Source organism: Lutra lutra, chromosome 7, assembly GCF_902655055.1.
Source record: "Lutra lutra chromosome 7, mLutLut1.2, whole genome shotgun sequence".
Lineage (NCBI taxonomy): Eukaryota > Metazoa > Chordata > Mammalia > Carnivora > Mustelidae > Lutra > Lutra lutra.
The window spans coordinates 14,483,363-14,626,940 of record NC_062284.1 but is presented as its reverse complement, the minus strand read 5'-3'; the positions used below and the strand labels follow the sequence as shown (position 1 = coordinate 14,626,940).

At 44.6% G+C, this 143,578-nt stretch overlaps 2 protein-coding genes and 1 long non-coding RNA gene across 7 annotated transcripts; 2 read left to right on the top strand and 1 right to left on the bottom strand.

The window, feature by feature from the left end:
- Positions 1-47,115: 47,115 nt before the first annotated feature.
- On the bottom strand, positions 47,116-60,233 carry NR2F2 (nuclear receptor subfamily 2 group F member 2). 4 transcript variants are annotated; one of them, XM_047736050.1, is made up of 3 exons: positions 59,715-60,233; positions 51,386-51,913; positions 47,116-48,582 (listed from the first exon to the last, which is right to left on the bottom strand). In XM_047736050.1, exons 1-3 carry the CDS (start codon positions 59,755-59,757, stop codon positions 48,308-48,310), a joined length of 846 nt encoding a protein of 281 aa, XP_047592006.1. In that variant the 5' UTR covers positions 59,758-60,233; the 3' UTR covers positions 47,116-48,307. The 4 variants fall into 4 exon arrangements, with proteins under 4 accessions (XP_047592006.1, XP_047592005.1, XP_047592008.1 ...); XM_047736049.1 differs by lacking the exon at positions 59,715-60,233 and adding an exon at positions 53,504-56,625; XM_047736052.1 differs by lacking the exon at positions 59,715-60,233 and adding an exon at positions 52,075-52,446.
- On the top strand, positions 58,393-98,608 carry LOC125103955 (uncharacterized). Of its 2 annotated transcripts, XM_047736054.1 has the most exons (5): positions 58,393-59,104; positions 78,456-78,546; positions 95,727-95,890; positions 97,566-97,668; positions 97,784-98,608. In XM_047736054.1, the coding sequence occupies exons 1-5, from the start codon at positions 58,893-58,895 to the stop codon at positions 97,868-97,870; spliced, it is 657 nt and encodes a 218-aa protein (XP_047592010.1). In that variant the 5' UTR covers positions 58,393-58,892; the 3' UTR covers positions 97,871-98,608. The 2 variants fall into 2 exon arrangements, 1 of the variants encoding a protein (XP_047592010.1); XR_007128544.1 differs by lacking the exons at positions 58,393-59,104; positions 78,456-78,546; positions 97,566-97,668; positions 97,784-98,608 and adding exons at positions 91,858-92,636; positions 93,650-93,729; positions 94,999-95,625 and having other exon boundaries at positions 95,727-95,887.
- On the top strand, positions 81,055-83,327 carry LOC125103956 (uncharacterized). Its single transcript, XR_007128545.1, has 2 exons — positions 81,055-82,149; positions 82,352-83,327. It is a non-coding gene; the product is annotated as an uncharacterized LOC125103956 (long non-coding RNA).
- Positions 98,609-143,578: the final 44,970 nt, after the last annotated feature.

The window sequence follows — 143,578 nt, the reverse complement described above, 5'->3', positions numbered from 1 at the left end:
AGGACACAAACAGGGGGAGTAGGAGAGGGAAAGCAGGCTTCCTGCCAAGCAGGCAGCCCAATGTGGGAATCAATCCCAGGACCCCAGGATCATGACCTGAGCTGAAGGCAGATGCTTAATGACTGAGCCACCCAGGCGTCCCTAACCTCATAATCTTTAAAGTACAGATAGCATATACTTGGCTTTGTGGTGGGCAATTGGAATGAAAATAAAAAATAAATCAAGCAATTAGGAGGCAAGTATAGACTGATCAGAGTGCAATGGTGTTTACAATTAATTGATCACAGCCAGTTACAGATTTCTTTGTCCTTTCTTCACTCCCACTACTTTACTTGAATAGAAGAACTAGTAGGAGGAGAAGAGAAGAAGGAGGTGGAAGAGGAGGACGGGGAGGAGGTGGGGGGAAGAGGAAGAGGAAGTAGAAGAAGGGGAAGATGACAAGGAAGAAGAAGACAAATATAGGAAAGTGAGGGGGTTCATCAAGCAGTTCACCCCCCCATTCCACCCATATCTGCAAGTTGCAATTAACAGAGATAGAGGCAGAAGCATAGAACACTACAGATGAATGATTCAGGTCCTTATTCTCTCTTTGTGATTGGGAGGTTAAAACTACATTTCAAGATACGTGATGACAACTCTAACAATAACTAGCTTATTCAAGCTGGGGTCATATATGGAAACTCTGCTAAGCACTGTCCATGTATTATGCCATTTAATAATCACAGGAATTCTACGAGGTTTGGAATAATTATAATGATACAGATGAGTAAGCGACGAAGAACTTTGCTCAAGGTCACACACCCAACTGACAATCAGCAGAACCAGTCTTCAAACCATTGGTCATTTGATTCCAGAATTTTCTTATTAGCTTCTAGCCTACACTACTGCCCTCACCCCATCTCAGATACTGAGATGTAGTGGGGAAAAGCTGAGGTCTGGAATCTGAAGATTTGCATTAATTATCAGTTTGAGTGGGTCACTCCATCTCAGTTTCATCATCTGTGGTAGGAGAATAATCATATCCGCCCCACCTGCCTTCCACAGCTCCCGTGATGATTCGGTGAAATAGTTTACATACGAGAACTTAGGAAATAGGAATGTGCTATGCAACGATCAGCTGATAGGTTTTATTTACGAGGGTAGTGTGTTGATGGATTTGTAGGAATTCAGTTCGTGTTTAGGGAATATTTTATGTGTGATAGTCAGGAATGAGTTCTACCCAAACCAGATATGATAATTGGATGAAAATGATGGACTTTGCCCACGTAGATACATGGATGTGGTTTGAAAAAGGAAGTGTCTGTCCTATAGCCATGCACTCCAGGCTTGGGAAAATAGTAACTGGCCCCTACAGAAGAGTAGAACATCAAAGACAAGGTTCCTCTTCCGAACACAGTTGTGTTGGGACCAGCGCTATTTACAGAATAAGCACAGGCAAATCCATTTGAATAACAGGGGTTTCCTGGGAATTAAAAAAAAATGATCTCATCTAAAGAATAGACCAGCATTTCCATATTTATTTCCTTGGAGAAGACTGATCGCTTGTAAGATTTCAAAATTTTGTTTTATAACCTATACATCTTCCCCCCAATATCTTTTTCCATAGGAAATGAAAATGCAAAAGACGTTATCCACTTCTATTACCTTTCTGGGGAAATGTAGTGTTAAAGAGAAGAAGGTAATTTGAGACCCAAATTCATTCATCAGATTTTCCACCTATCCTCCGCATCATAACTCTTGTTGTTTCTCACATAAAATAATAGCCTTGACTACAATAATTTATTTTCTCATACTCAAGTATATCATTGAGCACCAGAATAGATACATGTAGTTCTCTGTTCAACATCCATTCCCTCTTCAGGTAATAGTGCCTCTATTTTCCTTTAAGACACCACCCTCTTTCTCTGTTCTCAGTCTTAAGATTTCACTGGGGCTGACTCCACCTATTGTTTCCTTTGGTTGACCAGTGACCTACCCTGACCAATCAAAGTAATGGTGTTTTTTGTTTGTTTGTTTGTTTGTTTTTTGAAGGGACCCAATCAAGACTCTGGGCATTAATCCTGGAATGTTTGGTGCAACTACTGAGAAAAAGGTTAAACTTATAAGATATCATCTTTGAGATGCTGGTAGTCATCATCGTTGCTGCCAATTGAAGAGAACTTACTTAAGGTCAACACAAAGAAAAGTGGAGCCAAAAGATAGATAGATAGATAGATAGATAGATAGATAGATAGATAGATAGATAGATAATAGATAGATAGATAGATAGATAGATAGATGATAGATAGATAGATAGATAGATGATAGATATTTCCTAAGGGTATTATTGGAGCACTTATCTCTCCCTTGTTCTTTTCCATTATGTGAGCTACTACATTCTCTTCTTGATTAAGCCATGTTCTAGTGAGGTTCTGTTACTTGCAGCAGAAAGCAATCTCACTAGCCCAATGAGATTTATCAGTTGTGCAACGTTTCTACGAATTACATGTTTTGTCTGCCAGGACTCTGATAACCTCTCAGAAATAGGAAGAAGAGATCAAAAGAGAATTTGTGGAGCTGAGATTTACTCCTTTTGTTTCATTTTCTCTCTCTGTTCTTGATTATTCCAGAGTGTTGAGTGACAGTAACAGCAAACAGGCTGTTATACAGCACAGGCAAAATGACAGGTACTCTTTTAATCCCATGTTTTTGGTATAATTATTACCCTCACTGTATCAATTAAGGAAACCAAAAAGAATTCCTTTCAGTGTTTCAAAAGACATCCAAGCCCTTGCAGTGGAAGTTTAGCCTCAATGTAACACCTTCCAGGTGTTAACAGGTGCTGTATCTGTACCAACATAAGAATCTATAAAAGTTAGAATTAAGAGTCTAACTTTTAAGTTAGACTTTGGTTAAGAGTCAATTATGCTCCTCATTCTGTCACTGGAAAGCTACTGAAATTTGGAGAAAGTCACCTAATCATTCTTTCATGCCAAAAAATCCAGAATGCTAGGAAATAGGAAGGGGAAAAAAAACCTAGCTTGTGCTCTAGCATTGATCTTAAAAAACAAAGCCTTGGATTGTAGTCCTATTAATTCGCTGTGTGAGCTTGAGCATATCATGCAATTTCCCTGGGCATCTATAAAACCAAGTCAGTGATTCAACCTGCTTATCTCTGGTATGTTATATGTGAAGCAAACAAGAAAAGATATTTAAAAGTGATTTGTAAAATTGAAGTACAATTCTTGGTACATGGAAGATATTATGACTACATCTAATGTCAAAAATTTGCATTTGCCTGGTAAGAATATTTCCTTCTTCGTGGTACTAGAGGATATGGCTTAGAAATTCCCCCAAACCACAATCAGAAAATAAGCCTTGGCTGGGTGGATAGGAAAAAAAGAGAGAAAGAAAAGAAAAGAAGAGAAGAGAAGAGAAGAGAAGGGAAGGGAAGGGAAGGGAAGGGAAGGGAAGGGAAGGGAAGGGAAGGGAAGGGAAGGAAAGGAAGAAGGAGAAAAGAAGTTAAGAACACAATAAAGTTATAATTCTTCAGTCATACTTCATGATTTTTCTAGCTTATGCTATAGCTCAGCAACATTTTTATGCCATCAACTTCCATACAAAAAATAGTTAATTACTATAAAAATAGTAGTTTTTTGATATCTGGGTTTTTTTGATAACTGGTATCAAAAAAAGCTGAGTTTTAGTATTGACTCTGCCATTACCTTATTTTGTGATCTAGGACACAGGTTTCCCTAAATCTCACAGACTGAGTTATATAATGTGATGGACATCACTGGTGTGCTTTCCTCTCACTTCCAGGTACATGAAAGACTATATTTATCAGACTCTGCAGTAATGCTTGGCCAGGTGACTAATTCTTTCCAACAGTATATGAGCAGAAGACTTACATGTCTCTTCCGGGCAGGAGACATGCCAACACTCTTTTCCTTTGCTAGAGCCAGAGAGGATGCCATGAATTCAATTGGAGGTGGTAGAGCCTCCATCATCGGCCCCTTGGATGGGTATCTGGAACAGAGTCCTCTTGCCAAGTTATAACTGGTATGAAGAGTGAACAAGAAATAAACCTTTGTTCTGTGAAACAGCAAATAGTGCTAATTTGTTACAGCAGAATACCTAGCTTATCCTGAACAATAAAATAATTTTGTCTTTTTTTGTCTCCACTCTCACTTGCTACAGTTGCCTTGCATATATGTTTCTTATGTTGAAATAATGGGTTAAAGCAAAAAGAAGCTATGAACCCCATATATCTGCTAGGATATTTTCCTTTATAATTACAGAAAGAGATGGGGATAAGGAGAATCCATGGAGTTTCTTTGCCCTCTGGAGAGGGCATCCTAAAGATTTCCTTGAGTGCATCTTTCAATTTCTCCTACCAGGACTTAAAAAAAAAAGGAAAGAAAGAAAGAAACACTAAACTAAAAGGAGTGGTTATCTTACTAATAGATATCAAACTTGAAAGACACATGTTAATGTAAATGTGTAGAGAATAGACACATTAGATTTACCATAATTAGATATTACCTTTAATGTATTAGTCATATTTATTTGCACATGTGGCCCAAGAAACTTGCATAGTAAGGACATTTTAATAAATCTAACAAATATCATCATATTCCTGGCTGTGCTCATTATATCTTTACTCTCAAAGCCAATAAGTTTGTTCAAACTGGCTATTGGTATGTGAATTTTATGTATTCATGTTTTGCCAAAAGGTCAGAAGATGCACTCAAGGGAAATATAAAAAGACTGAGAATAACAGTATACTTGGAGCAAGGAAGCAAGTCAAATAAGAAGGATATTTTGTCCATGTTACCGGAAGACTTATATGCTTTTTATCAACATTCATAGAAGCCCTAGACTTCTACCTAAAATATAAAATACAGCTGGATCCATCCTAAAAAACAAACTTGTTTGCTTGGCAAATTTCAGTGTGCCTTTACAACAGAAGCACACAACATGAGTAAGTAAAAGTCAGGAAAGGAAGGAAGCAAAGTGCTTCCAGACCTACTCCTGGCTTTATTCTCCCCTACTTCATCATGCATGGTATGTAGGTGGAAGGGGAAGAGGAAGGAGAAAATTAGGGACATTACAGGACTGGATGAGAGTAGAAGAAGAAACTGGCAAAGTGAGCAAGGTGAACATGATAAAGAAAAAAGAGAAGGGAATATGCATGGAGTCTCATACAATTTCAAGCATGGTCAAGTCCAGGTGGAACAACCGAAAGATGAGCAAGAGAACCACTTTTTGACTTGACTCCTTCACTCAATAGCTTTGAAATCTTCTGGTGGAGCCATTCCTGCAATGACCTATAGAGCTCAAGCCTCAGAATTGCAACTTAGGTATATGGAGGACCCACCATTGAGGTCACTTTGAGTGGTGCAAGAGAAGCCTCCAGATGCATTAAGAGAGACCAGTCAAAAGGCAGAACCAAAGCTGGAGGGAAGGCCACGTAGAGCTGAGAGGATAGTAGCTTAAAGGTTCAGCATCTTCTCCAGAGTCCAGTCCTACAGACTGTTAACATATCCCATCTCACCAGGCTACTCTTGGGGTAGCCGAGAAGTCCAACCATTCTTTAGTCACACTTCTTATCTCTAGCTTTTCAGACCATCCCACCATACTGCTAAGAGCTAAAGACAGAGAGGCGCCCATGAACAGGAAAGTGGTCTAACAATGGAGGAAATAGAAAACATATCATAAAAGGTAGCTAACAATTTCTGAGGGACGTACTGCATGCCAGGTGGTAAGCTAAACCTTTTCATACCTTGTCTTTTAAAAAATCCTAAATCATACTCTGTGTTTGCTTGATTGGTAGACGAAGAAAATTAGGTTCCAAAGGATGAAGTGAGTTCTTCAATTTTCACAGTTGTAAATAAAAGAGGTGGGATTCTGAGCCAGATTATCTGACCCAAAGGCCAACGGCAGTCGCATATCACACCATAGAGAGTATGGGCGAGCCACATCCCTCTACAAGTTGCTCTCATTGACTGTTAAATGCCTTACATTATTCATATCCCTCAGTTGATGGGTCTCATCCTCACCCATGAATACCTGAAGTATATCAGTGTACAGGGGCGTCTGGGTGGCTCAGTTGGTTGAGTGACTGCCTTCAGCTCAGGTCATGATCCTGGAGTCTCAGGATCGAGTCCCACATCGGGCTCCCAGCTCACGGGGAGTCTGCTTCTCCTTCTGACCTTCTCCTTGCTCATGCTCTCTCTCACTGTCTCTCTCTCAAATAAATAAATAAAAATATTTTTTTAAAAAAGTATATCAGTGTACAGATAGCTTCTGCCCTTCCACTCACCCTTCACTCATCCGGGTGAGTTATGTCTACTTACCTAACCCAAAAATCTGGGTTTTAACTTATATGAAAGCAAAGAGACTTGCAGAGAGAGCTTCAATAAATATTTCCTTATAAAAGCCTGGCAGATGTCCAAAATGGGCTCACAAGAATTTCATAGTTAAAGAGTGGTTCAATAGTAGCAACAATAAATATTTGCAGAATGACTGAACTTTTAATAATTAAAGAGATCCTCCCTTGGAAACACTCTTCCATGAAGCTATTTTAAAAGAGGCGGTAAGATAAGGAAAGATGTGGAAGGATATAAATTAAACTTTTCATTTATTCATTTTAATTCATACTCTCCACAAATATTTATTAGCTTCCTAGTCAGTCCCAGACACTGTGCAACTTACTTCTTAGGGATGTACTCATTATCGATTGCTGTGTAACAAATTAACCCCAAACTTGGCAAGTTAAAACAGCAAACACTTATGCTCTCACAGTTTCTGAGGGTCAGGAATCTGAGAAGAGATTGGAGGGGCGCTTTTGGTTCACAGTCTCTCAGGAGGTTGTGGTCAAATTATTGGCCAGAGCAGAGGTCATCTTAAGACTTATGGAGGCTGGGGGCACCTGGGTGGCTCAGTGGGTTAAGCCTCTGCCTTCCACTCAGGTCATGATCTGAGGGTCCTGGGATCGATCCCGCATCAGGCTCTCTGCTTCCGCCTACTTTCGTCTCTCTCTCTCTGCCTGCCTCTCTCTCTCTCTCTGCCCACCTTTCTGCCTACTTGTGGTGTGTGTGTGTGTGTGTGTGTGTGTGTGTGTGTGTGTGTGTGTGTGAAATAAATAAATAAAATCTTTTAAAAAAAGACTTACGGAAGCTGAAGAATCTGGGTCCAAATTCACTCACCTAGGTGTTCCTTGCTGTCTGTTACCAAAGACTCCAGTTCCTTGCCATGGGAGACTTTCTGTAAGGCTTTCCAGAGCCAGAGATCCAAGAGAAAGAAAAAGAAAGAGCATACATTCAAAACCAAAAGCCACAGTTGGCTTTTTATCACCTAGGCTCCACAGTCGTTCTATGTCACGTCTGAAAATCAGGCTCCACCTCTCAAAGAGAGAAACATCAGAGAATCCCCGGATATTATTTTAAAACCATGGAGGGGAGCTGATTGGAGAGGAAACTGATAAAATTCGCTTTAGGTACTCGTCCATGTTCTGACTAACTACAATTACCCTGTGCTATTTTATAACTTAATTTTCTGTTCATAAACGATATAGGACCACATGCTTGGGATGTGAAGGCAGACTAATTAGACATGGGTCCAGAGACTAAGCATCCTCCTCTTTCTCACTTTCTCTACAGGAGACCAAGAAGGCATCAGTTCCCCCGTTAAGACATTTGTTATCTTTGGCTGAGGGATGTTATTTTCCATTCAGTGTCAAGGGACAACACAGATCCAAAGTTCTAGTCGGGGCCCCCATAATAGCTAGCTGAAAGAGTGGGGGAACACTCAAAATGACACAGAAAAGACTATCAAAAAAGGTCATCAGGGAAGCTAGAAACTGCCACATAAATGTGTTTGCCAATGATTTTCAACGTTCCAATTCATTTAACTTTTAATGGTCTGTATTTTGACCTGTTGAACTGTTTAGCAGATTTGGATTTTCACTATTGTCCTTCACATCAAATAATGAATTCTGAAGCAGAATAGCCATCTGTCAGTTTGGAGAATGCGGCATCTCGTCTCCGCAATGAAATCAAGTTCCCCTCACCTTTCAACAGCCAAAGAACCACTTCATTGTCAGCAACGTGGAAAGCCACAAATCAATTAATCTTACCTGGCATTTATGAGTGCCCATGAATTGCACTTACAATGGTTTTGCAAAAAAAGAAAAAAAAAAAGGTGAGAGCTCAGGGTTCTTGACAGAAGCATCGAAGTCAGGCAATGGCACATCTGGGGTCTGTGACACCTGCCCTCTTTGTCCTGTCTGTGATTCAAGGGGACTTCCTCATTTATTCTCCTTGGGCCCACGAACGTATTCACTTTGCCATATTCCTTGTCGCTTTATTCAAATCCAAGAAGAAAACCACATGCAGGTTTCTGAAGAGCCACATGTGGCTGTGAAAGCCTCAGGTTGGAACACAGCCCCTGTAATCCCCTCACAGGGGTAGAGAGAAAGCAGCTCCCGAGAAGCTTCCAAATACAGCCAATGACCCTTCGAGCGAAGTTTTGCATTTCCTTCTCTGCTTTAAAATCTCTATTGGCTGCACATCTGAGAAGGCTTAAGAATATAATTTATTCCATATAAAGTTCCTGGTAATTTATGCTCACTAAATTGGCAACATAGGAAGAATTTTTTCATTGATTCCCATGGAAGATTATTAAAGGCCGTTTCGTACCATTTAAAGACAGCACAGGTAGTCATACTTCATAGAAAAGGAAATACATTAGCAGCCCAAGTTTTAAGTTAAAACAATCTTTGGCTTTTTCATTTCATTTCATTTATAAATTTGAGGCTTGGGATAGCTGTCCCTTCACCCAAAATCCTTCTCTAGATAGCCAACATCGTGCCTTTTTTAAGGGCTTCTGCCTCAAACCTGGTAAATCCAAGAAAACCTTCTTTCTATAACTCACTCCATTTCCATAATTTTTTTCAGTTTCACATTTATGCCAAGAAAATAGCTCATGGCTCTGAAATGCTGGCTTTCCTGACAGGTAAATATTAACTATTTGCTCTCGGCTTTGCTTTTCTTAGGAAGAGACAGAATTTAGTATCAGCTCTCCTTTTGTTTTGTCCCTCAGTGAAAAACAGATTGGATCTACGTGCACAAAGCCAATCCTCTGGTTGCAAAGTAGAAAATGTGTTCCGTGATTTATATGAAAACTTCCGAATATTTAGTCACTATTCAACGATTACTGAATTTTTCATTTTCTTTTTTTTTTAAGATTTTATTTATTTATTTGATAGAGAGAGAGAGATCACAAGCAGGCAAAGAGGCAGGCAGAGAGAAAGGGGGAAACAGGCTCCTTGCTGAGCAGAGAGCCCGATGTGGGACTTGATTCCAGGACCCTGAGATCATGACCTGAGCTGAAGGCAGAGGCTTAACCCACTGAGCCACCCAGGCGCCCCTGAGTTTCTCATTTTCTTCTCCCTTTTTTTTTTGCAGCTAACAAAGAGCATCATGAGCTGAAGAATGTTATTTGTAATTATTCCATAATGATGTAGTAGCCCTTCCTTCCTTCCTTCTTTTTCTGGGAAATGCTTGAATTAGGAATATTGGATCAATACATTTGTTGTAATAATTAATTAGATTCTTAGGTGTAGGCATGTATGCATAAACATAATTCTTCAAGGTGGAAGACGGTATTATATTGGATTGCAATCAGAGTCTCAAAAGTGAAGTCTCTACATTTGGCGGTCTCCACAGAGCCACTGGCTGGCAATCGGCCAAAAGTTGGATTTCCCATCTTTTGCATTTGTGCGTCCAATCCCATTGGAATCAATTGGCATGGGCTTTCTGGAACATATTTTAATATTGCTAATAGGAAAGTTTGATCTTTGCCCCTGGAGACCCACAGCCCTCAATGTTTTGTCTTTCTTTGAGTCATATGCTGGAGGCTGGATGATATTTTTATAGTATCTCAGTTGTCTGGGTACCAAGACACAGGTCAGTATCCCTGAAATGATTACCAAGGCTAAAATGGCCTCCTCAACTCAAAGCAAACAAAAGCTATAAGCATCTTTACTAAGAATTCCTACCTCACCCAGGAGCGATGAACAACAGTAAACATAGTGTTCAAAAATGTGATCTCTTTCACGTGTGAATTCTTTTGCAATATGAATTCTAAGAAGAGAATTCACAAGAGAAACAAGGTGGTGGGAAGGACTTTTCTTTCTTTCTAAGGGAGAACGTATTTGGAAAAGAAGAATGAGAAGATGTCTTGCCACTAAGCCAGTGGGAATTTGAAATTTCTCCAAGCCAAGGAGCCAATAGACTGGCTGAAACATAAGGTAGAATTCAAAGGGAGCTGATCATATTTTGATCTCATTTTATGCTTTTCTTCATGCTTGCTTCCAAGATCTAATTGGTGACTATGTTAGAGAATGTTAATACAGAACAGCGGTATAAAAAAGAAGGGCATCAAAACATCTTAGATGAATCTTTCTTCCTACATAGATCTTGCCCTTTCCCTGGGCAAGTGGCCATAAGGTACTGACTTTTAAGAATCCCAATTATTGCCATTCCTTAGGTCACACAAAGTATGTGAAAGTCATAGGAAGAACAAGATGTCTTCTTAACCACACGTTAGCCCAACTGAGAAAGTATCTTGGCCAGTGTACAGACTATACATAGAATGACAGATAACAACCGCAATAAATTAAGGTTTGGTCACATGACATTTTACTATTGCTCTGAGCCTTAAAAAGACCAGCATAAAGAGTATGGCCGAGCCTTCCTATCATGCTGAGAAGTAACTAAAACAGCACACTGGACACGAATTTGAAGCCTCTAGCACAGTGTTTTTCAAACTTGTGGCTCTCAAGTTTCTTGGAGGTGACCGTCCAAGGTCAAGGCAGAGGACACAGTTTAATATCTCTTGTGCTTTTAAGAAGACCGTCACTTCAACAAGCTAGTCCCACTGTAAACAAAAACCAGTGTTATAAGAACTAGTTTTAATAGTGATTACTTTGTAAAATCATAATGAAAAGCCCAAAATGATAGGAGTACCCATCTGTCTCAGTCAGAAGAGCAAGTGACTCTTGATCTCAGGGTCCTGCCTCACGTTGGGTGTGGATTACTTAAATAAAACTTTTTTAATTAAAAAATTCATATGCTCCAACCAGCATTAACACAAAGAAAAACCAATATCCTTAAACTCACATCTCTCCTTCATTCAGAAGGTATTGGGCTCTTATCCTGTGCCTGGTGCTGTGCCAGGGGCTGAGAACATAAGTGAATCACCTAACTCCCAGCCTCAAAGGAGCTTCCAGCCCCAAGGGAGAGAGAGACATAAAACTAACCAAAACAGCATGTTTCATCTGTTCTGATAGAAACACAGGCACCCAGGAGGAAGTCAATGACACCAGGACTTTTTGGCGTACTTGCAAAGTTAGGATTACATTCTGGCAGGATTTTTTGGCCTCTGCAATGCTTAGTGTTCTAATCTTCTTTGGTATTTCCACCACATTTTCTACATTTATGGGTCCTTCTCTCTGTCTTAAACCTTCAGTAAAATTCTCAGGACCCAAGTGGCTGAGTTTATTCACTCTAGAAGGAGGTCTCAACGTGGCTCATTGGTTGGATTGAAAAGAAACTCCATCCTCTGGAAAACAATTTCATCCACTCCTCCCTGCCATGAATAAGACAGGGAGGCAGAAGATACACTAACTGTGTGAGAAACCTACAGCTTCTTCACACCAACGCCAGGAAGCCAGGAAGCAATGACCTTGACTGTCCCTCAGAGAAAGCAGAACCTGTGCTTCCTTCCATGGTGTTCCTATTTCACTCTCTTGTTCCCACCCCGGATCTGCCTCACCTGCCCCATCTGCTGAGTCGCAGGTCAGGTCACCTCCATGATGAAGTCTTTCCCAGCAGTTTTCTGTGGCTGGAGAGACTACGCTCTCTTTCAAGCTTCCAAAACTCTTTGTATAAGTTGTCTGAGTGGATTACGTCACAGTTTCTTGCCTGTCCCCCACAAACTTGAAAACACCTTGAGGCCAGGGCCCATGACTTGCTAGTCTTTGTGTCTACAAGTGCCTTGCACTAGGCTGTGAACATCTTACCTACGTGGTAGGTGGGTGTTAAATAAATATATATATATGAGAAAGATTCCCGGAAGAACAGGAAAATAACCATTCCTCCCCTTTCTACTAGGTTCTGTATTCTCCATGTTACACCCATGGCCCCACTCACACTTCTACTTCCTCCCAGGACCCACTTGCCAAGCCAGAAAGAGCTCTAAATGCAGTATATAGGCCTGGGGAGAAAGCAGGTAGGCCCAACCTATCTTGCCTCTCAGCCTTCCCCAAGGACTGGCTGACCCAAGCTAGCCTAACCCCCCTCCAGACCAGGAACCCACTTAGATGGTTCCTTCCCGCAAACTCAAGATTTGAATACTATCTGTCAGCCTGCTCTTTTGAACCATCATAATGTCAAACTAGGTACATTGATTCTACAGTGCCCCCCCCCAAATATTAATGATATGCCTAGCCTTCTAGAGATGCCTTAGCCTTCTAGAGATGCCTTAGCCTTCTAGAGATGCCTTAGCCTTCTAGAGATGTAACTTACAGCTTGCACCAGGTTGCTAAATTTCCATCCGAATCACCAGTTTAGTTTTGCTCTGGACTCTCCCTTCCATTTGGCTAAATGTGTACTGTTAGTGGGCTCCCGCTGCCCCATGGATCTGACAAAGAGGATAAAATCTGGGAAAGAGCTGGGGCTGTCCTACCTCTGTGAACCAAGGCGGGCACGTCAATTTGAGTCAGTGGGCTCTGGTAGAAGGACCCCTGCACCAGTTACCCCAGGGGACAAGGCTTTGGCTCCTTAGCGTCTCAGCATCGAATAAGTCCCACCCCTCAAGGGTAGTCTTCCAGCATGGGTTGCATGTGCAGTCACAACCCGCCTGTAAGAAATAGGCAAAGACTTCTCTCACTGATGTGAAAATGATCCCAAGCAGTCAGTAAAAAAAAACAAAACCAAAAACAAAAGCAAAAACCAAAAACTCAGCCAACATTCTGAGTTTGTAGAGACCTCCACATGGGTCATTGTACCGAAGACAGGGAAAACCATGCAGCTCTCCAAAGGAAGTAATAATTTTGAAGACAATCATGAAATGAAATATTGAGACAACTGGGGGAAGGAGGAATACAGTTATCTTCACGCTTTCCACTCTTCAAACCAGCCATCCCCCCAAAAGAAGAGATCCTGAAGTCCAGACATGCTTCTGAAGACAGCCAAAATGGACAGCTTTGTGATACTGATTTCATTACCAGAAACTATGGTGCAACAGTCTTGGTTCTAACCTTGCCTGTCACTGACTAGCTGTGACCTTGGGCATGTTACATAACCTCTCTAAGCCTTGGGGCCCACATCTATCATATGGGGATAAAATAACTAATGGCATCCTATGTTTGCTGCCAGAATCAAGTTAAATGACATAGAGAGGGATGCCTGGGATGGCTCAGTAACTTGAACAGCCAAGTCTTGGTTTGGGCTCAGGTCATGATCTCAGGGTAGAGCCATGCTAGACATGGAACCTACTTAAGATTCTCCGTCTCCCTCTCCTTCTGCCCCTCCGCCACTGCCTGCACTCTAAATAAATAAATAAATGACATAAATAAGTGAAGTGGGAGCATGCCTGGATCCCACAGCTGAGGGGTTCTTCAGCTAAAAGTTAAAAACTGATGCCACAGATCTAGCATTAAAAGTATAGGACACAGACGGAATTACCCTCATAGCGCCTACTGGTTTCCACTTGCTGTGTGTAGGTCTACGTGCTTATCATCAGGACAACAACCATAGGTTTCATTTGTGATTTGCTTGCTTGCTTTTATTATATATTATTTACTTAATGATATATAACATATACGTTTATGTATTTATGTAAAGCACTACATCTTTAAGTACATTTATTTTATTTATTTATTTTTGAAGATTTTAGGGGTGCCTGGGTGGCTCAGTGGGTTAAGCCTCTGCCTTTGGCTCAGGTCATGATCCCAGGGTGTTGGGATCGAGCCCTGTGTTGGTCGGGCTCTCTGCTCAGCGGGGAGCCTGCTTCCCTCTCTCTCTCTGCCTTCTTCTCTGCCTACTTGTGATCTCTGTCTGTTAAATAAATAAAATCTTTTTTAAAAAGATTTATTTATTTATTTATTTGACAGGGACTGTCAAATATATATTTAGAAAGACTATATATTATTTAGAGAGACTATAAATATATCATTATAGAGAATAATGGGGGGTTCTAAGGAGAGTATTTTCTTAAATTCACTGAACATGGACTTGCTTAGTTAAGAAACCACCCTCACGAGAACCTTGAAGAAGGAAAAAACTTAAAAACTAAAGAAAAATGGTTGGGTCAAATACTACACACCCCAGTTTGGTAGGATCATTAATGACTTTCTGTCATTGCTACTAAATAAGTCGGTGAAGTAGATTAAAAAGAAAAAGTGGGAAGATGTCCTCCTTGCTATCTGTCCTTCCTCTAGCACCTGCAGACAGGTCCTTCTGGGGACATAAGTGGACAGCTCTCTGTTCCACTCTAAGAACATTCCTCTGGGGTTCCAAGAGAAAACGGGACTTTTGGGTAAAGGGGAAGTTCTTGTATTTACATCAGTGTCTCCCCGCTCCCCATCATAAGAGGGAGCATATTGGAGTGATTGAAATGTAACTGCTTCTTTTGGTGCCACAGATTACATTGTTTGCCATGCACTAAGCTGTGTCCATCTCACAGAATAAATATGCCCAAATGTGTTGTAGGTGCTTTCTTTTCTTTCCCCCTCTTTCTACCCTCCCCTCATTGCTTTACGTACAAAAGCAAGTGCTCTTTTAATGGGACCTCAAAAAGGAATCGTTATCTCCTACCTTATTTTCAGGGACACATGACACTGTAAACCCCTCTGGTTCATCCCCCCAAATACAGAAAGTGCAAGGTCATGACTCTCTGCCCTAGAAGCAGCAGGCTGTGCTATGGAGGGGATTCAAGGACCTGGCTGCCTACTACTCTCAGCTGAGGGGTTCAGGCACTAAAGCCTCTCCCTGGCTCCCTGCAGGCGGGAGCAGATTTCCAGGGAAGGGTACTGCTCTGTCCCAGAGAGAGGCTCCGTTTCACTCTCCAAGTGAGCTGATTTCTCTCTTGAGTTCAGGCTGGGAGAGAAGCAGGCTTCCAGTAAGGTCTGCTTGGTTCCATCGAGGCTTTGCGTATTGCTAGCTGGCTAAGCTTATTCAGGGCTCTCAACTTCCCTGATGCTCAGTTTCCCCAGCAGGAAAAAAAAAAGAGAGAGAGAGAGAGAGAGAGAGAATAGCAGTACCTGTGTCTTGGGGTGTGTGAAGATGTAAAGAGATAACCACATGTAAGGGACTTGGCCATGTACAGGGATCAGTGATGCATTTCTGTCCCCTTATTTCTACTTTTCTCCATGCCTTTTCTGAAAGAATCTTTCTAGTGGTTGACAAGCAACTTTGGTTAACGCTAAAGGTCAATGCCAGGCCAAGTTTAGAGATGGGAGAGGGGTCAAAATGGAGTATAGATTTCATCAGGACTGGGCAGTGGACAAGGGCAGTGAGTGTAGATGGAGCTGAGCAGTGGGTCTGAGTGGAGGCACATATCACAAGCCCAGCTTTGCCTTCAGTCCTGGGTGAGAAGGGTTTTTTGTCAACCATACCCACTTAGGTCTTGCTATTGATCCACGCTGAGAAGAACAAGGTTTTGCCCTTGGCTTCTTAACGTGCTCTGAAGCTGTTCCTCCCTTGGGTGTTTCCTCAAGCTCAAGACCATGCAGATGCAGAGCGAGACCAGGGAGTGGGGTCGCGCGGGGGGGGGGGGGGGGGCGTACTGTTGGTGTGGGGAGCCCTGAGGCACAAAGCCAAGAACCCACTGTTCCAAGCAGAGAAAACAGGGTCCAAATGAGGACCAGGTCCTACTTTTCTTCTGTCCTCAGGTAAGCCTTGAAGTCATCTGCCCCCAGCTCGGACCAAGGTCTCCCCATCAAAGCCGCTTTCCCGATTTTTGCATATTACCGAGCTCCCCAATGCCATCCCCACCTGCTCGCTGCTGCAGAAGACCACCAGGACCAGGGGCAGGGAATACTGCACACCTCATTTGACCACTCAGGAAAGGGAAAGAACTTGGTTTTGCAGAAAAGTAGAGGCAGGCTGTGGCGTTGTTGGGAGAAGGAGAGGGGATGCGCAACCAGCTCTCAGGCCCACAGAGCGCATGCTCATTCACCTTGCTGGATGTCTCCAAAAGCAACAGACTTTTTGGTTCCCAAGACAGGTTAGGTCTAGCAATCCCCAGAGGAAGCTGAATATCTCTCAGAAAATGAAAAGTTCAATCTGAGTCACATTGATGAGTGTGGTAGATGCCAAGCTCCCCCTCTCCACGTCCTCTAACTTGCCTCCCCCGACCCCAGACGCACGCGCGCGTACACACACAGGGGTTAGGTGAGTCCCGAACAAAGGCCATAAGCCTTTCCCGTCTGGCTGCAGAGCGCCAGCCACGGTGGTTTCTCCTCCATGGAAGGCTTTGCCCCTCCTTGCCTGTTTTGCCTCTGGTTTCAGCCTCAACCTCCCCTGGACAGTTCTTTGGAGCCTGACTCATTTCTGCCCCGCATCGCCCTGGACGGACAGGGGAGCCCAGCGTGATAGCAAATGTCTTACTTAGCCTTCTCTGGCTGACCTGCGCATCTGAGACAGAGAATGCTCAGGTCCGTCGGCACCCGGTGCGCTGGTCCCAGACATACTCTAGTCACCTCCCAGGCCCTATGAGGCACACTCCAGCCTCTAATACTTGCCTTTTCCTTTTCCTGGCCTTTAAACTAGCCTCGGGGATCTTACTGGAGCGTTGGGGTAGGGAGATTCCCCTGCTCCCACCTGCTCCACTTCTTTCTACCAGCCGCCCCTCTGGAGAGCGCGCATAGGGTGCGCTGAAGGCCTGGAGATCCTAACTAGGGGGCGGTGTGGGGGGTGTTGTCGTATGATTCTAAATTTTGCTCTTTGAGCCTAGAAAGCCGTGTGCAGGCCACAAGAGGGGCCAGTGTAGAGTGAGTGGTTCCAGAGAAAAGGGCTGGTCTTGTCACAGTGAGGACACCGCTGAGCGATAAGGGAGATGAGCCCAAGGGTGAGAGGGATGAAGGAAGGTCCCACAGGCCCAAGAAAGGTCAGAGGCTGCGGAGAGACGGAGATGATGAAATCTTGGGGCTCCAATGTCCCACCCTGACCTGCAGGGCAGAAATCCAAGGCTAGGAAGCTTGATCAGAGTCTGAGAGGGATGGGGCGGGAAGCGATCCGAGGGAGTGTTTCAGCATCAGGCCCAACCTTTAACTCCTAGCCCGGGGGCAGGAAACTTTCCTATCTCCTCGGGGTGATTTGGTACTCTGAGAAGCCCGGACAAAGCTAGGGTGGGGAGGAGGGGGAAGGGGAGGCAGCACTGCCAAACCACCTGGAGCTGCGGCAGGGAGTGCTGAGAATTCACATCCAACGGAACAGGGAGGGCAAAGGCCTTGGTAGCTTGGAGTTCATTCCTGACCACTTATTGACTTTCCCAGCTTCTACAATTCCAGGTCCTAACTTCATCCCTCATTCAGTCCCGGCTTCGAGTTCCAGCCTACTCGGGGTGCCTGGCTGGGTTAGGGACGTCCACTGCCCCAGATGGATTCGCCAGGGGCCAGGTTCCTCCAGCTCCACCCAGGGCGCCTGGAGCCCTATGCCCTCAAGTCCCGGAGTGCCTGGTGGGCTGGCAACGGCAGGAAGAGGACAGGCAGTCGAAGACCAAGCACACAACTTTTTTGAAACGCTTTGCTGTGCCCCTGAAAGGTGTTATAACAGCAATTCAATTACAGTAAATGGCGCACATCGTCCTCGCAGCTGGAAAGTCGGTAACTAACTGTGACCGACCGTGCAAAGGAATGCGGCTAAACGCACATTACTTTTTTTTTTTTTATTCCCTGCTCCTCCTACAAAGTCCCCCTCTTTCCGTCTTTTCTTTGCTCTCTATTAATTGTAGCTGGACCTCAGGTTAATTAACTCCAAAGAGCTTAGTCTATCTGGACAGAAACACACTGAGAAATTGGCACGAGATTCTAAAAACTGGACGTGGCCTCAAAAAGATCGCCCGAAGTTCCTCGATCTGCCTTCCACTGCTCTAGTTGTTGCCTCGAAGGAACAGAGTTTTAGTCCCCGGTGGCAAAGCCCGCCTGGGAATGCGGCCACCTGGGCATGCATGGGTATATGGCTGGACTTGGGTCAGGGAGCCTCCTACCAGGAGATGGTGCCCACTAAATCACGTGGCATCAACGTCTGCAGGCACCCAAGGAAAGGTCGGGTCTGATTCTAGGGCGCCACACTTGGACTTCATTGCAGACACACTGGCCATTCCATGGCACCTGAATTTCAGGCTAAAGTTTAAATAGAGTTCCATGAAATTAACAAGATCCACAAAAATGAGTCATGGTGTTGGGGGGTGGGGGGGCACGAGGCCGGAAAGAGCTACTCGCTTTCCAGGATAGTGGTAAATCATTACTATTCTCCATATGTTAAAATCTGGAGGGCCGGACGGAGTCGGGGGAGAACACTTCAGGAGTCAACTTAGACAGTCATTTAAATAAAGGTAAAATTAACATTGGCTCCCTTGAAGTTAGAAAGTAAGATGGCTTAAAAGCGCATTTTATTTATGTCCTATTAAACGGAAAGAAACGCGTTGCCTCTCTTGGTGTTTTTAGTTTCATGACGTTCTTTAAAACATCATTTTAGGAAAGGCCAAGGTGGCAACGTGGGAATTCGAGTACTTTCTAGCCGACCCTGCGCGGTGGACCTCCCGCAGCAGCCACGGGAGATTTCCAACGCTGGAAATGCTCAGTTTTCCGCGCCAGTGGTAACGCAGCGGGAAGATGCCTCCGGTGGCTCGGCGTCTCCCTATCCAGCACTCGTTAGACGCGGGGATGTTTTAGTGTTTTACTCCTGGAGAGGGCAGAGCGCGCGGTATAGATGTTGGGACAGGGTTTTGGCCGTGGCCTCCCAGCCGCCAGTGGCCCTGAGTTCTCTACCTGCGCTCCGCACCTTCCTTGACCTGGGCGGCGCCCCCAGAGTCAGCCTGGCGGGAGAGGCTCAGCTGCTGCAAAGACGGGTGCACACAGGGTCCCCTAACGCGAGGCCAGACAGGCAGAGACGCGCGGGGCCCAGCCCGAGGTTTGGCCTGAGATGATCCTGGCGCAGAGGGCTCGGCGCCGGCACTGCCCTAGAAGAACTGAGCTCTGGCCCACGGGCAGCCAGAGGCGTTTGGGTTGTTTTCTGCTTTGTTTTCGAGTTCCTCTCCAGCTCCCTGAAGCCTCTGACCTCCACTCTACAATTCTCCGCTGGGCCCTGATTTTTTTTTTTTTTCTTTTTTGTGAGGCGAGAATGGGACAGAGACAGGAAGGTTACCCGCGTGTCCTCAACTCCCGGGGCTGGCGATGCTAGGAAAGGAGGACCCATCAATATGACCAGAGGTCACCGGCAGCCTGTGATTCGGAGTTGTCACCCTTGTCCCCGCCCCTGGATTTCCTACTCAAGTGGTTACAGAAAGGACATTCAGCGCGGGTCCCTGCCGAGGTGGGAGTTTCATAGGTTTCACCTCCCCTCTTGGTCCGAGAAAACCCCTCTATTGCGGGCAAAGCGGACAGCGCTCAAGACTGCTTCGCTATTGGTGTGGGTTTTGTTTTGTTTTGTTCTTTCTTTCTTTTGCTTTCTTTCTTTTTTTTTTTTAACCGAGGCTCCTTCCAGCTCTGCATTTTGCAGGAAGGATTACCCCCCAAGACCTCCCGCATACCACTCGAGGAGCCTGGAATCCTTCTCTGGCCTGGTTGAGAGGAAATCCCGGGCACTCAGCACGCAGACGCTCAGCGGCGTCGGTGTCAGCGGAACCCTGGCCGGAGCACGCCGCCTCCCCGCTGGGCCCGGGCGCGGCTCCTGCCCGGAGGAGGCAGAGTACCACCCCCCACTTCAGCCTGGGATCCCTTCCTGGCTCTCCCCGCTTCCTTCGGTTATCCCGCTGGCCCCTTTTCACTCCAAGCGCTTCCCGGGGTGCCAGGAAAGGCCCGGTAGTATATTCACGGCACAAAACCTCGCTTTTTAAAGCCCAGCTGGGGGGCTTAGTCCGTGATGGGAGACCGAAAAAGAGCCAGATCGAGGGCCCTGTGGGCGGCCCTTCTGTAAAGAGAAAGCTCCCCTTCGTTTGCATCTCTGCTTGAGTTTCATAAAAGTTATACTTGGAACCTGCTCTTTATGCCTGTACCGTGGTTCTGAGGGAGGGGGAGGGATGGGGAAACATATTTTGAGGGCAGAGGCCGCCCTGCACACAGAGGGCCGCCCTTTCCAAAGTCCTAGGGCGGGCAGTTCTGCAGCTGGAATTGGCCACTTGAAAGGCACACACACTCCACTGTTCTCCCCCTTCCTTCCAGGAGCACCAAACCCAGGGCACCCATAGCCGAGTTCTCCCTTCAGAGTTGCAGCAGCTGGGGCCTGTCCCACTCCTCAGCGACCTGAGGTGCTCAATTCTGGGGCGTCGCAGCCCACGTCCCAAAGGACGGCCGCTGGAGGAACCAAGGATTTGAACTTGTACAACCAGTCAGTGCAACTCTTAAACTTTTCCATTTCTGCCCACCTGTTAAAGGACCCAGGTTATTAACAGCTTGAGTCCATAACCCAGGAAACAGGAGACCTTCTTTCTGTTGGCTTCTTCTCCACCGTGGGGTCACTCCCCAAGAGAGATCTCCTAATATACACTTAAGGGAAGTTCTTGAGAATCTTACTTTTGCTCTTCTTGGTCTCAGAGTTAGTGAAACCCAACTATGATTCAGATTATTGCCCCCAAATACCTCTTGTTTGTCTAAGATGGCCAGCTAAAAATTAAAGTTGGCAAGGCGATGATAAATTAGTCCTCATTTTACTCTTCCTAAAGTTCGCTAAACCAGTAGAAACTAATTTGAGGTGATTCCTATTGCTTCTGGTTGTTTGGAAAGTGGTCTCCAGCTCTTGCGGTCTAATCAGCTTTTTTGCCTTTACTAAGCCCGGTCCCATTTCAGAGTTCCTTAGTTTGATCTGTTCTCATAGAAGCTCCCCCGACCCCCGTTCCTTTTATTTTCTTTCCCCTGGTGGATCAATCACAGAGACAATTGATTTTTCTGTGTCCCGTTTGAACCAGAAAGCGCTGACATCTTGGGAGGTGGGCAAAATATGAGTGAGCATTAACTCCCACGAAATAAGAAGGCAGCCAGGCCTGTCTCCGGGTTTAGAGATTAAAGTTGTGTGTGCGTACATATATGTAAGTATATGCTCAGATCTATACACCTGATCTTGCCTACAGTGGACAGTGGTTAAGAAATTTCAGTGTAATGCTGGGACACACACTAAATGAGAAATCCTCTTAATAAGCCAGAAAAATGAAGAGGAGAGCCAAACCTAAATGTCCAGGAGTCAATCATTAATTATGAAATCCCAAACTCTTGAGTTATGGTCCTATACTAGCCAGAAAAGAATCATTCCCCCCCCCCCATTTTATTGGAAAGAAGATCTTAAATTCCTTTTGACTAAAAGGAAGTTATGAGACAAGATGCAATTTTCTCTTTCTTTTCTGACAACTCTGTCATCCAAAGGATCACAACTATGTCGGAGTATCTGTCTTGGAAAGAAAAAGAAAGAGAAAGAGAGAAGAGAGAGAGAGAACTGGTGAGAGAAGCCCTGCAGCCCGTGGCCATCTTTGCATCAAAATTTTCCAGACCTCTATTTTTGATTGTGATCCCACTGATCTGAGTTTGAAATGCGAGCGCAGTGAAGCCCCTAAGCCTTCAATCGTGTGAAATTTTCAAAAGATCTCTAGAAGCAATCTCAGGCTGCCTGACCCCTGACAGGCGCCGATCTCTTTATTCCTCTCTCTGCCAGCACTTCATTTGTTGGAATATCTTTCAGATTTGCACCTCCAGATGACAAACCTGAGTGTTTATTATGTGTACATGAATCGGAAATCTTCAAGCCCGCACAAAAGCACCATCTTAAACATAATATTTAATTTCCCAGCCTAAGTGCCTCCGTCTTTATTTGCTTTTCATTAGATTAAATATTTTTTCCAGGTCTCCCATGCGTCACTTTGATATTTAGATGATTCTCTCTTTTAATCATTATTTCCCCCTTGAAAAATCCCCTCTCGCCGGCTTCTGCGGGGCTCACGCTGCAGTGTCACTGTGTGCTGGGCGGCGAGGCTGCCAAGCCGGATGCTGAGTAGTTCCGGGTGTGGGGGGGCACCGATCCAGGCGGGATGGGGGCCCTTGAGGTGACAGAGAGAGGCTTGCTTTTAACTAGCAGCCAGAGCTGGGTCGGGATCAGTGATGACCCCCCTCATTCTACCTTTCCTCCTCAGGCCCTTTTAAATTCTTTACTATATTATTATTATTTTTTTTTTTAAACTACCACATAAAGCAAATCCTCAGGTGCCTTCCAAAGGTGCTTCAGCAGCTGGGACTCGGCCCCAGTCCTTAAGTCTCTAAACCTGGGCTCAGGATTTAGACTTCTCACCCAAATCAGCCAGGTACTCCCTCCTACCTGCCTTTCTGGGGAAATCCCTAAATCTGAGGCACTGGGGACACTCCAGGGAAAGGGGGGAGCTTCTTGGGAGAGGGCTGCTTTGTTAACATGCCCTCTGCCAAATAATTCCGCAGACAAGATTTTGGAGTGGATGACACGGCCCACCCCTCCCCTTCCCCCAATCTCAGCCCTCAACTGGGGCTTCAGATCCCAGCTGGGCACACAGGTGGAGTGAGTTGAGACAGTGTCGCCAGCCACCCCTGTACAAGCAGGAGGTGAATCACCACCCTCAAGTACAGATTCAGGTCGGGAGGTGGTGGGCTGTAGCCCGAACCCCCCTACACCCTGTGTTTGGATGGGCCGTGTTGCTATGATTAACTTATTAAACTCCTTCGTAATTATTTTAATTTGACTCCAAAAAATACTTTGGGCGGTGTTGCGATGTGTTTGTATTCATCCATCCCCCCCATAAAACCTGTGTTAAAACAAATGTTACTTTTCTCTCTCTGTACATAGACCCTCCCTTTTTGAAATAGACCGCAGGGACTGCCATTAGATCGAATGGCAAGTCTTTATGGAAAGTGTTTTGCATAATTACATACCAAAGCCAGAACAGTCACCTCCACATTTTATGGGTCACAAACCATCAACAATTGCCACATTATTGTCCACGAAACCTTAGTCCCTTCATTGACGGAGAGGACTCCACCGCCTAATCTAGAACGAGAGAGGATGGAAATTTCTTCTAATAAGAACCCGAGAAGATTAGGTCCCCACTGACAACGTGTTTACATATAGTTATAAAGTTCAGAGGACCAACGGGGAGAGGAAAGGAAATCGGACTAGGCCTGATTAGGAGAGGCGCATCGGTCTAATACAGATAGCCCATCAAAAGCAGCGGCTGAATGCCTCTCCCCTTTTCAGATCCGACCCCTTTCCTACCTTTGTGATGCAGTAATTAAGATATTCTTATTTAGACAGACAGCTTCTCTGGTAACTGAATAATATTAGCTCCTTTGATGTCAAACTTTTGACAGTTATCACACCAGCACTGGGCAATTTAGCACAAATGCCCTCCTTAAAAAAAAAAAAAAAATTAGAAAGGAGAAGGAGAAGGAAAGAAAGAAGAGGGGAAAAAAAAAACGGAAGAAAGTAAAAGAAACCCCCATCGGTTTTGAAGAAATCTAAAATGTGTGATCCTTAGCACCAAATGATGTAAATCGCCCCCGACAGGACGACCGGTTATAAATTACATTCGGTGTTAAATAATGAAGCCGAATTTGGGTTTTAGCTCATTGAGCAGTTTTGGTGGAAACCAGAGCGGAAGCCCTAACTCCTGCACGTCCTTTCCCGCCTCCCCAGCCCCACCCCAAGCCGATGCCCAGATCCGGAGGGAGGAAAGCTCCACAAAGTCGGCAGGGTCAGGGCAAGGATGGGGGTGGGGGACGGTCCGGCCGAGCTGGGGGCAGGTGCAGGCAGAGCTCCGCGCCCTTGGCCCTGCTCGGAAGAGCCGGGCAGGACCAGCCACCTACTCCCGAGATGACACCTCGCCGTTGCTTTCGTAGCTAGGTCGCCAAATTTGGGATTTGCCAGATGGCAGGATTATTTTAGCGTCTGTTATATTATGTGTGTGGAGGGTTCGGGTGGAGAGCGAAGGTAGGATGTCCAGAGACCGCGCAGGTTCCTTTAAAATACATGCACGTTCCCTCTCTGCCCACGGTCGGGCTCGGACCCTTCCCGGAGCTCTGGGATCTCCCAGCCGCCTTGAGGCAAACAGCAGGCGGAATCCGCCACCAGTGCCCTTCTGTGCCGACCTCTCCGGGCCCGCATCTCTGGACCCGGGACGCGGTGCCCAGATGCGCAGAGCTGGGGGAGGAGGAGAGCGCTTCCCTCCAAGGAGAAAAGGAGAGGAGAGGAGTTGGTAGGAGAGTTGGGAGGGAAGGGGGCAGAGAGGGCGGGTTAGGAGGGATGAGACTGTGACGGTGACACCTGGAAGGCATTGTCCTTGCGAGCGACACCTGTCAATCTCCGCTCCGGGGTCCCGGGGCCGGGGGCGGGGAGGCCGCGGGTCTCCGCGGTGATGTCATCGCACAGTCCCTTCCCCGCGGAGGGCGGAGAGGACTGGGAGGGGCGCAGAAACCCGGCGGGCTGGGAGAAGGGTGGGGGAGGAACAGAAAGAAAATAAACAGAAATCACTCTCACTCGCGGCGTCCTCTGCTCCGGATTTACATGGAAATCAATAAATCCAACTTTAGTGTTATTTCTGATCTTGATTGACCCGTCTTGTCTTTTCACTGGGGGAGGAGGAGTAGGGTTACAGCGTCCCATCCCACAACCCATCCCACAATCCGGGGGAGGGGGGGGCTGATACCCCAAAACACTGAGGTGACTGACACTCCTTCCAGACCCAGCTCCCCCTTTTCCTGGCGGTTGTTCCAAACGCAGGCTTCAGGCTTAAGAAGGAAACATTTGGGGATGAGTTTTTGAAAGTCTTCCGATATTGCAGGGGGCGAGGGGAGAGTTAATTAACGCCGGGTTTGCTCAGCAAGTGGGAGACGGGGCCTCGGCGTGGGTGGGCGGGCCAGGTCCAACACCCGGGTGCGCGCAGTGCGGAAGGCGTGTGATCGGGAGGCCCCAGACTGGAGGCCCCGGCTGGGGGAAAGCGATCTGCAGTGGCCTCGGCGGGGGGCTGCTGAGGTGCCCCAGGCAGTAGCCCGCGGGTCCTGCGGAAATTCTGATCTCCCACCTACGGCGCTCCCACCCACCTCCCACCCCACCGAGCACTACTGAACTCTCCCTCTTCCTATTCTTTTCGGCCTGAGCTAATTAGCAGCCTGCCAGCGGCCTGATTTATGGAAACGCTCGGGCGGGCGGAGACGCGCTGCTAGCCTAGTCCTGGCTGCCTCCGGGCGGAGTGGAGGAGGAGTTTCCACCGGCCTCCCCCGCCGAGTTTTCCCCCGCCCCGCCGGAAGCTGGAAGTTGCAGTCCCTCCTCCCCACCTTCCACCGAGGCAGGTCCAGGAGGCCCCCGCGCCCTTGGCGCCCCAGCCTGGGACTCGGGGCACCCTGGCGCCAGCCGGGCGGGCGGGGGCGGTGGCCGCGCAGCCCGCTGCGGAGTCTCGGGCGCGCAGTTTCCAGCCCCAGCTGACCCGGAGGGCAAGTTGGGCACAGATAGGGCGAGAGCTTCCCAGTCCACCTTCAGGACTCCAGAAAAAGGGAAATCGGACCTGAAGTGGGGAGGAGATGGTGCCCGAGGTCCGCACCAAGCTCCCAGGCCGGGAGGAGGCGTCGCAGGCCGGGATGGGGCCGAATGGAGCCAGCAGCCCAGTTAGCCCCCCAGAAGCTAGGGTCTGTCCCAGGGGAGGGCGTGGTCCACTTCACTCTCCCTCCCCGCCACCTCCACTTTCTTCTGGGTCTCACATCCTCAGAGGGTCCTCGGTGTTGCAGCCTCCAGTCAAGAGCTGGGAATTTTGAGCCAGGCGAATGCGGGGCCACAGACCGTCCCTAGAGCCAGCCAGCCAGGCACTTGCCCAAAGACTCCGGCACCGCCTTCTCGCCCGCCCGTGCTTGCTCTCCGCCTTCAAACGGGAGGAGGGCCAGGGGTGCCCCCGGCCCTCCCAGCTGACCCAGACAGAAGGACGAAGAGAGAAACGGGTGGAAGAATCAAGGGAGGAAATGCACCAGCACCTGTTGCTCGTGCTCCAGGAGTCTAGGGAGGACACTGGATGACCAACTTGTCTAAGAAGTAACGACGGTGGGTGGCAAAGGAGAGGGGAATCGTCTGTACCCTCCCCACCTCCGGAAGCGTTAGAGGAAAGAGAGAACTAGCCGACCCAGAAGGCCAGATACCCTGGGCATGTTCTCCGGTTCAAACTTGGGATGGGATAGGGACATGGGGTTGAAGTCACTGGGAAGAGGGCCATGCCTCAAGTCCTGCTATGATGAAAATTGAAATTCAGGCGAAATGAGATCCACAGGAAAGTGTGTAAAATTTATTTTAAAACACCCCACCAGTTCACCCTCCAGAAAACGTATCTGGACTCTGTGCAGAATTGAGATCCTTCTCCCATCAGAAGACCTCCAAATGCCTGTCCCAGTCCCCTCCTTCCTGGAGTTTCCTCCCATATCAGGGCCATTTGATGTCACCGAGAACCCAAAGCCCCCACCCCCACTCCCCAACCCCAGAGCCTCAGGGAAATATGATTTCCTGCTCATCTTCCTCCCCCCCTTCCCCCACCTCTGCCACCACCATTTCCAAAAAGTTGATAAGATCAGGGTGTCATTCAGGCCCTGGCTCTTCCGAGCCGCTGGGCTGGAGGACGTGGACACCCTCAGCCAGCTGGGGATCCAGGCTGAATGCCAGTATACATCCTGGCATTCAGTCTCCTGAATTTCCAACTGTGCTGAAGGCTGGGTTACCTGCCCAGACATACTCGGGTGGCCCAAATCCATGATCAAAGTCTTGGTGGAAATGGAGACCCGCCCTCAACAAAATGTGGCTTCAGACCGCAGGTCTCAGGGGGCTCCACCACCCCAGGGCCACACTCCAGGCACAGGGCCTCTGGGGGTCCCCCCAGCCTGCAGCTCCTACAGGCCGACTCCAGGACCTGCCACCCGCACAGCAAATGTTGGCTGTTAGGCGCCTAAATAATATTCTTCATTCGTCTTTTTCAAACTTGATTTATAGCAATCGACAGGTTAAAGCCTCATCTGACTTCATTACTTTTAAAAGCTGTCTATTTCACAACTGTCACTTTTCATCACTTAACTCAAATAAATACTTGAAGAAATGAATTGGAAGAGACTTTTAGATCATGCTTATAATTCTTGGTTGCTACGTTAACATTCCTAATGACCTGACCCTCTGAGTTTCTGTAGACTTCTAAATTGGGCCGAAAATTCCTGCATTTATACTAGAAAACTTCAAGGAAGGTGAGGTGGCCAGAAAGGCTGGCTAAAAGGAGTGCGGCTGGGTAGGGAGTAGACAGTAGGTGCCGGCCCAGGTCCCTGTCTGAGGCCACTGGGGAGGGCTGCGGCTCCCGGGTCAAGGCATTCCGGTGCAACGAAAAAAAGGGCCCAGCCTAACCAACGCGGGGCTCCAGTTGCTCCGGCTTCGCAGAACCAGCCTGCAAACTCAGGAGGAAATTGATGCGGAATGGAAATGCTGCTCGTTTTGACTATTACTATTATTATTTCTGTGCTTCAAAAACTGTTTTAAAGGGCCTCCACGACCACAGGTTGGGTATGGCCTGGTGAAAGGCACTTCCTGCCTGTCATCGTTGACCTAGAGCTTGTTGGATACCCGGGGAAGGCAGAAGTGTGGAAACGAAATCGCTAGGACAGAAGTGCGTTCAATAAATCGAAATAGTTTCCTTCTTCAATTTTGCTGCCATTTGCCAATGCTGGGTCCTCTAAGGCTGGTGCCAGCCCCCTTCTCTTTCTCTTTTTCCCACCCACTCACACAGAACCATCTCTTAGAAATGGAAAGACAGAAGGAAAGAAAGACTAGAAAAGAAAGGAAGGGGAAAACAGTAAAGAACGAAAAGGAAAGGAGAGGAAAATTACAGGAAAGAAAAAGGAAATACCTAGTAAACAGGAAAACTGCCTAATTTGGAGGACAAAGCAATATCGAGTGCGTAAGATTTTTCTTTCCTTTATTTTTCCTTAAAACAAGAAAAAAGAAAGAAGAAAAGTCTCCCGACCCTCGGGTGAAGGAGTTGGGCGACTCCCTAGCGTGTTAGGGTCTGTCCTCCCCGCAACTGCTCAGAGGCCGAAGCCCCGCGCGCCGTTCCCGGAGGCTCTGAGGTCCCCGCACGCTCGCCTCGGCCCCTCCAGGGTCCAAGAACTTCGCAGATTCCCCGGAGCAAGAGCGCTGGGAGTGTGCACCAGCTTCAGCCGGGTCTTGGCTCCCTGCCGCCGCCAGCCTCCCCCGGTCGCGGCCTCAGCCCTTCGCCCACCCTGCGGGCCGCTTGGCGCAGAGGGCCTGAGCGCTCTCCGCCTTTTGGTGCCGAAGCGAGAGGGAGCGGACGGGAACCTGGCTCGGCGGCCACTGCCTCGCTGCGAGAACGCGGTCGGAGCGCTCGGCGGCCCGCGGCTGGGTGCGCTGCAGTGCCCTGGAGCGCCACCTCGCTGCGGAAACTGAAATTGCATGGCCGCACTCCCAGCCTTCTGCAGCCTAATTTGACCGTCACCGGACTTTCCCCTTCATCAAAACCTTAAGAGAAGCCGAAAAGCAAAGGCCTTCTCCCAGTCGGTTAAAAGCCATTGTTTGTGATCGACATATTGCACAATGTCGGCACCGGAATGAAGGGGAAATTAATAGGAGAAAAAGAAAAATATGTAGGTACAATTTCAGCAAGTCTAAGCGGTGAAGCCGCTTTGATAGGAAAGATAAAATAAATGAGAGATGTCTTCTTGGAGGCCATGGGTTCGGGCCATTGAGTGCAGGCCACTCCGGCCGGGGCCAACGCAAATATTTCGAAGGAGGCCTATGAAGTCATCCCATCCCAATTACATTTGCACCCAAATTCATTCATTCCGGTGGGTGGGACATTAGAGGGGCTCTGCCAGGCCACTCCAGTGGCCAGCCCACCAAACCTCGGACCCCCACAGCCTTGGGCTCTGCTGACAGAATCACCACAAAATGCAGACCCCTAATCATATACACCTGTCGGCAGGTAAAAGAGCAACGGTGAGAGGTACAAATTGCACTGCTTTTGACCCTATCTCACCCAGCTGGCAACTTAAGAGGTTTGCTCTACTCTTAAGTCCTCAGGACTAAAATTATATATATATACACACACATACATACATATATATACAGAAAAATTAATTCACTTTTATGGTGAGTCTTTGCTTCAATTTGTTTTCAGAGTGCATCCTTCCAGAGATAAGTGTTACAGGTAAAAACAAATTTCACGGAACAAGAATTTTTTTTCTGTGGCGATTCCAAACATGATGTTAAAAACAAGGAGTCTATCTTGTGGTCCTGAAAGGATTTGTGTGGTTTCTTTGTTGGGGGGCGGGGGCACAGCCCTTTTTCTAATGTAGTTTTAACTACAAGTTTGTTTTTGGTTTTAAGGAGCTCAGGGGATCCCACATGGAATGATGCCTGAACTGGGGACCATGGGTGTGGGGGACAGTGTATACGTGGTAATGTTTAAGTATGAGCATTTTCCTGCCTGAGCAAACCCAATATATAGATCCTTTCTTGAATCTATGCCCTCCCTAAGTTCACAGAGTGGCTATGGGGGGAGTGCTCCTTTGCCTTGTAACTAACACTCCCCGTTTCAGATTTGCAGACTCTCAAAAAGCCTCCCACCCTTGCCCAAAAACTACAGGGCTGAGCCAGGAAAAACACACACACACACACAAAAAAAAAAAAAAAAAAAAAAAAAAAATACAAGTTGGTTTTCTGATGGTTTGTCCCTTCTCCATCAGGCTAGGAGAGATTCTTGACAGAACATACAGGAAAGAGGCCCTAATGTCTTAGCAGGACTTGAATGAGGATCCCTCACCCTCGCCAGCTGAGGAGGGGTGGCCTGGTCCCTGGGAGTCTTGGGTTTTTCTTGTCTGGAGGGATGCTACCTTGGGGAGAAGGAAGCTGTTGAGAGATCTGGGGAGCTAAGAGGCAACTGCTGGGAGGATCCTGGGACCACAGAGGGACAACAGTGAGGAACAGGGACCAAAAGAGAAGAGAGTAGAGCATTTGAAAATGAAATACTTGAATCTACCTGCCTCCAGTTTTGAGAAGGGGAGTCTCCATTAGAAAGGTTTGCCTTTCTCCCTCTCCCTAGCTCTCTCTCCCTCTTCCTCTCCCCTCCCCTTTTTTACCTCCTTTCATTTCTCTCTCTCTCCCACCCCCTCCTCTTCTCACATTCAGATTTTCTGTTTGTTTGTTTGTTTGTTTGTTTGTTTTTTTCCACAGAATAATGCCTGGAGATGAAAAACTATTTTTATTGCTATTACACTTCCTACCGCAAGATGCAGTGCAAGGCGGCAGAGTTTGTCTTACAACTATGTCGCAGTGTTTCACTGATGCAAAACATGTAGCCAGAGGGTGTTACTAATGACTCCTGGATTAGAGTGAGGTTGAGACTGGGAGAAGGAGAAAAAGAGTGAGAACAAGAGAGACGGAGGAAGGGAGAAGAGAGAGGAATTTCATTAGAGAAAGGGGGGAGGGAAAACACCATAGAATCGGGTCTAACAATCTGACCAGGATATTTTCAGATTTCAGTGTTCTCCCCAAGCTTGAGAATGAACTAGAGAGAGACCAATATCCTTTTAAGTACCACGGAGGGTTTTTTTTTTTTTCTTTTCATGTTAATAACTATTAATTATGTTTACAGCCAGTTAGCTGAAGAACTGTCCTTTTGGAAAGAATCAAACTTCGGAAAAACGTTTAATATCTGATTAAAGGCTTTTCCTGGAGCCGAGGCCGCTCAGAAGGAGGTGGGGACCCGGTATCACCCAAGGGGGTGCGGAGCGCAGCGAGGCCTGCAGAGGCTCATGGACCCCGCCCGTGGTGGTGCCACACACGTACACACGCCTGTGACAGCCCGGTGCGCCCGGGGTGCCCCGCCGGGGCCGTGGCGGAGCGCCGAGGCGCAGCCTGCGGCCGGGACTCGGCCTCTGCTTGGTCTTGGCGGAAAGGTCCCTCCGGGCTCCGAACACCCCGGCGCCCTCCCCCGGGACGAGCTCTACTTAGGGAAGCGGGAGGTTTCGCGGTTCCTACCGTTGCCCAGGCCGGTCCCACCGCCCTGCAGTCGGCTTCTGCCCCCCGGGGCACAGCGAGGAGGGCATTCCCTCGGGGCTGAGGCCCTTTGAACCAGGGGAGCCCTCGGCTCCCGCCCGGACGCGCGGAGCTCGCTCGGGGCCCGGCTGCGGAGCGGAGTGTGGGTGGCGGGTGGGGTTGAAGGGGAGTGGGGGAGGCGGGAGGGGGCGGAGGGGCGGGGGCGGGAGCCGGGCGTTAAGCCTGGAAGCTTGGCTGTTTACCCAAACGATTTTCCTTTCAGGCCCGAGACGCCAATGAGACAAGATCAAACTCCCCTCTTCGCTGTGTGTGTGTGTGTGTGTGTGTGTGTGTGTGTGTGTGCGCGCGCGTGTGTGCGTGTGTGCGTGTCGCCTTCTCCAAGCCGGGCTTTGTGAATGGGGGCTCCAGGAAGCAGGCTGGGAGGGACCAGAGGCCGACCCGGGCACCAGCGCCTCCTCCCGGGGGCTAGGAGAAGCCAGGCGGAGTACGCCCCAGACAGTGGTCGGGAGCGACAGAAGCAAGCGACAGGGACACAGGCCGCGGAGAGATAAGGGCCGCGTCCCCGAAGGCCGAGCGGGGAGACTTACGGTCGTGTGTGGGAGGGGGAGACGGGAGAATGATAATCTTCCTTACAGTCCCTTAATTTCCGATCCCTCCAAAGCTTAAATCTAGCTCCTTGGGCCACTGATTTCTCGCCAACTCCTTCGCTCGAGATACATTAGTTGCAAATTAGGCCAAGGTTTTGGCGATTACGTTACAATGCAGGCCGCGTGAGACGCGCCGCTGGGCCTGCGCCTGGGTCCCTCCTCGGCGCCGAAAAATGATGAGAAAGCAAGAGAGGATGGATAGTCTGTATTGACAAGACATTTGTCATTTTTAAAGGGGTCCACATCCAAGAATATCCATCAGCCTGGGGGTGGGGGAGGGAAGCGGAGATGAGGGGACCAAGTCCCAGCCGCCGCGCAGCAGGTGATCGCGGTCCTGGGCGTGGCTCCGGCCCTGCTCCAAGGACCCTCTAGAACTGAAATGTTTGCAAAATAACGACAACAATACTTTCAGTATGACTGAAGATAGGAAGCATCAGGAAGACGGAATTGTATTTATTAAAGGTCGTAAAACAAAACCCGGCTACACGTCGTCCGTTGTACATTTATTGAGGGGCGCTGTCTCGGACAACTCATTCCTTTCCGCCTGGACGATTAAAAGCTCGCCCAAAGAATTGTTTCTGGAAGAAAAAGGTGTCATTCCGCTGCTTCTGACTCATCCACTGTTGCTCCTCCTGCCTCAGCCTACCCCTGATCCCCACCCCTCCTTACCACCTTACACACACACACACACACACACACACACACACACACATACACACACACGCACGCACTCTGTGTCCCTCACCGAGGGTCCCTTTTTAAACGACGAACCACCATCCCCTGTCCCAGGATGTTCTTATTTAACCGAAATCCCCCCGCCCTGGCGATGACCGAGGCAGAGTGCAATAGGGACCTGCTAACATTTGCTTCAGGCTTCCGTCTCTTCTGCTCGCGGTGATCCGGTGATCCAGGCCTGAACAAACACCCTGGGGGAAATAACCGCAGAGATCTCGGTGTTTTACGGGCATTTTAGGGTGGAAGGCGGTGGCTCTAGGGCTCATAGGGGGCCAGGGTTGCTGGCCAATCCCTGGGCACGAGTGGTGGTCTTGGGGACCCCAGCTAGACAGTGATTGGTCTGTGAGAGACTGTGTGAGAGACAGAGATGCCCGCGGAGGAGACCTGATGAGCCTCGTGGTTACAACAGCTAACATTAATTGAGTGCTTACTATGTACCAGTCATTGTGCCCATACCCCTGGGGGCCTCCAAATCTGAAGGCAAACCATGGTGGCCAAGGGTAGGCCTCAGAGCAGGGAGCAAGGGATGGGGGACGGCAGCAGGCAGGTAGCTAGGTAGGTGTGATTGGATGGCTGGGATAGAGGTTTCTACCCCGAAATATATTCTCCCGGCCAGGAGAGGCGGGCCTTTACCGGCCGTCAGGAGCGGGACCAAGGCGTCTTCCTTCCCTGCCTGCGGCCATCTGTCTCCAGCCAGAGGCAAGGCCAACCAGGTTCCAGTGACATTCCCACTTCTTCTCACTGGAACCCCGGAAGAAACTAGACTGGGCGGTGTGGGCCGCGAAGCCCAGGCCCGGGCGGATGGTGAACGCTCGGCGCGCCAAGGCCAGGCTCACGGCCAGTCCCGGGGGCCCCCGCGTCCTGCGCCTCCTCCCGCCCAGGTCGCGGACACACTGCTCCGGGCGAGGTGCGCCTCCCTCGCCGTGCCAGGGGGCGCTTGACCGACTCCCGGACCTCGGCAGCCGGCAGCCGAGGAGGGGCTTCTCCGGCCTCGGAGGCCTGGTGCGCGCCCTGGGCAAGCAGCAGGGCGCGGGCCTGGCGGCCCTGGGAGCACTCAGGCCGCTCCCGGCCCCGCCGCACCCCGCAGGGTTTCTCCAACTCGCCGTCCGAGGCCGCGCCCGAGAGCGGGAGTTTTGCTGCATTTACTGCCTCTTCCTCCCATCCCCCCTAAAGAAGGGGCTGAGACTCGCCGGTGACCCCGTGCCGTGCCCGGAGAGGGTGGAAGAAAGCAGGCTCTGCGCTCTTTCTGGAGACAAAAGGCCTCCGCGCTCAGGCTCCTCTAGGCTTAGCCGCCGCGCGTTTCGCACCCGCCTCCACCTAAGCAGAGGAGGCGGGAGCAGGTGGAAGTGTCGTGGCAGGGGTGGCTTGGAGTAGAGAGCCTTGATTGAACCCAGAAATTGGACACCTCCAAGTCCAAGGGCAGAGATAGGGTCTCGGCATCTGCTCCAAAAATATAGTCTGCCCCCAGCACTCCCTGCCACCCCTCATCCAGATATCCTTGTATAAAGGGGCCCCCTCGTTGCTGGTTTTTTTTCTGTCTAGTCTCCTTGCAAATCACCTGGCAGCTAGAAAACGCTCGCCCCTAATACCGACCTAGGGAGGCTACTTCTTTCCCTAAAAACGACTCTGGCTTTCCTTCTTCTAGGTGACCTAAGGGAAACCTCACTGGCTTTAAGATTAAAAAAAAAATCTTTAGAATCTCTCTGGGTGTGAGGTGTGGTTGAAACTTGCTTCCCACACGGACTCCCTGCTGCCCCTGGAGAGCTAGTCCTGCGAAGAAGAAATAGTCTTTTCTTACAGTCTATCATTTCGGTATTACAAATAACAACCGTGGAGCGAGAAATACCCCCGGCCTTAGAATATTGATAGATGATAGTAGCGATATTCACAATCGATCCTTTAATAGGCAGACGTCATAAATCATGTTCAATTCCCTGACAGCACAGTACTTCACTTAATAATATAATTAAGATTAAAACTCCAGAGGTATTGCAGGCAGCGTGTATTGATAGCTTCAAACATCGCATTCTGGATATGATGGTAGAAGGGAAACGGACCTTTGGGAAATATAACCCCCTTCCCAAAATGTGAGGTCTTCCCTTTGCTCCTGTCCTGGGAGCCCTTTGGCCCTGCCCTCCCCCCCCCCACATATGTACCTCCCCCTACACACACACCAGTAATCCCCATTTTTGAAGGGGAGCTGAGAACATTTCCTAGAAATGTTAAGGAGTACGATAAAGAGAGATGGGGCTTGGTTTGGGTGGGTTTCCTGAATTTAGGAATCCTTTAAAAGTCCATTCCTTCAGCCTTGAATCTGGAGGGCAAAAAAAAAAAAAAAAAAAAAAAAAAAAAAAAAATGTTCAGGAGACCTAGGAAATGATATTTTTTTTTCAATAGGATTAATTTCCTGGATAGTGTTTCCGAAATTACGTATAAATCACTGAACATCTGCAGGTACATGCCAGTCCCCTCCATTCTGCAGTTTTAACTGCCTGTGAACATTTCCAGCACTGCTTTCCAGTCCAAATCAGGCCTCAGGATGGAAATGAAAACTTCACGTGAAGAGTAAAACCAGAGGGGCAGGGTCCCACGCAGGGGTGACAATCTGCTCTTTGCTTCATGGATAAAGCTGATCGCAAGTGTGGCTAAAATTATTTCAAAGAGTGGAATATTAATCGAATCAATCAGAGCTGACAAATGAGAAATATTTGAAAGTCAGTGGTAATTTACAACTTTGTTATTAGTTAAGAATTGCCTGCCTTGTAGCAGTAATTAATAACACTTAGAGAGGAACCATTTGGAAATCCCCCTCCCATCCTTTTTATTTTCCTTGTCTTTTAAGGAAGGAAAGAGAGAAAGGAAGCAAATGAGTGATCAGTAGAAACAGGAAAAACACTGAGTCGTTAGTGGGGAGAACAAAACTGGGAAATATAAAAGAAAGGGGAAAAAAAGATTAGCCCCATGGGGGGCCATCAGGAAATAAAGAAAATATAGAAGGAGGGGTAGTAAATCATAAGGGTAGTAACCATACCCCATGAGCAGGCTGGCTAAAGGTTGAATTTCAAATGGCCCAGAAACCCCATCAAAATGAACAGTACTGCTAAAAAATCTTGAAAGTAGCTCAGCTCTGAATCAAGGCAGAGCTCAGGGCATTGTCTGTTTTGTTGTTGTTAACAATGTATTTCTTTATAGCCCAGGAGCAGACGTGTGCAGGCTCTTTCCCAAATTCCATCCCTGGAGACCAGACTGGCTTTCATGTTTCTGGTGTTAACTCTCCTCTTGGTCACAGACAATCCCCTTCCCCAGTCTTACACTGATTATTGGATTGTCTCAGCCCTTTCTAAACAACACACCAAAATAATGACTTGTTGAAAAACTATAAATCATTTCAATGTCTGAGCTTGGAAAGACACTTCAGTCAACAGGCTTGCTGTGAAAAGGTAGAGAAATTTCCAACCTGCTCGCTGAGGAAAAAAGCTGCTACTTCCCTCAACTTTTATTTGTTGCATGGGGGCTTTTTCTAGATTGGTTTAAAAAGGATGGTTGGTGGTAGGAGGGGATAACTTTGGCAAACTTTATCTGGTCTTTATTATAAGCCTCAGTCTTGTCTCATTGAGCTCAGGCTACAAAAGGTAGCTAGAGATTCAGATTTATTGGTCTCTAAATGAAAAGATTCATTTGATAGAAGAGGTTAACTCAAAGTTCCTATACCGTGCCTGGCTTCGGCAAATTCACTCTGTGGAGTCAGCACAGAAGCAGAAGAAATCTTAAAAACACACACAGATATAGACACACAAACACACTCGCCCACTTAAGCCTCCAATGCAATTCTCTTTTCTTTGTTGTTTCTTCTGTCATTACAAATCTCCAGCCTCTTTCTAGGTGGCTGGGATGGTTGGCTCCCCCCAGCCACACGCAGCTGAACTTTGCCATTTTGTATCTTTTGCTTTTACCAGCAGTGAATGAAAGAATAAGGGGGGGGGGGATAAAGTAAAAGGGGAGAAGAGAACTAATTCAAATAAAGCAGAATACGTTTGTAAATGAGGTGGAGGGGAGAGAGAGGGAGAGAGCGAGAGCGAGAGCAAGAGAGATGTGGATGGAGGAAAGGAGCTCTAGGATAAAAGTAGGCAAACTGGAAATTGATGAGATGGGTTTTCAATCTTTAGAGTCTATGGATCCAATAGGAACCTGCAAAATGTATGACTGTGTAGAGGGAACCAGGAGAGAGAGCGAATATACCAGAAACTTCAAGGGGGGTGGGGGCAGGGAGAAGACAGCCCGCAAGGACCTGAGATCCTGAGCGAGGAGAGAACTATGGAGATGCTAATGAGGGAAAATTAACCTTCGGGTTGGGTCTGTGACTTGGGCCTTCCACTGAATGCCTGACCCAGGGGCTGCAAGCCGCCTCACTCTGCACCAACGAAATGAGATAATCGCTCTGAAACCCACCAGTCCTGGTGCAAAGGAGCTCTGAAACCCTGTTGTGGCGAGTAACTAGCAGCTCCAACCAAAGACAAGCAAAACAAACGAAAGAAGGCAGAACCACAACCAGGCCCAGAGAGCAAACCTAGGGACGCTGGGTGCTTGTGTCCAACTGTGGAAGCCCCGTAGGCTGGCACATTAGTGGGAGGGAGGAGCAGGGCCTGGGAAATGAGAAATATCTTCATCTCTCTTGTTCCAGTCTGTCACCAAAGGCCCCGGATAACTGGGCCTTGGCAAGGCAACACAAGGGACAAATGGATTTTATCTCTAGGAACGTGGCCACTGGGCCAGAGGATTATTGCTTAGGCAGAGAAAATATATGGGGGTGGGGTAGGGACGGCGGGGAGGAGGGCTAAAGAAAAGAGAGAGAAGTTGGAGAGGAGAGCCCCAAAAACAAACAAAAAAGAAATTCAAAGGGAGATCTGTAAAGTGGAGTGGCTGTGGTAACACGTCACAGACACGGAGACATTAAAACACACACGCATACACAGGGATTTTATTAAACAAACAAGCCAACAACCAAACGCACATCAAAAACACATTTGCTCCTGCTGTCATAAGGAAAGAGGGTTGGAAATGATCGTGGGGTTCTGGTAGGGATCCTTCCGGCCTTTAGGGCTGTGGTCTTTCCCCCGCCCCTCTCAGCCTTTTCAAGGAAACCCCAAGAGTCGGGATGGTGGGGCAGGAGCCTCCCAGAGGCTGTGTGGGGAGGACTCCCTGTTGGAGGCGAAGGGGTCGTGTTTCCAAGTAGAGACATCAACAAACCACAGTCTTAGTGACAGTGACAGCGCAAAATTATGTTTAATGTTGCAAGGGGGAAAGGGGAAATATAAAATTAGCGCACAGAAAATGTTTCCCAGACCTTCTTTACAATTAGGGCAGTGGCATATGGATGGGCAAACGGTGAGGTCGAAGGCGACCTAACAGGCCCACCGCACTGGGTGGAGGCAAAGGTCCCTCCAGTCCCCAGGGTCCTCATTCCCTGGGAGGAAGAGGAAGGCTTCTGGAGGGAGGTTAATGGCACTCTGCCCAATCACTTCACTTGGTTTAGAACCTGTTTTCGGAGAAGAGAGGATATTCTAGACATTCCATCCTGGTGGAGATTGACAGTTCAATGACTGGCCTGCTTAGTCCCAAAGCCACAGGGTTTTTAAATTAGTGATGAGGCTGGTGAAGGGGTGGGGGCTGGAAAGAGGAAAAGGAAATAGGGGGGGATAGATGTGTAGTTTTAGACCCCTCCCCCATCCTTTTAGGACTCTGGGTGGCTGTACGGAGAAGGTGAGGGGAAGTGAGAATTATTTAATAAATTAGCAAGCCCCTCTCTGGAACTTGGAATCAGCCCTGCCTCAGCTGTCCTGGTACAGGTGGGCAGGACCCTGAAGCCTTCTCCTGGGCCCTGGAATCTCCATGGGCCCACCCCATCCCTGCTCAGGACCAAGGACAAGCAGATGCTTGCCAGGCAATGGAGGGGATTTGCCCAGAGACAACTAGGGTGGTGGGAATGGTGACATTTTCAAGAAGGAAGCAGTTTCTGTTCAATGGCAGAGATTATACTCCTTAAGCTGCTTATTTAAAGAGACAGAGAGAGAGAGAGAGAGAGAATCCTCCTACCCCCATCCTGTTGTGGTTATAAAGAATATAATTTTGCTTTGTCTAGAAACCACTGTATTATTGTGGTTATTAAACGCAGTTTCCCTTCTTAGTGTGGGGAGGGTGGATGAGAGAGAGGGTGAATGGAAAATTCATTTTTCAAATCATACAAATTTAAAATGAATGTATTTTTAAAAACGAAACCTGGATGGAAAAGCAGATGAGAGAGTGCAGTAAGAGGAAGAAAAAGAAGGAAAACATAGAAAACAGCCTGATTCTTTGAAGACGAATCCATGCAGAATGATCAGGAAAAACAACTTGGGGAGGAAGAAAAAGCACTGTCATCTCCTACTCGGTGGTGCTCCGTGACCTTAGGGAAAATGAGGGAGCAGCTTATACCTGGAGGTTGTAGTTTTACACTTTGATTTTAGCAACAAGTATCAAAAGATCTAAACTAATTGATTGTCGAGTTCCTTGGCCCTTCTCCAAAGAGCAATATAGATTTAATTGTATGTTGTTTAAAACTCCATTTCTCGAACAGTGTGAAACATGTAATAAAAGTCATAAACCGTATCGGAGAATTTTTTCCCCCCACAAAGCATAAATACCCAACTGACACTTGGAAATCTTAGCTAATACCCCTAATGGGTTAAAAAAAAAAAAAAGCCATCTGAGAGAGGTAGCCACATAATAAAATCTAAACTGTTAATCCATTTTAACTCATTCAAAAAAAGAACTTGCGGTTGTGAGAGGCACTTTTTGCCGGGGTGGGGGGGGGTCGGGGTGAGGAGACCCCACATCAGCCATCTGACTTGCTCAAACGCGGTCCATCTAAACCACACTGCCCTAAAGGAAAGCAAGTTCTGGCCTTCCGAAAGACACTAGAAATCTCTCCAGCCTGGGAAACAGAGCTGAAAGTTGCAGCCAGACTGCCTGGCCCGAGCTCTCCTCTCTGTCTCCCCGAGACTGGGAAGCCACTCGGCGGCCGTCGCTCTCTACCGGCCTCGGCCCGGCTTTTCCCGAGGGAGAGGGCGAGCTGGACGCGGGCTGGAGCTCCCCAAAGCTGCGCCACGAAAACGCCCCCTGCCCCTCCCCGGCAGCTCCCCGCCCCCAACATAGTCCTCCGCTCTCCCCGACCCCCCAGCGGCTGTTCCGTCTAAACCAGCCCCCGCGCCCGCGCCCGCGCCCCCGCCCCTTCCCGAGCCCGTGGCATCTCCGTGAAGAGCAGGGTCCCAGCCACGCCTGCGCTTCGATCGGAGAGCAGCCACCGCCGCCAAGTTCGAGGCCGCCAGGAAGCTGGCGACTGCGCCGGTTGCGGGCCGTGCCCTGGCGTGGCCACGCGGGCCGGCTGCAGGCGGAGATCTGTAAAAATCCACGTGAGCCGCCCCCTCCTCTTGCTGCCGGCGGCCCCTGACACGGCAGCACTGCAGCCGGCCCGGAGGTCCCCGAGGTCTCCGAGTGTGACAGTACTCAGCATAGCGGGTAGATGGCACAATTTTCTAACATTTAGAGAGAGGAACCCACGCTGGGAGCAATAAGTCCATTTAAAAGCCCTTTATTTAAAAGGAACAAAGATAACTGACAAGCGAAGTACAGAGACATCTCAATGAAATTTCCAAAGAAGAAAGAGAAATCAGAGGCCAAAGCAAATGTGAACGGGGCTTGATAGAACAGGCTAGCACTTTCCTCCTCCTTGAGAAGAAAGATAAAAGACAAAAAGAAAGAGGTGCTGGTCACTGGGGACTGTGTGCCTTAACAATCACAGTCCAAACCAAATTCTAAAAATCCACTGCTACAAAAACTTGAAAACGGCTAGGTGGGCTAGGCTGGGGCAGGTGGGAGAGAAGCCAAATCTGCTTAGGGGAAGAGACATGGCATTCTTGTCCCCTGCCTTGGAGCTTACATGGTAACCTTGGATTACAGCCGCCTCTGCTTTGGGTTGGCGGGATTCAGGGAGTGCAGGGAAGGTGGGTACAACAGGCAACCCGCTCTGGGCACACTGGGGCCTCTCTGAGGGCCTGGGGCCCGGGGTCTCTGTGTTGGAGCTGCCGCTCCTAGAACAGTGCCCAGGGTTGGGCTGCGTGATCAGCGAGGATCCCGTGACCTAAGATTTGGTCAAAGTCAGGGTACTCAAGAGCTCACTTGCAGACTGAAACTGCTACCCCTTCAAAACCCACTGATGTCTCCCGGCAAATCCAAGACAGCCCACACTCCATCCTGTGATCTAACACGGTCACCACCAGCTTCCCACCTCCAAGCCTCCATGCCAGGTCCCCCACGCAAGCCAGGAGACCTGCAGGCCGAGAGGAGGCAGAGGAAGGGGCAAGAGGCCAGGAGAGGGGTGATGGCCCTCTGGTCCTCTCTGCTAGGCACTGGCCCAGCAGAAAGGGTGAGGCGGCTAGCGCCTGCGGGGGGTCAAATGATTGTATTTGGGTGGGTGCTCGCCGACATATTTGCTGAGTAAACCTCCCTCGCTGCGCTGAAGGCGAATCCCCGTTGATAAATCCATCATTACCGTTTGGATTCAGGGAGGCAGCCGCGCCACTAAATTCATCTTACATTTGTAGCGCTTTAATAGACATTTATTAAATGCTTTTAGAGAGAGGCATGGGGCGCGTGATTACATCCTAGTTATAGACAGAACATAAAGACCCACGTTAACACCCATTTGCAGGAAGGAAGGAAGAGGTGGGGAGGAGGGTAGTGAGGCAGAGGGATAAAGCGAGGAGAGGCGAGGAGAGATGGGGCGGGCGGGGGCACGGAGCCTGGGCATTATTAGCAAAGGCTGCCTGGCAGGGAGCAAGGCAGGAGCCGCAGGAAGTCTCGGGCTGCGGAGCAGAGAGAAGTCCCCACTCACTTGGCAGTTCCCTGGGCTTCCCCTTCCCTGGAGCCCCCCTCCTCCACCCACTTGGCAGCATGGGGGGTTCCTTTTCTCTCTACCAGGGCACAAGGGAGGTTTGCACTGCCTCCCTCGACCCCCTTCTGTCCCCACCCCCCACGTCTCCTTTACTTGATTCCAGTCCTCTCCAACTGAGACTGCTTGGAATAGCCAAACCAGGGGGAGAGGAGCCTTCTTGCTTCAGGACCCCAAGAGTTCCTTTAAAGCATCCTCTCAATCCCCAAAACAGTAAGCCAGAGAGCTGAGCCAGGCTTCCTTCAGCACAAAACAGTCCCCGCAGCCATCAGCCCGATAGCCCCAGTGCTCCAAGGGTTCCTTGGCCTGACTTAGCCATGCCCATGGATCCCTCCTCCTTCCCGCACCAGGGGGGCTCCAGGCCACCTCTGCACTTCCAGGATCTCGTGCTGGGGGACCTGTCCCGGACTTGCCCAGCATGTGTCTCTCCACCTCAACCTCAGGAGCTGGGCCTGCAGGAACGCCTGGGCTTCCCATGGGCCTAAAGCCTTCCTGAGCGCCCCCAAGGCCTCTAAAGGCCCAGTAGCCAAGCTCCGTCAGTTCTGCGAGCGCCCTCGCTCCCCTGGGACGTAGCCACCGACCTGGGCCAGGAAGGCAGCGGTCAGGACTCCGGGCCCTCCCTGGCTCTTGGTAAGAACACTTCCGCTATCTCAAAGTTGCCATAAGAAAATAAATACAAGTGACACTGTGCTGGGCCAAAGCTCATTAGTTCGTTGTCCAGGGCTAATAAAGGAACAGAAGCGCAAATTATAGAGTTCAGCTCCAACACACGCTCTGTCACCCGAGATCAGCGTACCGCGAGCCTGATTCCAATTGCTCCGAACTTGCTGCGCAGTTTGCCCCCCCCAACCCCCTCCTCGCGAGCAGGAGGTTGGTGGAAAAATATAGTTCCAAAGGGGGTAATGATCAAGCTTTTCCTCTCGGAAGCCTGCGCCACCTCATTTCCCATCAGTAATCCCAATAAAATTAACGTCGTGGCTGCAATTGAAAAGAGGAGGGCCCGCGACACTCCTGAAATAACACACTTTCCCCCAGCAAAAGGTAAAAAGCAAAACGGCCCTTTGTTCAGCTAATTAACGAAGGCCCAACTCCGAAAGCAGATGTGTTTGCTTAGCTAATCACAAGCATGTTTCTTTCAAGGAACGTCATTTCGAGGGGGCCGCTCCAGGGGATGGGAAAGGGGGACAGAGCACCCCCCCAGGCGCTCTCTGCCTCAGGGGTCTCTCACCCCAGACTAAGATCCAGAGGCTGAAACCAGGCAGCCCATCTCTCACACCTTTCTCCCCCTTGGCCCTACCCCAGAGGCCCAACAGTCACCTCAGAGCTCGACAGAATGCCAGGCCTGCAAAACGCGAGGGGGAAAAAAATAATAAAAGTTTTAATGACACAGATGCCATATTAAATGAGGCAGTTTTACAATTCACTTTGAATAGGACGCTAACTTATTACAAGTGTGTTATCAGAAGGACGATAAGATTTATAACTCCAAGAGTGAGCTTTTCGCCTTAATGACAATGGATGTTAAAGGGGAGGAAATCTGTTCTCTATTAGAGATGAGAGTCCCTTCCCTGTTTTCGGGCACTTACAGATGGGTCCAGGAGAGCAGATCCCAAGCCCCTTTGTGTCTCCTTATGAAAAATTCTCTCTTTCCCCTTTGGCTATGAAAACGGGTCTCTCTGCTCAGTGAGCACCTCGCTCAATTTTGGACCTTGAGGGAGGGCAAAAGAGAGAGAGAGAGAGAGAGCGCAGACAGGAGACTGGGATGGGGATGGAGGTGAGGGGGTGGGCGAGGTTCTCAGCCCTGTGGTTCTTGCAGCAAAACTATTTCCCTGTCTTTCTTTGCGATACAAAAGATGGCTTTCCCCTAAACCAACACAGTAAGCAAACTTTAAAAAACTGGGGTCCTATTACAAACCAACGCCCAGCACTAACTGCTTTAAAATTACTGCATAATTAGATTTAGTTGAATTTCACCATTAATTAGGCAGCCGCACTGCAGGGAGCCTTTGAAATCTGAGAAAATGGGAAAAATCATCTGAAGCACGTTTTTTAAAACCCAACTTCAATAAATCTTGACGAGGCCCAGAATTCAGAGAGTACCTCGCTCCCCTCCCAGGCGGCTGAGGGTAGCGGTCTCCAGGCCCGAGCAGGGCCTGGAATTGGATGTCAGGGGCGATTCCCCCCATCCATGAGAGCTCGGCCTGGGCCCATCCCCTGTCTCTCCAGAGGATCTCCGAAGACCCTCTCTGGGAGGCCAAATCTGTCCCGGCCGGCCTCGCCCGCTCAAACCTATTAAAGAAAGGGGATCCTCCGCTGCGGACGCGCTCCTGCCAGGGGCGCCGTCCACGCAGGCTCACACATTTCTAGGGCCCGCGACCACCCGCCCCGAACGCGCCCTCCGCCGCGGCGCGCCCCCCAGTCAGCCCCCGGCCCGGAAAGCCACCTCTGCGGTAACTTTGACAGGCAAGCAGCAAGTTCTGCCCGTGCCCGGCCGGGTTCGCGGCCCAGCCTCCACCCCCCAGCTGGACCCGGCCCGCACAAACCCCGGCGCAGCCCCTGCATTAATGAGCGCGAGCACTGACCAGGTCTGTAAATACTGGCTTCTCCCCCTCCCCCCGATACCATTCAAACATTTCAGATGCTTTGAGGATACAGACTTTTGCTTTTCCTAATTTGGCTCCTGTTGGGAAGGGAGACATGAAATAAACTCTCCTAATTACAAGGGGAGGGGGCGGCAAGAGAGAGAAGGGGATACTGCGTTACCAATATTTCCCCTACGACTTCAGCTTTAATTACAGAACAATCGAGGACCGCACTCACTCGCCAGCAAGAGTTTAAAAGAGGGTTTTCTGCCTGCAGATGGAATGGCCTTTAGCCCCCCTCCCCCCTTTTTTTTTTCTTTTTGGTAACCAATGTGTTTTCTATTACCCGGCCCTGCCGTGCCTGGCAGCCCGGCGCTCGCGGTGCAATGGGAGACGCCATGTTGGCTCAGCTCAGAGGACCAAGTCAAAAGCGAGCTTCGAGGCAGAGTTTCACACGCTCGAGCTCCCCCTGACCGCCCCCCGCCCCGGCCCCCCCGCCTGTCGCCGCATCGTGCACATCCAGGGAGTGCAGCTCCGCGCGCCCGGCACCCCGGACTTTCCGGGGGCGCTGGCGGAATTCCGCCGCACGTAAGTGGGGGCGGGGGCGGGGGGGGGCAGGCACTTTTCCGCTGCTGCTGCCAACTCCAGGCCCCCGTCCCTGCAAGCCGGCGGGATGCAAACGCAGTCTCCGCGGAACCAGCCCCGGACGTCGCCCGCTAACTTTGAGCCCCAGCCCCTCGCGGCCCGGAGAGGACTAATGCTGAAAGGCCGACCGAGGCAGGGCGACCGCGAGCCGAGCGAACGGGCTACATTCCCAACCTCCCCCCACCCTCCCCTGCCACACACACCCCCAGCTCAGTCTTCCCCCAGGTTTGTTTGAAAGTGACGAGAAGCAGCGATCGCCTCTCTCTCTCTCCTCGGACTATTGTTGCATTTCGCGTCTAACTGGGTTCTCTCACACCCCCGAGCGCCAAGAGGAGGGAGGGGGAGCGGGTTGGGAAAAGAAATAAAGCGAGCTCAGATCAGATGGAGGAAAAAAAAAAAAAAAAAAAAAAGGAGAAAAAAAAAAAACATCAAGGAAAAAGAGACACTTAAAGGGAAAGAGTCGCCATGTTTAGCAGCTTTTTTAAAGATCTCGTCAATTTCACACAGAACGCACTCGCTGGGTCCCAGCCCTCGTCTTTTGTCCAGTTCAGTTGCAGCAAAGATCTTTTGTTCTAACTCAGCGTGAAAAGAAAAACTTTCTTTAAATGCAATAAACTTAAACCAAACTCAAGACTCTAAACAGATCCTCCTCCAGCCACTCTAAACATATACAAGGGGTTTTGTTTTAACCGTTTGAAAAATTTTGGGTCCTGTTTTTCTGCCTTGCAGACCCCAAGCTCATTGCTGAAACTCAGAGAGAGTGAGAGAGAGATTTCCAATGACTAGAACACATGCTTAAACCATAATAAAACAGGGACTGTCTTTTGCTTTGAAAATCATAAATTATAATTTAATGCCAATAATAATTTACAACAAATGGCTGTTTACAATAAACTAACACAAAACAAACAAGGAAAGGGGCCTGTGTTTTACTTATTAGAGAAACTTCACACACTCACATGGATAGCACTTGCAAGAGGAGAAAATAAACAACAACCGACAAACCTCAAGCTAAAGGTCAGCGATATTCTGCCCTAAGAACATACTTGTATTTATGTATGTATATATCTACAGAAAGAAGCTGGGGGTCAGATGGAGGACTCTGCTCAAATGCACAAATCAGACAGATTTTTCTGGTCTGCATGTATTGACTGGAACTGAGTATCAAAGTTTAATACACTTTACAAAATGATCCCTTTTCTTCCATCTCCCCTACCCACCCGCTTTTAAAATTAAACCACAACATAGTGAAGTATGGTGGGGAGGGGATGCTGGAAAGCCTCAATAAGAACAAAATTGGAAGCTCCCACACACTGAGCTTCCTTCAAACCAGGAAAAGAGAAAGGGGGGGGGGCTCCAAAACAAAATAGTTACTACTTCCAAATCAGCATACTCTGTAAAGTTTCCTTCCTTCTTTCTTTCTGTTCTTTTTCTTAATTTGGCTTCTAAGGACAAAGGATCCCAAGAGCAGTACAGATTGTATCTACACAATCCGAAATGTCAAAATGTCGATGTGTTTTTATGTACATAACTCCAGTGGAAAAGACTCCCTTGACCTGTGGTCATGCTCTCACAGAATGAACGTAAAGGGGGGAGGGGAAAGGCAGGCCAACGGCAAGTTATCATATATACACTAAAAAACAGACCCTTCAGCACTCTAAGCTACATCACTGAATTTGAAATCCTCTCAACAACCAGGCTAGATGAGAACCACAGAGTATTTTTAAAAATCAAACCTACTTAAGGAAAAACTCACTGCAAACAACTGCCTCTATTTACAATGCTGTGATTAGCTTGCTAGAACTGTCTTCCGCTTAACTGTCAGAAATGTACAAAACAGTATTTTTTTCTGATCATAAAATAGATACTGATCTCAAGATTTCTAATACTTTCCACAATACCTTCCCTAAGCAGGCACTTAAGTGTGACAAATATAAGGGCCTTTTTTTTCCTGGAAAATCCATTTTTAATTAAAAGGAGGATTAAGTGAATGGGGGTGGTTTACTATATCAGTATGGCACTTCCTAAACCATAGATAAACCATTAACTTCAGCTTCTCCCCCCGCCACACCCAAATTAAACAGGCAAATACACTAGTCCACCTTTGAACAAACTGACTGAGGGCAGTAAACAAATGGACCCCTGGCCCGGCTCAGCGAGAGCTCACAGGGGCTCTTCTCGATGAGAAAGACAGTGAGTGGGGACAGCCAAACAGATTTCAGATATCAAATAATATTTTAATTTCTGAATACTTTCAATTTTCCTTGGAATATAACACACAAAGACTCGACCAAACAGTTCAGTTATTATAACTTTTACAGTATACAGAAATGTTGCACTTAAAAAAAAAACCTTCAGTTTTTTTTAAAACACAAACTGTAAACTCTAAGATACTGAATCAATCACGTTACCTATAAGTGCCAACAGTGTTATTTTGTCATGCTGATTTCAATGGTATTTTTTAAAAAGGGAAAATATCAACAATTATAATACAAAGGGTTTGCAAATATACAAACAGATATAGGATTTTCGTAACAATTCAAGAACTAAGCGGGACCCAATTCAAATTACAAAAGTTCACTTTTTATTCAAAACCTCAGCATGTGTCTTGGACACATTCCTTGGCTGCCAATAAATTCCACAGTTCATTCTCTTTCTTAAAATATTTTTAAAAAGCTAGGTTTGTCATGGTGTCTTTTGGGGGGGGGCAGGATGGGGAAGTTAAGTGTATGTGGTTCCTCTAGTTCTCAAATTAAGAGTGCTCAACTTCGCCTAAAATTTTTGGTCACCACTTCTAAGTGCGTTTCCATCATCTCTGAGTTGCCTTTTAAAGTTTTATGTCTTCCTATGATATTTTCATGGACTCAGTTTTAATTCTTGCAGAACATATATTTTAAGGATACACAGTTTTTAAGAAGCCAAGATTATATCAAAACTTATTATAGAACCACAGAATAAACTGGTTTGGAACCAGAAAAGTACAAAAAAGAACAGCTAGAGGTACATAGACACAGGACAATTAATAATTTGGAAAAAAAAAAAAGACTTACTTTCTCCATTCTGCTAATTTTCTCCCAATCTCCTTAAATGCACTTTTAGCAATATTTTTCAAAAATTTACCAAAAAAAGAAAAAGACTAATTTCCTTTTTATACAAAAATGATAAGTAGCAAGTTGCTCTGACCGACACAGGAGTTTTTTTTTTTTTTAATGCATTCTGTAAAAGTTCATTTGACAGTCTTTTTTTTTTTGGAAATTCACAGTCCATTAAATTCTTCCCCTCTCTTCTTTTAGCAAACTTGTAACATCCTTTTATATCCTTTCTTAACAGAAGGAATTTAAGCAAACAAACCAGTCTTTTGCCTTTTCTTTCTCTGTTTCTCTGCCCCTTCTTATTTTGATTTATTATTTATTGAATTGCCATATACGGCCAGTTAAAACTACTGCCGGACAGTAACATATCCCGGATGAGGGTTTCGATGGGGGTTTTACCTACCAAACGGACGAAAAACAATTGCTCTATGACTGAGGAGGAGACCGTGCGGAGGGAAGGGAGGCGAAGCAAAAGCTTTCCAAATCGCGTTGGTTGATTGGGGTACTGGCTCCTAACGTATTCTTCCAAAGCACACTGGGACTTTTCCTGCAAGCTTTCCACATGGGCTACATCAGAGAGACCACAGGCATCTGGAAGAAAGTTAAAAAAAAAAAAGAAGAAGAAGAAGAAGAAGAAGAAGAAGAAGAAGGGGAAGGAGAAGGAGAAGAAGAATTCAGTCATCAGATTAAGAGGTCTGAAAAGGGTCACATGAGGTGTGTGTACAGGGCTGTCAAACTGCCCCGACCGGAGTTGGAGCAAATGCCTCTGTGCTAAAAACCTGGGCGAAGGGGAGCGGGGTGGTGGTGGTGGAGAGAGCCGGAGTCGATCCTGGGGTATTTGCTTTAACGTCAAACACAAGCTTAGTGCACTGCAGGCTTTCACTGTCTCAGTCCTCAGGCTGGGTCCCTGGGAGGCCCCAAGCAAAGTGCATTGGGTGAAATCTGGCTCAAGTCAGTAAACAGACAGACAAACAGATGAAACCAAAACTGCCAGGGCTCCTCCCCCTCCTCGTCTGTAAATAATAGTTTGGCTTATAATTATATGGGGGGGGGGGAGGGTAACAACCTGGCCCAGCCTCTAGTAATGGCGTCCACGACCCAGCCTCGATTCTCCCCAAAGAGGGCGACTCATTTTTCTCCAGTCTTTGAAACTGATTTAAGTGGCCCTTTAAAACTGATCTTGTCAGTATAGCCCTATTGAAGGGCAGCCATGCAAACTGTGATCTCTCTGTTCATTTGAGCTGTTTCTTTTCCCCCTTTTCTTCTCTCTCCCTTTTTCTCTTACCCCCCTTTATTTATTTATTTATTTATTTATAAAACCCAGGTCTGTCCAAGAAGAAACCCCTCCCCTGTTATCTTCAGGAAAACACTTTTCTCTTTCGGATATTGTGAAAAATACAATAAGTGCCTTTGAAATGAGAGGCTTCTCAGTGAAGGCGGTGCAGGTTGTGACCTGACCTTTTTGGGCTCCCTAGACAAGACTGGGGCGAACACATGCATATTGTGAATCCTTAAAACAGACATCTGAAAACGTCTGCCACTACCTCCACCCCAAGAACCAGAACACATATGCAATTTCCTCCTGTGTGCATCTAGGACTCCGCACGTAAAGAATGCATAGGTGTCTGTGGTCAGGAATTAAAAGATCTGTTTGCATAGGACTCCCTCCCTCTGCATTGGTACACTGTGTGTCTCCCTATGAATCAGATAAGAGGGACCTTTATCTCTTTGTGAGGCGATTTGCATTCTCCACACAGGCCTCTACATTTTGCAAATAGTAATAAATTTAAACTGTTATGACAGTATTAGGCATTTCTTTCCTTGAAAGACCAAGGGTAAGGTTGAGAGCTAACAATGATATTGAGAAATTAACAACACCCCCATCATCTGGGCTCATGGGCTGGACGTAGTAGGGTTGTGGGATGGGGGTGAAGGTGGTTGTGGGGTATGGGAATATCCTGCCTGCACATTTGCATCCGGCAAATGTTCTAGTTATGACAGTTCCCCTGAGAAAAATACTCCAGATCCAAGCCTCTCTCCACACAGCTTTTCCTCGCCCAGACACTGTCCTTTCATTGGTTACCTAAGGACTTTCAAAGGCAGAATTTGGGGTGGCTGTTGCGGGGGGGGGGGGTGATGTGTGAGAAACAGCAAGGCATAACAGACAGCGGGTTAAGGGCTCAGAACCCTGCCATCGATTGAGCTAATGACTTGGGCCCCTAGATTTCCTTCAAACAATAAGGAAGAGATTGTGGATCTTTTTGTCTGCCACAGGAACTACTCAGCACTCCCAGTGTCCAGATTAAAAGCTGTAAAAACTGCAGTTTCTAGGTTCCAAGCCCTACCAACACCCCAATGTTTGTTATTCTGAATTGGGAACCCCTTTCCCCTCTCAGGCATGACAAAGAGATCAGCTGACAACTTAGACCCAGAAGGCGGAGGGGGTGATTTCCACCCACCTGGGGTAGGCTGAACTCAGCCTGGAGGCAGCCAAAAGGCTCAGGTGTGGCCCAAAGTGGAAAGCCAGACACCTTCAAAAATCATTTGGCCTCAAGAGTTAATTAATATTAGATCTATTACTCACACAGGTTAAACTACCTACAAACTAATTAGATTTCATAATGCAGTCAATGATGGTTTTATATCTCTGGCAACATTCATATCCACCCCTAGTTGGCATACACTTTGGGTTGTTTGAAAATTGCCTTAAGTGTTTGCCTGAGCAGAGGAAGCAGGAGGCCAGACTGTTCCAGCCCTCGCAGACATTCTGGACACTTACGATTGCCCCTTTCTTTCTCTTGCCCCTTCCTGACAGCTCTTCCTCCTCTCCTGGCAGTCTGCATTGTTTTAATAAGAATATGACTTTGAAAACTGTTGCCCTCAGGTTGGATTTGCCTGGAGCTCCATCTCCTACTGAGTTAGCAGACAAACTTTTCCCCTGCAGGGGCAAACTTTCCCCTGCAGAGATGATGCCAGGACCGCTCCAGTGCCCAGAGGCATCTCCTAGAGCCTCAGCCAGGGTGACAGAAAAAGAGCCATGGGGCAGGGGAGACAGCACAGGCCCAGCTGGCCCAGAAGGCCAGGGGCTAAGGGAGGGAGCAGGAGCATGCATCCCAGCCTGGCAGGCTCAAGAGGCTTTACCATGGCCCATTTTGAGAGCCTGTGTCTGGAGCAATCTTCCTGAAGTCCAGCCTTCCTCTCTTGTCCCCTGGACAGGCCTGGTGAGGCCCAGCACCTACAAAGAGTTCCCACTCCCAAGTTTGCTCTCAACAGTTGGGCCTTTCAAGGGGTGGGAGTGAGGGGAGGCTGGGCCCAGGCTGGGGACTCCCAAGTTCTCTGGTCCCTAACTCTGAGCTAGAAGTCCTTGGACTGAGAGGGCAGGGCTCCTTCCTACCTGAGGTGAACAGGACTATGGCCTTGAGACAGCTGTACTCGGCGGAGTCGACGTGCAGTGCTTTGAGCTTCTCCACTTGCTCTTGGAAGATCCGTATGTGGTCCATAAAGGCGACCACTCGGTCGGCGGACATGGGTGAGGCGTGTAGGCCAGCGGCGGCCAGGAGCGGGGCGACGTGGAGGGGCATGGAGCACTGGGCTGCATTGAGCACGAACAGCTCGCTCCAGGTGAGGCGAAGCAGGGCCACCTGGTCGGTGATCTGCAGGTCAGGGAAGAAGGGGATGTTCCGGGCCCACTCGACGGCGCTGAAGAGCATCCGCGCGGCCAGTTCGCAAATGTTCTCGATGCCCATGATGTTGTTGGGCTGCATGCACTGACTGCCGAAGCGCGACGTGGGGTAGGGCTCGGCGCGCAGCAGCAGAGAAATATATCCGGACAGGTACGAGTGGCAGTTGAGAGGGTCCCCGTTGGTGAGCGCAAACTGCCCGTGGGTTGGCTGTGTGGGCGGCATCCGGCCCCTCTGCACCGCTGCGGGGAGGAAAGGAGACACCCCGCAGTTAATGACCAGCCTCGTCCCCCAGGTCCCCCAGCGGGGTCCGCCCCGGCCCGACCCCCACCTGACCCAGACCCCCGCGCCGCGCCACAACCGGCAGGCCTGCCCCTCTCCCCGGCGCGCCAGGGCCACAGACCTGGAAGTCGCCGGGAGCCCGGCAGCGCTGCTCTCAAACCACCACCCAAGCAGGCTCCGGCGGCCAGAGCGGCACACTTGCCTCCGAGGCCCGCTCGGGGCTGGGCCGCCGAGGACCCAGAATTGACCGCTTTGCCTCGGGGTCCCCGGCACTGGGGGCGGGAGGTAGCGTTCTGGGGGCATCTTTCTTCTTTACTGCTAAACAGCTGATATTTCTTATTGATTGGAGGAGAGGGAGCGGGAGGGGCAAGTCGGGGGGGGGGGGAGAGGGTGAGACGCTTTTGCAGAAAAACACCAGGGTTCACCCCAGACGGCCTGCGGCCACCCCGGAACAACTCTCCCCCAAACCCCGCAGCCCCAGCCCGGCGGGGAACCCCCGGTGAGAGACGAGCGGAAAGCCGAGGTCTGGCGGCAGCCTAATCAGTGTGCTCGAAGAAAGAGACGGAGGGAGAGGGCGGAGAGAGAGGCCGGCGGAGGCGAGAGGAAGCCGGGGAGAGGCGGGGAGCAGGCGGCCGGCGCCGGCGCAGCCCGGGCAGGGCCCGAGAGGGCCGGAGAGAGCTGGCGAGGCTGGGGCTTGGGCTGTTATCTGACGCCGGACCGGGAGAGTCGCTCTCGCAGAAACACAAAGAAAGCCCGGCGTTCGCTTGCCCTAGCCCGGAGCCCGCGCCCGGCGCCGAGCGCGCCATTGGCCGAGCACTGCTCAGGGCGCTCGGCGAATTTTATATCACAAAGACCCAACTCGCGCAGAGCGAAAGCAGCCGCCGAGGGCCCCTCGCCCACCCTTCCCTGCTCCCTAGCGCGCTCTCCTCCTTTCAAAAGTGAAAGGAAAAAAAGAAAACAGAGGTATTTTTTTTTTTTTTTTAGCAGAATGTTAATCCACGGAGGGTCACATGAGCGCTGCCCGGGCAGCAGCGTTAATACGGCGAAGTGCATAAAATTGCCATTTGTAATTTGAACCTCCTGTACAAAAGTACAATCTCAGGTTGGTTTTTTTTTTTTTTTTTTGAGAGGGTGGGGGCTGGGGAGAGGGGTGGGGAGGAGGGACATATGTTGAACATGCAGGAAAAACAAGGGGAGAGAGAGAGAGAGAGAGGAAAGGCAGAGAAGTAAACCAGGCTTTGAAACAACAACAGACAACACCCCATCCCTCGTAGAAAGGCGAACTCGAATGAACTCGGAATCAATGCAAAGAAAATGAAACAGCCCGAAGAGAAAGTAGAGGAGGAAATCAAGTCGGCCAAAGCATGCGGATTTGGGGGTCTGGGTTCCAGTGCAGAACTTGTTTCTAGTATAAAACCCATTTCAACTGCAATACGAAGAGAAGAGCTTGGGGCTTCTGCGTCCTTACCCAGAGCAGGCTAGCCAAACGCGCCCAGGGCCCCGGGACCCCAGGCGAGGGGGGGGGGTGGGGAGAAATGAGAGGCCGATACCTTCCCGTCTCATGCCCACTTTGAGGCACTTTTTGAGGCGGCAGTACTGGCACTGGTTGCGGTGGTGCTGGTCGATGGGACAGTTCCGGTTGGCGCGGCACGTGTAGCTCAGGTTCCTCCGCACGCTGCGCTTGAAGAAGCTCTTGCAGCCCTCGCACGTGAACTGGCCGTAGTGCTTGCCGCTTGACTTGTCCCCGCACACCACGCACTCGATGTGTTGCTGCTGCTGCTGCTTGTCGCCGCCCGGGCCGCCGGGGCCGCCCTGGCCACCGGCCGCCGTCTGGGCCGGCGTGCTGGCCGGGCCCCCTTGGCCCGGCGTCTGTGGTGTGTGCGGGGCGCCGGGCGGCGGGCCGGGCACAGGCGGCGCCTGCGAGGCCTGGCTGCCCTGCGAGCCGGGCACCTCGTCCTGGGGGTCGCGCCACGTGCTGACTACCATTGCCATATCTATGGGGGCCGCGTCCGGACTTCCTGCTCCCCTGGCTGCGGGCGGCGGCGGCTCCCGGGTCTCGGGCTCCGGCGCGCAGCCTTTTGTGTGTGCGAGGGTGCGAGAGGGCGCGGGAGGGCGCCCCGGGTGGCTCGGGGGCTGGTTGGTTGAGGTTGATTAGTTTTTCCTTTTTTGTTTCTGCTTTTGCAAAGTTTTGTCGATGGCTTGTCTGGCCCGGTGTGTTTGTTTTGTTTGTTTCCCTCGGCTCAGCTTTGTTGGTTTCGGGGGGCTTTCCGCCCGGAGGGGAGGGGAAGGGGCCAGGGGAAAGAGAGTGGGAGCAGAACGTGGAGAGAGAGGGAGGGGAGGGAGAGCTGCAAGTCGATTGTCTGGCTTCAAGACAGAAGTAGGAGGCAAAAAAAAAAAAAAAAAAAAAAAAATCTCTCCAAAGATCTCGCTCGCTCTCACTCTCACTCTCTCCCTCCCTCTCTCGTTCACTCTCTCGCTCTCAGAGCTGGTGTGCCGAGGAGTTGGAGTAGGAGGAGGAAGAGGAGGAGGAAGAGGAGGAGGAGAGGCGACTGTCCGGGGGCCAAGTCCAGGGCAGCCCACAGTCAGCCATTCAGGAAAGCCATCGAAATCAGGAGGACTGGGAGAGCGGAGGCGCCGGTCGCGGGCGCGCCCAGAAAGCCGGGCAGGCCGGGGCGGAGGCCGGCGGCCCGCGGAGTGGCCGGAGCACTGCCCGGGTCCGGGGGAATCAGCATGAAAGTGGTCCGCGTCCGGCGCTGCGCGGCGTCGTCCTGGCGCTGGGCCGCCGCCGCCGCCTGCCACGGGCGCCCGGCGCGCGCCTCGCTCGCTCTGGCCGCCGCCGCCCGCTTTCGCCGGATGAAGGCCGCTCGCTGCTCCCTGCGGGCCGTTCGGGCCGCCGCCGCCGCCGGAGCCGCCGCCGCCGCCGCCGAAGCCGCCGGGTCGGGCCCGGAGCCGCCGCGTCTAGCGCCGCCGCCGCCGCTGAAGCCGCTGCTGCCGCTGCTGCCGCCGCCGGAGCCGCTGCTGCTGCTGCCGCCGCCGCCTCACACACATAGGGAAAGAGTCAACTCGCCGGCGGCGGGGGAGAAATGATAAAAGAGAGAGAGGAGGGCAGATCACCACCTAGAAGCACATCCTTCGTGCGCAGAGGGGGGAGAAAAAGACGGAGAGAAAGAATGAAAGAAGGGAAAAAAGGCAGCACGGCACCCGGAGAAAGGAGGCAACTCGGGGAGAGGAGGAGGAGGAGAAGAAAACACACACGCGCGCACGCACACACACACCGCGGAGAGAAAAGAACAGAGAATCAAAGTGATCAAATATGCTAAAAAGGGGGGCGCGGGAGGGAATGCGATTTATAGGCGCCGGGGCTGGCAGAAGTGGCTTCTCCGCGATCAGCTCACTGAGCTCTCTATATAGTGAACTTTGACACGACTGCTGCAACTTAGCGCACGTTGCCATGGTGACGGCGCGCCTTATAAGGCAGCAGCCGGGGTTGGCCTGGCCAGGCGCGCGCGCGCCGCCCCCTCGTCGTCATTGGCCGGAGCGCGGCGGCCCCGCCATGGCGGCCGCGAGCTCAGCCCGGTCCTAGCGCGAGCGGCGTAGCAGCAGCGGCGCGGGGAGCGCAGGGGGCCAAGGGGGGCGGGGAGGGGGCGGCCGCGCCGCCACCACCGCCAGGCGGGGGATGGGCCCGGGCCGGCCCCGGGCACGCGGCCCCCGAGCTCTCTGCACCCCGCACCGGAGGTTTCCGCCCCGGCGGGGAGACGAGCGCGGCGCGCACACACAACGCCTCTTAAAGGCTCCGCGAGAGGCTTTGGATGGAATCGAGGACTTCGCCTCCCGCAACTTGGCGATGCCACGAAATCCGTTGCTCGCGCACCACCCGGGACTCCCGGCGCATCTTTGTGCCCACAATGCCAGAGAAAGAGAAAAGTTCCCCGGTTTCTTTGCAGAGGGGTAGCGGGTAGGGGGGTAGGAAGGTGCCGGGAACCGAGCTTTGAGACCTTTACCAAACGAAAGATTTGGTCAAATCCGGGTGATGGTAGACCCTTTTCGTAATCGACTCTGATCACTTGCTTGGTTTCGTGGCTTCTTTTTTCCCTTTTCGAGGAAAAAAAGCCGTTTAGCTTCTATCTTTTCCTTGTAGGGTTAACATTTCCCAGGTATGTGGCCTGACATTTTAATTGCTCAAATAAAGCATCTCGGATGCTGAGAAGCACAAGTAGACTTCATCTCATTGTCATGACGCAATTAAAATCAATTTTTCTCAACTTTATCCTCTCTCATTAGTTATAGCTAACTCACAGCCCAGCGTCCTGCCACACACCCAGTCATGGAGAGAGGTGAATAGAACCTTCTGCGCGCTGATGGACAAGCGGAAGCAGCTTCCCAGGCTCCCCTGTGCCTACCCTCTGTACACACATGTAAGCGCACATGTATCAGATGCACATTTGTCAATGTACACAGACAAAGACTTCAGCGACTGTGCTTCTAGGTCATGGAACAGTTGAGTACGAACTTCATTGTTCCTCAAGTTCCTTTTAAGCATCCATATAGTCATTAAAACACAACCAGAGATTCTGCTCCAAATTGGGAATAATACCAAGCACAGCTCACAAAAACCACACACACGCCATGGTCTAGCTCAAGAGATTCACTGCTGTAAGAACAACTTCATAGCCTGAGCCATTCCGCTCAGTGTGCTAAAGTCATCAACATGGATGTGTCTCTGGATTCCAGAGCGTTTGGTTTTAAACATCAAACAGCTAGAATTGCACCCACAGAATACACTATATTTCAATGCAGTAACCTTTTGGTTTGATTGTGAGAAGTTAGTGAATTGTGATTGTTCAACATTTATGGAACAAAATTTTGACACCATCATACACATTTTTGCACCGAGAAAAACCATAATCTGGGAAGCCAACCAGGTTTATGAACAATTAAAATCTTTGACATAAAACACACTGAGCTTCAGGAAACATGAACACATATAAAGGCTAAATTAATGACCACAGGAAGGCATCCTTGATAGTTCAAAAAAATCGATGAGATGAAAGATTAAAAAAACAACATAAACCAGACATATAATTGACCTGTGCTGGTGTGCATTTTGCACTCAATACCCTTTACACACAGACAGAATATAAGATAGGTACTAAGTAAAGATGTAGGCAGACAGGGGCTAGTTTTTAGGGAAGGAGAAACACCCTCCCCCTTACACTTCATTCCTGAAGCCTTCTTAGCCCTCACCCCATCTCCGCTGAATCACGTATTTCACTAAAGCTGCAGGTGCTGGGATTATTTGAAAGTTGTAAAAAAAAAAAAACCAAAAAAACATAGTGGACACTGAACTATCATAAACCTGGTGTGTAATGAGATTGCCACAGAGAGAAGCAGGCTGAGAATTTCAGGTTGATTAGAGACACAATATAACTTTCTCTTAAAGAGGACAGAAGGATGGAAAAGAAATCATTTCAGAGAAGGTGTTTTTTTTTTTTTTTTTTCCCTTCCCTTTCAATCCCTATGATTCAAGGGATTGCCTAACGCTACAAATGCCAGTAGATTAGGGGCAAACTCAACAGAGATGTGGCGGGGCTGTGTTGAAATAGGAAATCTAATGGGCATACCCATCTCAGTTTAATAGAAGATGGGAATAATTGTAGGGAAATCTTAATCTCGCCTTTTGAGTGCAGACTCTTGCATAGCAAGATCACCTTTTACAGAAGTGAAGTGGGAAGTTTTTGAGGAGAAAAAGCTTCCACGGTACACTTAGAGATTTTTGGTATTTGAAGTGCGCTCTGATGGCCTCAGATTTAAAATGAAGAATTTCCTCATCTCTTACAGAACTGAATCCTGCTACGCACATGACCACAGGGCTGACATGAAATCAGAGGTATTTCACTCTGCATTTTAGGATTCATTCAGTTCTGGGAATGCTACTAAAATTCCAAATAAATAAATAAATGACCCTATCAATTATAGTTAATTTTACTGCATACAAGAAGAGAAAGACTGCAGACTGAGGGGAAAAAAGGGGGGGAATATTTTAAAATGTCTTCTTCAGAGATGCTCATTTCCCTTGAATAAACAGCTCTAAGACTAACAGATAAATATCAATATGTCGTGTTCAAAAAAAAAAAAAAGTCCAGCCCAGTCTTTTATTGTAGATGTAAATTTATTTTAATGAGAGGAATGGCAAGCTTTAATTTGGCCGGAGAAAGTTGGAAAAACATTTGTTTTACTCTGGTGAAAAAAGAAAAAAAAAAAAAAAGAAAAGTAAACCCACCCAGGAATATGATTTTCTTGCAGAAAGTGGCCTGATGGCTGTAATTCTCCACAAATTAAATCACAATATGAATACAGACCCCAGCAAATGCCGAGTTTAGCTCTGAACTCAGTAGAAACCAGTTCTGTCCACCAGGATTCATTGAATTCCTCCTTTCCCTCAATCTAGTCCGTGTGTGTTTTTCTCTTCCACCACACTGGAGCTCCATGAATAGGGAAAGGGGCTTCCATTGTGTCCCTCTGAACTTCCAAGTCAATGCAATTTTTAACCACTGGCTTGTGGTACTTTGAAAATCACCAGGGGCTGTCAGAGTTGGGTCCTCTGAAAAATTTACAGTGCTAAATCAGAGCATATGCTGGGAGGGAAAAAATTGCTTAAGATTGGAGCAAGTACAGTATCTGTCTGCCCCCTAGTGTAAGAGTCCTCGCTGCCTAAAATTCAACTTTAAAAGAAAAGGAGCTCTTAAAGGGAAACGACTTTGAGCTCACGTAGGCATAGCAGAATGAAAGTTCTGTACATTTTAATCTAAATAATTCTTCCGGATTTAAAATTAATTGGCTCTGGCTTGGTTGGACCGGACTCGGATCTCGCCACCTCTGCGCTTCCCGAGTCACTGGCGGAGAGGTGATGATTTTTTTTTTTCCCCCTGAACTGGGTTTATGTGCGTCCCCCCTCACCCCCTCCTCTCTTTTTCTTTCTCTGTCTCTGTCGTCTCTCTCGCTGGCTTTTTAAAAATGAGGAACCGTTCCTTGAACGTTCTGGACAGAGGACAGAATTGCTTCTTAAGTCAGCCCGACGCGGTTGCAATAGACAGCAAAAAGGTAAACGTTTGCCTGAAATCCGCACGCCAGCTCCACCACCCCGCCCGATGGTGAGTACCCTTCTCGTCGCGATTCTCCTCCTAGCTTTTACCGAGCGCTCTTCTCCCCGAGCCGCGGCCGAGGGCGCCGGGCAGAGCTTTCCTCCCTCCCTGCCTGGCTGGCTGTCAGTTGCACAAGGTTGCAAAATAAAGCGCAGAGGCAAATCGAACAGTAAATTCTGATACTTAGTGCGAGCCTCGCAGCTCCTTTGCTAGAAAAACCGAGTCGTCTGTTGCTTGCAAAAACACGCTTATAGGACTGGCTTTTAGTTTGCTCTATCGAAGGAAATGAGTTTGAGGAGACAGGACGAGGAGACGGGGAGGCACCGCAGTCTTTACGCTTCGGTTTAATCATATTTTGGCAGCTTTGCAATTGTATTTTTCCCCCCTCTTCCCCCCTCCACCACCTCTCCTATCACACACATGTAATAAAATATGGCAATGCATTGAATTGACGCCCCCCCTCCCCAAACCCCTGAAACCACAGTCCTAGGCATTTCATACACGTTAGCAAACCGATATTTTGAAAAGCCCCCAAGTCATCCCCAGCCCCACACAGCACAAGGAAAAAAAAGTGAGAAAGGAGAGAGAGAGAGAAAAAAAATACTGTAAGTAAACATACCAAAACCATATTTGCCTTGTTCAAGGTCCCAAACCGCTTGCATCTTCCTTCTAAACTGGAATAACTCTCCTTTAGTTTGGCGGGTGAAATAAACGCTTTGTTGGCCCCCTGAAAAGATGTGTCTTTGATAATTAAAGAGAATCTCCTCCTCGGTGTTTATCTAAGCGATTGTGCAAACTGATAAAAAGTAGGCACTAGCCTGCAGGGAAAAAGAGGAAAGGTGAAGGGAGAGATCTTCCACCTTAAGGAAGTGCTTCCCCATGTATTAGGCGTTCTCAGCCTTGGAAAACCCTGCACACTAACTTTAGAGAGACGAGGTTTCAGGGAGCTTTGTACATAGCTGCTGAGGAATGCAAGCCTCGCCTTTAAGAAAAAAAACCCCAAACCGTAGGTAGGAGATGTCTGGAGTGATCCTTGTCTCTCATCTCATTCCTTAGAAGGAAGAGTGCGTTGTTACACCTTGTTTGGGGCTGGAAAGACGAGACTTTAAAAACACCCGTCCAATTGAAAAAAATCTCCCAACTTAATGAGTTTAGTCGGAGGCTGGAGCAAAACGGCTCAGCCGCAGCAGAAAACCGCCAACAACTATAGGCGATATTGCAAAGCAAGACGACCCGAGGCACAGCCAAATTCCACTGTTTGGGGTCGAGAGGGATGGAGGCTAATCCTAAAGCAAGTTGGGAAAAAAACAGAGGTGGGAGAGGAGGGGAAAAAAGCAGCAGCCTAGCAGCCTGGCAGACAGGCTCCCCTCACCCTGGATCAGAGATGGAACTTGAAACAGGAGGGCAATATTTTTCCTAGGAATCCGTTGGAATCCTCATTTTTTTACTTTTAACTCAGGTCCCCCCAAGTGATTTTTCCCTCTCCCCTGCAGATCCGTGCCCCCCTTTTCCAGGCTCCATTCTAGAACTTTCCTGAGAAGGAAACCTATTTCTTTTGGGGGGAGGGGTTCCCAATTTCAAGTCTTCAAATAATGAATGCTTAATTAACCCCCTCCCTTCACCCACCCTCCCAAATGAAAAAAGGAAGCAGGAATACAGTAACTAGAGAAAATTGAGAATAAACTATCTTGCCTCTTGCAGTTTTAATACAGTTTTAACTAATGGATTTTTTTGTTTTGTTTCAAGAGAAGAATAATGGGGAAACACGGATCTTTTATTTTAGGAAACTGTTATGGTAAGATGTATGTCAGACTTGACAAATGGAACTAACGCTCTTCGGCTGCTTCTTGTCCTTGTCTTAAACAGGAATTAAGTTAAACACAGTGCTGAATGTTAATTACATGTTTACTGGCTAATGAAAATTACAAATGGTTTTGCCACCTCAAACAATGATGAAAACTCTGAAGACACTGTAATTATATACTTTGAGGGAAATAACTCAGAATATTGATCATAAGAAGTGTAAATCTTTTTTTAACTATTCATTAATACCATAAATATGGGCTACAGAAGTTTTTCCTTGTGGTTTGTCTCATCAGTTATATCGAGTGGATGGATGGTGAAGCTTCTCTGGGGAGGTGGTGAACTCATTCTCTTATAGAAGGAGGCCACTTGTGTAACTCAGGGGGTGCCCCCTCCCTTCGGCCCCCGCCCCCTTTAATCCCTGCAGGAGGTCGAGGGATAGTTCAACAGGGGGGGCTGGGCTCAGGGCAGGTGAAGGTGATCACGGCCCAGCCTCTCCCCTCCCCTGCCCTCCTCTCTTCTCTTCTCCCTCCTCCCTTCCCTGCCAGGTCTGATCGATGACCGTCTTCCCCAGCCTGGGCGCCGGTCCGATAACCTGGCATTCGGTTTCCTTATGGAGGACAACTCACCCACCGCAACCCAGCGATGCTCCCCTGACAACTTAAGTTCCTTCCTTCAGAGGTGGTTAGGGCGGTTCATGGCAAGAGAAGAAGAAGAAGGCGAAAGAAAAAAAAAAAAAAAAGTTGAGGTGGAGGGGGTTACTGGGTAAAGGTGGCTCAGGCCGCAGAACCAGAACCGGTTTCCCTGGGTGGGGAGTAGAGAAGTGTTTTTTTGTTTTAACTTTGGCCTGAGTTGTAACTCTGCACTCTGTAGCGTGGCAGTCACTCCGATCTTGGGGGTCAAAGGTGAGGGCTGCACTAACCCTAAAAGGCTTGTCAGGCCTGGCCAGAAGGCCAAACACGCACAGAAGTGGGGTGCTGTCTGTCAGCCTTACTGCCTGACGCTTCGGAGGGGGTGTCTGTGAAACCCACACGCAGGGGACAGAGGACCGAGAGCCGGTTTTAAGGGCAATATTGAGGATTTTTTAAAAAGTGCCCTAGGCTTGTGGGACTGGAGTCCTCTTTTTCCCTGAAAATTCCCAAGGCGCTGGTCTTTGTCTTAGAAGGAATGGAGTTTCTGAATGGTGTGAAAGGGACAGAGAGGGTCGCTTCAAATCGATTTTACTTGTCCTTTCTGTCTTTTCGGATCAACGCCCTTCAATGGGCACAGAGGTGCTCTTTCAACCAAAAACTTGTGCTACATTTTCTGCCTGTATTGGTGCTAAATACAATAAGCACTGGGCAGATTTTTTTTTTCTTTGCTCTCCAAAGCAAGAAAGCACCCTAATTAAATTGTTTTATATGGACAGTCAAGACGGACCAATTAAGTATGCATTAGTATAAAGATATAGTCTGCAGATAAGGCAGTTTAGAAAATCAGGAGTAGGACAAAGGAGAGGGCGCTAGCTTTGGGGAGGCGTGCGCGGACCCCGCAAGGTCGCTCACCTTCCTCCCTGGGCCCGACGGAACTGCAGAGGCCCGGGCCTCAGGTGAGAGGAGAGCAGGCCCGCTAACAGGTGGGCAACAGTGTTGGAGTCTTTCAGCCCCCCCCCCCCCCCCCCCCCCCCGCCTTAAGAGCGGTGGAAACCCAGGAGCTTAGCAGCCTTTATATCTCCCTACTCGGACAGTGTAGTCGTCCCAGGTGGCGGGTCCCGCAGGACAGGCGAGTCCGGTTCGGGCCCACTGCCTGGGGTCTAGGTCCCGGGCGCGGCCTTGCAGTGAAAGTGTGCGCCCAGGGGAGGCTGGGAAGGCCAGGGGGACGCGGACACTGCCACTGCGGCGCCGGCAGCCCTGTGGCAGCCAAGATAAGGGTAGGAGATCCCCTTCCAGCACATCCCAACGCTTTTTCGCTTCTAAGGAAACAGGAGCTCCTCTGCGAAACAAGTAAAGTTCCCACCCGACGCCCTCCGGCCCGAGGGGCGTCGAGTACCAGCCGCAGAAACAGGGGAATGACCGAGGGTCGGAGAAAAGGTAGCCAGAGGGGCTCCTTGTTCGGCGAACGGAGACGTGGGCCTCTCCACCCTCTCTCCGCCTTCTGAGGTGTGGGCGGGCAAAGTGCACCTCGCCCCGAAGGCGACGACCCCTGGAGCAGGGGCCTGGGCCTCCCCGCGTCACGGCGCAGGGCTGTGATAGGTGGTCCTCGGGCCGCGGGGGCGCGAGCGCAGCGCGCTGCCGCAGGAAGGTCGCACGGGGCGCACCGGGCGCCCTTGGTCGGGGGCGGAGGCGGGTGGGAAGGAGAAGAGGCGAGAATTAGAGCCTGGAGAGGTGGCTGAATGTCAAAAGTAAAAAGGTTGAAAAGCCAATTTTCCCGGCGAGCTTTCGCCCCCTTTTGCCGGTTGCCGAGGCCGTAAATCAGCGGCCGGCGGCGAGGGCGGGAGGAGCCCCCTAGGCGGGCTTGGCGCGGCCCCGCCCGGACCGTGCGCACCTCCCGGTGGTCCCTGAATCGATCCGAAGCCTAGCTGAGGATGTCACCGCACTAAATATTTACTGATCACACACAAGTAGCCAGGGCTCGAACGATTTTCCTCTGTGAGGAGAGCGCAGAGAGAAGGGTAAATCATTTTATTAGTGTGGATAAAGCCCAGAGCACACTCCGGGCTGGAGTGTTTTAAGATGTGTCTTCAACGGGATGAAAAGAGTTAGGGAAATCGATACGGAGTGATTAGAAGCCCCCGGGGTGACGAAGGGGGCCCAGGCTTTCAGGGATTTGGCGAGGCTGAGAAGGGGGAGCAGCCCTCGAGGGGGGCGGCCGGACCACCGCCAGGGAGCTCCCGGGCTCAGGCCTCCGTCCCTCCCTGCTCGACGGGAGACGCCAGGGCGCGGCCGTCCGCAGGGGGTCCGCCGGGGCCCGGCATGTCCCGGCGGCCGCCAGGGAAGGATTGCGCGGGCCGCCACGGGGGCCAAGGGTTCGGGAGCCACGAGCTCCACGCTGCGAGTGACAGTGGTCAGGTGGCCACCGGAGTGGAACGCAGGCCCGACGCGGGGAGGCTGGCGGGTTCCCCACAGCGCGGTCTCTGCAGGCAGTTTCCTGGAGCAAAGGTGTGACCCAAACGGGTTGCATTTTGCCGCCCCAGCCGCGACACGCAGCATCCCCTAACTTTCTTCTTGATTCATCTCTGTCCCTTTTCTCCTTTGATGTGCCCAAAGAGGACGCAGCGGCGCAGCCCCGCGGGTTGTGTGTCCCTCCCACCCACCCGGTGTCTAGGGCGGCCGCCGGGTGGCGGAACCCGCTGCGGACCACAGCGCTAGTGGATGGCAGGTTCGGGGCTCCTGGGCAGGTGGGAGGAAGTGTGAGGCTGAGAAGAAAGGCGGGGGCAGGGTGACACACACCAGCGAAGCCGCCGGCGCGTCTCCGTGCTCTCCAGGGCGGGAAATTAGCTTTGGGGGGTATCAAGCCACGCTCCAGCGATGGAAATCGGTCTGTGGCCCCAAGGCTGGGGGCAAGAGCGTCCAGTGGCCGAGGAGCAAAGACTTGCGGGGCTCCCTAAAGTTAGCAAGGCTTGGGGGGTGGAATTTGCTGGGAGGGAGAGGAGACCTTCCTCCCCCAACTCAAGCAGCAAAGTCCTGGCGTGAAAATGGCTTTTCACTTCTAGGAGCGGGAGTCTCGCGGGCTCCTGTGAACAAACCTCGAGGTTCGACACAGCTGCAAAAAATCAAGAGGACACTAATTTTGGGGGGGAAAGGAGGGGTGGAAGGTGAGGAAAGGGGAGAATCTCTTTCGTTTCTTCTTCCTTTTCCAGCACCTGACCTTTTCCTTAAAAAAAAAAAAAAAAAAAAAAAAAAAAAAAAAAAAACACCTGCTCTTTCTGAAGAAGCTGATAGATTTATTTATTTATTTACTTACTTTTACTTTTCCCTATTCCCCCCTCCCCCCTCCACCAGATTCCTCGATTTTCTTGGCAGCTTGAGGAATTCAGTTCAGGTTGCCCTGCTTGGCCCCTCAATGCAACAGGAAATATAACTTCAGATCCAACTAACCGTTTTCCAGAAGGGGTAATTATTATTATTATTATTATTTTTAATATGGATCCTAATGGAGTGGAGCGATGTGTTGAGGTGTGAGGCGACTGGTGTCCCGAATTCCTTCCTTGGTAATCCTCTCATTCCTGGGTTGGGAGCTCTAGGCTCTCGCTGACCTGAGGCTGTCAGGAATCGGGTCTCCATTAGCCCTTCTTGGTCTTGGCCAGAGCGAAGGTTAACTACACTCATATACCAAAAGGGGGTGTAGCAAAGAAGGAAGAAAGAAAGGGGAAGGCAGGGAGGGAGGGCTGGGGGGAGGGAAAATTCCCTCTAGTTGCTCCCTGCCCTTCAATGGTCTCCCCCACCCCCATCCTTCCTAGGAAAGCAGGTTTCCATTCAGGGAGACAACAGTCTCATCCATCAAGGAATCCTACTCCATGGAGGTGGACTTTAGGGAATAGAAAAACATAATGTAGTGAAATATTTTCTTCCATTTCACTGACCACCCAGCCCACTTTGAACAATATTTCTAACACGTCTACAACAGTAGATTAGCATGGGGGGGGGTTTCAAACCCCAAAGTCTACTGCATACTTTACCTTCTTTCATTTAAGTAAAAGCTCATTTAGAATCTTGCCAGTAGCCAAATTATAGCCATAAAATCTGGATGAGATTAGGAAAATATTCATTCTGCTGGCTTTAAACCTGTTGGCATTTTAATGGGTAGTTTATATAATAGTTCTGTGCATGAAGGTGTATGTGTATGGGTGTGTATATATCCTTAGGGTGTTAGAAGTTCCATGATGGATTAAAGGTTCATATACTCAAGCACTAGATAGAGGCTGTCACTCATGTGTTCTTGCCGAGGTCTGGCAGAAAGCAGCGCAAAAAAAAGAGTTTTGAATGAGCTCCTTGGAATCACTATTGTTGAAATACGAGCTGAAGCACGTTAGTAATGGTAAAGCTATTGTGCCTCGCAGAATCATAAAAAGACACTTCAAAGTAAAAACGTCAATTTTCAGTTTGACAGCTTTGGCGGGGCACTTAAAGAAGAGGTGAGCATCTTTTGCCTAATATATATTTAAAAATTCAACAACATGATCCTCTAATTTACTTTTCAGTGAACTGAAGAATTAAAAGAGAATAGGTTCTAGATACAGATAGGCTTGTTTCCCATGTAACCAAGTCTCATGTGAGCTATCCATGCTTTTAATATTACAATGCAAGGCAGTTCCTAATGAGAAAGTTCTAAAGACATCTAAAGCCATGTGGACATTAGCTCCTATTTAGAAGTGGACAGAGTGAGGGAAGATCATCTAATTCTATATTTTCTCCCTTTTTCGCAAGAGCCTGGTAGGGAAACCTTTAAAATGACAGTTCATTTTTGGTATGTCAAAAAGAGCATTAATCAAATGATATCAACTGTCAGTCACTTAAATGCGAAAGTGTTAGCAAGGCAGATATCCAGATAAATTAATATTGTTCATTAACTGCATCAGTGTACTTAAATAAAATACAAACAGAACAACAAAGGGGGTTATCTGGTTTAATTTCCTTTAGCCACAAATTCAAGGTGAATTTTGGAAGGAGGAAAATAATTTAAGGATTAGTTTTCCTTCTACTGGTTTTTAGAAAGCTTAAAGAGAAGTTTCAGCATAAAGCATATAATTAAAGAAGTAGATGAACAAAGACAGACACACTGCCATAATAGAAAATCATTATGTGTGAATTTAGAAAACACAATTAATTAATTAATTAATTAATTTGCAAACTGCATTTCTCCTCTTCAAAGGCTGATTTCTTGAAATGTTGGAGGTATGCATTAAAAGTAAAGGACTTCTGTTCAAAATTAAGAGGATGAGGTTTAATATATGATATTCAGCTCCTCGAGCATAGGAGGTTTCATCTGGAGAGTTTACAAAGTATAACATTTAAATAAAATGTACACTGGCCCTTTTATTTTGACTATAGAATAGAGAAAGGTACTTTTCCCATCTGTCCATTACAATTTATAATAAATTAATCAGCCTTATCAAAGAGATTACGAAGTGCTTGACTGAGGTAAATTGATTTAGATGATATCACTTAAAACAGTTTAAAGCAAAAGTGAAAACATAAAAGGGAGGGAATATTGGCTTCAGTGAAAGATGTCACATTGGGTATTTCTTGACAGGATCACATCATATCACATGTCAGGGGGAAGTTAAAAAATTAGGCAATCCTATTTCTTTGCAGAATGTGTGTTGATAGCTTATTTACTGACTCCAAAAGTTATGATGCAGATTTTCATTTTGCATATACTTTGTTACCATATTACTATACAATTAGAAGGAAGCTAGAGCATGGTCAGATGTAAGGGACATGGAGGGTGGGTGGAGGGGTAGGGGCTAAAAGGTAATTTTTTTCAGTCTCCAATACTTAATGCTTGTTTACTCATTGATTCTTTTCGTATGATATTGGTTGATTTAATGACTTTTAAAATCATATACTATTTGGCTAAAGCCTACATTGTTTCTAAATAGAAAACAAAATCAAAGGTATCATATTTTTTTCAGAAAGTACAATTTAACGTTCAGTTACTGAAGAGCTACTATTTAAATTTCCTAGGTTCTATTTAAAACAAACACACAAACATCTAAACCTCCTCTTCTTTGCTAATAACTCTTAACATTGTTAGTGGTATGGCTGTGGATGAATTTTTTATATAAGAGCCTTTAACTCTTTTCCTATTTACCCTGGAAATGCATTTAATTTGTCTTTTGTGCTTACGTGCTTTCAAAAGCATTAGTCAATATGCAAGCATTATTCACTCTATTTTAAAAACCAGTCAATATAAATTCTGATCATAGAAAAGAGGTGTGATGTTTACTTTGAAGTTTCAGAAACATATAAAGTTTTCTTAATAAACTAGAAGAAACTCTATCCTAGATAGATTTAAATAGGGCAGCTGTGGGGGTATGGTTTATATTCGTGTCCTTCTGCCTTCTTGCCTTTGGCACTAAGGTATCTGGGTTTTTGTCTTCACACACTGTGTTTTGTTAACAGAGTAGATTTTGAGATTTAAAAAGGAATTTCCAAATTGTCTTGCTTTTATAGCTTAATTCATTATTAAAAATAGTATTCATTTCTGTCTTCAAGTTTATACGCCTAGGCAATAATGAGAAGGCGAGGTTCTGCAACCCCCTTGCCCCCCAAAGACAAAAACAAAAATAAAAACATTACATAAATACTAAAGAGAAAAAAAAAAAGATTATGTGTGTTTAAAATACAGGCATACTGTTTTTACAATGGAGCTCTTAGTAAGGTTTTTTTTTTTTTTCATCTTAACTATCAACCAGGATGCGACACCTCAGTTTTCTATATAATTTAGGAATTTTGCACAAGTTTTAACAACATAGCATCACAGGCTTTTTGAAGTGCAAGAAGTTTAGAAAAATGAGCCTCCAAAATAAAAGGCACAAAAGAAGACAGGGCATGGTGGCTTGCCTCTGTTTTAAAAGACGTTACAAAAGTTATACTCTGAAAATTACAATAACATGCATTTTCATTGAGTGCAAAACCAAGAAGGTTATTGGAGAAAAAAAGAAAAAAAAAAAGATTCCCTCCCATTCCTCCCCACCAAAAAACAAACAAAACACAAAAACAAACCCCAATCCTAAACCCCATATAAGAAGCCCCTTACCACTGTAGGGAAAGTTTCTGTGTAAGTGTGGGTCTTGCCAGAGCTCCTAGCTGGTCTACTTTTTAAACGCGGCAGGCAGTGGTTACACTAGTCAGCAGCCTGGCAGCCTAGAGAAGGAGGCAAACTGTCGGAACCCCACTGCAGATGACCTGCCACTTAGAAGCAAACTTTGAAAGCAACTGTTGAAAGTTAACCTCCCCTTTCCAAAGGAGGTTTTCAGAGGCTGGACAGTGAGAGCTGATATAATCAATTTTATTATTTTCTAAGTCATTCCTAACTTTTATGATCCTTCCCCCCCACCCCCCTTTACTATCTGTCTTTGTGCCTCCAGGACCAGTGAAAGAGCAGGGCAGATTCTAGATTGCTTTCAGAGTTTGCCTTCTCTGATGATGGATTACCATGTCAATTTAAACGGCATAGGATTAATTTGTTTCAATGATTTCTCTTTAGGCTGAATGCCAGCCGTTTTTCTATCTCTCTCCCTGCTCTTCAGAACAATAACAACAACAACAACAACAACAAAAAAAAAGCAAAGGAAAAAAAAAGCCTTCTTTCCATATTCTAAGTTAGGAGACAATAATAGAAATAGACAAGTTAGGTGTAATGTTGCAACACAGTTATAGGTCTGAGTGTTTTTAATCTCTGCCTAAGAGGCTGAAACATACAGTCAGTCACATTAAAATGAAATTGGACTGAACATTTATTCAATAAATACTTGTCTTGTAGATAATCCAGTGCCGAGTGCTTTTGACACATAAGGACTTAATTTGTCTTGGATAACAAGTTATTAATATGGCACATTTAAACTTGCCACCTACAATAAGGTTATTGAGATCTATAAGCAACTCATATGGTCATTGGGAAGAATAATTTGAGGGAGGGAGGGAGATTTTTTGGGAATATGTATCTTTATCATACACACACACTTATGAGCGACACATGTATTTCAGATCACGCGCAGACAAAACATGTCCAATGAAGTTAAGAATAATTCCATTCATTATGCAGGTATATCTAACCTTGCTAACGTAAGAATGTCTCAGGGAGTTTTCTCATTTGAAAGGTTTCTAAAGTGCACAAGAAAAATGCTGTTCAAATCCTATTTCTTTGCAAGACCAAACCCATTATGAGGTTGAAAATGGCACAAAAAAAAGCACTTAGGTGCAATCCAAAATCAAACACTCCCTCTACATTTTTTGCCTGGACTAACGTTGTGGTCAGAGAGAGGATATTACCTGTAGAATAAAAGCAATTTAGAAGAAATAATCTATCCCTAAAGTGATTATTGAATTTCTTTCCCTAACAGGAGGGCCCCCAGCAGATGCAAAGGAGCAGGAGAGGGGGTTGATCCTATGGACTGAATCTGCTGAGTAAATGTGGCTATTTGAACATGGGGCTGCATTTCCAGCACCCTCTTTTCGTAATTGCCTCTCCTTTTCTCCGCATTCTCCTGCACTGAAATTAAACATCATAGTTCAGGATAACAAATTGCATTCCAAATATGAACACAAATGGATTTTATAGCCTCCCCCTTTGGCTAAGCGCTCTCAAATGCCCAGGCGGGCTTTCTTTGAGCAGGTTCTACTTTCTAAGGACATATGCAATCAGAGGCCAGTGACTGTCAGAACAGGGATCTATGCAATTTTAATTTGTAAAAAAGTTGTTGGTTGTTAACCTTGGAGGAGATTGTGCATCTCTAAGAAACCAAAGCTTTGAGAGCTCTCCCTGGGAAATGATGTTACACATGAGCAGAAAATCCAGGCAAGAAAGGCTAATTGAATGAAGAGAGAGAATTAGGTTAAAAAATAGAGTACAATCTAGTATCACATTTTCAGTAGTGTAACTTGAAATGAAGGTGTCTCCAAGTCGCCGGTGATGCCAGAGTGTTTAGATGTTGGCCACAGATGGGGACACCTATTGAAATGTGTCTGAAGAAGATTAATAGGGCTTGTCACTGTTGGGAAAGCACTGCTTTGCTGTAAATTTCTACCAGCACAAGATGAATTACCGATGAACGCTCACTTATCAACCCCATCACTATCGTTCGACACTAAATCAAATTGAGAAGTTATCTGCAATCAGAAAATTTCTTTTTAAAATAGACATACACCTTTAGGCCCCAAACCCTTTAATAATCCCACTCAGAAAACAATTCCCGAGCCCATGATGTTTCTTTAGCTTGGACAAAATTATATCTCAATAATGAATGTATTTTTAAGTTCACATGCAACAGACAGCTAGCTAGTCAATAGCAAAGTTTGATAGTATTTTAACGAGGGTATGAACGCTTCTTGGAAGCCTGCATTTAATATTTCATAAAACGCATTTTCTTTGCTTTGAGATATTTCTCTCCCTCACTTGGAAGGCAAAGAGGAGAGAGGGTTTGCTGTTTTCCTGTTCTAAACCCTGTCCCTGTGAGCTATTTGTTATCTAATCCTCTGGTAAGGTAAAATTATGAGAGAACCACAAGTTCAGGTAGAGAACAGTAGAATAGGATTAAGTGGATAATGGTGATAATTGAGGAAATGAATTTATTCTTTTATGATTTAATGGTGTTTTATGTCTAAGGTGGCTTATTTGAGAAACAAAACAGTGGCATTATCTCCTTTATTATCTGTTAAACAACTCCAGGCATCTGGAGGGTTTCCAGCCTAGGAAGAATAATGTTTTAATAAAACCATGAACCCATGAGATTTTATCAGGTTCTACCTATTTAAAAATTATCTCATGTACATAACCCACTTGATTTTTACTGCAATTCTTCACAGGCAGACATTTTGATATTCCCATTTTGCTGGTGAGTAAACTGAGGCTCTGAGAGTTAACTGAGGCATGGAGCCAACAGGATCTCAGCCAGAATTCATAACTACATTTCCTAGGTTCCTTTCAGGGTCTCTTTACTGCTAGTGATTATGTACCTGATGAAGATGATGATGGAATGAATGGCAGGTAATATTTGCTACAGACCACAACTATGGGAAACATATATGCCACTTCATTTAATCTCAATACAGTCATATAAAAATATTCATTTTAATCTCTGTCCAGTTCTCTGAAGTATGTTATTCTTTCCATTATCCAAGCAAAATAAACCAACCAACCAACCAACAAACAAATGAACGAACAAACAAAAAAATCAACCCAGAGTCTTATAGAGTTTAGGGACTTACGAAAATGCACATTGCTACTACTCTGGGGACAAATTATTCAAGTCCAAGAAGTCTACATTCAAAGCCACTGCCTTCTCCTGTGCTCCTGTTCCTAACTGTAAGGAGTCTTCAGTAGTATGGCGTGGTCACAAGAAATCCCACTTAGTTTGGAATCTAAAAATCCCAGACTCTGATATAGTCATAGCAGAATAGACCCTGGTTTGGAAACGATGAGACCCGGGTTTAAATTCTAGCCTTATCAGTTACTTTGCGTCCTCAACGTCTTTGATTTTTATGTTCCTCATCTCTAAAATGGGGTGATTGGAGTCAATGAAACTATGGGCATTGGTTTTGGATGTTTTCTTCTGTCATGGTGCCTAGAGGGAATGAAGTGAGGAAGATATTTGAAGAGGTGAATGGGGATGAGGGATATGTAAGGGCGTTTTGAGAAGGTATGGTTTCCATCCCTCAGACTAGAGGACAAAGTCTCTGATTTCTTCCTCTCTGCTTCTAGAGGGAAATGAACACTTAAGACAATGATCATTCTTTAGAAAACCATACAATTTAAAACTTACAAGAAAAACTGTCCCAGATAGAAGAAAAACCTGAGGTCTGGAGCAGTTAGAGGACTTATGTAAGGCCATCCTGCTGATTGATGACAGGGAGAAAGTGGGCTCCTTTTCTCTCAGCCCCCTAAACCAGAAATCCACTCCCACTGCTCCCCCTCCCCGCAAATACCATCTTCCCAATGCTATGCTCCTTATTCAATGAAAACATACTTTAAATCATCTGGTCACATCTCCTTTATAACTATTACTCTATTTTTTGATATGATAGGTTGTGTGGGTTATTATTGGTTGCACTATGATATCTTCCTGGATCTCTCCACAATAGCTTTCCATAAAATCTATTAGTTAGCCAGGCAAATAGTCAAAACTGCAATGAAGAACCACACGATAATAAGAATATGCCGTAATCTCCATTAGGTCACTATAATATTCCAACCTGTATTTATTACAATCCTTCTCTGATGCTTACATAACCAAACTTGCTAGATTTATATTCTCTAATGGTTCCCCAATGGGAAAAAGCTGTGTTTTTTATCTTCCTTTTCCTGTTCCAAATCACCCTTCCACATACATTTGCCTGCTTTGGGACCCCCTGTCTGGGTTTCATCAGAAGTTGCAAGACAAAATGTGCATTATTAAGAAATATAAATATTTTCAGAAGCAATCAAAGGGATGAAAGATTGATTCAGCATGTAGATTGGACCTAATTCGAAGCAGCTTTGTTCTAATGAGGGCTACCGGGATAGAGTCGGGAGCTGTTGTGGCCACCAGTTGGAAATTCTGAAATCATTAGGATAATCGTCAGGATTTCTCTTGTTAGGTTTGCCGGAATATTTTTTGCAAGGTGTATGCTCTAGTCTCTGGTCTGTGCACCCTCTTTGCTACCCTGTTACCTTTGAGAAATCATGACTAATTCCTCCTCTCTAGAGTTTAGATCAGTGAGTACCTCCCTTTTTCACGACTGGGAAGTTGGCTTAGCATTAACTTTCATAAGAACATTTTGGCCCGGAGGCATCTGTATTACAATTTCTTTCTTGGCTTAATAAAAGGTATCACATTATCTACCTGGTCAATCTCTATTGGCTTTCAAAATAGAGACATGGAAAAACCTAATAAGCCTCATTAGGATATCTGCTTTAAAAACAACAGGCTGCCTCATTTAGCATGTTGCTTTGAAATGTCCCAGCAGAGCTGGGTGGTCACTGCTTGAATACAGGTATTGCTAATTTGGGATCTTTGTCAGTCTGGTAGCTCTGGAGGGAAAAAAAAAAAAAAAGGGTAATGTGTAGGTGGAATTTTAATACACCGATTGTTGTATTTTGTTTTTGTTTTCCTTCTTTCTTTCCTTTAATCCCACTTTTTGTCCACGGGGCCATGTGCGAGAGATGGCTTGATTTTCTTGGTATGGTTCAGCCCTCCACAGCTGGAATTCCAAAGAAGACTGAAAATGTCTTTAAAATCAACACAACTCAGGGAGCCTCAGAGAACAAGTTTTCCTTTGTTGTAGGGTATAGTATTATTTGCTGTAGGTTTTTTGATATACATTCTAAATTAGGCCTGCAAAGGCATGCTTCATCTTTAATTCATCACTCTCAGCTGAAAGAGATTAGCAATGTCTAGCACGCACCCCTCGTATGGCGCTGACCTCATCAAGTATGGCCTGAAATTAATTAGCCTCATTCATTCCAAATGGAAAAGGATAATGGAGCAGCATTTTAGAGATGACCATCACAAATTGTTTGCAGCATATTTAAAAGGCCCCTATTTTCAAACCATGTAGATTAAAATTCTTTCCAGGGCCAGAGTTATCAGGGACTCAGAGCAAAGCCTAGTCAGGTTTCGTGTATGTATGTTTGTGTGTGCGCATGCGTGTGCGCGTGTGCGTGCCTGCCGCGTTGTTTACTGAAGGAGTGTTAGAGCCTGTGTGTAGATGTGTTCTCATTTAGCTGGTTTTGCTGCTTAGTATGACACCTGGAATACTTGGCCGACAAAAATCTGATGTTTAATAATGTCTTCAAAAGGTGCAGTAATAGGATACATTAGTGGATCTTTTTGTGTGTGTTTTACCATGGAGTGGGCATGCCGGCGCAAACTTTGCTATTTTCCAGTAAGATGCTCTTCATCCTCTAATTCAGAAACACCAAAGTCTCTTAAAGAAGTGCTCCGTGTTTCTAGTTTGAGTTATTTTTGAAACTTTCTATGACTTTTCCCAGTCTTTATTGTTTGATCATATTTCAAAACATGATTGAGGACTAACTTGGATTAGAGAATCACTTAAAGTTACCATCTTTCTAAGATTAGCTGATTTTTTTTTTTTCCCTTTTGGGGATTGACTAAAGGAGGCCAAATTTTTGAATATCAAAACTGCTTTCTTTTCCAGCCAAAAAAATCTTGACCAGGCTTCTTTGGGATTCTTAAAGATGTTGTAAAGTTTATTTTTATGAGCAGTCATTTGGGGACTACAGATTAGAAGAAGAAGAAGAAGAAGAAGAAGAAGAAAATGATATTTTCTGTTTTTAGGTTTTAATTTTTAAAATAACATAAAATGTCAATTTATGAAAAGGTATTAGTAGTATTTGGGGGAATTTTATCTAGTGCACATTTCGTAAGAAAAAAAAAAAAATCCCAGAATAATTTTGTTTGGTTATATTAAAAAGTAGGTATTCAAAGTAATGTAACTAGGAAGCTTCTACTTAACTGTTAGAGTGAAAAATGTACTTTTAGGCTAATAATCTTTTTAGGGTGCTTTGGTATATTAATCTCCATATGCAAGTTATTTAAGATTATTTCATCTTATAATAAAAGAGAAACTGGAAGCATGTTGCCCCTATCTCTGCAAATGTAGGATTTAGAAATTTCTCTAGGCTCACTTTTGCCTAATTTTCTCATCCCAGAAGGCCCCTTTATCTAATGGGCATATATCATTTATATGTACAAGATCATCAATCACAAACAATGAACCTATCATTTTGACATAAAAGATCTATCCTTAAATCTCCTCAAACCTCTAGCATATAATTTGAGGAAATTAGCTAGTTTAAAGTCTGCATTTCTGACTTCTGGGGGATGAAATGCAAAAATGGAGAAAGCTTAAATTATACAAATTTGATTTTAAAGTCACAGTTTAACTGAGCCAGGGATAAAAGACAGCACAGATCTTGAAATGTCGACAGAAATAATTTTGTTAATTATCATCTGGTCAGTTTGGAATTTCATGCTGAATAAACGCAGTATGTAAGAAAGAGGAATATTTGCAAAAGTAGCTTGACTCCTTAAAGCACATTACCCAAAATATATTTTCCTCATATATTTTTATTATTAAGACAAAGAAATGCATCCATTGTGTAATATTGCTATGGGCTCAAATACCGAATGGCATGCCTCAATTTTTTTTTAAAAAAAATTTATCAACTGAGGTGAATATGGCAGAAAACCCATAAATATAAGGATTAAGGCTGCATGAAATTTGAGTTCATTCAAATGACAAACCCAAAGTAAAACCCAGATGAACTTACCAAATTTCATTTGCTATCCACCTGAAACTATAAATCCTCTTTGGGCATTTGAGAGTAGAAAGGAGGTTCACTGAAAATTCAAAACAGGTTTTCCTAAACCTGACCCAGACTCACTAACTTTAGGTAAACTATAGTTGTGCTGTGGCTTCATTGTGAAACTTTCTTCCCACTGTAGCTAATGATGAGTAGATATGATGGGCCAGGAAAGAGAACCAGAAAATGGTTTTGGAATTGCTGCTTTTTTTTTTTTTTTTCTTTTCACATTTTCTGTAAAGTTCAGAAGTAGGGAGGAACAGTATATGAAGCAAGTTTTCAGTGATGTATGTGGAAAGATGATCACATATGAGAGGGGGAAATTGACCATGAAATATACATAGGATTTTTTAAAGAGGAGAATCCTGGCAAAATACTGCTAACCAACATTCTTAAGTGCTTGCTGTAATGAGGCACTGTTTTAAGCACTTTACATGTGGTGATTCAACTTGGTTTACCATAATAGACAAACACTGTTATCTCTATTTCGCTGGTAAGAAAAAGTAGGCACAGGGAAGTTACATTACTTGCTCTGCCCAAGGTTACATTGCTCTGAAGGGGATCTGAACCCCAGAATGTCTGGTTCTGGAACCTCAGCACTCTGGCAACATGCCTTGTTGACCCTGCAGAGGAAATGGAATTACCATGTTGTTGGGAAAAGACAGTGCTACAGACTATGAACGGGAGAGATATTTTCCTATTTTTTAAACTACTGAGAACAGTAGTAAATTTATTGGGAAAAGCTCAAGTAGAGAAAGCTCATTCTTGTCTAACCTTATCCCAGAAGTGGAAAGGGAATTGACATCGCAAATCTCCCATAAGTCTTTGCTGAGCTTCCACTTGGATACCCTATGCTAAGGAGATAAAGATAAATGGAGTAGAATTTTTTTTTTTAAGATTTATTTATTTATTTTAGAGAGAAAGAGAGTGCGTGGAGGAGAGGCAGATAGGCAGAGGGAAAGGGAGAGAGATAATTTTTTTTAAAAGATTTTTATTTATTTATTTGACAGAGAGATCACAAGTAGGCAGAGAGGCAGGCAGAGAGAGAGGGAAGCAGGCTCCCTGCTGAGCAGAGAGCCTGATGCAGGGCTTGATCCCAGGAGCCTGAGATCATGACCTGAGCTGAAAGCAGAGGCTTAACCCACTGAGCCACCCAGGCTCCCCAAGAGAGAATCTTAAGTAGACTCTGTGCTGAGCAAGGATCCTGACCTGGGGCTCCATCCCATGACCCTGAGATTATGACCTGAGCCAAAACACTTAGCCGGCTGAGCCACTCAGGCACCCCCGGAGTGGAATTTAAAGGAAAAAAGTATAAGAATGACTCAGTGAGAGATTGGGGAGGAAATTTTAAAAAACAAAACAAAACAAAACAACAAAAAAAACAACTAAGTAAAACTTGGAGAACCATTAGTTAATGTAGAATTCAACAGGATTCCAGAAATATTTAGAGGAGAAATGAAGGCCTAAAAATGTGACGAAGGAGATTGGAAATAGGTAAAAATGGAAGTCTAAGAGAAAAGCAAATTAAGGGAACTCGGATTTTTGTCAATGACTTGCCAGAGCCATAATGAAAGCTATATTCTCTCGGGGTTCTGAAGAGACTTCACAGGAATGACAAATTTTGTTCCCTGCTTTGTGTAGGTTGACTTAAAGATAGGTTGAAAAAAATATGGTTTAAAAACTGCTTTACATAATATGCAGATTTATGTGTATATTTATAATCTATAATCATAATAACATGGAATGACCCATAATCTTTATATTCATGTTCTCATTTAATCCTCATGATGAGATCCAAGGTATCTATTACTGTCTGCACTTATATATATGGAAACTGAAGCTCAGGGAGGTTATGTTGCCTCTCTGGGGTCACACAGCCTGTAGTCCCCCTGAGTGTTCCCAAGCCTGGACTAAGACCTCCCAGAACACCACACTGGCTTCTCTTGCACAGCGTCCCTAGGACTTTGACCAGAAAATGATGTCATAAAACAACTGGTTTTTGGCCAAATTCATTACGGTGCATTACCCTCAAGGAACGTACCAGTAGGAGCACATTATGCCCGGGTGAGATGTAACCCAGCTTCTGAAATCTGGCTGGCATCCTCTAAGAGGTGGCCTGGTCTGCTCAGCTCTTGCTGAAGCTGAGCCTGTTAGGTAATCGCCCGGAGGTCGGCTCGGGTATGGGAGCAAATGATCGATGAAGGAACATTCGAAAGCAGAATGGATCTCCCAGAGCAGGCCCCAAGCCTCCTGTGTTTACAGGCCTCCAAATGAAATCACCTGGCTGTTTATAGGAGTCTTAGTGCTGATGAAAAGACAGTTACACTCCAAACTTCTCCCTGCCAAAGGAGAAGAGTTCCAGGTTCTTTAAAAAGTATGTAAAGCATCTGATCTGAGAAGTGGCAACAGCATTTGGGACCAATTACCCAGATTAAGAGGCAACAATGCTCTGTTTACACTTTGTAGCCAAGAGCCCTTTGGCTCTGGCCCACAGGCTGGAGATTGTAAATTATACAAATTTCAGCCTAACTTGACTTCTCTTTTGACCTAGGTGTCTGAGTGTAGAGAAAAGCAGGAAGAAAAGCCTGGTTGCTGTTTGCCCTAAAGCTTCAGCGGATGGAGAACCGAATGTTATCTTCCAGGTAAGGCGTTTAGTCTTATAGTCCTGCAGTGAAAGCCATGGATACTTTTATGGCTCAGGGAAGTTTCTGACTGCGTTTTTGTTGTTGTTGTTGTTTTGGTGTTTTTTTTGTTTGTTTTGTTTTTTTGGTAAGATTTTATTTACTTATTTATTTGACAGAGAGAGAGAGAGAGAGCAAGAGAGGGAACACAAGCAGAGGGGGGAGAGAGAGAGAGAGAGAGAGAGAGAGAGAGAGAGAGAGAGAAGCGGCCTTCCCACTGAGCAGGGAGCCCGATGTGGGGCTTGATCCCAGGACTCTGGGATCATGACCTGAGCCGAAGGCTGACGCTTAATGACTGAGCCCCCAAGGAGCCCCGGTCTGACTGTGTATGGCATTTCAGTCTGCTACCCCTCCAAAATCATTTTTGCAGAAGAAGTTAAGAAATAGTCCCCTTGACATCTTTTGGTTAGTTAACCATAGCACCCCAGTTTAGCTCCGTTTTCCAAAATACTGTGCATAAATTGGTAACAAGTGGTAGATGGTGAAGTCAGGCCACGAGCGCCGCACTGCGGAGCATGGTCAGAAGTAGATGGTACAGCCATTGTGGGCAAAAAAGGAAGCACCATCTGGTCCCAAACTCAGAGGCCATTAGGGATTTGAATCATTTAGGCTTGAGACTGAGGTTCCTCCCTTTACAAAGGACAACCTGTCCCCACTTGGCATAGCCCTGATAATTCCAGAAGTTTCTTTGAAAATTTTTGTCTTTCTTTTTAACTTAATCCTGATGTTAAGGGCTTGACCTTGCCAGGGGAAAGGAACCACAAAGGTCAAACAGCAAGGAGGAGAAACGGGAGGCACAGGTCTGCCAAACACAGCGGTGTGGAAAAGACAAGCCATTATTTTTACTGATAGGAGCGATGCATGTGTGTTCAGAGATTTATAATCTAACCATTCTAATACCACATTTAGACCATCACACTGGAAATATCCACAGGCATGGATATATTCAAGTTCTTTTTCAAGCTCTCTAGACTGGGTAGTCGTTTAGGAGGACACATGATGGAGGTGGTGATTGTGGAGTATTATGGGAATCTTAATGTTCAAAGCATTTTTCTAACTCAAGAATCCAGTGTCTGCTTAACGAAGGCTGTCTTCTGAGACAACTCCTCTTTGATGCCATTTCCAGTCCCCTCCCATGTCAACACATTTTTTCTGATAAAAACTGATCAACCACCAACAGGGATTTTTCTGACCCTGGTTTATCTCAATAATTTATCATTTTCTGCAGTGTCAGAGCTCCTGACATTTACAATTAACTCACAAATTAACTTAGAAATGATAGTAAGCTCTCAGCTAAATGATCTAGTGGCCACTGGGGACCAGACCAATTTTCTAGAATAAGGTTAGGACTAAGTTGCTCTGGAACAATGCTGAGGTTGGTTGTGTAGAAATAGTGGTTCAAGTGTGAGCAGGAATCCAGATATGAAAGGGGAGATTTTATTTGCCCCTGATTCCATTAGTTACTCATTCCCTCTGATATTCCTTCATCTGTAAAACTGGGGTAACTGGTTTTAAAAATGTTTTGGAATTCAAGGCTCCATAATGGAATCAAGAAGTCTTGAATCCTTTCCTTAGAAGGAAGCTTAGAGTACACTTGTCCAGTTTCTCACTGAAGCCAGAGGTCTGGAGATAGGCAGATGGCCAAGCTGACATGGAGCCAGCAGTTTGTAAGAGCTGTCAACTGAAGGCAGGTAGTGTAATGGTGTGAAGGTCTGGGTGAAGCCTGCCAGACGGGGCCAGCCACCTAGAAAGATGGGAGGGGCAGAGCTCGCTCACTCCCTCCAGGGCTACCACTGCTGGGAGCTTTATTTTTAGAAATTTGTGTTCCTTCTGTGGGACCAAAAATCTGTGTCTCAAGAGCATCTTTCTGTTGGGTTGGATTCTGTCCTCAGAAGCAACACAACCCAACATCATCGCTTTACGGTACGATAGACTTTCAAGCACCAGGAGATAATTTTTGCTCTCCTCACCCCCTCAAAGCCCCACTTCTGTTTTATTGGCACAATTCTCCAGTTCCACATATGACCTGGACTCAGAGGTTTTGTTTTCTTTGGTTGGTCTTGGTGTGCCAGATTCTTTTAAGAAGCGTCCAGCAACAAATAAAACACGTAGAAGTCTCATGACCGGTGCAGTCCACCACATGAAGGGCTTTGAACAGAGCCCTGAGTTAGGGAGGAGTCAGATCTCAGCCATCTAGGGCTTGTACAGAGGATTTATTTTATTTAAGTTAGTCTCATGTTTATCCCCATTAAATTGCATTTTGATTTGGGGCGCCTGGGTGGCTCAGTGGGTTAAAGCCTCTGCTTTCGGCTCGGGTCATGATCCCGGGGTCCTGGGATCGAGCCCCACATCGGGCTCTCTGCTCGGCAGGGAGCCTGCTTCCCCCTCTCTCTATCTGCCGGCCTCTCTGCCTACTTGTGATCTCTCTCTGTCAAATAAATAAAATCTTTTAAAAAAATTGCATTTTGATTTGGCTTTTTCATAGCTTATAGAGTCTGTCTCTCTCATCTTTGGATCCTTTAAAAGCTGACTGGCAGATTTTTTACAAAGTTATGTGTTTTTGTTGTCATTTGTTTAAGGAAATCTCCGTGCCCAACGTGGGGCTTGAGCCCATGACCCCAAGATCAAGAGTCATGTGCTCTACCGACTGAGATAGCCAGGTGCCCCTCTTTTACAAAGTTTTGCCCAATCACTGATCTAAATATTACAGAAGCTTTCTGGAAGGTTTCTGAAATTTCTAGGGTCTTTGACGGTACTAGCCATTAGGTTGAGAATAATTACAAATTTATTTCTTCAATTAGTTCATAAGTAGTGATTAATAGTAGGGTCTCTGAAAGTAGATTTGCCTGGGTTTAAATCCTGGGTCTCTATGACCATGGGCATGCTGATTTATTTGTTTGTGCCTCAGTTTCCCCACCTGTAAATGGGGATAATAATGTAACTCTCACATATGGTTGTTTTGGTGATTAAATTAGCTAATATATGGAAAGCACTGAGACTCGTGACAGGCACATAGCATGTACTATTTATTGTATAAAGAAAATAAATCCAGACAAGCTCCCTAAGGATAGGGACCAGTATCTCATTTATCTCTGTATCTCTAGAGACTAGTACTGTGCCTGGAATATATTTGGGGCCAATATATTGGCTAAGAAGACAAATGAGTTTCCATGGAGTTCTGGACTGGTGCAGGCAGGCCAATAATCAATGCTGGGGTTTCTAATGCTACCATATTTGAAATATTATTTTAAAAAATATCTTGACTATGGAAAGAGGTTGCGTATATTCAACCTCAGGCCATCATCATGGTGGTTATTTTGCTGCTCATTTTTCTGTAAATAATCATCAGTGTCACCTGTGTCTTTCCTGATGCTAATCCATTGTCTCTGTTTAGCCTGGAAAGCCAGAAGGCCAGGAGAGTCAACATGTAAGTCCAGTCTCAACTCAGGGAAAAAAAAAAAAAAAAAAAAAAGGAAAAGAAAGGATTCTGCTTAATTTGCTTGCACCAAGCTGAGAGGGGACACTGTATTTTTAGCACGAAAAGAAGCTTAACCGGGCGCCTGGGTGGCTCAGTGGGTTAAGCCGCTGCCTTCAGCTCGGGTCGTGATCTCAGGGTCCTGGGATCGAGTCCCGCGTCGGGCTCTCTGCTCAGCAGGGAGCCTGCTTCCCTCTCTCTCTCTCTCTCTGCCTGCCTCTCTGTCTACTTGTGATCTCTCTCTGTCAAATAAATAAATAAAATCTTTAAAAAAAAAAAAAAAGAAAGAAGCTTAACCAAAGAACGCTAACATTCCTGAGACAGATCTTCACATTGTTTAAACTTTTGCAGATTCCCCAGCATTGGGCGGACTCATTCAAAAATATGTGCTCAAAAAAATGAAATGTCTTAAACATCATCCTCGGCACAGAAGCTCCTGCATTTCCCTACCTTTCCATTACCACCCAAACCTAAGCGCTTACATCAGGGTAGGTCTTGATTTAAGCACATAGCAACAGGATGCTCCCCTGGGTTCGGCTTCTGTGTATTCAATCTGGTTCTTGGTGGATTGAATATTTAAATCATTCAGAGATCTCTTTTCCACGTAATTCCTTTTGAACTTCCGTCCATGCTAATTTTAAACACGTTCGGTATTTCCCTCCTTCTATACGAATACAGTTGAGCTCAAAGAAGGAAATTCACCAGTGTTTTCTCCTTTGTATGTGTTCAATAGGTACCCTTGAAGCAATTACCTACTGGGAGACGTGGGAGGAACCCACTCTGTGGGAGCAGGGGCCACCGGTAATGTGATACGTGGTTGTTGTGTGTGTAAAGGGCTAATACTTTTGACAGCCACCATCCTAAAGGGGTGTAGCAAGTCATTTGAAATTTGTACACAGACTGCCCCATCCATTACGCATCGCCCATATCATACCCATAATCTCCCAAGGCAGATATGCTATTACACTCAGCGGGCCAAGGTCTGCCTCGGCTTATATACACACAACTCCCACTGACTCTGTGTCACCAAGCCACTTCAATGGGACATCTCAGTGGCATAAATTTAGCCCGAGACTGTCACAACCACAGCGGGCGCAGCTAAACAGAGAGCCCTGGCTGTGTGTTAAAAAGGCTGAGGAAAGAACAAAAAAGCTGCCAGTTTTCATAAGAAATCTTACCCCTAGAGCATTAAGAACTGTAGCCTGACACCCGCCACACTATCCTCATCCCACAACCTGCTGATCCCAGGCTGGGACTTGGAAGAAGCGAAAACAGTGTGGGCATTAAAAAAAACAAACAAAAAAAAAACAAAACCCCAAAAAACTAACAAAAAAAAAAAACACCACCCCGGTCTGCTACAGGGCATAAAATGATGCTTTGAATCCAACCTCATTATGTGAGGGAAGAATTCCCCATAGGTGCATCTCAGAACATTTATTGATCAAAATGGAAAGGAACATCTTGGAACCAAGGACCCTCTTTAAATATAGTATATTTAAAATACATAAGGCAAAGGTACAAAGATTCCCCGATTTTGAAAGTTACTGGTTTATCTATTTGAGTCACACGGGGTCATGGGTGTTCTGATAAGTAACATAATAACATGAGAATTGCCCTGTTGGTCACTTCATGGTGCTTTCCACGATGTTCGCTAATGTGATTCTCTGGGAGCGCTTTCTTGGTCTTTCAGACGTCCCCACACCAGACTTTATAAGTGATCAGGCATCACTGATCTCAAGCATGAAATAAAGTTCAGGATTTTAATTTCGACTCCGAGTCCTTGCCATTGCCAACAATGAAGTCTACTCCTCCTGCACGTGGAAAACGCTGTAGTCTGGTGAGCAGAGCCTAGGTTCAAATCCTTGCTTCCTGTTGCACTAATTGTGTGTCTTGGGTATGCTGCTTGATATCTCTAAACCCCAATGTTCTCATCTGTATCCTGAGGTGAACAGTATCTTCTTCATTGTGATGCCGTGTGGATGAGATCAAAAAAGATGTGTGAAACACTCAGCATGACAGAAAATTTATGGGCTGAATGGAGGCAGGTGTGACACTGTATATACCTAGTAGGCACTCAATAAAATCTTCCTCCTCCTTTTTCCTTTCTTCTTCCCCACCATCTCTCATAAGCTAATACTCGTGCAAACCTATGTATATTAAGAAAAATACTGCCTTTAGGGCACCTGGGTGGCTCAGTGGTTTAAAGCCTCTGCCTTCAGCTCAGGTCATGATCTCGGGGTCCTGGGATCGAGCCCCGCATCGGGCTCTCTGCTCAGCAGGGAGCCTGTTTCCCCCTCTCTCTCTGCCTGCTTCTCTGCCTACTTGTGATCTCTGTCAAATAAATAAATAAAATCTTTAAAAAAAAAAAAAAGAAAAATACTGCCTTTAAAGGAAATAATTAAATAGTATTCCATGAATGACAAATGACCACACCTTGAACAGAACACACTTAAAGCTACACTCATCCTTTGATTGTTGTTAACAGAGCTGATAAGAATGATCTATTTAAAAGGAAAATGAAAAAATAAAAAATAAGGAACCAAATTAGACATTCAGTCAAGTCTGATTAATGGCTACTTCCAGTGGAGATTTTAGCTGAGTATAAGATGCTTGCATGATTGCTGATTGTTAATGGACAGTGGTTAGGGGTGACCATTTTAAGAAGTGGAATGCATAATTCATTCAAAGTACACAGAGATTTTCTTTCTTAGTTTGGAAAGACCAAAAGTCGGGCACAATTCTGTTAATGCTATAAAACTAGTATGTTTCATGATAATGAATTTAGATACAGAAAACTATCTCTCTCCAGAATAAATGTAGCTTTCCTGTCATTTCTTCTTCTTCTTTTTCTTTTTTTTTTTTTTTTTTTCATTTCTTCAATATGAGGACCCTAGTAGGGAGTAGAATTAATCATGTGTTAAAAAACTTACCTCACCCGGGGCGCCTGGGTGGCTCAGTGGGTTAAGTCGCTACCTTCGGCTCAGGTCATGATCTCAGGGTCCTGGGATGGAGTCCCACATCGGGCTCTCTGCTCGGCGGGGAGCCTGCTTCCCTCTCTCTCTCTGCCTGCCTCTCTGTATATCTGTGATCTCTGTCTGTCAAATAAATAAAATCTTTAAAAAAAAAAAAAAAAACTTACCTCACCCTAAAAGACTTCCACTCATTCTACAAAAGGTAGTCCAGGTCATTTTTAAAAACTAATGTGTTCTTGAACAGGAAAAAGTGCCATAGGTTAATTCAAAAAGTATGAATAATTCAACACAGAATCATGCATTTCTCTTTACATATTTTCCCACATAAAACTGTTGCTTTATCAATGTTAAGTAAACTCCCATTGGTGCGTATAACTTCCTGAAAGCTCTGATAGGAGATGAAATATTGTGTTTAGTAGAATAAAGTAACAACTGAAATTTAATATGTTTGGAAAGTGCACGTGCAGACCTATATGTGTGTGTGTGTCTGTATGTGTGTGAGTGAGTGTAGGAACTCACTTTTTTCAGTTCACAAAGTAATCTTCTCTGATCTGAAGTTGCAGTTAGAAAATGTTGACAGTGGGGGTGTCTGGGTGGCTCCATGGGTTAAGCGACTTGATTTTGGGTTAGGTCTTGATCTCATGCTTTGTGGGATTGAGCCCCGGGTTGGGTTCCTTGCTCTGTGGGGAGTTGGCTTGAAGATGCTTGCCCTCTGCCCCTCCCCCCACTCTCCATCTCTCTTTCTCACAAAATAAATAAATAAAGCTTAAAAAATAAAGAAAATGTTGACACTGAAAAATAATTGAACAGGATTTTTACAAAGTTCAAGGGGGTTTGCGGAGCCTGGGTCCACGCATTTGGTAGAGAGGATGACAAGCAGCCCCTCCTACCTGTGTAATCAAATCAGCAACAATGCAAGAGTTACTCATTTAAGTGTGGGTAGTAATTTAAGCTCTAAAGAGAAAACAGAATGGATATGCACACACTCCAAATATACACGATGAACTCCTTAGATGTTTTTGTGTCTTCTCTGAGATAATAGAAAAATAATAAAATGTGTATTTAAGCTGCCTGGTGTCTTCCCACTTCACTTCCTTTTACGTGGAGCTGACCGTATGGCCTCTCAGGCCTGGCTCATTTTGTGTGGGTGAAATCTGGCTTAACAGACATTCTTTTTACAGAACGAGGTAGTTCCCTGGCTCAGCCACAGTTCGCCTCAGTTCTAGGGGTCCCTCCGCCCAGCCCGGCGCGGCAGATCCTGGCATCCCCGCCTGCACGGAATCAATTTAGGACACCAGGCGTTTCCTCAAAAATTAAATTCCCCATGAAAACTTAACAGGACCAACAAGGACATCAGAAAAGCGTTTTGGGAAGAGTGCAGAGGTTGAGCGAGAGAGGGAAGGCAGAATCCTTGGTATCAGGGAGAAGGCGAAGAGGGTCAGATGGAAAGAGAAGTGAAAGGAAAAGCAGGGCAGGAGGAGAGACACGAAGGAGAGAAGGAACCTAAATTAGAACAAGAGGCTATGTTTATTAATAACCTTGCTGACCCACAGGCCCCTGACACAAAGTACATTAAGTATTGTTGGGACACTCTGCTCTGTCACTCCTAGGAGGGGCAAATAAAATAGTGTGGGAAGCTGCGAACTTTCTGAGAACAGATGAAACACGGAGCCACCACCACAGAAAAAAAGCCAGCATAGGGGAAAGGCACAGACTCACCAGCCGGAGCCGTCCTGCAGCCCGGGGTTCCCCTTTATTTTCTGGCAGCACCTCCTCTGGGCAGTCTACTTTGGGCTTCCATGCTTCCAGCGAACTAGAAGTGAAAAGACGCAAGACAATTTTTTTCTCCATTGCAAAAATAATACATGGCCATTGTAGAACGTTTAGAAATTGTGGGAACACATGAAGAAGTAAATAAAAATAGACTATAGTCTTCCTCCTCCACTTTTTTTTTTTTTTTTAAGAGAAAGAGAGGCATACCTGTGTCCAAGAATGGGGGCGGGGCAGTGGAGAGGAAGAGAAACTCTGAAGGAGACCCCATGCTGAGCTTGGAGCTAGAGGTGGGGCTCCATCCCACAACCCTGAGATCACAACGTGAGCTGAAATTAGGAGTCCTAGGCTTCACCCACTGAGCCACCCAGGTGCCCCTTCTCTATGTTTTTACGGATGTGTATTTGTATGCTTGAAAAGTGAGATTGAGGGTCTGTTATTATCCCCTGGTTTGTGATTTGGTTTTCCCATCTGATAAGTCATAATCAGTATTTGCTCCTGTGTTGAAACTATTGTCAAGTATAATTTTCACGCTGGCATCCTGTCTCCTTATTTGTACGTATCATAATTTGGTTGACCTCTAGTTAGATATTCATGTCATTTTTTTTAACTGTTGGCCTTTATAAAATCTTTGTGTACATCTCCATTTCTTCTGGAAATTACCATAAGCAAAATTCCTGGGTCAAAAAGTTTTTTGTTTGTTTGTTTGTTTGTTTTTCTTTAAGATTTGCAGAGCTGCCCTCCAAAATGTTTATATCAATTTATTTTCCCACTTGCAGTGAATGACTGCAGAATTCACAAAACAACATTAAGTCTCCCCAAACTAAGATAAGAAACTCAGAATCTTATTATGATTTGCATTTCTTTGATTATTTGTGATGTTAACTTTCTTCATGTTTCTTGGTTATTTGGCTTGTTTTGTGAGTATGTAACTTGCCTGCTATTTATACTTTTATTTATTTAGAAATTTACAATTTAACTTCCTGTTAAATTGTAAAACTTCTTTACATGTTAAGTGTATTAACTGTTTCACTGCAAGCATTTTGTCCATTTTCTCATTTGATTTTTAATTGTTAATGGATCTTTTTAAAGATTTTATTTATTTATTTGACAGACAGAGATCACAAGCAGGCAGAGAGACAGGCAGAGAGGGGAAGGGAAGCAGGCTCCCCGCCTGAGCAGAGAGCCTGATGCGGGACTCAATCCCAGGACCCTGAGATCATGACCTGAGCTGAAGGCAGAGGCTTTAACACACTGAGCCACCGAGGTGCCCCTGTTAATAGATTTTTTAAAAAAGATTTTATTTGTTTATTAGGGAGAGAGAGAGAGAATCTCGAGAAGACATGAAGTTCAGTCTCACGACTGAGATCATGACCTGAGCTGAAATCAGGAGTCAGATGCTTAACCAACTGAGCCACTCAGCTGCCCCAATTGTTAATGAATTTTTAATGAATATGTTTATAAATCCAAGTACACAAATATTTTCCTTTATTCTTTCTTCCTCTGCTTTTATGTTCAGAAAGGCCTTGCATAGCCCAGGGTTAGATAAATAACAATGTACAGTTTCTACTGCTTTTGTGGCTCTTCTTATTTTTTTTTAAAAAGTGTTTAAATCTCTTATTTGTTTGGAATTTGTTTTCATCTGTGTAGTGAGAATCTATATACCGAAGCCTCTTTTCCTTACTGATCTCAATCTTGTATGTTATTGGGCCTGTTTCTGTGTTTTTCAATTTTATTTCATTATCTTCATGTCTCCACTGCTTCTTCTGCCAAAACCCTCCCTTTTTTATTATTATAATTTAAGACTATGCTTTCATAACCAGTAATGCAAGTTTGTCGTCCTTGGATTAGTTTTCTGGGTTATGCTCCCCTCTTTTATATTCCGCAAGAACTCATCCAGTTTAAAATGTAAGTGAGTACAATTTATACATTAATGTGTGGGCACTTGAAGTCCTTACTACTGAGTTTTCTCAGCTACAAGTAAAACATGTCTCTCATTTATCTATTCCTGTGAATTTCTGCCAAGTTGTAGTTTTCTTCAGGTAATATCTCAATATAGTCTCAAGTTTATTGATTGTTGTTGTGAATCCTGTTTCTCTATTAAATTTTATAACTGCAGAGGAAAGTTGCCTACTTACGTATTTTTATTTGGCATGTGCCACTTTCCTGCTTTTCTGTTTAGAGAGCTTGCCAATTGATTCTTCTGAACCGTAGAGGGAAATATTATCATCTGCCAATAATGATAATTTTGTCCTCTTCCTTGGAATGATATAATTTCTTTACTTTTTCCCTGTCTTATTGCAAAAGATTAGAACTTTCAAATTATTTATAAAATATTCTTTATTGGACAGGCCTCCAACATTTTGCTACTAAATATGATGACCTGAATACATTGTATTTTTTAAGAGCTCTGACTTCTGGAAAGTGTTTTTGGCTTCTAATGGCACTCTCCTCTCTGAAGCTTGTGTTCACTGGTCCCCTTGGGTGTCTCCCAGCTCTCTCTGCCCAGAACTGAACAAGTCTTACCCTTTTCTTTTAAAGATTTTATTTACTTATTTATTATTTTAGAGAGAGAGCATGAGCAGGGGAAGGGCAGAGGGAGAGAATCTTGAGCCGACTCTGTGCAGAGTGCAGAGCCCGATGTGGGGCTTGATCTCAAGACCCTGAGATTGTGATCTGAGCTAAAATCAAGAGTCAGATGCTGGGGATCCTGGGTGGCTCAGTCGGTTAAGTGTCTCCCTTCAGCTTGGGTCATCTTCCTATAGTCCTGGGATCGAGTCTCACATAGGGCTCCCTGCTTGGTGGGGAGTCTACTTCTTCCTCTCCCTCTGACCTGCCCCTCTGCTCATGTGCACACGCGCTCTCTCTGTCAAATGAAGAAATAAAAAAATCTTAAAAAAAAAAAGAGTTGGATGTTTAACCGACTGACTCACCCAGGCACCACAAGTCTTACCCTTTCATACATAAGAGTGTTCTATCTCTTTACAGATAACCCCACCTCTTACCTACTGATGCTTCTTTTCTTAATACCCACATTTCACTGTGGGAGATCAGTTCTCAGGCCAACACACTCATTACAAATTGGAACCACTACGTTTTAGTTAGTACATCATATGAAACGACCAGGCTATTTTTGGCCCTCTTAAAAGTTAGTGTCTTGTGGAAGAATTTCTTTTTTTTTTTAATGTTTGTATTTTAAGAAGATGCTGAACTATTTTCTCACATTGGAATGATTTCATTAGAATTTGCTGACTTTTTGCCCATGAAAAGCAAAAATCACCTGGGATTTTTGCAGATGCCATGCAAAGACAGTTGGTTTCATGGGTTAGATGGGTTAGAACAATGTGTAAAAACAGACTGAGAAAAAGAGCGACAGTAACAGTTAGCAATTGCGGGGGTCACCTATAGGGAGGGAGAAAGGTGTGTGCCTTGAGAGAGGGGTCAGACCTAATAACTGTGGGAAGTTGAATGGTCTATCACTCTGAGGCTTCACTTCTGCAACTCTAAGTTTGGGGTCATCACCTGTTTTGCAAAGTATAATGAAAGCACGACAGACGATAAGTGTAAAGCATCTGGTAGGACACTTGGCACCTATCTGGCCCTTCCTGAGAGAAACTGTAAGCTTCTGGCTCCATTTGAAGGCAGGTGGACAGACCATGTCAGAGGTAATAAAATGGAAAGAAAAGACTTTTCTTTGGTACACAGAGTTCATCCCAAGCATGTCCAAGAATTTCAGGATTTAGGGGCACCTGGGTGACTCAGTCTGTGAAGCGTCTGCCTTCAGCTCAGGTCACGATCCCAGGGTACTGGGATCGAGTCCTGCATTGGGCTCCCTGCTCAGTGGGGAGACTGCTTCTCTCTTTCTTTCTGCCCCTCACTGATGCTCTCTCAAATGCTCTCTCCCTCTCTCTCTCAAATAAATAAATAAAAATCTTAAAAAAAAAAAAAAAAGAATTTCAAGATTTAGCCAACAGGCAGTGCTGTATGTGGGAGTGGTTCTGAAGACCCTTAGCCTCTGCCCAAGGTGGTGGAACCCTTAGTATTCCTCTTCTCTGTCTGGTTTGGCCCTTTCTGTGAATGCCAAGCATCACAGGAGCCCACTTTCCATCCCACCCTGATGAGCACGAGCTCTGCTTATTTAGATGTTAACCACCTCTGAGCAGGACCAGAAGAGCTCCTCATTTTGATATGTAAAATAGTCATTGTGGCCATGTACAGGCGTTAAAAATTTCCTTGTTAGCCCACCTTTCCAATTTTCTAATTTGTTAGCCTGGAAAATGCCCTTATTGGTGCCACACTTAGGTCTTAACAAGGCAGGATAAAATTTTTTTTCTATCTTTCCCAAAGTGAAGGGAGTGATCTGGATTAATTTTTTTTTCTTTTTCTTTCTTCTTCTTCTTCTTTTTTTTTTTTTTTTTTTTGCTTGGTGGGAGGTTTCTGTATTATTATTGTTTAAAGTCAATTATCCTTTACTTTGTGTTTTTTTTCTGTTGTTTATTTTATCTGTCCTTCTCTCCCAGAGGGGCAGAATTAAGGCCCCCATTTGGTTTTTATTAGTGTAATCAGTTAATAGCTCTTCGATAATGCCTTACTTATTGTGTTAATTTTCTGCAGTTATGTCCAGAGGCAGCTTCCTGGAAGACCACATTTAAAAAAAAAAAAAAAAAAAAAAAAAAGATCTAACATTTCTTCTTTAATGGGTCCACTTAGCATTTATAGTTTCAGCTAAGATTATGGAAAATTGTTGATTTATAAGATTATTGAAAATATATATAAATGGCAGCTAGTATTTTAAATATATCTGTGGCAACCCTAAAAATTCCATTAGTAAGATGAAGGTACAAACCCTGCCCCTGGTGTTTCTGTTGACGTGGCTTATCACACCAGTTCTTTGGATTTATCTGGAATGTATTAGAGGTGTGGGTGGATGCTGTTCCCATGCATATCGTGCCGGTCACTGTAGTTCTATTGTGTCTGTAGCTAAACTCTGCTTTCCAGGGACCTCCATCCAATTGCTCGTGACTTTTTTTTTTTTTTTTTTTTTTTTTAGTAAGTTCTACATCCAGCACAGAGCCCAGTGTGGGGCTTGAACTCACAATCGTGAGATTAAGACCTGAGCTGACATCAAGAGTCGGACGTTAACCAACTGAGCCACCCAGCTGCCCCACTGGTCAGGATTTTAATGCGAACATACCCTGTGTGGACTTTAGTACTCAGAGTGTCCTCAAATTAAAGTGGCACATTGGAGGAGCACCTAGGGACAAACTAACTTACTGGAAGGGTCACAAAAAAGAGGTTGATGATCAACGCAATCGATCGAGCCCCCATGGTAGGTTGCATTCTGAATCAGATGAATGTACTAAAGCCAAGAGAACATGACTCAATGGTTGGCATCATGGGTTCTAGACCCGCCTGAGACACGAATTCGCTCTAGACCTTCCTGGGACATGAACTGGCTCTAGACCTATCTGGGACACGAACTAGCTCTCAAGGCTTTCAGGGCCTCAGTTCCCTCCTCAGTAAAGTGAGAAGTTGGGATGAAGGTTCTAAATGTCCTCCCAGCTTTCATGGTCTCTGCAGTGTTCAATCAGTGGTTGCTGTGTGCACACACTCAGGAAGGAAGAATCATTAGCAGGTGATGAATCAAGATTAGAATGCTTCCCAGTCATTGTCAAGTCTCAGGAGATGAAGGGCATCTACCACAGAATGGGGGCCCATCAATGCTTTTGTAATAAATTTGTTTATATGGTGGTGCCTCAGTGAAATTCTACTTTGGAGAACTGTTCTTGGTCCTGCAACATGGCTGTGAGTGGATACGGGAAGAGCACTAGAGGGTAAGTTGCAGAGCCCTACTGTGGGATCCTGGGCGAGTCACTTTCTCTCCTTGGGTCTTTCCCCCTTCGTTGATCAAATAAAGGGAGTGGAGAAGAATCACCAAGGTCACTTCTAACTAAGGAAGTCCATAACCTTGGGAGAACTGGATGCCATGTAAAGCAAATGAGAAGGTTCCGATGTTCCCCTAACACTCAGGGTCCAGAGAAGTTGGAGCATGTTAGCTTTAATTTAATGCTTGCTGGGAAGCAGGATGTGGGCTTGCTATGGAGAGGGGCTGGGAAGGAGAGGACAGAAAGGAGGTCTGTGTGCTAAGGGTTGGCTGGAAATTTCATGCAAAGAAGGAAATGGGGTTTCCTATAATTGCCTGTTTCTGAGCTACAGAATAAAACGGTGCGATGCCTAGTTCTTAGCACAGTATACCACTTGTTTTGTCTGCCTCTGTACCCTGCCTGTGCTGGTGATGTTTGAGAACTTTCCTTTCAGGCAGTGCCATCAAAGGAGGCAGTGGAAGGCCACACGGCAAAGTCAAAGTCAAGATGGAGCATATTTGAAAGGAAGAGGGAAGAAGCCCATATACATTTCAATGGAAGTATTTTTAAGGCCTTTCAAGGAGGAGTCTGAGAAATAATTACAAAGTTTAAAAAAGGAAGAATCTTGACTTTGATCTGATTTTCTTCTGTAAAGCAATTAGGTTCATCATTTTTCAAGGGCTAAGCTGAAAATTCTAATGGCTGGACCCAAACACTTTCATTTGTGTCTTAGGACTTCTAAATTCCAAAAGAAAAAAAAAGTTTAAAAATTTGTTAAGGTGATTTTTTGCAGAGGGATTCATGCATAAAGTGTTTGCTGGTCATCTCCCTTAAAGACTACAGCACCATAGTGTAGCTGAGATTAAGAGCTTGATGTAAATCATGTAAGAGTCCAATTAATAGCACCGAACGAAGAAATCTGTAAAGTTGATTTGATGAAAGAAGAAAAACTGTCAAGGTGTGATTAGAATTTTCCCTTCTAGTTGCTGTTGGGGATTTTAATGGGAATGTATCCTACATGAATGTCTTCCTCACCACCCTCGTCCATGGGATGGGCCCTCAGGTAAGGAGAGGATATTTGGTACGTGTGATATTGAAGTTAGATGTGAATGAGTCAAAGATCTAACACTGAGCTTAATGGTTTCCTTCAGCCCGAGACCGGAGACTCTCAGGTACGATGCTCGGAGAGAGTCTGTAGTATGAATATTCCTACAACTTCCATATGCCCCAGTGGGAGTAGAGCAGGATCGGAGCTCTAAATAACCCTAATAATATCGGGTAGGATCCCCTCAGGGAATTGTTTGAGTTTGTCAGAGCAGATTAAAAACAAGGTATTCACGTCATCAAAAAGGGTACATTGGTCTACCTGGCTATACGTTCCTTTCTGATACTGAATTTGTCCAGGGACTTCTTAATATTACACCCCACCTACCTGTACTCCCTCCCTTAGGGAAGAAGTGGAGAGCGAATCAGAATAATGCACACTGGTGAAAGTCCTATAATTGAAATCATTATTGCTTAAGACACCATTGCTTTAATCAGCCCTATCATAAATCAGTGCTTTTCACAAGCGAGGGTTTAAAATAAAGTGCTGTTTAAACAGATCGGGTCTCTTAAAAGGCATGATGCAATTGGGAAGCTCCGGAAAATGGATAAAAAAGTGGTTTCTGAACAGATACACTCGTTCCGGCACTTTATCTTCCACTTAATTTAAAAAAAAATTACCTAGTCCTTTCTTAGAAATTACATATTGGAGGCCTGTAATGGCCAAGCCTTTAACCCATTAAAAAAATTTACTCCCAGGAACAGTTAATATTTGACGTTTAATTGCTTTTTCTTGTTGGAGAGGAAAATCTGTTTCTTTCCTTCCTTTCTTGATTGACTTTTCAAAAATCACCTTGTGAGCTATAAAGATGGAGAGGAGTAATTGATTTTCAAAAACTCAAGTGCGTGCACACGCATTTGTGTGTGTATGTGTGCACACGGGTGTACCTTACAACTTTTGAGTACCAGGCACTGGGGCTTCCCCCACCCCCAATCACGGAGCAAGGCAAGTGTTGCTATTTCCAGTTAACAGAGAGGCAGCCAAGGCCCAGAGAGGTTGATTGCTCACATAAGGTCACACAGGGTAAGTGATGGGAGGCTGAGTCTTTAGATCTCCAGCCCTATTGCCTGCCTGTAGGGGTGCTTTATACCCAGGTGTGCAGACATCCATGGAGCCAGGACCAAAGGCCATGCTAGTGCTCCCCATTATTGGAGGAAGTAATCCTCCCAGCCTGTTTAACCAGCACTGGGTTCTGGAATTTAGCAAATAACATCATGCAATCCACAGATGCTGAAAGAGTCCAGCTCTGATTTGTGCCCGTTCTGTGACTCCTGCATTGCAACTGAGCTTGGAGAAGCAGCTGGACCAGCCTTATTCGTGACAACAACTTGGGAAAGATTTCTCCTTGGACAGTTTTATGTGGATGAGTCGGGAGTTAGAGGTTCTCTTCTTAGAAAAATGCTTACACAGACTTCAGATGAATTTCCGGGGCTCCTCAGGACTTGTTTCAAGAGTCTTAGAGAGGGGTCATCAGGATGCTGGTGTGGAAGGGGCAAGGAAAAGCCTCTTTTGGGTTACCCTGAGTCAGAAAATTTTCATTTCAACGTTGTCAATCGCTCACCTTTTATGTGAGGTAAATTCACTACCAAAGACCAAAGGGTTCCCTTTCTTTTTTCTTTCTTGCTTTCTTTCTCATTCTTTCTTTCCTTCCTTCCTTCTTCCTCCTTCCTTTCTCCTTCCTTCCTTCCATTTCTTTCTTTCTTTCTCTTTCTTTCTTTCTTTCTTTTCCTTTTTCTTTTTCTTTTTCTTTTTCCTTTTCTTTCTTTCTTCCCACAAACCCAGGTATTATTTAGGTCTCTGGCAAAACCACACAAATCAACAGTTCCTCCTCCGATGATGCCTTTCAGAGCTCAGGTGATATGCCTCATTGGGTTACACCTTCCATGTTCTGTGGTCAGATGTGGGCTGTGCCATTCTACTTCACTCCACCTTGCAAGAAAATATTTATGTATTAGCCTCACCAGGTCGCATTTCCTTTGGGATTGCTCCTGACTACGCCGTCTCCATGCCAGCGGCGGGCAGTCGCGAGGCCGACCTTCACGGGACCGCTGGGCGCGTCTGCAGCAAAGAGGAATCTGCTCCTTCCCCCTTGGACTTCACTGAGCCGGAAAACTACAAGGCATGTGGCTGGAGGAGGGGATATTTCTGAGAGGTGGAGTGCAATCCTTCCAGAAAGGGTTTGGAGGGAAATGGGCAGGTGTGGAGGGCATGAAAATTTGCACCATTCACAGCAGGTTTTTTTTTTTTTTTTTTCTTTTCGGTTGATCTGGAAAGACAGTAGCTTATTGTACAAGGTCTCTCTGTGATTTTTAAATGTTTTTCCTTTTTATTCCTGATCTGTGGCAATTCCCATTGTTCACCGGGTGGTGGTAAAAATGAGTTTCACACAACTTGTGTGGTAGGTTATACCGTCCAAACCCTCTCTGGAAACTCATTTGGCAGTGTGTGTCAAGACCTTACAAATTTTTATAACCCTGATCAAATAATTTCACTCCTGGGAATCCATTTTCAGTACCAAAAAGAATGCCCAAAGATATTCTTTAATTAATTAATTAATTAATTTTTAAAGTTTCATTTGTTTAGGCAATCTCTCTACCCAACATGGGGCCCAAACTCGTGACCCTGAGATCAAGCATCCCATGCTATGGTGAGTGCTGTGAATGGTGTAAGACTGAGCAATCACAGACCTGTACCCCTGAAACAAACAATACATTATATGTTAATAAAAAAAAAAAAAGAGTCACATGCTTCACTCACTGAGCCAGTCAGGTGCCCCTCAGAGATGTTCTTTGAACGCTTGGTACAGTACTTAGAACCTTAATATAAACCTAACAATACGGGAAAGGGAACTATAAAATATTTTCTCGATGTTGATATGCAAATGATGTCACAACATCAGAATAGGATATGTACTCCCAAGGATTACAGATTTGTGGTCAAACCACGCTCAGTCATAATAATAGATAACACTCATTGTCTACTGAAAATGTGACAGGAAATGTATCAGATCCTTTGTAGTCACTGCCCCCTCTGGTGTGCTTGCTAGATGGAGCTAGACTTTATTTTTTCTCCATTTTACTGATGAGGAAGGGGGAAGGTTCATTGGATTATCTGAGATCAGATGGCTAGTATGAGATTTGAACCCCATCCTGGTGGACTACAGAGCTCATACTCTTAACTTAGCATGCCTCATGATATGTGGATAATTTTAAGTAAAAAAAAAAAAATTAGCCACCACCCCCTGCCCCCCAAAACGGAACCCCAAAACTCCAAACCAAAAACAGCCAGCCCCAGCAAACACATATCTGACAAGCTCTGCTCTTCTGGTAATCACATGGAAGAGTAAAGAGCAAACCTTAGACCAAGAGAAATAGTCCAAGTTGAAAAAGTTTATTTGCAACCAGCCTGTGAAGTGCCAGGTCAGTATCTGAAGCAACAATTAAATGTTTAAAGTCTTTTCTCTTCGGTTGTCGAAGTCTGATCTCATCCTAAGACATACCAGCTAAGGAAGGAAACCTTATAAGGGAGCAAATCTTGCATTTAGGCGGAAAGGACTTTGCCCAGAGTGACTTGAGCATTTCCTTGATGGCTATGGCCTAGACCGGCGGTTGTTCCCATATTTTGTGTGAGAATGTATTTGGAAAATATTAATGCCATCTATGGTGTTGCTCTCATCAAAACATATCGATTTATATGTATGCCACATTTTGTTCTATGTCTATTTACTTTTGAAATCTTTTGGGCTCATAGCTGGTTTGAGGATTTAAATGAAAATTTTCCTCTGTGTCTTGCAGAATGTTCTTTGCCTCACGATGTGGGGAATGTTCTTTCGTTAGCGGTTCAGACAGTGATACGATTTCTTCAGAGCCTTGTCTACACCTGTGTAAGGGCAATAAAGTGAGTATAATAAATAACTTAGTTTCACTGTTTTCTTTAATGTGACAGCATGTTACTGTGAACATTTGCGTTTGGATGCATGGTGAACAACGGCCTTTTGGATTTTCCATGTTAGGATGAAAAACAAAAAGTGCACGCCGCACATCACCAAGAATCAATGGTTGTGTCTGGCAGTGTAACTGAGAAAGACTTTGGAATGTGAGTGGACGGCATGAGGAGCAGTTTTCCCTCCCACACCTGCAGAAATGCACTGACATTAAACACACATGTACCAAGAGCACATGTGCAAGGCTCAGTCTTAGACAGATGTGACCAGTGGTTGGACGAGACCTTTGGATAAGATTCTCCCAGGACTCCAATGTGCTGAGGTTGGGAAATGCTCAGGCATCCTCCAGGCACAGTTGGCTGTGTTGCTAATAAGATTACCGCCGGGCCCGATCTCATTCCATGAAATATTTTCATCATCAGGATGGAGAAAATTATTGTGCACCATTCCCAAAACAGAAACATTTTCAGGTACGAGTCCCAAAAGACGTTACGGGTCTTTGCTACCTGTTGTTTGGGATTGTGCAAGAGGGTCCAAAATACCTGGGTAAGAGGTCATTGGTCTGTCTTCTCCAGGAACTTCCCCAGGGCTGTGGTCTCTGCCTCTGTTAAGGCAAAAATATGAGCCAATGTGCATCTGGCCAATTATGCAAGCCTCCGTCACGAGGGGAAATTCCTTCCTCACCCCAGCTGGTGAACAGTTATGCCCTGGAGCCCAGGACGGACATGCCTTGTAACTTTTTAACCTAGTTAGTGTAACTGCCAATATTTTTCCTATTCATATAAATGTCTAATCCTTTCTCGAATCTTGCTAGACTATTTGCCCCAATAATATCCCGCAGCTGTGAATTCCACAGGTAGATTATACGCTGTTTTAAAAAGTATTTCCTTTTATTCATTTTAAATTTGTTACCTTTTAACGTCACAAGATGGCCCTTGTTCTTGCATTAAGGGGTATAGGGTACAGGCATTACGAATTCAGCTTTAATCTTTCCAAGCACTCGCCATTGGTAAAACTCTGCCTTCTTCATATTGTGTTCCAACTGGCCTATGTCATCTTGATTCAATGAGATAATTGGTGTAAATGGCCTCGCACTACTTTGGACACATAGTAGGCATTGCAAGAAAGGTCTCTTTGACATTCAAGTTCATTTAGTGGACAAATGTTTATTGAGCACCTACTGCACGTGGGAGTTTTTGTTAAGTCTTGGAGAGACAGCTTCGAGTGAGGCAGGGTCCTTGTTCTGAAGGACCTCATTTTCTAGAGAAGACAAGCTGCAATAAAGTAAATAAAGATGAATTACATGACTTTGGGGTGGTGGTAAGTACTATGGGAAAATTAGACAAGAGTGATTGGCAGAGGATGGCAGGGGCCATTTCAGATTACATGGTCAGGGAGCAGCTGTCTTGAAAGGGGGAAGTTGAGTTGGCCATCAAGGAATTATCTATAGGACATCTCCATGAAGGTGAACCCACGTTCCTAGACGCTGCCCCGAGTGAGGCAAGACTCACATCCTTCTCCAGTGAGTGAATGAATGAATCAAGGTTGAGGAGGGAAATCATAGTTTTAGAAATCATTCAGTAAGTTACTCATAGACCCAGGAGTAATGTTTCTTGGATCCCTATACCCTGTAACTCCAAAGACTGTTGGAGTAGAGAAAACACGGGAGTGAGTGAGTTAGACTCAGTGTCAAGCCCTTCCCACATCCCCATCTATTCCTCTAGGGTGAACTTAAGGAAGTCACCTGGTATCTCCTTCAAAAGGTCCTCATTCATATAAATGGGAGTAAAATTTCCCTGGGGCACCTGGGTGGCTCAGTCGGTGAAGCATCTGCCTTCTGCTCAGGTCGTGATCCCAGGAACCTGGGATCTCTGCTCTTTGGGGAGCCTGCTTCTCCCTCTCCCTCTGACACTCCCTGCCCCTGCTTGTGCTCTGTCAAACAAAGAAATCAAATCGTAAAAAAAAAAAATTTCCTTGCTTCATGAGGGGTGGAACATTGGAGATAAAATGATGTAGTAGCTAGTTCTTTATAAACTACCAAATGATGTCGAAATGTTGGTCATTTGGGAAGGAACCCGTTGTTCTCAGCCCTGCACACCTTTCTTTCCTCTTGCCTTACTCCTTCCTGATTTTTCCTGTTCCCCATTTTTATCCCTGCCTCTGCCTATAAAGCTCACCAATGGCATCCACGGCACTTCACTTCCTGTCCCCGGAGTGGCTTAAATGAAGGTGGTGGCAGAAGGGGGGGTTACCTCTCTGAAATATTGCCTACTTCTTAAGGGCTGTAAAAATGAAATCAGGTGGGGAGTGCCTGGGCGGCTCAGTCAGTTAAGCAAGAATCTGACTCCTGATCTCAGCTTGGGTCTTGATCTCAGGGTTGTGAGTTCAAGCCTTGCATCAGGCTCCCGCTAGGTGTGGCACCTACTTTAAGAAAAAAAAAAAATTATTTAAAGTAAGAATTTAAAAACATGATAATGGAGTCAGGCAGAGCTATTGCTAGTTGAAACAGGGAACCAGAGGTGTATTTCAAATAGCAATCGCTTGTTTTTATTTTGTTTACTGCTTGGTCCTCTGGGATTAGGTTAACCAAACTTCTATACACAAAAACGGCTTTTCCTGAATTTCTGAGGGGGTCCTTCCTCCAGAAAATGGAGGCTTTGGTTGAAATGATCTGATTACCTGCTTGGAGCTTCCCCCTGCCTTCCGGAATGATAGGCTTATAGCATTTCCCATGCTTCTCCTGTTATTCTTTCTAATTGCCCCTTAATTTACTTTTTTTTTTTTTTCCATTTAGGCAGTTTGAAGTAGAAGCATGTGCAGCCCTGCATAATAATGTATTAGAAAGGCATTTCAAGGAATAAATTATTAGCATTGTTTACATGCATGGTTCAAATTTACTGGCAAATTGTTCAGGCCTTGGCTTTACGAGGTAGCTGCCAGCAAGGCTCCTTCTGGGTAAAACCCTGAAACAGGAGAAGTTTCCTTTTGGTTTCCCTCACCCACACATCCTCTGCCTTCTTCATCCCCTTTCAACACCTCCCACCGTTCCTGCCCCCACAGAACTCTGTGGACCCTGCAGGCCTTTTACACCTTCATGCGAAGACATTTCGTGGGTTCTCCGCGACCCACCCCCCAGCCACCCTGCACAGGACCGGCCCCTAATGAAAGTGAGGTGTGCGAAGGAATAAATCTTCAATGGTATAATTTTAGACCCTGTGGCAACTGGGAAGGGCAGCTATTTTGGGCCCTGGGGCTTTCTCCTTGACCTGAGATGATGTTACTTTGCCGGCCGTTGGCGCAGTCTGCCAGCCCGGCACGCGGTCCCTGTAGCAATGTGCCTGCCATTCCTGGGGGGGTGCTTCTCCATTTCTCTGCGGAGCTGCTGTGTGCTCCTCCAGAGCTCTGTGCAGGTATGCAAGGCCACGAATCTGGCCACGTGCACCCACCTGGGCTTGTCACTGGTGACATTTTGAGGGGGTGGCTCAGACTACCCCCTCAGGGACAGCACAGATGGAAGGTCCTTCCTTCCACAGAGGAGGCGGGGAAGCTTCCTGGTCTGGTTCTTGCCTGTGCCCCCAGCCTCCATGCTTTATCAGCTGCTCAGTGACCGTTGTGCGGGTCACCCCCCTCTCTGAGCAGGGTGACCAGGTGGTGTCCGGGCCACAGCGTCTGGGCACCCCTCCTGGGAGGCCTCATTTGAAGCTGCTGGGGGGAGGGCCCTGACCACCCTGCTTGCTATCTTCCCACTCAAGCCCCTGATGCAGCTGCAGCCTGCAGACCGGTGTCCTGGCTGGGGAAGCGAGTCCGGCCTCCTACAGCTGACGGACAGGACGAGCACAAGAAGTCCGAGGGTGGCCAAGACAATAGTGCTTTCCAGAAGGGGCTGAGAGTCTAGCCAATATCATCCCTGGGGAGAATATCTTGTTCGTGGTTTTTACAACCTAAAAAAGTGTGCACAAGACCTAGAGATCATTCAGGAAGGAGGAATAAAGTCAGTAAAGAATGAAAAAATGGGAACAGCTTTTTTTGTTTGTTTGTTTGTTTTTGTTGTTGTTGTTGTTTTGTTTTTTTAAGGGTTTGAGCTTGTTCGTGCCAAAAAGAGAAAACAGAAGCCTTTTATAGGTATGGAGAGAACGTGGCTCTCTCTGCTACAGGTCCCTTGGCCATAAAAAAAGGGGAGAATTCCAGAGTTGGAGAGAGAGAGAAGGAAAATGGGGTGGGGAGGGGACCAGGATACAAGAAGAACCTGATTAAGGAACCGAAAAGATAGTGCCTGGAGGGTAAGACAAAGGGAGAGAAAAAGATCGAGAGATAATCCTGCCTTTCCTTATCTGCTGTTGAATTGACAAAAAACATTTTTTTTTTTTTTCCGGAAAGGCAGGGAGAAAGAGAGAGCCCACGTGCACACGCTCGTGCCTGTGCTAGCTGGGGGGGAGGGGCAAAGGGCAAGGGACAGAAAGAATCTTAAGTAGGCTCCGTGTCCAGTGTGGAGCCCAAGGTGGGGCTCCATCGCATCATGACCTGAGCTAAAACTAAGAGTCAGATGCTTAATCGACTGGGCCAACCCGAATGCTCCTTGGTGTTAAATTAAATTTAACAGATATTTTGAGAACCAACTATGTCTGTTCTGGTTCTCTATTTCTGTAGAACAGATCCCCTTAAAATTTATTTACTTAAAACTGCAACATTTTATTATTATCTGTCATGGTGCTGAATGCTGACTGGGCTCAGCAGGTGGGTCTTATTTCGTGAGGATGAGGTCTGCAGGCGGCCCAGGTCACCTCTAAGGCTTTCCCACTGACACGTGGAGACTCACACTGGCTCTTGCTGGAACCTTAGCTGGGGGCACCAGCCGGAATGCCTGGTCACTGTTCACAGCAGCTCATCCCTGTGCTCCTTTCCCAGCCTCTCAGGGCTCCACAGGTGAGTATCCAAATTGAACGAGGTAGAGGCTGAGCCCTCCTTTCTGGTCTGGCCCACGCACATAGACAATGGGTCCACCAGTCAGTCCAGTCAGCTCAGATTCAAGGAGAAGGCACATAGACCCTTCCTGTGCATTTGAGGAATGTTCCAGAACTTGTGGCTGTGCCTTCAAACTGCTAAAATGTCCAATCATGATGTCACCTGTTCTCAATCTTCAGACCTCCAGGAACTTCTCATCTAGTTGGAGCTACGCTCCAGTTAAGTAATAAGTGGAAAGGAATGAAGTATCCATTCACCAGAACGTGAGGTGATAGCAGAAAATGTGCCAAATGGGGAGCAAGATGATCTCGTGTGGGGAGAGGCCATAGGCAGAGGGCAGGTAGGAAGGCCTGTGGCCTCTTCTCCTTTGGAGAGCTTTAGAACAGGTCAGATGGCAGAGGCTAACACTCCCTGACCCTGGAGTGGGTGTTCTGGCCAACTTTATTCAAGCCCCAACATTTGTTCTTAATAACTGTATCCTGTTACCTGTTTTCTCTTCCCCTGCCTCATGTTTATTCCACAAACCATCCTTCCTTTCAACAACATTCTTCTTCTGTGGTCCTCAAAATCTTTCCATCCCTCTCTCTCCCTTGGTCACCACTATGCTTTCCGTGCATGAAAAAGGTTTACCTCCCATTCCCCTTCCTTACTTTTTGCTTCTCTATGGCCATTTCTCAGATGTGACTTCTCCCTGCCTTTTCCAGTCCCCCTCCTCATTTGACTGCTTGAAATATGTATCTTCATGTTGGGTTCCCTTTTTGTGGCCATTGTCTCTTGCCTTCTAAAACCGTGTCTTATAGTCTGTGTAGCTCATGCCTTTCTTCTCTGCTCTGACTTGTCTTAATCTAGGTGCCATTTGTCCCACAGTGTCCCAGGGCAATGGGCCCTGGTTTGTCCAACATCCAGCATCTCCATTGGCTACAGCTTTGATGGTATACTATCTTCATAGTGAGGCCTTGTCCACAGCCGCAAACTTTCAGGTGGGCTTTGCTGCTCAGCTGCTGACCTTTCTCTGGTAAGAGTTTCCTATGTCCCATCATCACAAAAGAGATGTTTTTTTTGCATCTCAGTCTCTGTTCTCCAGATATTACTAACTGTAGACATTCACTTTAAAAAAAATAGATTTATTTATTTATCTTAGAGAATAAGAGAGGGAGAGCATGAGCAGGAGGGGCAGAGGGAGAGGGGGAGAGACTCTGAGTGCACGGAGCCCAAAACGGGGTTTGATCCCAGGACCCTGAGATCGTAACCTGAGCTGAAACCAAGAGTCAGATGCTCAACCACCTGAGTCTCCCCGCCCCATGCCCCTAGACCTTCACTTTTAAATCCCCATGTAGGTTTAAGTCCTTCTCTCCTCTTAGTATAAAAATGATATTTATCCATCGTAGAGAATTTAGAACACACAAAAGAAGCAAAAACAAGAAAACCAATATTGTGGGTATAAACATTGTTAAGACCTTTGCGTGGGCTACTCTTTTCCCTCCATATTTTGTTCAGAAAAAAAAACCAAAATTGCTACTTAGATGGGTAGTGCTTTCCTCCAAGTTGTTTGCTATTTTATAGAAACAACTGTGGCAAAACCAGAGCCTCTGACCCCAGCTAACTGGACAAGTCTGGGCCATCAGGCCCTCACTAGGCTGGCACCTGCCCTTTCCTTAATGTAAATCAGATGATATTGGGATCTGGACCTATGATAGCACATCAAGGTGGAGTTAGAACTTTCACTTTGAAGCCTAAAACTTTATTGGAGATGGTGGTTTGCAAGAGACAAGTAGAGAAGACAGGAGTCTAGAGGCATTCCTTGGATCCTGGCATGAATTCCTGTGGTGAATTTTGTGCTCTAACCTTTTATTTATATCTTAAATTCTCCCTTAGTGGTGGAGCTGTGTCTGTGGGATTCTGACATTTCCCCCTAATAATATCTGAGCAAGGGGATACTTTTTTGCAACCTGCTTTTCTTCATTTAATAGTGATTCATATGTTTTTTTCTGTGTCATTGGATATTCTTCGAGATTATGATTTTGGGGCCTACACAGAGACAACAGTGGACGTTTGAATATTTATGGGGAAAGTGAAACATGCTGCTTAAACTCTGGCATTAGATAGTACTGAGTCCAAAAGCCTGACACGTAGTTTGCTATGTGACTTGGGCAAAGTATTTAAACACTCCGTCCCAGACTCCCCATCTGTTAAATGGGTATAAGGATGTGGTCCAGTGATGTAATGAAATCAAATGTTCCCAGGACACAATCTTGCCACAAAAGTAAGGGCTCGATAGATTTTGCCTATGATTATTAGTTACCGTAATCCTAAATCCTCTGTAATTGCTCATGAAACAGCACCCCATACTTTTCAGTATTACAGACAAAGCTCTGACAAATATTCCCAAACATTTACACGTTATTTTCTTGAGATAAGTGCCTACAAGTTGCATCATCGGGTCACAGATTATAAACATTTAAAGAGTTCAAAACTGTCACTGCTTTCACTGAATCTTCTAAGTTGTCCACAGCCCAGACTTTCCCATTTTTTTTTTCATGTCCACAGTTTCAGAGACAACGTGTCCCTCTCTGTGTCCAGGATTTGCTGAATGCTCACCTTCCAACAAAATTCACACAGTGTTATGTCTGACAGTTTTTAAAATGTTTTTACATCTGATATTCAAATTGGGGCTTTTTCAGGTAGATTTCACTCATTCATGTACTTACTCACATACTAGGTGGAGATCAAGTTTATATACAGAAATAGGTTTATAGGATAGGTTTATATTGTCAGAGCTGGCTTTTGCGTTGCTAACCCTGGAGAGATCTTTGGAGCTTTGAGGAAGAGTTCTAGACAGTTCTAAGGAAGTCACCTATTGACCAGGCTGAACGATATCTAGAAAATCTTTCCTCTCTAGAAACAGGACTATTTGAAACAGGAACACTTTGACCCTTTGACCTAATAGGAACGATCTCCCACCTGCAGATCTCATGTACCCTGGCTTCTAGGCTCAGGAAATATCAATATGAAATTCACTGAGATGCTTCTTCGAGCTACCCATTCTACTGTGCACCAAAAAGATGAAGAAAACCCAAACCCAGCATGCTCCTTGCCTCAGGGAGCATTGTCTATTGAACAAGGGGATATACAAACAATTATAGGTCATAGTTAAATTCGCCAGAATAGAGAAGCGTATCTGGAAGGAAATCCCTGAGTCACAGTCTGCACAGTTAGTCTGATTGTCTCCAGACGGTTTTGGTGGGTCCGAGGTTACAGCATTTAGAAACATTTTTAGTTGCCAACAAGGAATAACTAGAGATTTCAGGTAAAAATGTAGATTTCTGTCTCACCTTGAAAAAAAATGGAAGTTTTGGCAATACGGAGCCCTCATGTTATCATGGCAACAGTGAGGCATGGTTGACCCATTAGCTATGGTACCGGTTCTCTCTTTCTTTCTTTTTTTTTTTTTTTGCACAGTCCCCACCACTCCCTGCTGTACTACCCTTTGCTGCTATCTGTATGAGCCATGAGCTTCTGACCGTAGGTCTAGCTAAGGGGGCATTTATTCTTTCATGGGCTCTCAGAGAAGACACAGAGAGGTCTGCTAGAGCAGAGGACTGCAGGGTAAGCAAAAATATGTAGGTAGGTGGAGGGAGGACCATCCATGGCGGGCAGAGGTATGGGGGCTGGAACATGGAGCCCTACCTGAGTGATGACAAACAGACAAGATTGGAGAAGAGTTGGGCATCTGACAGAAGGGACTGGGAGAAAGAGTTGGAGAGCCATGTGAGCATCAGCTCTTAAGCAGCCTGGCACACCAAAATAAGGAATTGAGATTTTGTTGTTGTTGTTGTTGTTGTAAAAACCAGTTCTGATGCTTGATAGAAGAAGAGCTAAAAAAGTTTATATTATCTGTGCTCTGACCTCATGGCGGTACCTGGTGGAGCACGTTGTGCACAGAATCTCATTCAATCCTGACATCAAGCCCAGAGGACATGTGTTTTTATGACCCTAGCCTTGCAGATGGGAAAAGGCAGATAGAAGGAGGTTGGTTAAGTGACTTTCCAAAGGTCACAACCAGTAAGTGGCAGAGTCGGAAGTGGACCCCAGGCTCAACTACAGAGCTCGCCACTTGATCGCCAGATGACATTCAGGCTTCAGGATGGCTACCCTAACGGCCAAGGCAGAGTTGTTCTGGGAGGGGGTCAGGAGAGGCCGACAGACAGAGCAGGGTGGCGGGGTGTCCACTGCAGTGACCAGCGGGAGAGTGGGAGGCCCCCACGGGGCTGTGTTGGTGCAGGACAGGGGAGAAGGTGTGTGTGGGTTCCACAGAGGATAACCCTTCTTCGTGGAATGTCCCGCCACAGGAATTTCCTCTTGCTCCTTCGAATTCTCAGGGCGCTTCGTGTCCCTTGCCCAGGGCTTGTTTTTGCCATGCTCCCGTAACAGCTGTGCACATCTTATGGCCTCGTGTCTAGTTCAAGTTTGTAAGGGGCAGGAAGAATCATGCTTTATTGGCCTTAATTTCATTTTTGCATTGCTGAGCACAGTGCTTTCGCAAACAAATGAATTCCCCCAAATTATCTTTTTCAGATCGTTTCTCCTCCTGTATGCATTTGCGAAGCCCATGGCAGGTTAGACAGCTCTTCTTTTCAAATACGAGAATAATTTCTTTACACGATCTACTTTAAACCATTTGAAAATATGAGGGAGAGAAGACAAGGAAGCTGTTTAAAAGCAGAGAAACCCTTTAAGAGTCAATGTCACATTTATTGTTATAAAATATTTTTCTCTCTCTGTTAGACATCTGGTTCCCATTATGTTCAGTATTGGGTACTTGAGTTCACCAGGCATTTTGCATACCAAGCAGCGTGTATGTGAAATCCCCCCCGACATCCGGCCATTCATGTTTGCACCATGCAAGTCCTACTTTACATTTGCAGACAACCTTCCTATCACCAACTTAATTCTTCCCAACATGCTTTCGAGGTTATTTGGTTCATCCTTAGCTTGCGGACCAAATTGCCTACGTCTGAGAAAGGAAGGACTTCATCCTGGAGTCTTTGCTTTATGTCCCTGTATGGTCCAACTATCTATAAGTGCACCCCAAAGTCAATGAAACATCTAAAGCTTAAGTCTATATTTCCCAGTAACATTGACCCAGAAATGAGAAACACAATATGGAATGTTTGCTAATGAGTCATGAATTTCATTATAATTGTTTCCACATTCCGGATAGCGCCCTTAAACCATCTAATCTTGACATATCCTGCAACAATCCCATGTGTTGTAAATGATTTTGTTTTATTCCTTAGGTTACTGTTAAGGGCTTATTTTATGCTTCATTTCATTTTCTTAAAGAAAGCCACACACGTGTGTGCGCACATTCACTTTTGCGCATGCGTGCGCGCGCACCCGCCGGACACAGAGGCATTTGCTTCGATCTGTATTTTTTTTTTTTAATAAGATAATTATGAAACCAAAAGGAACCCTTATCCTTTGGTTTGGAAATAAAAATGAACACATTTAGGGAGAGAGTTGCAAAACGGTGTATTGTGGAATTCCAGGTTGGGTCTCTGAGAAGGCGAGAGTCGAGCAGTGCCTCGGCCAGCAGGCCAGCGGTGCCCTCCCTCTCTGCGTGGAAGAGGCTATGAATGGACGGACACGGCTAGCATTCAGTACAGTAGTAATGGAAAATTAAATACGACTTTTAAAAAGTGCTCACATTATAAAGTGATCTATTAGCATTATATGACTTTGGCACTTAAAGTGACTGATTCTAATTGTACGATTTGGCCTATGGCAAGCATTAAAGAGCTACAGAATCTTGTGCTTTTTTTTTTTTTTTTTAATCTCTTTTGGGATATTTTAAAGTCGATTCCACCCCCCCCCCCCACTTTGGAATAAAGCTTTGTTCCTGCCACAGAAATGGTTGTACAGAAGAAATCTCGTAGTCCTGAGAGAGCCCGAGGTAATTGTAGTTTTTTTTTTCTTTGATTTATGAATCGATAAGGCAAACATTAAGGGCATTTTTGCATTTTTTGGCCTCCTTTTTTATTAAATGAAACTGCCTTTACAGCTTGGGGATGTTATCCTGAAAAAGTAAAGACGGATGGCCTTCCCTGATGAGCTTTTCTAGCAATCAGACCGGCATTCTTTCCCTGCACCTGGTGATCGTACTCTATCCTGCCCCATCTCTTCCGCAAGAGCCTGTGGGTCGCTAAGATGATGTTGCATGCCATACCTTGAGCTGAACTCAGTTTAAGCAAGTTAGCACAAAACGAGGGCGACCTCTGAGCAGGTGTGCTTCTTAGGTACACTTACTAAAGGGTATGCAGTTTCCAGAAAAAGAGGGATAAATAGGGGGAATATCATTCATCTCTGAATTAGATTTTATGTTTATGATATGTACAGGCTTATTCATAATTCTCACGGTATGGACTGCAGGAACCTTATTAACTGCATGGTATTGGAAATAGCAGCTTTTTATGCTGACGGAGTCCTTTTTGAACTTACATGTTTAAGCCAAACTGAAGCTTTACCTTGATCTACATGCCTATGAATTATTTGTTGGTAGTTTTCAGATTCCTGATTGTTGAAAAATTGCCTACTGTGCTTCAGAGAGCTTTGATGTAATGACCCACGTTGTTATCCATATAATCAACAGTGCGCTCTTGAACACGTAATTTAAAAACTCCAGTAACACTGTTAGAGGGCAAACGCCAGCCTTATTTATTTGAAACATCTCTTCCTGAAATTGGACGTTTTTTTTTTTTTAAGATAATGCTAAAGTAGAAGTTTAAAGGCACTCTGGCTTCTTGTGCGTTTCCCACTAACACTGCCCTGTAGCTTGTAATAGCTCTTTTTCTTCCACCACCTGGAATCTGCCGAAGAGAGCAGAAATACTTGTTATTGATCTGAATTAGGATAAAAGGAAAAGGGAAGATAAGATCGTAGCCGTCGGCACTTTGTTTATGAAAACATCATTTTGAGGATGTGCTTGAATCAAGCAAAAGTAATTCACCACCCTCCTCTTCCAGCATATTTGAGATGCCAGCCTGATCAGACCTCGAGAACAATGCCCAGAATTAGGGCATTATCTTCCCTATATGCTAGTGTTGTGCATATGCTAACATATGCAGTATGTTAGCAATATCTAATCGTGATATTTTCTCTTTGTTATTTTAGAAATACATATGAGAATAAAGAAAGTAAAAAATAAAAATGTAAATGTGCATAAATTTGATTTTAAAAAAGTAATCATATTTTATTTGAAAAGTTTTAGGACTCAAAAGAAGTTGTAAAAATAATTCAGAAAGATCTCCTGTTCCCTTTCCCCAGTTTCCTCAAAGATAACAGTTCATATAAAGCACAGTACCTTGTCAACATTAGGAAAAGGATTCAATAGTGTTATCCTAGTTATAGACCTTATTTGGACTTCAGCAGGTTTTTTTTTTTTTTAAAGATTTTATTTATTTAAGACACAGAGAAAAAGAGACTGAGAGTGAACATGAGCAGGGGGAGGGGTAGAAGCAGGCTCCCCACTGAGCAGGGAGCTCGCATGGGGCTCCATCTCAGGACTCTGGGATCATGACCTGAGCTGAAAGCAGCTGCTTAACTGACTGAGCCACCCAGGCGCCTCTGGAGAGAGAGAATCTTTTAATTAATTAATTAACTAATTAATTAATTATTTCAGTGTTCCAAGATTCATTGTGTATGCACCACTCCCAGTGCTCCATGCAATACGTGTCCTGCTTAATATCCACCGTCAGCCTCACCCAACCCCCACCCCCCTCCCCTCCAAAACCCTCAGTTTGTTTCTCAGTGTTCACAGGCTCTCATGGTTTGTGGGGAAAGAGAATCTTAAGCAGATCTCACCCTGAGCTTCGAACCAGACACACGGCTGGATTTCACGACCCTGAGATCATAACCTGGGCTGAAACCAAGACGCTTAACTGACTGAGCCACCCAGGCGCCTCGGTATCCTGCCCTAATTCTGGGTATTGTTCTCTAGGTCTGATCAGGCTGGCATCTCAAATATGCTGGAAGAGGAGGGAGCCTCTCACAGGGCAGGGGCTCAAAGTGGGTAGGTCCTAGCCAGGTCAAAGGGTGCAGGAAAGGGACTCAGGGACATGTCCTGTAGCCACAGTCGGTATTTTAAGATGTTGAGAGTGACAACTTTCAGGATCTTTGGACGAGCTCCTTTCATTCAGAGCCTAGATACGGTCTTCTAGCTCTGGTGTTGCATTTGAGCAATGGCTTGCTATCACAAGGGCAGTCACTGTTTCTTAGAACATACTCAAAAGGTCTCTGACATCATACCCGTTATGTCACATCTTCCCTACTCAACACTGGCAGGCCTGGTGCTGGGCTCACATAGCACGTGGGTAGGAGAGAGGTCTGTTTTCTAACAGTAAAGGGGAAGTGGTTCCTTAAAGCATGGTTGGTAGCCAGCGCTAGAGAAATAAAACCATTGTATGCCTTAAAACTTGAGGTTCCTCATTCAGAATGTAAAAACACTATCATCCTCTAGCCTCCTACAGATGTGATTACCTGCTTGGAAGACCCTCAGCTGCTTTCCACTGGGCTTCAGGTGGTATCCAGAATTCCTACTGTGGCCTGTGGCCTACAGGGTCCCGTATGGTCTGGCCCAGCCTACCCATGTCCTCAGCCTTGTCACAATCCACTTTATTTCTAGTTCCCAGGGATCCAGTCTCGCTGGACCATTAAATAGCCCTTTAATTTGCTAAGCTGTGTTCTACCCTGGGCCTTTGCACATTCCACTTCCACAAATGCTCTCCTTCCTGCCCCCCCCACACCCTTTCTCTATACTTTCATCTATAACCTCATTCTCCGGATTTCTATTAAGACTTTATATACTTGTCTCTATGAAGTTCCCACCAAGAGTCCCATTTTATCCATAGTTTTGCATGCATTATATATATAATCTTATATTCAGTGGTAGGACTATATATCTGTGTCTCCCCTATTATACTGTGAGTTCCATGACGGCAAGGATGATATCTGTTTCTGTGATCATCTCCTCAAGTTTCAATAAGAATTTGTTGAGTGATTTATTGAACAGATGAATAGATGAATGAATGAAATAATGACACATCCCCTCATTTCTCCCATAAGTTTAAGTAATATCACATTTGGGATTTGGACTTATTTATACTTACTTATAAACTCTTCATTTTGGGGTCATTTGTTTGGGGCTCATTTCCGGGGCCTTTCTCATGTTCAGGTAGGAATAGCTCTTCATAGGAAATCATGGTTGTTGTGCATTGGTCATTGATTTTGCCTATTCTGGTGGGTTCTTTCTGCTTTGCATGTTTTATCTGATGTAGTTGCCACTTCAAGGCCACTCCAGCAAAGTAGTGGCCAATCCTCATCAACATAGTGGCCATTCATTGGCAAAGAGTAGCCCAGAGCTGCTTTGCTAAATTCAGGGCTCTGAGCATGGCATTTGGTATGCCTATGATCTTGACAGTGGGAACACGTTGGGAAACAGGTCCAGCACACCCTTGGAAGAGATTGTAGCTGGATTCTAGATCCAAATCCTGTCTTCATTGGCATCAGGATGGGAGAGGCCATTATGAGGATGAAGGAGGCTCATTTCTGAATATCAGATCAAAGAGGCATTTGAAACAGAGCTAGAGGTAGAAGTCAGGGACCATTCTCCATGGAGGAGTGATCTTTGAGCTAATTCCAGATTGATGGTCAGGGATATATTAGTTCTATGGGAGTATGTGACATGAGGTAAGGTCAAGACAGAGGGTGTGATGTGTCTAAAGGTCTTGGAAAGAAGTCTGATGAGATGATTCAACCAGATCTCTGAAAATTTAGATACAAACCCATGTCTCCTGGAAAGAGTGCCTTTCTCCCTGTCCCTCAAATTTGAATTACCTAGGTAATTGGTTCAGTTTTGTGATTGGTATCTACCTAGTCTAAGCATATGTTAGCAATCAAATATAGATTATTTATTTTATATTTAGGTAGGTAGGTAACAGTGTGGTGCAGAATTCTTTCCCTTTTCTCCCTTCCTTTTTATCAAGGGGTGTGTGTGTGTGTGTGTGTGTGTGTGTGTGTGTGTGTCTTTACATTCATTTGTCAATCTTGCCCAGATACAGTTAAAGTTCACAGACTTGTTTGTTGTACGAGTTTTGAGATCAGGAGGGCTACTGCCTATGGTGGTTGTGTAGCTAGTATGAAGACAGCATGACCTTCTAAGAGGGATTCAGATTTTGGACTTAAATGCCTAGAGACAAGGTTCAACTTCATGTGTGCCGACTTGTGACTTGGGGCAAGTCACAAGTCTGAGCCTCTGTTGCCTTTCTTCCATCTTTGGGCTGACAATAAAATTATTTGCCTCATTTGTCTCATAGAAGTATGTATGTGATGTGATTTATACGAAAGAACTTCAAAACTTATCAGGCATTTTGTAAATATCAGGCATTGTAGTTATACAGTTAATGTACTCTTAAAAAATGCGACTGGTTTCTACAAGTAAATGCTGTTGAGTGTGGATGAGACCTTCCCAGGCTCAATGTCACTTGAAAGTTTACAATAACATATTTCAAATATGGAAGCAATGTAGCAGCTAGACATTCAAACATTTCTAGAAGCAATGAAAATTTACAATTATTATACTGCAGGTTTATCATTTACAGAGCAGTTCAGTATATAAATATTGAAAAAGAGAAAGTCAGTCCCCAAATAAAGACTGGCAAAACCTTTGATGTTTAGCAAGAAAGATATCAAAGTGAATTTTCCTGGGATATTTCTGGGTAGCTCATTTTGTCGTACGCTTGGAAATTATATAACCTTAGAATCACTTTTCAGACTACAGTAATAAACTTTCTCAAAAAGTTTTATTTAGCCAGGAAGTGGCTAGAGTAACTGGGAGGAAAAGCAAACACGTTTTATATGTAACAAAAAACTATCTCACACATCAGTATTAAAATATAACAAATCTAAAAATGCACGTCTAGTTCAATACTAAAAAAATGAATGAGATCTTTTTGCTATAAATATGATTTTCTAGAAACTCAAGTGCAGTTCGTATTAAAAAGGACAGAGGTGAATTTATTCAGCAACATAAGCCCAGAAAATGTTTGGTAGGTAGTAACAACTGTGTTATTATTATTATTTTTTTAATTTATTTATTTAACAGACAGAAAGCACAAGTAGGCAGAGAAGCAGTCAGAGAGAGAGAGAGAGAGAGAGAGAGAGAGAGAGAGGAGGAAGCAGGCTCCCTGCTGAGTAGAGAGCCTGATGTGAGGCTCAATCCCAGGACCCTGGGATCATGACCTGAGCTGAAGGTAGAGGCTTAACCCACTGAGCCACCCAGGCACCCCAACAACTGGGTTATTGATGAATGGCTGGGAATTGGAACCTAGAACTGGAACAGTAATTAACATCTTTTTTTTTAAAAGACTTTATTTGAGAGAGAGAGAGAGTGCAAAAGCAGGAGGAAGGGCAGAGAGATGGAGTAGCAGACTCCCCACTGAGCAGGAAGCCTGATGGGGGCTGGATCCTAGGACCCTGGGATCATGACCCAAGCCAAAGACAGCGACTTAACCAATTGAACTACCCAGGCGCCCATGGATTGGTAATTAACATCTTAATAAGAAACCCACTATCAACTATTTTATTTTATTTTATCTTTTCACCATAAACCATTTTACATCAAGATAGTTTTGTTTTGTTTGTCCTTCTTTCCTATTTCTCTCTTGCCTAGTTGAGACACTTTCCCCCCTTCCTTTCCTCTTGAGGCCCTCATGAATGAAAAGAAAACAAATATTAAAATACTGTATAGGAACAACACAAATGACGTTCGAAATGGGCCAGCCACAAGCGATTGTGTTCATTGGCTTGCTGCTCCAAACCTCTGTCAGCTGGTGCATGTAGGAAGCTAAAGAATGTTTTCTTGTCAACTTAGGAGATCAAAGTTTTGGATCTTGAAAAGACAAGACGTTTGGAGTGGGGGAGGGCACAGTGCACTTCAAAGTGGAGAACGTTCTGTAGGACCAGCTTCAACCACCCAAGAGTAGAAATGGCGTTGGGATCCCGCAACTCATTAGCGGAGATGAAGAACACATTACAGTCAATTGGAGTCTTGCTGGGCGCCCAGTCACCCCCGAACCCTTTGCTAAAGGACCCTGGGGTCTTCACTAAGCCTGAGGGAGCTGCCATTTGAACTTTCCCACCTCACCCACCCCAGAGGGGTCCAGCAGCTAGATGGCTCTTGACTACCAGAATCTCGCTCTTCCCATTACTTGAGAAATTCCATGTTTTCTGCTTTAGTAGGAAGTCTTTTGCGTGGCGGTGAGCCCACAGTTAGGGGTTGCTTTAGCTCAAGCCTCAAAATGCACACACTGCATCTTTAAGAACGAGTTTCCTTGTGAATCAGTAAACGTACCAGACAAAGCCGCCATGACTTATGCATTCCTGCATACCCAGCAAGGTGAAAATAATAGAATAAACATCATATACTTCATTATGATATCGGTTTACACTTCCAGGGTACACAAAAAGAGGCCATTTCATCAAGCTAATTGCCTGAAAGTAAAAGAGAGAGAACTTTAGCTATTAGTCTATTATGGGGCTTTTTTCTTAATCACAAATAGGGGCCCTGTGTCCCTGGGGGGATGTGTATTCTAATTTACAATTGAACTACAGATCAGAGCAATCAATCTTGGGCAGCACTTTTACGGTGTAATTGCTGCAACGATAACAAATTAAAAAAAAAAAGAAGAAGAAGAAAGAGAAGGAGAAGAAGAAGAAGAAGAAGAAGGCCTAGCTGAGTTTCAGCTTGAGGTGGAGATATTTCCAGACACTAGTTCAGGGTGGGAGGGAGAGAAGACCCGCCACAGACATGAATATGCAATGAGGGCTCATTAGCTGCCTCGTGTTGCCATGACGAATGGCATTATCCCCGGCCTGGTGCTGCCTAAACATGAATTTTATAACGACCCATTTATCATGACTTGTCATGAGCTTCGGTACTGTACTTTTTTCCAGCTCACACACCTTTCCCTATTATGACGGGAAAAATCTTTCCCTTTTCTATTATTGTTTCCTTTTGTATCGATTTCTGGCCCTTTAAGGCAAGTGTTCTAATATAGCAACACGCTAATGAGTGATTTGTGACTTCAAAAAGTTGAAGAGTGAGAACGCAATTAGTCATTCCATTTTCCCTGTGGTCATAGAAGTGAGGAAAAAGTTAGAGTCCACTTTTAAGAAATGTCTTATTGTGTGAGCTTTCATTTGGCTGTAGCATTCTGACACTGCAGAGATTTTTTAAAATTTAAAATGAACTGCGTTGTCTTCTGTGCATTACTTTTATTCCTTTCTTCTTCTTTTTTTTTTTTTTTTTTTTTTGGTCCTTTAAGAACCTTTCAGTATCTTCAAAGTAGAGGTCAAGAGTTTCAGAGGTACTTTCCAAAAGTCTTGGAGCTATGATGAAAAAGTTTGAGACTAAAATGCTTGCAAGATCTTTGGTGCTTTGCGTTGTACAGGTGCATACGTCAATTTCTCACTCAGATACCTGGTCAGATTGTGGGGAGGAAGGTTGGCTTGGTCTTTGATGATAACTTCTCAGAGCATATGTCTTATCAATAGTAAAACAAAACAAAACAAAACAAAACAAAATGAAAGCAATCTCCCTTGATAGAAACCATGAGTTCTGTTTGAGTATTAAGGAGCCACCAAGTTGGTATAATGCGAGGACTGGACTCCCTGCCATTGGGCAAGAGTGTGAGTGAGCGCATCGAAGTTAAGACCAGCAGTTGACTGAGAATATGGTTCTAGATTGACAGAAGTGGCCTCGTTGTATTACAGACCCAACCAGTGGGATCTATGAATAGTCCATTTAGTTAACATAAAGAGAGTAGTACTAACATGATTTCTCAGTTGGACTAGGCAAGGTGAAGGAAGGGCACAGGAACATGGGGGAGGGGAATCTGATATTGTTTTGCACACCCAGGGGTTATGGTCATACTAATTTGTAAAGAGAAAATAGCTGACCAGATCTCTCTTTTTTTTTTAAAGGTTATATTTATTTATTTGAGACAGAGAGGGAGACAGAGGTGGGGAGGGGCAGAGGGAGAGGGGGAAGCAGACTCCCTGATGAGCTGGGAGCTCGATGCGAGAATCGATCCCAAGACCCTGAGATCATGACCTGAGCTTAAGGCAGATGCTTAACCAACTGAGCTACCCAGGTGCTGCTGGCCAGATCTTTTTGAGTGTGGCTATCTCTCCTGTGCCCCTGAATTCTGTATTAACAGGAACAATACTTCCACGTGATAGCATTTAAACAATAATACATAAAATTAATGATAAAATATGTTACATATTAATGATAATTTTGTACTTGCTAGGCATTCGGCAATTCCAGAGTTCTTTCATCGGATCCTAAAGTTAATTGGGGGCAGGGTTATTATTTCCATTTTAAAGAAGTAAAAATTGAGGCTCAGAGCTTAAGTGACTAGCTCAAGTTCACACAGATCCTGAAGGTGCTGGGGCTCCATATCAAGTCTTTACATTTCTAGGTTGGGGTTTCTCTATACCCAAAGTCACCAGAACAGGAAATTGTTCCTAAAACGTTGTCTTTTTTGGGATTTAACAGTAAGTGAGTAAGTTGGGAAAAGAGCCCCATTGAAAAGATGGCCATCATTTACACTCGAGAGCCTGTTATTCTCCTAAACTACTTACTAGAAATTGAAATTAGCACGTGCATGTCAATTAAAATTAAGTTGCCATTCCAACCATTTAAGTTGAATTATCTTTCATCATTTGAAAATGCAGATAGGAAGTGTTTTCAACATAAAGACTTGGGCACCATTCTGGCTGGTATTCTTGTGTTTTGAGTCTGCTGGGCATTCTGTATATACATACACATATATTTTTTTCTGAGGAATATTTCTTTTGTGTTTTCCCCTATGAATGATTAAACAGGATTGTTAGAGATAATTTGGTGATGGAGGGATTAAAATATTGGCAAATGATATTAAAGAACATTGTGATTATGATTGAGCAGATTAAGACTGTGTCTATATGACACCAAACATCTGGATGAAAATGGAAAAAAAAATTTAAATCCTTGATTGTTTTCTTTACTTGACACTATACATCTGGATCTTTAAAAACATCTGGGTTTTTGACTCTTATTTCCCAGGTTTTCTCTGGGTGTTTGGCCTCATATACAGAGAGGTAAAGAAAAAACATTTTAATACTGTTATTACTGAATTAGATAAAATTATTGCATTTAATTAATCTGCAAATATTAACTAATTATTCTATTTAACATAGCATTTAATGAATAAAATTTTCTACCAGGCAAATAAATACAGAAAGAAAGAGGCAATTAGGTGATTTAAGAATAAAACTTGGCTTAAGGCATTATTTCAATCTTGGTCATAGTGTACCAACAGCAATTTCCTTGGGCAAAAATCTTTTTCAGTCTTCAGACAACAATTTTCTCTCTGAGAGAGTTGTTTCTCCATGTGTGATGAGGATCTGTTAATTCATAATGTGTTTTGACAATAGTAAAATTTCATAAACACTTAATAACATATGAGATACATCTAGTAACAGACATTTTCTTTGCCAAGTGAATTATCCAGGCTGATAAAATCAGTGTAAACCCACTCTCCAACCAGCCTCCTGACATGCCCGAGGCTGAACCCCGAAGAGGAATCAAATGAAAACAGGACTTCAAAGACTTTGCTGCAGTGAAAAGCACCTTATGTGACTGACGTTTTTGTGATCTCATCTAAAAAAAGTTATCATAATTATTGAACATTTCCTCTGTAGCTTATTCTCAATCCAATCAGTTATAATGAAAATAGTCTGCTTGCTTTTTAAATTCTCAAGTTTTTGGAATGATTAGTGCTTCCTTGAGATATCCCATTAATTGGACACACAACCCAGATAAAAAGGCTGAAACCTGAGAGTATATAAAAAAACATAAGGTTGTTGCAATTTAAGTGCCTTCAAAAGATCTAATTTGATTTTTAAAAGCAGTTCTGCAGATGTGAAAATTAAAAGCACGCAGAAACAAGATGTGGTTTAATGAATGTGTAGGTAAGAAACATTTAGAGGTTTCAATAGCCTTATTTGGGTTTTTTTCTTTTCTTTTTTCTTTTATTTTTTATTTAGCTGTAGGTTGGAAAGCTCGAGCCTACCACACAATGGAAATTGCTGAATTTTATGGGTTGCTATTTCTTTATTGGACTGCCCATTTTTTCTTGCCCAATGTATTTCTGAAACAACTTGGTATTTCTGTGTACAGGATCTCAATCCTAGCACTCGTCAATCAGATTTCAAATTATAGTAGAGGGAAAGGGTCTCTCCCTTTGGTTTGTTTTAGCTGTTTCATCCATGAGCTTGTCCCCCTCCTACCATGAGCAAAGTGTACACTTATTCCCATTAAAGGAAGGAAGGAAGGAAGGCAGTAAAGATGGAAGGAAGGAGGGAAAGAAAGGAAAGGAAAGGAAAGGAAAGGAAAACCCTTCTACTGGCTCTAATGACATCTTCAGTCATTAATGAGTTAATAAAAATCTCAGAGTCATCTGGGGCTAGATAAGGAGGAAGAAAGAGAAGTATTGTACTATAATGACAGGCTCCCTGGCTGCCCTCGGAGATGTCATGGGTCAGTCATGTTAAGAATGTGTGCGTCCAATCATCTGCTGATTTTTATCAGCAAGCCTTCCAGCAGGAACTGACAAGGGCCAGTTTGGGAGTCACAATGAATAAACAATGACTTTTTGGATTGTTGGGGGTTGTGTAATAGAGTGAGGGGTTTATAGGTACTAAAACATGATGACATTAGCAATCAATATACCAATTACTGGACAAGTTATTGGATGAGGCATTCCCGGGTCTTCAGCTGTCTTGCACTTTGAAGAGGGAGACTCCCTAGCTCAGAGGCAGCTGGGGGGACCAAGACCCAAGGCCCCGATCTAAGAGGCGAGCCTCGCTTCTCTGGCTGAAGTAGTCCAGACTTGCATGTTTTGAATTGCTTGGGGAGTTTATTAAAAATCCAGATTCTTCTTGTGTCTCCTCCCTAAAACTTTCCATCTTGGGGGCTGTGGCTTGGATTTATTATGACCTGTTGGATTGGGCACGTTGGGGAGCTGCTGCACAGCTGTAGCTCTCAAAGTGGGGTCCCCGAACAGTAGCATCAGCGTAACCTGGGAGCCTAGTAGAAATGCAGATTCTTGGGGTGCCTGGGTGGCTCTGTTGGTTAAGTATCTGCCTTTGGCTCTGGCTCAGGTCCTAATGGAGCCTGCTCAGTGGGGAGTCTGCTTCTCCCTCTCCCTCATCCCCTTCCTGCCTCAAATGAATAAATAAAATCTTAAAAAAAAAGAAATGCAGATTCTCAGGCCCTCCCAGACCTACCTAAACAGAAGCCGGGGAGGGGGGCATGGCTCTGAGACATGTGCTGGAAGCAGCCTCCATGGGATTCTCAGGCACCTTACAGTTTTGAGAACCAAAGCTGTACAGCGAAGATCCTCACCAAGGGTCCTGCTCGCGTACATCACCTCTGATGCCCCTAGTGAGTGACTTGTTACTCAAACTAGCTAAGAGACAGAAGTGTGCAAATACATGATTTACTTAAAAAATTCAATGAAGGGGGAGCTCCTGGGTGGCTCAGTAGGTTAAGCGTCTGCCTTCAGCCCAGGTCATGATCTCAGGGTCCTGGGATCAAGTCCTGCATCAGGCTCCCTGCTCTATGGGGAGTCTGCTTCTCCTTCTGCCCCCTCCACTCATTCTCTCAATCCCTCTCTCCCTCTCTCAAATAAATAAAATCTTAAGAAAAAAAAATTCAATGAAGGTAAACTCAAGCTTATCTCCATAATTGTGCCACTCTCCTCACACTCTGCCAGGTTTTCTTGAATGATCTTGATGCATGAGTGACTTTGATTATAGGAAGGGAGGAATAAACATAGCTTTCGTCTATTGTTTAAAATAGAAGAGGGAAGTCAATTTGTTAAAAATCTTCACAGGTGGTTTGGGGATGGGGGAGTGCCTGGGTGGCTCAGTTGTTAAGCATCTGCCTTCAGCTCAGGTCATGATCCCAGGGTTCTGGGATCAAGCCCCGCATGGGGCTCTCTGCTCAGTGGGAAACCTGCTTCTCCTTCTCCCACTTCTCCTGCTTGTGTTCCCTCGCTCACTGTCTCTCTCTCTATCTGTGTCAAATAAATAAATAGAATCTTAAAAAAAAATCTTCAGAGGTGGAAAAAATCATCTTAAGAAAAAAAATCAAGGTATGTGGAGTGTACATTTATAAATGTAACTAATATTTGTCTGGGCATTCAATGCCCACAGGCTCTTGCATTGATTGGAGAGATCTGCTTTAAAAAACAAAACAAAACAAACCACTGTCCCTAAACATGCAACTGGCCCAGGTAAGAAAGGAAACGCTGCATCACCCAATGTTGGCATAGCAAGAGGAATGGCAAAGCTTCCTTGCAGGGAATTTACGGATGTCTCATATTTTGGCTCAGAGTTTCACCAAAGGAACTGCCAGAGCTTGCTAAACTCTCAAAAGAGGTGGGCTATTCTGTCAGACGTGCAGTAGGTTTAAGTATATTTCCCTGAGCATGTTTCAGAGAACAATGCTAAGTTTCTAAGCATTAATACTAAAAGAAGTTTAGGTCAAGTGAGAAACCCCAGGTTAAATGGAGTGAGGCTTGCTTCCAGCAGAACCCCCTACCATGTCACCATACACAGTAATTCTCCAGGAGAGTTTTGCCCAATGGATTTGATCAACAAAGCCCTTTGAGGAAGGATTATCTCATAGAGTGAGTGTTTCAAGGGCTAAACTTTAGGAACCATGGGTTTGTATGTTTTAAGATGGCAAACACCTGTGGGCAGAAGGTAGTTATTCTCTATGTTGTAGAATAATAGCCGTCTTTCTTTGTTATAATTTATTAAACTCTCTGTGTCTGGCATCAACGTTAATTATGTGGTGGCTTGAAGCCAACAAGAAGGTTCATGTAACCATCACCAAAGAGTTAAATAAGTTGTCCAGCTAGTGATGGCCAGGTTAAATCATCCCTGAATTTTTGGCATATCTCCCAGAACAGGTACTCATTAAAACACACACACACACACACACACACACACACACACACACACCCCAAAAGGGAGACAGAGAGAGACAGAGAAAAAAAATCTGGATTTTACTAGTTAGATTACACTGTGTTTTCCCAGAGAGATAATTCCATCACCACTTCTTACATGTACCCAGAAACTTCATGCAAAAGCAGATGTGTCCCTAGCCTGATACTGGAAAGTCCTTCTGCTCCCCATTGACAGCACCACCCTGATAATTTGGGGCTCACAGGGTACCAGAAGGCTGTGGTGGTGGAGCCCCCTTAGTTCCCACACTGGCTCTTCCCGAAGGTGAGCCGAGGCTGCGGACATGGACCGCAGAGGTCAGGCCAGTCCCGCAGGTCGGGCCAGACCCGAAGCCCATCCTGGGTTGAAGTTGAAGAAGTTTTACAACTTCTTCTCTTCAAGTTCTGGCCTGAGCTGTGTGTTAACGCCAAATGTTAATTCTTGCTGGGGACATAATGTCTTATAAATGTTATGAAAGAATATCACTTTTCCTGCAGAAGCGAAGGTACTTTTAAGGCCATGTTAAGAAAGGGGAGTCGTTTTCCAAGGAACATCTGTAGGTCATGTGCTCGCCTATAAATTGCTTCTTTGCTAAAATCCCACCCCGGCCCCCGGCCCTCGGCCCCCCTCCATTGTTCCTCAAGAGTTGGAAGGCGTTCTCACAAAGAAGAAAGAAGAGAACTGAGGTGGCATTTGAAAGATGCCTGATGATGAAAAAACAGACACACAAAAACGCTAAACATAGAACACCCCTAACTCCCCCCCAAACCCCCATGCTAATATCTGTCCTGTCTTCTCTGTGGTCCTGCAAGTCCATACAAGACTCGGAACTCATTTGGGTAGGTCTCTGAATGAAAACTATTAGTGCCAAGTCGGCTCTGGGAGGTCTTAAAGCCCTATTTTCCTCTCCTTTGTAAATATATCCCTGTTGACCCGCCATGTGCTTCCCAGCTTTGGAGACACAAGGCGTTTGCGGGAGGGTGTTCGCTCCGCGCCCGGTTCAGCAGAGTTAACGGAGGTTTACCTACCGACTCGTCTGGGTTGTTATAGAGTTGAATATTTCTCCCCTTTCTATTCTTTGAAATGGTTTGAATTAAAATAGCTTACTCAAGGTCACTGGAGGCATATGGTCCTGCTCAAAACTTTAAACAAAACATTAGTTTTTACAACCTTTTGTAATTTGGTATTGTATACAACATGGTTATATGCAGAGTTTCTGTAATCTTTTCAGCGGTGACAGAAATATGAGAAGCAAATTTATAAGCCATTTAGTGAAGCATTTAATCAATTTCATGCATAGGAAATAACTCCAATTGCTTTGCTTTATCAATCTTTCTCTCCGGGAGAACTCCAGTCAACGCGGTATCTCCAGACACTGACTGGGGGAATGGGGGACATGGGGGGGCTATGGGTTGGGGGTGCAGAGTGCCGGGACAGGGCTGGGAAGGGGTGGAGAGTACACACAAACCTTTCTATGTACTTGAAATAATCAGGGACTTCTGCAGTCTCCCTACCACTCCTGCCAGCCTCTCTGAGCCTTCTGGAGGCTGTGAATCAGATTCTGTCTGAGTGTATTTCAGTCAGAAAGTACGGGTCCAATGTTTAGAAGAAGTTTTCAGGGTCTTTTCCTGCAAAGTTACTCATTAAACCCTCTTTCCCGGTGTGCCTCTCACATGCTCGGCGCGGCAGACCGTGTCTAGCTTTAGGCTCAGAGAAATATTCTGAAGTTCTTGCTTTCCAACACATGAAAAAAGAAAACGACTTACATTAAGGCTGACTTGTGCATCAGGGAGTCCAAGCAACATGCCCCAAATAACGGAAAAACCCACCAAAGTGGTCTTTTGCAAGCGAAGACTGTTTATCATTTTTCCAGAACATTTAAACTGCCTTTTGGGGCTCGTGTTGTGATTCTGTCTTTGAATTGCTTGAAAGATTAGTCCAGCGGTTGGCGACATAGTGGGTTAATATTTTCTTTTCTGTTGCGGGCTAGAATCCCTCTTATAACACTTTCCCCCAAACACCATCAAGTTCTTAAGTGAAAAAAAAATCCTGAGGGAGCGCAAGACGATTTTGCAGTAATCACTATCTGCTAAACTATATTAAAGTTGCATTAGCTCTACCTTGTCCTCTAAGATTGGAAATCATATAAAGGTACTGTAGACATAGTTTCTCATTTAGAAAATAATTTGCTTCCACTTACTTCTGAACCTAGAAAAATATTCCAGTGAATAAATTCCAATCGAGATTATTGAGTTCTGATTTCAAGTCAGCTCCGTTCGTGGATCTCATTTCGGGAAGATAAGGCGTTTCACGTTCCTTTTTAAATATGACATACACAGTGATCTCCCTGAGGTGGCAGGTCAATGGCATGTCATTTGATCTTTATTTTTCCCTGTCTCTTAAGCTGTGGGGACCACAAAACTGCATGGAACAGAGTTGCTTTGGTGACCCTGTATGAAATTGGTAACTCTGAGGGAGATTGGCCAATGGAGGTTTCTATGTCTGTCTCTGTCCATCTATCTATCCGCCTAACTGTCTATCTATCTATCCATTGCTATTCAACCATTAACTTCTGGATTAACCCGGTGCCTCACTGACTTTAAAAAGGAAAAAGAAAAATAAGGATCATTTTAGAGGAAAGAGGTCTTTGGTATGAGAACAGATATTTGGTGGGGGAAAAAAGAAAAGATTCCTTTGGGCCAAGGTATTTACAATTTTCACAGAAATTTTGAAACTCAAAACAATTACCATACACTTACTGTCTTGTGAGTTTAGAACCAAAGGCTAACATCCTCTCTGCCACTATCTCCAACCTCAGTTGCTTTCTCCAATTTCTTTGACATGATTTATGTTAGCAAACTTTTCTTTTTTTTTTCCTATCCAAAGAACCACTAAAACACATGTTATATTCAGCAACATAACATTGTGTGCTTGATAGTTTCACCAATCAGCATCTTGGAGATCTTCCCTTGCTAGTAGAAACAGATATACATCATTCTTTCTAAGTGCTTCAAGAATTTCCCATGGTATGGCCATACCAATGCTAATCGAGTCATTCCCGTACAATGTGCACAGATTCCTACTACCTTTTTGCTCAGGCACAATGCTGCACTGACTATCCCTGGACATAACTCCATATATACTCTATCAGTATTTCTTTCATATGCCCATATGTGTCATGCTCATAATACTCCTATGCAAGAGTGTTTGTCTAGCATGGGTACTTAAAGTGAAATTGCTGGGTGTGCACATTTCATCTTCTGATGGTTACTGCCAAATTATCTAGCCAATTTAAGTTTTAAAAATTTTTATTTATTTATTTGACAGAGAGAGACACACAGCAAGAGAGGGAATATAAGCGGGGAGTCGGAGAAGGAGAAGCACACTTCCTACTGAGCAGGGAGCCTGGTGCGGGGCTTAATCCTGGGACCCTGGGATCATGACCTGAGCCAAAGGCAATTGAGCCACCCAGCACCCCTAGCCAGTTTAATTTTTAAATGAAAGTTCTATTAGAATCTCTGATACGCATGGAGCACTGGGTGTGGTACAAAAACAGTGAATACTCTTATGCTGAAAATAAATTAAAAAATGATTAAAAAAATAAAACTCACTATATTATAGTGAAGATACTTTAAAAAAAAAAAAGAATCTCTGATACGACTTTTCTCAATTCTGCTCCTACCTATATGTCACTCAGTCACTCTTATTCTTGGTTAAAAACTTTGCCTTTGCTTCTCCAAGTAGATATAGAACATCCAAAGTGCCTTCTCATTGACTTTTCTTTGTTCCAGGGTGAGCTGGGCCAGCCAGCCTCCTCACTGGCCAAATGTCTAGTAGTTGGGCTGCTTGGCCCATTGAGGTGGCCAGCTAATCAGAGATTGTGTGGCAGTGGTCAAAAGACCAGACCAAAACAAATCTATTGTTCATCCTTTACAAATGTGTGTGAAAAATCAATTACATATTTCCATTTCGGTCATAACATTGATGCCCAGATTCAAATAATTGTTTCAGACAGTTTCATACCAAAGACCTATAGATTCTTATATTTGAGAAGATAGCCTTGTGACAAGCTGGTGTTTGCTTAGGGCTTAGGGCCTGGGAAGGACATTGTTATGGAATAACTTGCTAAGAACAACTTTCCTTGTCTCCTTCACTCAGTGATTTTTTGTTCCCCTCTGTAGAACCTTCTACCCATGTCCCGCTCTCCATTCTCCATTGCTGCCTCTTCAGACCCTTCCCCTCCTACCAACTTTTGAAACAATATGGAAGCTCCACATTTACCCCAGCATACCCTCCGGTCTTCAACCCATTTCACTGACTCAATCTATGAAATAAAAACCTAGTTTGGATGAGTTCTTACTGCAGTATTTTCTTATTCTTCAGACTCTTTGTCCTATTGTTCAAAGTCCTTCATGGATTTGTCTCCAGACCAGTCTTTTAAAACATATTTTCTCCTCCTTTATATACCTTTTACTTAGCAAAACAAAAATGGTCACGATTCTCGAAATCTTGCCGTCTCTCTGTTCTTCTCATGCCCTAGATCCCCCTTCCCTGAACTCCAGAGGAGACCTTATTCTCAAAACTGTGTACTTAATGTAGCTTCTGCCATCTTCCTCATGCTCCACCACAACCAGCATCGCCATTGTTTGTGGGGACAGCTAACAAGGAAGGGAAAAACGGAAGTCAGATGTTGGGCTAGTTCTACGTGAAATGGCTGGACTATAACCTCAATAAAGGTTAAGGAGCTTCTAAGTGATGGAGAGTAATGTGTTTTCAATTCCACAGTCTAAAGCAGAAAGTGAGAATGTAATCAAATTACAGCTGTATTAAAATGCTAGGCTACAGCAGGTTTCTCTTTAGCTCTATTCTTGTGCAGGCATCTAATCAGGAAATGGCCGACAATGTAACCCATGAATTGTTTGTAACTCAGAACCTTTAAGTGCAATGAAGCTAACCCCATTATATGAATAAGATATTTAGTCTATATTATGTATAGTAATTCATGGATGAAAATGATACTTTTGGGTCTCTTAGTAGAGCATGTACTTTCAGTAGATTTTTAAGATAGAAAGCATTGATTTTATATAGTTTTTAAAATTTTTGCCTGCTCCCCCTTCTAACTAATGGTATACACTTATGAGGAGCCTAATGTAAGTTAGCAATGCAGTCCTGGCCACAGACCAACTTCTTCTTTTCTTTAAAGATCATTGTCAGCTCTTGGGATTGAATCTCTAAAAACTCTAATACGAGCTGTTAAAAGGTATTTCTAATAATGAAAAATTGGAAGCCAACTCCATGTCCAAGAGTTGTAGATTGATGCCATACACATAGCATAACAATATTGAAGTGCTATGCGGGCAGAAAAATGCTGTGAATTCTATAACCATATGGAAAACCAGCTTTGACATAAGGAAAGGGAAATGGTGAAACACATGTAAACTTAACTTTCTATGCATATGGCCCATGAACTTGTTAGGGTGGCAGAATTGCAACTAATTTTATTTCTTTGAAATTTCTTTTATTATATAGTAAAATAGTGAGTGCCTGTCAAAACCTAAGCATTGCATGAGCTGTATTGCTCCCAGCTGAGTGGTGACAATTGGGCTGGAGGAAGAGAATTTCTTCCTCTGTTACCCTGGAATGGTGGCTGGAGGGCTTCCCCCTAAGTAGGGCAGAGGACACATTGGCCTTACAAACAAGGAGAAATTGCACCAATTCCACTCAAGGGGACTGGTTTAAACAAACACTTGTAAGAGGAACCTGATGCTTTAGCACGAGGGTAGAATTGTTATAGCTTTCCCAGATACTATAAACACATCCGTGTCTCTTGATCTTGCTGGACTGATTATCTTATGGGGGGGGGGGGCGGGGCAAAGAAAACTAGCAGATGGGATTGCCAGGGTGCTTTACTTGTCTTCAAGAAACTGTGGGAAATGGGAGAGTTAGTGGAAATTGAGGTATGTAGAAATGGTGATTTACTTGCCCTAAAATATCACAGGTGACTTTTGGAAATGCTTGAAATACTTAGATACCCCATGAAGTAGATGCTGCGTTTCAACAAGACTTAGAAGAAAATCTTGATTGGCTACTTTGTAATTTTTTATCAGAGGGTGATGGAAATCTAGAAGGTTAGAATGGAAAGGAAGTTGGGGATAGAGGCAGAGCTCACTTGGGTCCTGCATGGATTCACTAAGAACACTCTATGTCATGCTGGCTTATTTTGTCTTTTCTTTTTATTTTTTTAAAGATTTATTTATTTATTTTAGAGAGAGAAAGAGTGCATGAGTGGGGGGAGGGACAGAGGGAGAGGAGAGAGAGAATCCTCAAGCAGACTCCTTGCTAAGTGTGGAACCCCACAAGGCGCTCGATCCCGAGACCCTGAGATCATGACCTGAGCCAAAATCGAGAGTTGGACGCTTATCTGACTGAGCTACCCAGGCACCCCTGACTTATTTTTTCTGATTAGGTGAATACATAGTAGAAGACAGATGCTGTTGACCAGTGCTCTTTAAATTGTCAAGTGTAGAGGAAGTCACTTAGGGATCTTGTTAAAAGGTGCTTTCCCATTCATTATGCCTGGGTGGGGTCTAAGGGTCTTCATTCCTAAGAGGCTGCTTGCAACCCAGATCATACTTTGAGTAGCAGGATTTTAGGTCACGGGCTCCAAATATGGCTTGTTAAAAACCAGATTCCTGCACTGTATGTCCAAAGTTGCCGACTTATTAAGCATCAGATTGCATTTTTTTCAAGCTTCCAAGGTAATTCTATTACGCCATCTCATCGGAAACAACAGCTTTAGAGGCGCCTGGTTGACTTAGTCTGTTAAGCATCTGCCTTCGGCTCAGGTCATGATCCTGGAGTCCTGGGGTTGAGCCCTGCACCAGGCTCCCTGCTCAGCGGGGAGTCTACTCCCTCCTCTCCCTTTGCCCTTTCCCTCCCTTGTGCTCTCGCTGTAAAATAAATAAATAAAATCTTAAGAAAAAGAAAAAATAATAGCTGTAGACACTACATAACAAGTCCCAATATCTTATGCTTTTGATCACAACAAATTAGGTATATTTGCAACTGGTTGGACTTTTATTCAATGCTAGATGAAATTAATTCCTTCTACCTCTGTACAATTTCTTTGCCTTGTACATACTCTATTCTTACACATTTCATCTTCTCTTCCAATATAACTTCACTTCTCCTACACGTGCCCTCCTTCTTACCAGCGCACCCTTAATGGACTACTTTGTAAGCTCAGTTACCTCTCTCTGACTTGAACTGGGGACTGACTTTTTCTGTGTTCCTGAGCTTCAGACTCTCATGTGACCAATGACCATCATGATGCTTTCTCATATCGACTCTGATGAGGACGGAATAAGAAGCATCCTGAACGAGTATCCAGAACTCAATGTGGTAAATCAGGAAGCCTAGTTTCTAGGCTGTTGTCTGTCAAATTTGATATGACCTCAGACAGCCCTCTGACTCTGTCTCACCAAGAGCAAGAAGGTTTTAGAAAGTATGATGTGCTAAATAAACTGGGGAGAGTTTTATTTTTTGTGGTTGGAAAATAAATTTTTTTTTTTAGATTGGCAAAATTAACACCCCAAATTAATTGAACAGCATTTACTCAGTATCATTAATTTTTATGTGAATTCTCCCATCAATAGTGTTTTTTGTGAATGTCTGTGAGAGGGGTCCAGTAGATAAACATCACTTTCACCTGACTCTAGCTAGGGACCATAGTTTTCCAGCCTTGGCTGTCACCACGGTATGTAGAGATTGCTATCTTCCATGTCCTACAAAGCCATTGTGAAAGCACAATGCCATTAGCACCCTCCATGTGTGTCTTGCTAGAGTTCCAGTTTTCAATCCACCTTTGGCTTTGGCCAGAGAAAGAAGCCAATGATCATGCATGAACTTCGCTTGTCCCCTCTAGGGCCACGGTTCCCCCCAGGGCTGTGGATCAGCATTCCTGTGATGATGTCTTATTTGTAGCATTCTTACCCCACACTTACATGGATTTCAGAGAGAGGAAACACAGACAACGCATTTTTTAAATTAATCAATTTTTTTCTAGGGTTAGTCCACTGAAAACGTCTACTGAAGAGAGTCCAGCTAACTACATGCAAGTATGAACTCCTCAAGGACCAGCAAAAGGTCAGTTGGAAATGGGAAAGGCACAAGAGAATATGGCAGACTGAGAAGATGGGCTCTGATGACCCGGGCTCCTCTTCTGACTTTACAGCCTTCTTGATGGGTGATGTTAGGTAAGTTAGCTCACCTCTCTGAACTTCAGCTTTCTTCTCTGGGCAAAGAGTTAGATGAAAGGAGGCAATTGATTCTGTTAGAATCTCTCCTGGTAGGAGCAGAAATATTTTTGTTGTTCCCCAATGTACTCCAAATGCCCAGAGGGGTCGTCTGCACAGAGTCAGTGCTCCATGTTTGTTGAATGAATAGCTTCCTTCCAGAGTGACAGAAAATACAGAAGCCTTTCTCTAAGCTCCCTTTGCAAGTGTCTTCACGTTCTCTGAGAGTGAGCCTTCACTGGAACATTCTTATCGCTGTTTTAACAGTCAGATGGCCCCAGGGTTTTGTTTACCATGCCTGACAAAAAACAAGTGGCACAGTTAAAGGTCTAAACGCTCTGTGGACTTTTACATCATCTGAAGTGTTTATTGACTTGAACGGAAGTAGATGCAAATATTTGAAGCTTCAACCAAGTCGTCTTTTTTTTTTTATTTTACTGTTTACAAAACAAGATATTTTATGGATGTAATTTATACATTGAGTGGAAGAGGGCTATTCCCAATATTATCTTTATCTTCTAGACATAAATAACAAACAACTCCAGTAATCAAAATTTACTACAATTGTAATAGATTTTGGCAGAGTTTATGTATTGCAGGCAAAGCTAACATAACGCCAACTTCCAAGGATAGAGGCCAGGATTTTTAGTTTGGCTTTGTTAAATGGAAAAAAAAAATCTACTACTGTATTTGCAGGTTTTACTACATTCAAGAGATTAATTTTCATAAATAAAATACTTTATGCCAGCTTCTCATCAGAAAGTTGAAATTATCTGAGGCAATGTAACCACTAAAAACTTGTATACTATGAAAATATTTCAATAATTAATGCATGCTCCATCTAGAGTAATTGACAGGAGGTCATAAACGTAATGGGCCATCTGTGTTTGATTTGTACAAGAAAATGCTTAAAGGGATAGGCAGGTAATTCAAGCTTCTCTGGCAAGGAAGATTTGTTCCAACTTCTCCAAGTAGCAGAGCCATTTACTAAAGGGGTTTTCCTTTCTTAAAGTCTTTTCCAGATTTCTGCTGGAGCTATGCACTTCTCACTGCTACTCATTCTAATGTAACAATCTCCTTTAGAGTTTTGGTGTATATGTGGATCACGGCCATCTCAACAATTATGCTTGGCTCTCCTAACCATTTCAATAGCAACTTGAAAGCCATACGTCTGATTAAAAAAAAAAGAGAGAGAGGCTCACTCCAATGCTATGACTTTACCATTCATTCTGCTCAGTCTGACTACTTCAAAATTGGTTTTGTAATTTTTCCTCAACTGTCAGGAAGCCAACAACCTTGCCTATATATCTGTACACAAAGAGTAATAGGACCACTAGGACTCTTAGTAAGATTTCTGTAATTCACTCCTGTGGGAGTGGACCAGAATCACAATATTTCAAGATGCAAAATGGTCTTGGTAGACATCAAAGGAGGTTCTAGAGTTCTCTGGAAACTAGAGAGTGTTGAATAATCGCCTGTCCTGAGATCCAGACCCACAAATTCATGCAGAAACACACATTCAGCTGGAATTGGCTGAGCATTTATCATCTGTCAGGTATTGTGTGAAGCGATGATTATGTTGAAAGCCACCTGTCTGATCGGTTGAACTAAACCAACCAATAAAGATAAACCAACAAGGTCCCTGAATTCATGGATCTTACTTTCTAGTAAATGAAAATTTTTCCTTATGTATCTCATAGATACCATAAACGCTATGCCTAGAAAATGAAATGTGATCTCTCCCCAAACTACTTGTGCTGGAAAAATCTGTTTCTCCTCCTGTATGCCCCGATTCGGGAAAATGTGGCACCGTCTTCTTGGTTGCTCAAGGCAAAAACCTAGGATTATCCCAGGCTCTTCTCTTCGTCTTTCCTCTTCACCAAAACCATTAACAAGTTCTGTCCCTGCTAACAACTTAGAACTGTTTGACCCTGCTTCCTTTTTATCATCCCTAACTCTGACACCCTTAATTCAGTTTTCTGTGTGTGTGTGTGTGTGTGTGTGTGTGTGTATGTATGTGTGTGTGTATTTTTTGGTCTGGAATATTGCAACAGCCCACCATATTACATGCTTACCGATCTATTCTTCATACTATTACCAAAATGGTATTTTCAACATTAGAATGCTGACACCATTATGTCATTTCTTTATAAAAAGTCTTTACTATAAAAGTACTACAATTACCTCTGAGGCAAAACCGGGTACCTTCTTAACATGGTGGAAGGAAGACTTCTGCAAAGCTGGGCTGGGCTTGATTCTGTGGGGCCACCTTTTGGCATAGTCACACAGAAATGTATTCTTTGAACACATTATGGGATCTTACTACGTTTGAACATGTGGATCCCCCTCCCTGGAATCCTTTTCTCTTCACCCATCAAACTCAACTCATGCAGTTGATGTCTCTTTTCCACACAGCTGCTCTTCCTTGTTACTTGCATGGGTTATTAGTGGCTCCTTTTGGAACATTCTGGAACATTCTGTGGTAGGTAATGTTAACACAGATCTGTCTACCTAGCTCACAACATCACAGGGGGTCTGCATATAGGAGATGTGTTGAATAGAAGGTGTTAAAAGATATTCATCATGGGCCCAGCCTTGAGTTATACTTGGTCTAAGACATAATAGAGTTTAAAGCCAGTTCTCACGAGTATTGTCTTTAAGTGGGGTTGGCGACAAGATGGTCCCTCCCTTCTTTCTCCCATCCTGTTACTTATTTGAAACCAATGGTTAAATTATTCCCATTCTTCTCTTTCCCAAGCTAACTTTTCTTAAATGTCTTTAGTGTTTGAGTACTTATTAATATTCAGTTATGTCCATTCTTACAATTCTTATTTACAAACACATGGCTTTTAATACTTTTAACCTGTGCCCTTCACATTTTTCAAAAACTTCTGAGAAAGGTACAAGAAAAAAGTTCAACTTATTTTATTCTGATTTTTGAAATTCAAGAGAGTTTTTCAGTTCCACTGTGGCATTCCACATAATGCTAATTGGCTAAATAAAAATAAAACAAAAACAAAACTAAATCCACAATTCCCCCAAGCACAATTCTTTTTTTTTTTTAAGATTTTATTTATTTATTTGACAGAGAGAGATCACAAGTAGGCAGAGAGGCAGGCAGAGAGAGAGAGAGGAGGAAGCAGGCTCCCCGCCAAGCAGAGAGCCCGATGAGAGACTCGATCCCAGGACCCTGAGATCATGACCTGAGCTGAAGGCAGAGGCTTTAACCCCCTGAGCCACCCAGGTGCCCCAAGCCCAATTCTTTTTGTATTTGATGTCATAAAGATAAAATATATGGGTGTTTAACTAAAATTTTCATTTTTTCAGAGACATTTTTCTTTTCTTTTTTTTTAAAGATTTTATTTATTTATTTGGCAGTTAGAGATACACAGTGAGAACACAAGCAGGGAAGCACAAGCAGGGGAAGTGGGAGAGGGAGAAGCAGGTTTCCTGCCTAGCAGGGAGCCCCATATGAACCTCCATCCCAAGACACTGGGATCATGACCTGAGCTGAAGTGAAGGCAGATGCTTAATGACTGAGCCACCAAGGCGCTCCACATTTTTCTTTTTGAGCAGGCACAAACCTTCTCTTTCTTTCTTATATGAGTAAAAAAAAAAAAAAATAACAGCTATCCTTCTGATTTTAATTAGAAAATAGAAATATAAAATATAAATTCAATAAAAAAATCTGAATTCAGCTCTTTACTATTTCCTGAACATATGTTCATTATCATTAATATATAAAGTGGTCATTCCTGGTGGTTAAGGAAAATAAAGCCTTTGGGGTGCCTGGGTAGCTCACTTGGTTAGGTGTTTGCCTTTGGCTCAGGTTGTGATCCCAGGATTCTGCGTTGAACCCCGTGTCGAACTCCTTGCTCAATGGAGAGTCTGCTTGTCCTTCTCCCTCCCCACTGCTCGCGCTCTCTCTCTCAAATAAATAAATAAATAAATAAATAAATAAATAAATAAGATCTTAAAAAAGAAAAGACAAAGAAGGCTTTGAAAATTGTTAATGAATAGGGTTAACTATATACTGAAGCAAAGGGGTGGTTTGTATAGTATAATTCTGTTATAACAGGAAGAAAGTGCAGTAGGCCGTTAAGGAACCTGCATTTGTGATTATTTCAACATGGCTAAGTGCACTCAGTGTCCCGTGCTCTATAGGATGCCACTGAAAGGGGACACACAAAGGTGATATGAGTCAATCTCTGTTTCTTTTCCTGCACCAAGCTTATGGGGTTGGTTTTGCCTTCAATGCATTGGACTAGTTGTTCTTGATTTCATGTTGATGATATGAAGAATTTTTATGTATTTTTCCCTATACATTCAAACACTAAAAAAACCAAACCAAACCAAAACAACAATATTAAACAGCTACAGATTTTGTCACCCAGATGTTTAGAGTTCAAAGCAAATAGCAGTATGACAGGCCAGGGGCAACTTAGCCATCTATCAAACAAATGCACAGCCTGAGACAGCAGATTAAAAGCTTAACTGGAGACAGTTTGAGCTGGTTGAAGTAAGTACAACTGTGTTTTCCACCAGAATCTAGTTCCTTCTATTGTTTTGTGATATTATATTATAAAAGCAATGTATACTTGTTACAGAGAAATATTAGAATATATAAAGAGCAAGACTAAGAACATTCATTCCCAATCTGAATTTTCCCCTTCATTTCAAGTCAGCCATTGTGATCCCATTGGTGTATATCCTTACAGGTACATAGACTTGCACCCTGTTCTACATACACAGACCTATTCATTTAGTATCATTTTTTAAAGATTTTATTTATTTGTTTGACAGAGAGTGAGAAAGTACAGCAGGGGGAATGGCAGGCCGAGGGAGAAGTAGGCTTTGCACTGAACAGGGAGCCCGACGCCGGGCTCCATCCCAGGACCCTAGGATCGTGACCTGAACTGAAGGCAGATGCTTAACCGACTGAGCCACCCAGGTGCCCCTATTTAGTATCATTTTTATCGCTTCAGACTATTTCGTTTTCTGGATTTCCTCAGGTACCCTTAAACAATTCACATTTATTAAACATTTGGGTTGTTTCTAACTTTTCTCCCTGTCAAGAAATTGCTCTAAAATATGTATAGTAAGACATCTTAATTTGTATAATCATCTCAAGAGGTTTATGTACTTGACTAAGAAAAAAAACGATTGTTTGTCAAGAAGGCATATTATTTGCTACAAATCAGTTCACATAGCTTTAAAAAAAATTCCAACCATATAGAAGACTGAGGATAAGATATAAATACATCAAGCTAGCATGATTCTTTATTTTAAAAACTTGGATGATATGCCTTGTGAACAAACCAGTTCAGTATTTGAGAGTGGTGGGTAAAAAAATATGCTTGGAAGGTGGGGTGGATATGTTAAGGCCGTGTGGTTGTAATAGGACAAGACTGGACTTTGGGGGTCAGTGGTCAGGTGTTTGAATCTGTTTTCTGACTGGGCTGGTCGTAACCCTTTGAGCTTCAGATTGTGTATAGGTGGGAACCCCTCACACTATAGTTGGCACTCTGTTGGTCTGGGGAGAGTTGGCATTCTTTTAGGTTCCTGGGGAGAAGTAGGTCTCAGAACACAAGGAGGGTAAAGGTAAGATGGGGAGGAGGAGAGGACAGGGATGTGGAGGAAATCCTAAAATGACTCTGTATGCCTGAGAAATGGGGAGAGAACTTGGGGGTAGAATGGGAAGAGAGAAAATGCCACCAAATGCTATACTGCAACTGATCCAATGATGATGATGGTGATGATGACAATGATGGTGATGACGATGATGGTGATGATGGTGATGATGTTGATGATGATGGTGTTGATGATGGTGATGACAATGATGGTGAGGATGACAATGATGGTGATGACGATGATTGTGACGATGATGATTGCAATGATGGTGATGATGATGGTGGTGGTGATGATGATGACGGTGACGATAATGGTGTCAGTTAATGTATAACACTTATAATAGTGATGGCAATAGAAGCTTATACTTCCATACCCAAACAGGGTCTGTAAGTATTTTAAATATATTCACCATTTAATCCTTACTACACCCTATCTCACCTAGCTCCTATACCTATTGTAAGAATTAAATAGGTTAACATATGTAAAGTACTTAAAATAGTGCTTTATAAATATTAGTAAATAAAGTCCCTTTTTTACTGACACAGAGAGGTTAAGCACCTTGTCCAAGGCCACACAGCTAGTCAATGGCAGGAGTGGAGTTAGATAATGGTGTCAGTTAATGCCTGAGAAATGGGGTTCTGGAGCCCATGTTGCCTCTAAGAGATCCCTGGCTGACTTGGGGTAGTGGTAATGTAGAGCTGACTTTTTCCTCACTTAATTTCACTCAGAAAATAAAAACAAAAGGGGTGCTTCCTTTTTCCACAGAATGGTCCATAAAGCTGGAGTTTTCCAATCATTGGCACTCAGTAGCCAGCTGGTGGTGGCATACTTGTTCTGCCATTTCACTTCTTCTGGCGCACTCCATCCCTGTGGTCCTCTTTGGGGTGAATTGGGTTGGAAGGGCACTTTTTGAGAGGTTTCATGTAACTTTATTTAGCAAAATGGAAACAAAATATAGACCCAGCCTGTAGAAATGTCACCAGTGGTGGGAAATGGTTTAAAAACTCCTTAAATAACTAGTGGTTCCAAGACCACTGAATTAAGACTGGGCTAAGGTCCTCTATTTCTTGTCCTTTTCCCAGCTCCTCTTCCCCTTATCTTGCTTCTGCCCCTCAATTATTTACTACCTCATCACCCTGACCCCACTGTAATTGTAATGCTGATAACAATAATGCTGGGAGCTCATCGTTATGGAGCTCTTATAATATGCTAGGAACACTCATGATGATCTTATTTAATCCTCATAACAACCTTCTGAGTAGATAGAACTTTAAAAAAGTAGAACTTTTTAAAACCTAGTTTGTATGTGAATAAATTGAAGTTTTGAGAAGGTAAATCACTTGGCAGTAAGTGGAATTGGAGCCCATCTCTTGCTTAAATCTGATGCCACACCTTCTCTTTTCATCACCCAATGCATCAGAATCACCTCCACTGGGCATTCTGTTTTGCAGCATCACCTGACTCTTGGAAGATAAATAGGTAGGTGTGCAATGGCTTCTCTGAGTTAAATACTCTACCAAGTATTTTGTTTCCTATGACTTTTAAAAATCCTGCACATTTTAATTCTACCATGGGCAAAATCTGTGCTAGGTACTCTGTGAGGGTACAAAGAATTACTTAAAGAGAAAGACATCCTAATCTTTGTGAGATAGGATGTGAGATATCCTAATCTTTGTGAGATATATATGCATATATATATACACACACACACACACATATGAATGTATGTATATATAAATATACACATACACACAAGATTATAATAATATATATGTGGTAACTATAGAGATATGTTCAGCTACAAAAGTGCAGTTACAATATAGTATGAGTATATAATACATGAGACATTAAACAAACTTTGTACTCAGGTAAAAACTTGTATCCTGCAATTATCTTCATTGTTTAAAAAAAATAAGGATTGAGGGGTGCCTGGGCGACACAGTTGGTTAAGTGTCTCACTCTTGGTTTTGTCTCTTGTTGTGATCTCAGGGTCCTGAGGTTAAAGCCCCATGTCGGGCCATGCACTCAGTGTGGAGTCTACTTAAGACGCTCTCTCCCTCTGCTCCTCCCTCCCTCCACCACATGCTTTCTCTCTCTTTCTTTCTCTCTCAAATAGATAAGTCAATCTTTTAAAAACAATGAGGATTGAGAATAAATTTTAGAAAACTCAAATTCAAAAGTAACAAAATACAATAGGAATATAGAGGGAGGAAATTAATAAAGATGAAACCTAAAACTAAAGGAATAGAAAACAAACACAAAATTGGATAAATAAAATCAACATTAGTTTCTTTGAAAGTTTATTGAACTAGATACACCCCAGACAAGACTTATGAAGAGAGAGAAAAGCAAGATAGATACAGCATTATCGAGGTCTATAACAACAAAAATGAAGATGAGAGGAGTTACTGGCAGATGTTATGTATAACTCTGTAGAAATAAATTTGAAAATGTAGAGGTAGTGCAAAATTCCCTAGTAAAAATTAAAAAGAAACCCTCTTAAAATAACTAGTTTAAGAAACATGAATAGACTAATTATTAGAGAAGAGATTGGAAAGTAAAAGATCTATCACTGAAAAAGGCACCAGACCTAGATGGTTTTACAAGTGAATTCATTACAGTTTTAAAAATCAATCCCACTGCTATCCAAAATCTATTTGACCATAAAAAGGAAAGATACTAAAATATTTTTGTGAAGATAGATGCTCAAGTCAGTACAGGGGCACCTGGGTGGCTCAGCTGATTAAGCATCTGACTCTTGTTGGATGGACACAATATTGCAGTTGTGGGATGGAGCCAAAGGTCAGGGCTCCACATTCAGAGCAGAGTCTGTTTTGGATTCTTTCTCCCTCTCCCCACGCTCTCCCCTCCCCTGCCTCTCCCAACTCATGTGATTTTACTCTTTCTCTCAGATATAGAAAGAACATCTTAAAAAAAAGAGTATAGATTTTGAAGACCAATTTCTATAAAGACTTGTAAACAGAATATTAGCAAATCAAATCCATTAGTGTATTTGAAGCATATGACACCATTATCTGATAGCGTCTATTACCAGAATATCAGAATCTACCTGAACTATTCCAGTTTTACATAAAATGTGGGAAGGCTTCCAATTACTTATAATGGATATGATGGTGGCCAATAAATTCTTAATGTGTTTATCTTAAGCTCTGATATTTGAATAGCTTGGAGATTGTAGAAGTGAGGGAGGGAGGGAAGGTGGACACTGGGGGAAAAGGGAGTCATTTAGCTTTAGGCAAATGCATTAGTTATTTGTGCTTACTTATTTAATTTTTAGGATATGCAAGATGAAGAGAGGAATGATAAAAGAAGAACAAACCTGTAAGGGATATCTACCATGTTCCAAACCCTGGGATAGGTGGTCTACATCCACTGTCATTAAATGGTTGAATCAAGTCTGGGTTAATATGCAAACAAAGTGCACACATGCACACTCACATCAATGGAATGCCTTCTAGAAACATCCTTTAATTACAGAACAAAAGCAACCTATCATTTCTAAAAAAGTTAAGAGAAGGGCTTATTCATAGCACCTTATTATTGAAATTGGACTCAAATGAACACTTCAAATACTTTACTGACAGATGCTATTCATGAAATAAGAGAGATAGCAATTTTAGCTGACATGTGACATCACAGATCCTATCATGGCTTTATCAGCTCATTAAAATGGTTTTGCTGGTTGAAACCACAAAGACACTGATATTCATGCAGTGAAGACATCTTGGCTAGCCCTGATTTTTTTCAAGCTGCCTTAACAGGGTAGGTGTCTGCTGGTTGTACCATCTTGGAATGGAGCATTTTATAATTTCATAATGCCAGGGCTGTAGCTTTCTTTTCTATCTAGCAGAACTTTAGCTAGAGACCTGTGGGATCCTGGGGAGTGCAGTGGGTCCCAAGAGAAAGGGGGGAATCTCTGGATGTATTTTTGTCACGAAGCAGTCTCCCACTTGTCCCTTTGGGGATGCTTTCTGCTTCATTTGTCTCAGGCATTGCCTGGGGGATGATTTTGAGGTTTCTTTCTTCTGTTTGCCTTGAGAAAGGAGATTCTCTGCTACAGTTATCTGCCCTTGACGACCCGGTGCCTTCTTATGGGGGAAGGAAGCACTCTTTCTTACAGGGCACAGAGCAACAGAGCAGAACTCTGGCTAAAAGACATTGGCTAAGCAAATTTAAACAAAACAAACTATGGACACCTCAGACACAAGACTTTGTAACTTAACCAGTTGGAGTGATAACTATTAAGTCAGTGACCATAGAAGTCTAACCTATAAACAGGATTATAAAATTTAAATAGGGCTTTGCCCCACAATTATGTCACCAGCCAATGATGACAGCGAGGGAGCTACCCTGCCTTTCTGCTTCATCACTTAAAGTGACAGTATCCAGCTTTCTTCTCGCATCTATCATAAGGACACATTGATTTCCTTTCTGGAGAAACACATATTTCTTTTCTCCTGCTAAAAAGATAAATCTGACAGATTTTAATCAAATGTAGTTGTTCACAACTACAGAAATTCGTTCAGTGCCACATATGAAAACCAAAATACACCAGCAGCTAAAGAAGGAGGTTTTTTTGGCCAAGTGTCTTTGAGGAAAACACTTGTATTAAAACACACACATACACACATGCACGCTCTCACACACACACACACACACATAAGGTAGTGAAGTCTATGAGTTGGTTAATATTTTTTTTAAGATAGTAGTATATTATTTGTAGTGACAATGGTAAATGTTGTTCTCCATTAACATTACCACTAAAACTATGCTGTCCAGAGTCTCTGTTTAATGCCAAGATGTTAGGATATTGGGCCTTGCTTTTGAAAATGAAGTCTTTCTCAAGATGAAAGTTGGCTTTCACATATTTGAGATGTGATGTAGAAAGACGAAGAATCTTCATGTCTCTTATACAACAGGCTCTCATCATTGTATTTTTTTTAAAGATTTTTTTTAACTTTTATTTTAATTTTATTTTTTAAACATATAATATATTTTTATCCCCAGGGGTACAGGTGTGTGAATCACCAGGTTTATACATTTCACAGTACTCACCATAGCACATACCCTCCCCAATGTCCATAACCCTATTTTTTTAAGATTTTATTTATTTATTTGACAGATAGAGATCACAAGTAGGCAGAGAGGCAGGCAGAGAGAGGGAGAGAGAGAGGAGGAAGCAGGCTCCCTGCCGAGCAGGGAGCCCGATGTGGGGCTTGATCCCAGGACCCTGGGATCATGACCTTAGCCGAAGGCAGAGGCTTTAACCCCTTGAGCCACCCAGGCGCCCCTCATCATTGTATTTTTGCTCAGTATTTGGCTATGGCTTGGCTCACTGTGCTTTGAAGTATTTGCATTATTTTATAATGTATTTCCTATGCATTCTGAGTAGCTCTTAGATACACTGTGTATCTAAGGAGAGCCCAGATGTCATATATATATATATTTTTTTTCTTTTGTATTAGATAGAGATTTAAGCTGATGTTTTTCTTAATTTTTTTCATTAAGAAAGTCTATGGGAGAGACACTTAAAGTCAACAAAGCTTGATGTTTTTCACATCTATTCATTGAGTAATTTGGTTCTTCTCAGCATAGGTTGTAAACGAAGTGATTTTTAATGGTGCTTTTCTAAATATTTGAGTCTTTGGCATATTTTGTCTTTTCTTCTCAGTTTCGATATGACTGATTACATTTTCATTAGAATGGAGAGATTGGATGTCTCTTGTTCACACCTAGTGGCAATTTCCTGCCCAGATATCTTGGCATAATTTATCTTATTTCAGCTAATTTTCAGAGATGAAGAAAAAGAATCCACATCATGAATGAAAGCATACAGGTACATTTTTAATTGACCATCAATCCAATCCTGGATTATAGGACCCATCATTTCAGTAAAGTTTTTTTTCATTCTATCCTCATAATTTTGAATATTATATTAAGATATATGATTCAAGAATAATTGTGTTTGGAAAGAAGAGTATTGAAAGGAAAGTTATTTTAATAATCCTACCTCGTGATTCAGAGTGTGAATAGATATATGCATTTCACTGGGCAAAAGAGAGAACTATGTCTCTTTTGAATGTGAGCTTTAAAAACTTCACTTAAGTGTGCTTCTGCTATCAGATCTAAGTTTGTGAAAATTACAAAACATTATTATTTATATGATAATGTGCCCTATAGATGAATTGCCCGCAATGCATTATTGGATAACTTTGACAACCACTTTGGTTTAAGAATGAACTCACAACTCTGGTATTTGTCTAGGATGTGCCATTTAGAGATTTTTTTTTTTTTTTCCTAGAAAGCATAGGGTGATCTGGGAAAAAGAAAGAGTGGTTAAGTCAGAAGTTACCTTGCCAGAATAATATTAGAAGAGCTTGGCATTTAAATTGTAAGAGGAATAAATTAACTTCTTATAGCAAAAAAGAAGAAAAGGAAGCCAGTGAAAGTAGGTGAACTCCTTCACTTGAAAATCATGGTGTCCTCGTTAAGCCTCAGCCAAGAAATGGGTGTTTAAATATGTGTCCCAATTATCATCTGCTATTGGTGTCCTCTGAAAGTTTCATCCAAAATGAAAGTGATTCTTTCCTGAAAAAACATCTGGGATTCCCCAAACTACAGCCAGTAGAAGATACTAAGGCGAGCACAAAATATTATTTGGATCATGATTTATACATGCTGAACAGACAATAAACTCACCACTGTCGTTGGCCCCTACAGAAAATGCTACCGGCTAGCTCTAAGTATAACCCAGTATTCTGAAGCAATATTTCTCAGTTTTTTCTTATTTACAAAAGAAGCAATTCATTTTGTAAGACATTTCACACTGGCAAATGGCCAACAACAATTTTGACCAAAGCTGGGTGCAAAAGGTATTGCAAAACACAAAGCGAAAGGATATTTAGGAAAGATGAAAACAAAAGGGAAGATTATTCATCCTTCCATATGGCTTTTTAAAGCCATTCACAATTGTGGATCGTTTATGTTAGTTTCTATAAAATTTTTCCCATTGAGAAGGCAGAGCACTGAATAAATTTTGTGAATGCGCCACAAAAGAAAGAAGAGAAATTCAGAATGACAATGGAATTTAGCTGATTGTTTGAGGATCTGTGGGTGGTAATGACACTTTAACCAGGAGAATGGGGAATGCGATCTCATTTGTTTTTCCAGAAAGGGATTTTAAGAATTTAACCAAAAATTAGAGTCTCTCATGAGAGTGGGAGCATAATCAGTAATAGTCCTACGACAATTATGCATCTGATTGAAAAGGTACAGTATATCAGGAGTCTTAGAGCCAACGTTGGTTTTTCTAGCTCGTGTGCATGGAAATACACTCACTTTGAGAGAGGAGAGAAAGAGTGGGGCTTTCTCAGTATGTATTTAGATAACTTCTTACAGTACACAATTTAGATCATACATCATGCCATCAATTCACTTCCTTGGCCTCTTATAATTAAGCTGTATTATTTAGAAACATTTGTGGCTGAGTGGGATTCTTGGAGGTTTTGGAGTTCATTCCCTGGCCACCAAATCAAGTCTTTTTTACACAATTCCAGCTAAATTGGAAGGCATTTCATTTGTTCAATTATTCACAGATCTCAAACAGCCCCACTCCTCTAACACACAATTATTTGACAACTTTCAATCTTTTCCTTTTTTTTTTTTTTTTAAAGTAATCTCTACCCTCAACATGGGGCTCAAACTCAGAACGCCAAGAGTAGCCTGTTCTACCAACCAAACCAGCCAGGCACTCCTCAATCTGGTATCTTACAGATGAATGTTTCGTCATTTCTTTATTTGGGCTGGCTTTCCATTTGCTTTGGAAATCATTCTTGGAGCCCTT

Coding starts and splice junctions, on each gene's coding strand:
- NR2F2 (XM_047736049.1), bottom strand. CDS start 53,945: ATGGCAATGGTAGTCAGCACGTGGCGCGACCCCCAGGACGAGGTGCCC. Junction 51,914..53,503: donor AGTGGGCATGAGACGGGAAG/GTATCGGCCTCT, acceptor TCCTCCCCGCAG/CGGTGCAGAGGGGCCGGATG. Junction 48,583..51,385: donor CATAGTCCTGTTCACCTCAG/GTAGGAAGGAGC, acceptor ACTTTCTTCCAG/ATGCCTGTGGTCTCTCTGAT.
- LOC125103955 (XM_047736054.1), top strand. CDS start 58,893: ATGTGCGTCCCCCCTCACCCCCTCCTCTCTTTTTCTTTCTCTGTCTCT. Junction 59,105..78,455: donor CTCCACCACCCCGCCCGATG/GTGAGTACCCTT, acceptor CTTTTGACCTAG/GTGTCTGAGTGTAGAGAAAA. Junction 78,547..95,726: donor AACCGAATGTTATCTTCCAG/GTAAGGCGTTTA, acceptor TTTATGTATTAG/CCTCACCAGGTCGCATTTCC.